Here is a 141,043-nt window from a genome sequence, read left to right as displayed (position 1 = left end):
CCGGAGGACCAGAGAGCCCCGTGACAGCCCAGCCGGCCACTCAGCAGAGTCTCCTGTTTAAGGAGAAAGGCTTGGGGGTGAAGCCGCCTGCCAGTTGCTTCAGGAACGGACTGTCAAGACAGAGCTGTTTAGGAGAGTTCCGGCAGCAAGCCAATTCCCCAGGGACCTCGGCCAGGATTTGAGGACTGGGGACTAGGTGTCCGTGCCTCTCTCAGGGGCGGGCAAGCCCTGAGAGCCGCTCAGCCTCTGGGGTGTGGAGTGAGTGGCAGAGGGAGAAACAGTTCGGCAGGGCAGGAAGAGTCCAGCCCCTCCCCTGTGGTGTGGGTAGCCGCCAGCCATGCTCCTGTGGTCAGTCCAGGTGGGCTGCCCAGAGGCGCTGATGGGCAGAGTGCACTGTGTACGCATGTGCATGTTCACACTGTCAACAGGCACGCCGTCTGTGCCAGGTGCTGGGGAGCGTGGTCAGCGGGGCAGGCAAAGGTCCTCCCGCTGTGGAGTTCACGCTCAGAGAGAGGAGGCGAACGAAAAGCAGTAACTAACATGTGCTAGTACATACAGAGCATATGGTACTGGGTGCAAAGGGAGGTGGGAGTGCTGGGAGTGAGGGGGACCTAATGTGAAATGGGGGTCAGGGCAGATCTCACAGGCGGCGGCATTTGAGCCGAGACTTGTGGACGTGAGGGAGGGGCGGTGCAGCTGATGGAACATTTTCAGAGAGTAGCACATGCAAAGGGCCTGTGGTGAAAATGAGCCTGATATGCTGGGGAGCAGCAGAGGCCAGGAACGGGGATGGGGGGGTATAGGGGAGAGAGACGAGTGGGCGAGAAGGTCAAGGAGCCAGAGGGGGCAGCTCTCAGGGCCTCAGGGGCAGGACTGTGGCCTGACTCCGAGTGAGACTGGAGCCGTTGGGTTTAGAGGTAAGCTGGGAAGTGATCTGATCGTGGTTTGAAAGCTCACCCTGGCTCCTTGTTGCGACTAGGCTGTGGATCAGTTGAACTTTCACGCGTAAACATCTGGGTGGAGAGCTTGGGGGAACGCCGGCTACCGTGGCTCAGGTGGTGTGAGCTGCCTCAGTTTCCCCAACACGTTGGTGGTCAGTTCCGTGACTGACCACAGCGTCCGTTTGGCAAAGGAACCTGGGCCTGTCACTTGGAGAAACCCAATTCCCACCTGATTCGGCAAGTGTCTGCCATCTGTACCACAGTCCGACCTGAAGTCCGTTGAGCCAGTCCTGGCCCTAGCGCCCCTGCTCACTGGAATGGGGACCCCGAGAGAGCCAGGGCTCGGTGGGGACTCGGGTACGGACGCAAAAACCTGGTGCTACCGGCTGTCGAGTCCTTCAAACTGTGGTTCATTTTCTTTCTGGACGCATAGCTGGACCACACTTACTCCTTGCGGTCAGGAGGGGCCACGTGTCCATTTTTTGACCAATGGGATGAGGGCAGAAGTGTCTCAATTCACCATTCAGGCCTGCAGCTGGCTGGCCGTCAGCTCTCTGTCCCATCGGGGCTGGGTCGAGGGAGCCCGAGGGATTAGGGCAGATCAGTCGCAGGAAGGGGACCCGTCTGAGCTGCCTCCCCGACCACCCACACTGGCTGGTGTGAGAATGAACTTCGTTTTGACCCTCTGAGACATGGGGACATTTGTTGCAGCAGCTGCCTATCTGACTAAAACATGCTCCTTACGGACACGTACAGGGGGCTCCCTGGGACACCAGGGAGGTGGGAGCACCCTCGAAGTGGAGGCAGTGGGGGAGCAGTGGCTGAGAGGAGGGGGCGTGGGACAAGGTTCTCTCCAGCTCTTCTGCTTTGGGGACTCACTTGCCTTATTGTCTGCTGACCCCAGTGGGGTAATGACAATGACATCTGCCTTGGGTGGTGGCAGTGAGGGTGGAGGAGACAGAGCCCAGCTGGCCCAGAACAGACCTCACCAATGGCCCTTTTTATTCTTAGTGTCAAACCCCCCATTCATGAGGGTGGGTCCTGCAGTGAAGACCTTGGGGACACGCGGTCCACATGGTCTGTCCTCCAGCCCCACCCTAACCAGGGGGCTGACTTTCTCCATCTCCCTGCCTGCAGTGTAGGCCTGTGGAGGGGTGGGTGTTGGCCCCCAGGCTGCGTCCTCCATCCCAGCCTGGCCTCTTGGCCTACTCAGATACAGGGGACTTGTTCAGCTCTGTCCCCAAACTTCCTGTCCGTTGCCCATGTCACCTTCAGGACAGTGGGGACCTCATGGCACAGGGATTATTGTCTCTTTCAAAGAGATAGAGAAACCGAGGCCCAGGTCACTGAGTGACTCTCTCAAGGTCACACATCTTGACCTTGTGAGAAGCAGTTTCAGGGCTAGCACTCACCCCCATGACCCACGTGAGTCCAAGGACCCCATACTGCCCCTGCCCCACTGGCCGCATTAGCTCAGGCCAGCAACCTACATGGCCTGAGCCTCAGTTTGCTCATCTGTAAAACGGGGAGACCATGTAGAAACCAGCCTCCAAGATGGCCCCAGTGACCCTGCCTCCTGGTGTCACACCTCGGGTGGGTCCTCGCCCACACTGCACCAGGGCTGTTTGAGTGACCAAGAGCAGTCTGCAGAGAGTGTTACTTCAGTCCTGAGATTAGGTTACAAAAGGCACTGCAGCTTCTGTCTTGAAGCCCAACTGTGTTTCTCAGATGTCACGTGCGGGGGCAGGCCGGCGCCATGTTGTCATAGCAGCCCTATAGAGAGGCCCAGGTGGGTGAAGAACGGGGACTCCGTGACAGCCACGTGAGCAGCGTGGGAGCGGCTTCTCCAGCCCCACTCAGGCCTTCAGAGGAGGCAGCCCGGCTCCCAGTTTAACTGCTACCTCCTGAGAGACCCTGAGCCAGGACCCCCCAGTAGGCCACTCCCCACTTCCTGACCCACAGAAACGGAGAGAGTTTTTAGTAGTCCCCAGTGGCTAAGATCTGGGGGCCATTTGTCTCCCTCATTGCAGCAATAGCTAACTAATAGGTTCGGTGTGCAGGTCAGTTGGAAGCAGTGTGGGGGCTTAGCTCCCAGCGGGCCCCAGGGTGGTGGCCATGGCTTCAAGGTGTCTCCTCACCCGGCTACTGATTATCAACCCAGGAACCCGGAGCGAGCGTTGCACTCGCTTGGCCGAGGTTTGCATTTCCCTCTTCTACAGTGTAGCTCTCGGGCGATTACTGAGTAAATGTGGAGATGCTGCTAGAAGCCACGCTGGGGTGTGTGTTGGGTGCATTTGGGGACTTACCAGCAGCCAGCTGGTGGAGGCGGTCATCCTGTTCCCCGCACTCCAGATCCTGATGCCTTCACCGAGCAGCTCGGCTCTTGAATCTGCTCCCTTCGGAGCCGCCGGAGAAAATTGAATTAGTCTGCACATTTGGGCCGCTGTTGCTTTTACTCAAAGCCATTTCGATCGCTCATTTTTTAATCTCTTCCTTCCATTTCTAAACAGCTGGCAGCTAAGTGGAGCTCAAATGCACATTGCAGGCATCACGTCCAGGCTCCTTCCAGTCCGATCCCCTCTCTTCAGCGTTGCCCGCGGCCAGTAAGAAGGCGGGCTTGGCCCCACAGAGAGCTGAGTGGAGCCAGCGGTAGAAACTGGAGCCTGAGGAAGATGCGAGGGTGTGATGGGTACCGCGCACACATGGGAAACCATGCGGGCATCTGGGACCGTCGTGCTCGGCTTCCCTTATGTCCACCCGTGACCCGCAGAGCTTGCGCACTCCTGCTCAGAGGGATTGTGGTGCGAGCTCATTGCTCTTCCAGCAGACACACAGCCGGCCAGGCCCTGTGGCCGCAGCACAAAGGAAGCTCTCCGCCCAGGGCCCCTGAGGGTTCAAAAAATACTCACTATGATGCTTCATAACGGCCGATAAAGGTGAGACCGGCACCCGAAACCTGGGGGCCACCTCTGACCACAGTGGTCAGGGCACCTGTGGAAAAAGTGGGGCTGGGCTTAGTTTTCTGCACCCCACCCCCACCCCACCCCCGCCGTCGCCGCTGCTCAGACCTCTGGGCTGTCCGGTGTTGTCCCATGGCTTCTGCAGTTCGGGCCTGTGTGGGGCGGTCCCCTCCCCCTGCTGGCCCTGCAGTCCTTGGACTCACTTCAGGACGGCTTGGCTGGTGTTGACCTTGGCGTGAGAAATGGCAGTTTCTCCACGAAGAGAATGGCCTACCGGTGCTCAGATCCCAGGGTCAGTCCAAGTGTGGGGCACGTATTTGGAACGGGGGCCACTGGCTTTTGAAACCCATAGACGGTACCTACCAAAAGCCGATTCATTTGGGAAGTCATATTCCTTGACTGAAAAACTGACACATGTCAAGAGATTCTGATTAAAGAGCGAAATGGCGCTGCGCCCGCCTGCATGGCTTGGAGGCAGGGTAGGGCATGTGGTGGGGCCACCTGAGTGTGGGGAGGGCTGGCTTTCCCAGGAAGCGGTGCTGGTGGGGGGACAGAGGCAAGAGAGGCATCCCCCCACCTCCAGACCCCCTGCATTGCTCACCACGTTTCCACCTTTTAATAGATGGAACTATTTTTAACAAGCCTGTCAACACCTCTGTCGTTTTTTATTCTTCACATTGAAAACTGACAAAGATGTTACATGTGAAGAGAGATAAAGCCTCCTTAACAGCACGGAAGTCTGGCGGGGGGGCTCCTGCCGGAGGAAGAAGATGCATTTCAGAAGGGAACCCCCCAGCGATGGGTTCTGGAGGACACAGTGAGACCCTGACTGAATCTGCTGTGTGGCTTTGATGTTTGGGGAGGATGGGTGGGGTCTGACGTCTCATGAGGGAAGCGGTGCCTTCCAGGGGCCATCGCAAGGTTCCAGGGGCTGGGGAGGGCCGATAGATTCCCCAGCCCTGGACTCTGTGTGGGAAGAGTGGGGGCGCTGAGTTCCTGACACACATTTCTTCAGGAAGAGAGGTGAGGAGTCATCCTGGCCCTCGGAAGGACGCACCGGGAATGTCCGCAAGGCCAGGTTGCTTCCTCGCTTCCTGATTGCGGCCCGGAAAGCCCCTCGTGGACCCCGCACCCCGTCAGGGCACCCACTGCCTCCTGAAGCCTGGGTTTCGATGCCCTTGCAGGATGTACCATGGAGCGCTCCAGGTGGCCCAAAGTGGCCCGGCTGAGGCTGGAGGAGGTGAGCGACCTGTCTCCAGAGGTGCTCGGGAGCTGGCGTAGGCCCTGCTTCTGGAAATACTGTGCTGAGAAACTGAGCATCACAAGGGTGGGGGGGAACTTGCCCTCCAAACCCAGTCAGTCCTGGGTGCACACGGGCTCAGGCTGTCGGAACCCTGAGATGAGAAAACAGGAAAAGTAGAGGCCTAAACTCAGACCCCCCAAACAAACAAACAAACAAACAAACGAAGCAAAAAACGGTCTGTTGCTCTTGTCTTTCAGCCTGGCGTCAGGGTTCAAGGGCACCGACCTTGTGCCTACAGCAGGCTGTCCATCAAAGCTTGCAGAAAGACTTGTCACCCTTGACAAACGCTGGTGAGTTTCCGAGTTAGAGAAACCTCACTGCCCCTCCCCGGCCACCACAGCGTCTACATAAGACGATGGACATGTCTGTAACATGGGCGTTTGTGCAGGGGATGAGGCTGCTCGTAAAAGTCCCGACCTCAGCTGGCGCCTTCCGGGGGAGATGGTGCGGAAAATAACCAGATGGCCGGAAAGGGGAAGCCGGGAGGTACTTTTTGCTTCTGACCCCAGCTTGTCCCATGTCCCCAGTGGCTCCATCTGAGTCACCAAACCCTCTAAGAGCTCCCTGAGCCTGACCTAAGTGCTGAGGCCGTTGAGAGCCTGGGCTCCGGGATGAAGCAGGTGACAGTCGGGGTTCTGCTGGTTCCCTGAGGGTGACCTTCCTTCCTTGGAATCCTGTCCCCCATTTCCAAAGTGGAAAAGCTGGAAGGTTTGCGGTTTCTCCCCCACTATAGCCTGAGAAGGCAAGACCCACATCTTCTTTTCTGTCCCCAAGCCCCAGCCCAACGCACAGCAGGGTCCCCTGGGGGAATTCAGCTGAGCTGTGTTACCCTGCGCTGACCTTGGCGTCACGCGCAGGCGCATTTCCCATACTCAGGCTGCTCTGGGGCCAGGTCCCTCTCCAGGGTGACTGTCTTCCCTCTGTAACCCAGCCAGTGGCCTTCTCACAGCCAGTAGGAGCGACCTCCACCTGGAAAGGCTGCTCCATCTCATTGGCCAGAACTGGTCACGTGACCCCTACAACCCGGGGCTGGTCTTCCACCCCAACCCCAGGCCCCAGAAGGACGGTAAAACCAGATCTGGTGAGCACAGGATCTGTTTCTGCTTCTTACATTTATCAAAAAAACAGATAATCGAAAAATTGTCAGAGCCTAGGTGGGTGCCCGTTGGTGGGGTGGGGCAATGCCGAGAAAGCAAAGTGCTTACTTAAATGATGCTTGGTTCTAAGAGACTTTTGTCTTTTAAGCACATGTTAGATGCCTCTCACACTTCAATTAAATCCTCGTTTAGGACAGCGTTTAAGGGCATTTCTGAGTGAGTGAGTAGGCACTAGGCTTTGGGAATCTGCTTGATTCTGGTTTCCTAAAGAGAGATGCTGTTTTGTGCCGATGCCGCCCACCTGGGCTGACAGATTGCTCTGGGAGAGACAGCTGACCGGGGCAGGGGGCAGGGAATGAGGTTCTAATGATGGATGACCTAAGGAGGCTGGTTTAATTTCCAACCCTCACCTGCCAGTCTGGGGCGGTCATCGGCGATGCCTGCGTCATTTTCCATGCCCTGTCCATCCATCAGGTAAACATGAGGTCAAAAGTGCTTCTCATGTCATTGTTAGGTGAGATGACACACTGAGGGACGGAGGGAGGGTGGGTGGGGGGATGTGTGCTCTTCTCAGAAACAGAGATGGGCGTTTGCAAAACGGGAAGAAAGCTCTCATCAGACCCCAGCGTCTGATCCAGGCTGGTTAATTCAGGGTTTTATTTGCTGGTGTCCAGAGGCTGCACCCAGGCCTTGCTGGGCCGCGTCCCGAGGGTGCGTGGATGGCTTATGTAGACCCTCTCCACTGGTGGAGACCCGCCGCTCAGCGAGGATGCCGTCTGCAACAGCAGGACAATTGCACAGTTGGGCAGAACCCCCTCCCCGCCCCTAGGCCAGTCTGCATGCCTTCCCCAAATTGCTATTCCAAAAAGGGACTCTGTGCTTTTACTCCCCACCCACCCCACCCCTCCCTGGTAGAGGTGTTGCATTTGTGAGCGTGTTTTAAAGAGTGGGCTGCTGATTTCTCTTTGTTGGCAGATAGCAGACAGGGAGAGCAGAAGGAGGTCCCATATGTTGGTGACAAAGCTGTCTCATCACCGTCAGGGACCGGCACCCTCCCCCACCCATACCCCTCCATCCTGGGCCCCTCCTCTCAGGCCCCATGGTCCTTGCCCCTGGGAAGGACTTGATCCGTCCTGGCAGGGGTGGTCCTTGGCCTTCCCGGGTACACTGAGTCCCTTGGGACCAGGAGCTAATTTAGTGACTCCTGTCAGTCAGCCTGCCACACTCCCCTTCTCTGAGGCGCCAATTGCCAGCCTTAAAATAGCTGTATTGTTTTCTTCTGGTTATAAAACTAATCCATAGTTATTGCAAAAAAAAGTTCAGAAAATCCAGAAAGTTTGAGAAAGAACCCTGCCCCCACTCCCCCAAGCTCCCATCCCGTTATGTGCAGAAAGATGTGCAAATTTGCACAAGTCGGTTGGGTCTGTGCTTCTACTCTTGTGAATGGCTGTTTTCCACTTAGAGTTCTACGGACATCCGTCCACATCCACAAATGTTGTACCTTGGGATCACTTCCTTGGTTACAATGAGTCACTGCTGAGAATCTGGCTGGGCGTGACTGGGGTGAGGCAGGGGACCCTCTGAGCCTCGGTTTCCCATACGGAAAGTACGGGTCCTGGGCTGCAGGGAGACAATCTCCGCCGAGCGCAGGGATTGGCGCAGACCTTGTGTCCACAGCATCCTCTGCGTGCCCACGCCTGCTGGCCCCGCGCTGAGTCCCCAGCACCAACCGACATTCGAGATCAGTGCCACCCACGCACGATGTTGAAGTGCGATGAGCTGCTTTTGGTTTTCCTCTCGTGCACAGCACAGCAGTGACCATCCTTGCTGTGCAGTCTTTGCTTGTTTGGCTGGTTTAGTTCTAAAACGGTTTCCTGAGAGATCTGCTGGGTGCCTGGGTCCCTCCGTGTGCAATTTTGAATGTTTGGAAAATAGATCACGGAGTCTGATTTGGCTCTTAGAAAGCATTACTCAGTGCCCAGGGTTTGTACCCAGGCCATGCAGCCCCGGCTAGGAGGGGCTGGCCAGGAGGCACTGGGCAGACAGAGCACTGGCTTCTGCCAGATCACACGGCCCTTCAGAAGCTGCAAGGCCAGGAGAGGCAGGCATTGCGCTGGTCACCTCTGATGGTTCCTGGAAACTGGAGTCCAATGGAGCCCCTCTTCCAGATGATGAACTGAGACCCGGGGAGGGGCTGCCCAGTGGAGAAGCTGAGAGGGCACACGGTCCATCTGGGCCCAGGATTGGGATACCCGGAGCCCAGGCCTCACCTCTCCTCTGGGCCAGGCCCACCTGTCCTCTGTCCCAGCAAGAACATGGCCAATGGGGAATGAGCCTGTGGAAGGAGCGTCTGCTTCTGAGAACACAGCAGCTATCACAGGGTCCTTGCTGCTCCCAAGGGGTGTCACCTGCTGTGCTTTTTGCACCAGAGAACTAATTAAAAGAAAACCCGTCAGCCGCAGCCTTGGGAAATAGCATTAGCTTATCAGGGTGTTCCCTGTAATCCAGTCATTAACCTGCTAGGACCCAGCTCGGGTGCCTCCCTAAACAGTGGACAGCGCTGACCTGTGCTACCAGGGTCGGCATCTTGAACGGAGCCCCCAAGCCCAGCTGGTGCCACCTCGGGCCCTGGGCCTGCTCACAGCTGCCCCTGGCGGTCAGGGAGCGCCTGGTGCGGGTCCTGCCAGCCCTATGGGAACAGGCTTTGCCCACCCCGGTCCCTGTCGGTCTGGTGTGGAGCTGAGGGAGTTACGGGAGACCCACTATTGACCGTCAGCTTTCAGTGCCACTCCAACCTCCTGTGTCGCGGCCGGTGTCCCCTAGAGCAGGGTCAGTGGGTTATAGGTAATCGGTTCTCAGGCACTGGAGACCAACAGGCAGGTGCGTGTCCAGCCAGGGGCCACACTGCCCAGGGCCACCTACCTGTCACCACCCTGTGCCCACTGCCCATTGCCAAGTTGGGGTGGGGGCATGTGGCTCTCAGACCCCTCTTCAGATAGGAGTCCTGGAATTGGGCCGACCCTTCTTCCTGACAGGTGGGTCCCTGAAGAGACCTTCCTTCCGATGGGACTCAAACAGGCCTGACCCCAGCTTTATTCTGGAATCTTCTCTCCCAGCAGAACTTAAGAACGATGCTTCCTGAGTCACCCATCTTCCCCATGTCGTGTCTGTGGGTCACAGTGCCTGCAGCTCCTTGGGTTCACGCCAACTCCAGAATAATTAGCACCGTGTAGTCGTGGGATCAGCCAGACCCAGAGCTCTCCTCTGTCCTTAGCCTCGGGCCGGCTGCTTCTTACCCCACTCAGCCCCCGTCACCGTCACCACAGCCAACAAGAGCCAGATGGCCTGGAGCTGGGACTCCCAAGGACACGGGCCCTTCCCGCCAAGGAATAAGGACATTGAATGGAGGGACAGCTGAGAATGTTTTACTAAGTCACCGTGACCCCAAAGCTCAGGGCCCCTTGCAGGCCAGGCCAGGTGTTGTGATGGGACAGGTGGTGAGAACAGCAGGGCAGGGACACTCGCCTGCCTCATCCTTCCCTCCTCGCGTGTGATGGTGTCACCACTGTTTGCTGAGAGCACAGATGTCCTGCCCCTGCGAACACATGACACTGTAGTCCTCACCTCTGATTCCTACCACCCATGGTGAGTGTCTTTCATGGATGGGGAGAGGGGAGTTGCGACTTGCCCTCGGGCACAGCGGGTCAGCCCGAGGGATTTCAAGGGCCCGGGTGCCCCAGCCCAGGTGAGCTCTGCGGACTCAGGAAGGGCTGGACAGAGCTGAGCCCCTCACCCCCATCCCTGCAGCCCCTACTGTCATGACTCAGCCTCAAAGCCCTTTCTGTGCTCCTCAGGCCCGGCTCCAAGTTGTTCCCAGGGCGGTGACAAGAGAAGGCACCAAGCCCTGCAGACAGGAGACCCAGGCAATACTGCAGGGCACCTGGTGGCCTGCAGCAAAATCTCGGGGTGCTCAGGCCACCCTCCTCTCCAGTCAGGTGCAAGCAAAGGGTGGGGTCATGAGTGGAAACAAGTGCGGCCCAGGAAGTCAGGGGCTGCCACTCTGGCTACTTCCGGCACTGGTGACTCAGTCCCCCGTGGCCTGGAGTGTTTACTGAGCCCTGACACTCTCCTTGGGATGGAGGAGACTGGGAGGGACGTGGGTGGCGGGGTCTCTGCCCCTAGCAGGCTTCCAGCCCCCTGGAGACACCAGGCATCCAGGCCAGTCAGCAACACGTGGCAATGATTTAACCCTTGGCCAGTACAGGGGACACTCTGGGGGCAGCTTATACACGTCCCTGGGCAGTGACATCCGGCTCAGCCCTGAGATCATCTGGTGTCCCGAGGACTAAAGCTGTCCTTACTCAGAGCTTTGGGTCCAGAAATCTGCTGACGGCTCACTTATGCTTTGATTGTCTTCCAAAAAGGTGCACAACAACTGCTGTTTGTTACTTGTCCCCCGCCCAAGAGGGCGGCGGGTCTTCCAGAAAGAGAGAACAGAGAGAGACAGGGAGAGACAGAGACGGAGCGACAGCCAGAGGGAGATGGAGACAGAGGAGCAGGGCAGGGGGCACAGTGAGAGCCCCAGTGTCTTTCGGACACTGGGCAGCTGAGCTGGAGCCAGGCCTCCAGGATCCCAGCCTCGAATGTCAGGTGACTTCCTCAGCACCGAGGTCATTCCTGCAACAAAGGCAGGCCCTGTGACAGACAGACAAACCACACTGGGCTGGGTCCCTGCTTCCTAGAACTGACTCCCTAATGGAGAAACATTAAACAACGACTTCATCATTAGCTTTGGGTGAAATGATCACATTAAAAATCTTTTAAGTTTATAGTTAAAGAAATTGCATGAACAGACAAGGTGCTCCCACACACTGTGGCACTTTCCTTCCGTCTCCCCCCCCACACGCGCACACACACACACACACACACACACACACACAGATATGCCGATTGTTTGGAACTATATGAGAATAAGTTGGAACCACATGGCCGGCCCTTTGTCCTCCGTACGTCAGTAGGCATCTCTTAAGAACAAGGACAGGCTCTCGCAAAGTCACAGTGCAATGACCAAAATCAGGGACCTGGTGCGTCATCCATATGCAAGTTGGTTCGCTGGGGCTGTGCACCCAGGTAGGTGCACCCCAGAAGCGTTGTATCTCAGTGCGTCACCTCAGGAGGCAGATGGTGTATTTTCAGGAATTTAAGAGAAGAAAAAACACATATCTTTTATGGTCGCCTGCGTATTTACTCTGCCCCGTGCTCCTTCTGCCTCATTCGTTCACTTCCACCTAGAATCAATTCCTTCCTCTCGAAGGACCTCCTTTCCTGTTTCCTGTGGTGCAGGTGATGGAGTCTCTCAGTCCGTAAATATCTTTCCTCAAGTTCATCTTTGAAGGGTCTTGTCACTGGGTATAGAATTCTGGGCTGGCAGTGTCTTTAACTCCACGCTTTGTGTCCCCATCGCTGCTGATGAGGAACCAGACATCGTCTGTATTGCTCCCTGGTGGGCAGTGTGCTTGGAAGGATTCCTCTTCATCTGTGGTTCTCCGCGGTTTGGTCATATTTGTGCCGACAAGTCGTTTTCTTTGTGTTTCTTCTACTTGCAGTTTGCTGAGATTCTTGAATCTGTCAGTTTTATGTTCTTCACAAAATCCGGGGAATTTCTGCTTCTGAGTCCTTCACCTCTTGCTTCTGGCCCATTCTCTCTCATAGAGAGACATGTGTTAGATTTCTTGGTATTTTCCCACTGGTCGTGCAGGCTCTGTTCATTTGATTTTCCAGACTTTCTGTCTGTTCTTCATACAGCAGATTTCCTGTTGCTTCATATTCCTGTTCACTGGCTGTCTCTCCAGCCACATTCAATCTGCTGTTAGACTCTACCCAGTGAGTGCTACGTTGCACAATTAAGCTCTTTAATCCTAGAAGTTCCATTTGATTCTCTTTTATAGGTTCCATTAGTTTGTTGACACTTCCAATCTATTCATTTTTCACAGCCATAACTCTCTCTGAGCACTCAAATATATTTATGTGAGCTGCTTTAATGCCTTTGCTGCGAGTTCCAACATCTGGGTCTTTTCAGGGTGAGTCCCTATTAACTGTTCCCCTCCCCCACGTATAGTCACATTTTCCTGATTATTCACATGTTGAGTCATTTTTGTTGTGTGCTGGACATTGTGGATACTCTGGTGCCAACAGTCTGGATTTCGGTGTCTTTCTGAAGAGAGTGCTGGGTTTTGTTCTGATAAGCCCCTGGTTCACTGGATTATGTTTAGGCCCGCTTCTAAGCTTTAGCAGGGAGGTTTACAGTGGTTCTTCTCTGGGCCTGCTTTAGTCTCCTCCAAAGCCATAGACTCTCTGGGCTGTTGCTGAATGCCTGGGAATTGCAGTGGGGTCCCTCCAGCCTTGCTGGTCAGAGCTTCTAGGTGTTTGAGCACAGCGTCACCCAGAATATTGGTTCTGCTCACCTCTCTCCAACAACTGTCCTTGCAGGCCCTGTGGATTATCTCCCCATATGGGCAGCAAGGCTTCCCGAGAGCCCTGAGTGGGTGTCTGAGTCTCCCTCTCTGTGCAGCTCCCTGTCTCCTGCACTCTGCCCCCAAACTCCAATCCCAGCCACTCCCACTCAGCAAAACCACCCTTCTCTGTGTCAGTAATCACCCCAAATCATCTAGGAAAAGAACCCCATGAACAGAGTCCCGAGGCGACCACACGAGGCTCCAGAAAGGGCACCAGGTCGAAAGCCAGCGACTGTGGGACTCCTGTTGCACACTTCTCCCCCTCAGGAGTACAGTTCCGCTGTGCTCCAACCTGAAAACCATCACCCTCACCATTTTGTTCAGTTTCATAGGTGTTCGTAGCGGGCGGCTTCTCTGGCATCCGTGACTTTACATGACCAGAGGTGGACGTCCTCTCCTTGATGACTTTTCAGGTTCCACTGTGGTAAATCCTTGAAGGACAGGAAGCAGGTGATTTGGGGGAGTGCAGAGAAGCTGGGGGGTCAGGAAAATGCTCTCTAAAGAGGGGGTGTTTGGGCTCAAATCTGAGGAGTGAAGAAGACCCGTCTAGCTAAAGGTGTGTGTGTGTGTGTGTTTCACACACATGCATACATATGCACATAATATGACCAGAACCTCATCTTTAATAGAGGAAACACATCTATGAAATGTCTGGTGTCAGGAAATTTTTTCATGTGTCCGTGGAACTGAAAGGCCAGTGTGAGTGACCGCCAGTGCTTCCCAAATACCACACCCGAAATGTAAGAGAGAAGCAAGATTGTGGTGCCCTCATCCCTCAGGGACAGGGGGAGGCAGGGGACAGAGCCCCAGCCATCATCCCACTTTCCACCGCCTCTTCCATTTACCCCAGTGTGACATACACCTTTTATCATTTTCTATGTGTGTGACATGAAAAAGGTGGGGACCTGGACAAGTGCATAGTGGGGAGAAGGAGCCTGGCTGTGTAGTAGATTCCAGGTTGCTGTAAGATGGGGGGTGCAAGTGGCAGCCACTGATGGCTGCAGAGCCGGGAGGAGCCCAGGGAACTGTGCGCTTCTGGACGCCACAGGTTGAAGTGTTCTTGTGGCCCTGCACAGGCTCGGAGGGTCCCCTGGCCGACGAAGTGGGCCTCCCACTCATGCCTTCTCCCAGAGCTCTTGGGGCTCATTCCAGCTGCTTACCTGAGTGTCAGCACAGGGTGGACTCTTTCATGGGAAACCCCTTTTTTCAGACAAAAGGAACCCGAGTCCCTTGGGTGTGAAAGATTTCTGTGCACCATCTCCAGGTGTAGCAGTCACTTCATCGTTCGTGACCATGGTGCCCCATCTCCACCGGTGCCCACGGCCCAGAGTGACGAGCTCGTCCCACGCCAGGGCTGCTCTGCTGTCAGATGCGATCAGGTCAGAAGGCCCAGGCCGTGTGCTCTCTGTGGCCTTGCCTACCTCTGCTGGTCTGTCCACACCGGGGCCCTGGCCTGGCCTGCTGGCTCCTGAGATGACCACCGTGGGCTGGCGGGGTCTGCTCCCGCTCTGTTGCTGTGGGAACGAGCATGGCCATGTGTGTCATGGAGACCAGGTTTGTAGGAGGTCGTGCGTACAGCGGCAATGTCAGACCTCAACTGGAGGGTCCTACTCAGACCCTGCTGAGCCTCTTGTGTAACAGCCTGAACACGGGCCGGAGGGGGGTGCTCCAAGCCAGGGAACACCGGAGTAGAGGTCACCCATGTGGCCAAGCTGGGAGGTTTCTGGAGACTTGGAGCTGCTGTTGGTACTGGGCTCAGCAACTTTAGACTGACAGCTCCTGGGCACTGGCCTGGTTTTGTCAATAAAGTTTTATTGGCACCCGGCCCCACCTACTGGTTTACACATTCTGGCTTGCCGAGAGCTGAGGAGTTAGGCAGAGGCCCCAAGTGCTGCAGGCCTCAAACATTTGCTGTCTGGCCTTTGACAGAGTAAGGCTGCCCCTGATATCACAGCCAAGGGAGGGCTCCCAGCAGGCAGTGGCCCGGAAGCAGGAGTTGGTTTGCCTTTGGGTCCTGGTTCTCACACTGGCCTCACAGAGGCCCGGGGTTCCCACTTCTAAGGGGGTCTCCCTGAGGCTCCATGTGGATTTCCGGGTCCAACCAGCCCAGGCCCTGACACCTCCTGAGTGAGCTCCCCTGCCCCTTACTGGCGGGCGGGCACTCCCCGTGGACAAGCTGCCTGGCAGAGGTGTTCACTGCTAAAGAAGGTGTCAGCTGGTAATGAAGGTGATTGCGGATAATGGAAGTGTCAGCTGACAAGAAGAGCGCTAATGAGAGCGGAGGGAATGAGCCATCTCCATGCATTAACCTTTCAAAGCGGGGGTGGAAAGTCAGGAACCCGGAGATGTGGAGGGACAGGCAGAGGGATATTTGCAGGATGAGGGCAGCTTCTCATGCTCATGGGTGGGGCGCGTCCTCAGTACCGCGTGGGGCCAGCTCATACACCTGCTGTTTATTTCAGAAAGCAGCACTTTGCGTTTGGAAACGTCTGCGCAGGAAAGCGTGCCTGCCCTTCCCAGGAGGGCGGTCTGCCGTGAGCCAAGCCTGCTGGGTTTGACCTTGAGAGGTGGGGGAGAGTCAGGAGCAGACAGATGGAGCCCCCTCCTCTCCATGTTCTTTTCATTGGTAACTGTCCCCTCACTGTCCCTGAAATCCAGAGAAAACCGAGTTCTGAGCATTGCAGAATGTGGCAGGTGGGAGGGCACACCGTCATCTGCCCAGGGAGCTCCCCCAGACCTTCCTGCCTCCATTGTCCGGTTCCTTTCATCCAAAAAGACCCACCTGTCCTCGGTGCCCACTGTGCGCCCAGCTGAAGCCACAAACTCACAGCCAGAGAAGCTTTGTGGATCTCGGGGTGCGGAGAGAAGATGGGTGTGAGAGGGAGGATGGGGGGTCCTGGAAGAGGCGGTTGACCCTGCTTGGGAAGGACAGGAAAGATTTGGGTAAGCAAAGAGAGAGGGCAAGGCAGGCCCCGGCAGAGGCAGTTGGGGGACTGGGGCGTGGGTGATAGGGAGAGGGGGCTCCCGTGCCAGGTGCAAAGGTGGATTTCTCACGGAGTCCAGGGGTGCTTCAGGGGCTCTTGGTCAGGGAGCGGGGACCATGGCCCTTGAGGAAGAGAACTGGTGACACGGTCTTAGTGAGGCCATTTGCAAAAACCGGGAGTCACTTCCTGTCAGGTCACAAGTCCTCAGAGGAGGGGCCGCCCGGTGGCAGAGCCTCACAGCCCATCTCTGGACTTTTGACCAGCGGGTTCTTGTCGGTGGTCAGGCCTGAGGTGTGGGTGGTCTTCTCCCACCCGCGGAGGTGAAGCTCTTCTAGCGGGAAAATGCCGAATTGTCATTGAAATGAAGTGATATCAGGACCGTTGGAATATTAATAAAAATAATGAAATCCCTTAAGTAGTTTGTTTTCTGATGGCAGCTCTTCGCGCTGTTTGGAAATGCACTCGGATCCACGTTTCAGGGCCCATCTCAGGCTGAGAATGTCAGGCACTGATAGATCGAAATGAAAAATGGCACGAGAAGCGGCCCCTGATTGAGAAATTCTCCTGATAAGCATTTCAATGCTTCCCCAAATTGATTTTAGATAGCAAGCTCCCTGATAAAGTGGAAATTTACAGTCTTGCTGCTAAAATTCCTTCTCTAGTCTATCATCGACTCAACAGATGGCGCTTCTTCAGGCTATCTTTAATAGCCCCAGAAATTAAATTAGTGAAAAATGGAGAAGTCCCATAATATTAAAAGTCATCTGTGGCTTCAGGAATCTGGTGAATTTCCATCCACAGAAGCAATCCTACATGAAAAGAAGCTGGAAATGAGTTTCTGCTGTACAATGAAAGTGTGTATCTGTCACCCACTTGGCTCTTTGGGCTGAGCGTGGGGGTTGGGCTGGGGCTGCCACAGGGACCTGTCTCCCAACACCCACCCAGGGGGCGTGGGCATGGCCCTTGCTGTGAAAATGAAGTGCTGGGTCAGAGACGGATGACCCAACAGCCCCTGGCCTGCGTGTGGCATCATTCACACCCACGTGGAGGTACAGGAAAGGGGTGTAACCACTCTTTGTGGCCACACTGTGTGTCAGACACACACAGACACACTGTGTGTCGGGCGCAGATATCCCCCATGTGAGAGATGAGGAAATGGGGCTCAGGTTCTGTCCATGCTGAACTGTCCCCAGTTTACAAACTGGGAGGGGTACCCCCAAACCCAGGTTTGCGGCCCTCAGACCCCTTCCAGAGACTCCAGCCACACCACAGGGGCCAGTGGTCTGGGCTCGTGCCACGCTGGGACCACAAGGGCCAGCACGTCTCCCGATCAGAGCCCAGTGTCATCCTCCAGCAATGGCAGCCAGGGTCCCTGGCCTCTTTCCCTGTCATCACGCTGCACATAGAAACCCAGCAGCTCCCTGATGTCACCATCAGTTCTTCGGCCATCTGGTTACACAATCCTGCCTGGAAATCCTTCCCGTGAAACACATCCCCACTGAAGTTTTCAGTGACCACAGTTATTTGGACCAAAGCAAATCCTTATTATGACAAAAACCTAGCCCAACGCTCCCTCTCATGTGAACCGTCTCAGAAGTGTCCCAGCAGCATTGAACGAAAGCCAGATTCCGGTATGCTGAAGGAATCAGATATGCTGTTGAAGTGGTTTGGCTGGGGGTCCAGCCCCCATGGAGCCACTAGAATTATGTCAGGGGTTCTGTCTGAAATCCACGAGAAGGAAGCATGGGTCCTACGTCCCCTACAGATGGACTTCTGTTTATCACACTTCTACTCCGATTTGGTTCATCCAGTAGTGTGTGATTTCACTGCTAAGGATCTAACAAATTCATCTTTAAAACTGGGCCAAGAGTCCCCAAAACCTCCTTGGAGTTCCCTCCCTGCCTGATAAGCCCGGCTCCAGTCACACACACAGGGAGTGAGAAAATATCAGGCAAGGAAGTGCGGTGTGCCAAACGCGGGTGTCCTCCGACAGGCTCTTGAGATCAATCCATGTTCTGAGGTTTACCCCGATGGGGCCAGTTCTGTATCAAGGGGAAGGGTGACGCCTGCTCAAGCCTCTGGGCGCACCCCAATCCTTGGAGTGGGGTCAGCGTGCAGCCTGGTGGGTGCAGGAGAGGGACAGAAGCTGCATGGTATTACCCCCACCCCCATCTCTTTGCAGCCTGCAGCTGAGGAGGAGAACACGTGCGTGGCCCAAACCTGAGTGGGAAATCCGGAGCAGCAGACCCCAACCAGGGCTCTAACCTTCTTAGAATAACAGGCTACGGGCGGTTTTTCTCTTTGCCAAATGAAACCATTCTTTCCCCAAACCTACAGAAACATTCTTGTTCCTTTCTTTGTCATCCACGGTAAGACAGGGAGACCCTCCTGCCACTTGTTGCCCTTTTCCTTTGCCCCCAAACTCATGTTTGATAGGTAATCGTTACAAGTGTAACAGAAGCTGTTTAAGGACAGTGAGTCCTGCCTTTCTTCTAGGTCTGATGGGCACCCACAGGTAAAATTGTACTTATTAGCATGGCAAAGCTGGGGGAGCACAGGGCGTCCAGGTTCCGTCATGGGCTGATGTTAGGTGGTTTATTTGCTTTTGTATTTCTAGATGGTGACCCCTCTCCCCGCTGACTGGCACCCCTCCCAAATGTGAGGCCCCCGCAGGCAGCCTGCTTACCCCAGGTCCCGGCATGGAGAGAATGAGGGACTGAAGGAGCTGACACCTCAGCTGTCCCTCGGCTCCACGCAGAACCTAGCAGAGTCTCATGGGACCAAAGACACCGTCCAGAAAGTACAAGAATATCCAGAAATGGTTTTGCTACAAAGTGCCCTTCCCTTCCTCAGACCTCGGTGCCTAAATTCCCCTTGTGCCATTTCTAAGGCTTTCGGGTCATGAGCCTTTATTTGGATACTGATGTTCCTGGGACCCCAAAAGGCTCCCTAGAAGCTGCCACCCACTGCCCTCCTGGGCAGTGTGAGGTGTTGCTTTGCTTCCGGCCCTGGGTGGGGGCACCTGCTCTGCTTTCCCACTGTCAACCCCCAGCCCGTGGAAGCTTTCTGGGAGCCATGAGCAAGCCTGTTCCAGGAAGTGCTGAGCATGTCACCAGGAAGGATGTATTGTGACATTCCTGAAGGTCTGCTAGCAGCCACATGAAAACACTAATTAGCATGTTAGAGAGCTTTTAACTTGTCAACGCTAGGAATTCTGGAATTCCATCACCATCGTGCAGGCGAGGAGAAATCCAGCAAAGTGTTAGAAAATTCAGCTGTCCCCACTGGGGAGCAGGGGCGTGGGGAACGGGTCTCGAGGGCTGTCTCCCCAACACCATCTTCAGGGGGCCTTTCTGAGGACATCCTTGCTGGGCTAGTCTTGCTGGGGTGGGGTCGGGGGTGGCGAATGTGATCGAGGGGCTCCCAGTCCAGCAGAGGACAGGCTTATTGCCACGAGAAAGTCCCTAGGCTGAAACCTGGTGCCATCAGGCAGAGTGGCACTTTGCAAGCCCTAACGTGCACACACCCCTTGGGGTTCTGCAAAATGCAGTTTTCTTGGCCCACGGGCTGAACGCCAAGTAGCAAGGACGTGGGGTTTCCTCTCAGGCCTGTGTACATGTCTGGAAAATGGCAGTAACCAGACCCATGTGCTGTGAGGCCTCAGTGAGCGTGATGTCACAGGCCCGTCCACTGCCTACGGCAGTAACAGCGTTAGCAGGAGGAATCCGTCCTGGCTGGGGGTGGGGCCGGGGGGACGGGCCAGGGCCAGTGGAGGCTGCAGCCAGTGGAAACCCACTCCAGCTGGGCGCTCCCCTGGCCCAACACTCACTGGCACTTACCATCCATCTTCTGACTGAGCAAACCGAGGCCCAGGGGTCCTGTGCTGGTGGTCCTTCCCCACCAGGGAAGGGGCCCAGCCTTTCCAGGAAGGTGGAGGCTTGTCTAGGAACGTCCAGTGTCCAGCACGGTCCATCCAGAGGTCACGTGAGGTTGAGGGCTGGGTAGAATTGCTACGTCTGGAAAAGTAGATTCAAACTGTACTGTGAGAGGCCTTGAGAGCCCCCGGGGGAGGCGGTGTCATACTGTCCTGGGTGGGAGGGTGCTTCTGAACAGGACCCCATCAAACCAGCCCCTGGATCATGTCAGTGACCATTCATTCATTCGTTCATTCATTCATTCATTCAGCCACTTCTGCCTGTGGCCCCGGGGGCCAGCCCTGCAGCAGGAGTTTGGGGTCAGCTGTGGTGAGACTGACGAGGCCCCTGTTTCCGTTCTCATGGGGACAGAGAGACTGTCACCATGTAACCAGTGTCATTTGGAGCAGCTCGGGGACAGCTTAGACTGGGTGGCTAGGAGTAGCCTCTCTGGGGAATGGATCCGCCCTGCAAACGGGCAGAATGTGCTGCAGGCAGAGAGGCAGCATGTGCAAAGGGCCTGAGGTGGAGGCCAGGAGGCGGGTTAGAGGAAAAGGAAGGGCGAGTGCAAGAGACCCTGAGGCATCGTGCGCCGGGCGGGATTCCGGCCGACTCTGGTGCGTTTTCTGGAAAGACGCTGTGCCGCCCTGGGTCTCTGAGAAGTGAAGGTCCCATCAAGTTCCTCTTAGCTTGTGTGCTCCTCAAGAGCAGGGGTTGGTCATGCTGCCTTGCTCACGCTCGGGACCCCCACCCACCCAGCCCAGCACCCGGGACCCAGGCGTGCCAAGTGACTCCTGTGGAAATGAGCAGCTTAGTACATTTCTCCTGGCGGTTGGGGGGGGTCAGGGTGGGCATTAGAAGTGACCGGCCTTCCCATCAGTGCCAGAGCTCACAGGCTAAGTGGAGCCCCAGCTGCCTCCAGCCTCCGGGCCGAGAACCTGGAGGTTTCCTAACTCAGAGAAAGGGCAGGAGAGGGAAAGGCCTCTGACGTCTGCGTGGCTTGACTCCCCTGTGCAACAGAGAGGGGCATCCAGGTGGGTTCTCACTCCTCTCCTTCCTCTAGACTCGCCCGCGTGACCCGATGCGCATCTTGTGACCTTACTGAGTGTCGGCCTCTGGCTCCTGCCTCCGTGGGTCAGCTCTGGGGGCCTCACTCGGGGCCAGGCAGGAGGGCCAGCAGCTAGCTGCGGGCAGAAGGACGGGTGGAACATGCGAGGCCTCTTACGGCTTTTCTGGCCCTGGCTGGCTGTCACTTTGGCCCATGTCCCGCTGGCCACGCTTACCGTGATGCCCAAGAAGTGGCTCGTCTGACGGGGGGCGGGTGGGGGGTCCTTGAAGAATGGTAATGTCCTCCAGCATCAACTCCACCACTTCCCACACGGTTCTGATTCTTGAACTGCGATGCCCGTAGGTGGTGAGTGGCTAGAAGTGTTGTCCTAAATGCCAGGCCTCTCGGCAGCCACCTCCCCGGGACTCCCCGGCTGGCACCCGTTCCTCCTGAGCTTCCTGGAGCCCCAGCCGGTGCTGGGGGGGGGGCGGGAAGCTTCTGATGTGCCCTCAGACAGCTCAGAGGTTCCGTCACCTGCCGCTCCCCATTCACCCCGAAACAAATGAGCTGCCTCTGGGTGATGTTCAGGAGGTGCCGCTCCCTCTGAGCTGTGCAGGGTGCCGCGCCCCCTCATGACACAGGAATCCATCTCCCCGTAGGTGTGCTGTCCCATCGCCACCGTCTGTTTCACTTACACATGCTGTGGCACCTCCTGCTGAGAAAAGACGTGAGCAACGATACATGGGGCTCCAGCCCCAGAACAAACGCCCCAGGTGTGTAAATTAGAGCTGTAGTTGCAGAGTCACAAGCGGACCCTGGAGGTACAGAACATGAATGGAAAGATGCCCGAAGCTCACCCGTCCTCCTGGCTCCTACCGCCTGGCTGGCCGGAGCCCCATCTGCTGTCCCTCCGCAATGCCACCAGAATGACCACCCAGAGGACCTGGCAGGGAGCAGGGCGAGGCCAGGAGGAACTGGGGAGAGTCCCGAGTGTCTGTGGAAGGAGAGAGAAGCGAGGTGCTCGGAGCTGGAGGCACGCTCGGTCGCCCGCTGGAACTGCGTCCCCGCGGTGGCGAGGCCAGGGCTGTCAGTTCTCCGGCCAGGTGCCTGAGGCTAAGAAAGAAAAATGACCTGTCACATGCCTCACCTCCCAGACCCACAACAGCAGAGCATCAAGAAGGCTCCATGCTATGCTGGCCACGAACCAGGCTGCCTCCACCTCTGCGTGGCCCAGGCCACCCATGCTGCAGCCAAACCCTGGTGTTTGCAAAGCACTTTCCACCCTCCCTTCTCCACTGGTTCCTGAGACTGTGCCGGCATGCAGGCCCTGAGGATGTTAACGTCACCCAGCGCTGGCAGGAGCCCAGCTTAGAGAGGTGACCCTGCAAGTGAGGCGGGGCTGGGCTGCGCCCCCAGGCAGGCCCCTGCTGCCTACTCTGCCCCGCCCACCGCCCAGGCATCGTCCGCAGCTCCAGCCAGGCTGGCAATGGAGGGACGCTCCTCTCTTGGCCCTCCACAGCGGGCTCCGGGTGCCAGGGGACCCTGCCCAGTGACCCAGCGGCACAGGCTGTGGCAGAGCCCGTGCCTTCTGAGAGTTGGCCTTCACACAGTTTACAGGTGGTGAGTGGTCTCCACTGATCGTGGTCATGACGGTCATCTCAGTGGGAAGAAGACCGGTCCTTCCTCCTGGGGATTAGGACGTCCAGGAGTCTGGACGGCCGAAGGACATGTGGAGCTACGTGAACCCAGTCCCGTACCGTTTCCTCACTCCCCGGGGTGGCAGGCCCAGAAGATGCCTCCTCTGTCCTCTGGAGACCCAGGCCCAAAGCTCTGGGAGGGGCCGCGTCCGGGGCTGAGCCAGGGGACGGAGCCCTTTCATGCCATTGCTCTGGTCTCCTCTGCTGAATGAACAGGGAGAACTGGTGTTTCCAGAACCCCTCCCTCCACCCCCAAGCCCATGCCTGCCTGCAGGCGGAGCTGGGAAGAGCTAATTAGCCCGTTTCCCTCTCGAGGTCCCTCCTTCTGCTCAGACCCATCTCAGGTCTCCATCACATCACCCTGTTCACGTACCCTCTCCACTCAGAGAGGGGATGGGACATGTGTCCCCAGAGGACAAGCTGCCCTTCACGCTCCAGCCTCGGTTCTGGAGTCGGAGGAAAGGGCTCGGCTCCCGCTGCTGGAGGGTAGGCACATGGGTCTCAGATGAATTTGGAGACCAGCAAACAAAGCCACCCGGCTCTGGCGCCGGGCAACCTCTCTGCCCCAACTCCCTCACCCCCTGACCTTCAAGCTAAGTTCCAGACGCACTAGAATGCTGTGGGACAAATCACATTTCTAATTATGTTGTGGATTTATTATTATTATTTTTTAAAGAAACTAACTGGTTTGATTTTATTTTTCATTTTCTGATTACCACCTTGGGACTAAAAAAATAAACCCCACAACGTTAAAGGCGTATTACATACAGCAAGAGGGAGGTGAGTTGTGACTTTCTGTGAGAGTTCTGAGTTTGGACGCTGGCTCTGCCACCCGTCAGCTCTGCAGCCTGGGGCTGGGGCTTCTGCTCCCTGAGCCCCAACCTCCTGGTCTGTGACGTGGGGAAGGCATGTGACTCCTGGGGGGTGTGAAGCTTCCACGGGTGATGCGTGTTATGGGAGGGGTCCCGCATAGCTCTGGCACAGCTCATGCTTTAAAAGCAGCGGCTGCTCACGGTATTTTCACGAACTGTCTTTTTAGAAAGGTAGAGACAGAAAGAAGGAGGGAGGAAGGGCGAAAAGGACGGAAGGAGGGGGGAAGGGACAGAGAGCTAAAATGTGTCCAATTTAGGTTTGTTTGAGAGGAGTCACCCCTCCCCTCCTCTCGCTAGGATGGACTTGATGGGGTTTGAGCTCTAATTCTGCTGTAGCTGCCTTCTCAGGAGGCAGCTACAGAGCGCTGCCCAAGGTCTGGGGAACCGTGGGACCTGTCCGGGGCCCCACACCCTAGTGATGGCCAGGCTGCGAGACAGGGCTCAGGGAGGCAACACGGGGCGGGGGTCTGCGATGCTCGCGGTCATGAGATCGCACACCTCACCTTTCAGAGCCGCCTGCCCCTCTCCTTCCAATCCTCCAGGGCAGCTGGGAAGTCCCAAATTGGTGATTTTCAAGGAATAAAGAGATCATCAGCTGTCAAGGACAGGCAGGGAAAGCCCCCCAAGGCCCGGTGGGAGCTGCAGTGCCTGGGGGTCCCTGCAGGGCTGGGCGCAATGCAGCCGGGTCCATCAGGTGCCAGGCACTGACTTCCAGGCAAGCGGGGGTCCCTAACTCTCACTCCCCGCCCCCTGCACTGATGAAGGAGCAGCCAGGCCACCAGGACCTGGTTTGTCTGCAGCCGACACGGCAAGGAACTGCCGAGGACGCAGGCTTCGCTGGCTTAACCCTGCTCAGCACCGCTTCCCCAGAAGAAAATGCCCCTCCTCAGCCCCACTCAGACCCTCTTGCCTGTGTCACGTCCGCCCTCATGGGGATGGCGGCGTCCTCCAGTGGCCGGCACTGCTGCTGGCCTGCTCACCGCCTCCCCCGCAACGCCAAGAGCTTCTTTGCTCGGCATAGCAACAGGTGTCACTGTAGATGGACAGCCACACGTCTCAGAGCCTACACGTGCCCTTGAGACCAGTTCTGCGGGAGACGTCAGCACGCGTCCGGAGGCCGGGCCCCTGAAAAAGCTGCTGTCTTGATCAGAGGAGGCAGACTCAGCTGCTCCTATCTTTCGTTCTTAGTTCTTCCTTCCTCCGGCCTAAAATGTGTATTATGCCTGTGGCTGCTGCAGCCCTTTTGTGGCCAAGCGGCTGAGGATGGGTCCCTGATGTCAGACCTCTGGACTTACTGTTATATTAAGGGAAAAAAAAAGAGAGACTCTAGATACGTCACTAGGGTCAGGTTTCTGTGACATGTAGCTGACGGTCACCCCACCTGGTCCCCCCCCCCCCGCTGGACCTTTCTTTCCCGAGGGAATGCAGTAAGCAACCTTTCTTAGTCCGCGCGGGACGAAGCCTCAGGAACTGCTGGTTAGGACTGAACGGGTCCTTCTGCCGGCTCCTGGGGCCGGATCTGTGCACAGACGGGAGCATGGGACAGCCAGCTTAGCTCTGGGTGGTGGGACTCAGAACTGTGGGACCTTCAAGGGAACCGCGTCTCCTTCGCAGAACCAGCAGACACCATGTTCAACCTGGGAGTTCATGAGGAATCTCCATACATTCAGCTGGGAGCTGCCAGCATCAGGACCACCGGGGAGGTTACAGACCCGATCCCTGGGCCGGCCAGACTCTCCTGATCAGAAGCCCTGGGCCCAGGAGGGCAGACATGTGTCCGGAATAAGCCCCACCCCTCCCCTAGCGGAGCCCGACAGCCCAGCGGTGTCAGCGCCCCTGGCCCGGTCCAGTGCCATTACACCCTTGGGGACAGGAGGTCCGGCGTCCTACTGGGCAGCGCAGCGGGCGCGCAGCCCAGGCCCCCCCCTCCCGGCCAGGTCGCCTCCTGGGACCTTTCCAGGGAAGGCGCCTCTCAACGGCTCCTCTTTCCCACCTGGAACGAGCCTGACAGTAGCTGGCTGGAAAGGAAACTGCTGTCCTTGCCGTTCCTGGCAACACGCAGCCCATCCGTCTTCCCTCCCGGGTCAGACACCGGCCCCCAGCCGCCAGCCACGCCGCCCACCGCGCTCGGAGCGCATCCTCGCACCCTTCCAGGTGCTTGCGAGAGCGCCCCCACACGTGTGCGTTTCGCGTGCCTGTGGGAGACTGCGTGGCAGCTGGCCCCACGCGCCCTGCGCCAGAGCAGGCTGTGGAAGGTGAAGGTGACCCAGGACAGTTTCATTGAGCAGTTAGCAGAGTCGTCTCCAGAGACAATGGCTGCGTCTCCGCGAGGGGCTCAGCCTTGAGCTGGAAACCGCACAGCCTCGTCTGGGGGAGCCATGACAGAGCCCCGGGAGGCAGGGCCTCGCCGCCCATCGTACTGAGGCCGAGAGGAGGCTCAGGCTGGTGATAAGACTCGCCTGCCGGCGTCCCCGCGTGGCGAGGGGCTGGGATTGGGACCCAGGGCTGCTGGCCCTGGTGCTGACGCGTCTGCACACAGGGCGCAGGCTCCGGCTGGCAGCGCGTGATGCCTCCAACCCTTGCACCACCTCACGGAGTCACCTTCCCGAGTTTCTTCTACTCAGGGGGAAACAGGCGCAGGGATGCTGAGCGGCCCAGGCCACACAGCGGGAAGCAGAGGTCCTCAGGCCCCCGGCCTGACTGCTGCCCCCCAGGCCGGCCCCACCCCACGCGCGAAGTGGCTGGGCCCCTCGCTGCACTCGGCCCTGGGGTTTGGAGATGCCCTTGATGTGGTCTCATCCTCAGAGGTAGTACCAAGGAGTCACGGTGACAAATGTCATGCAAAAGCATGGGGAATGGGTCAGGGGAAAGAGACAGCGATTCCCACACCAGACTTGCACGCGCGGGAATGACATGCCGCCTTTTGATAGCAGAGAACAGGAGATGGGCAGCCGGGAAGAGGGACAGACAGGCAGACACAGATGTGTGGGGGTGCTGAGGGCCTGGGACTGGGGCCGGGCTGGGGGTGGGGGCTGGGAGAGAAGGCTGGGTGACCCTCCAAGTCTGGGGTCTCACCTGGCTGTGGCCGTAGTGCTGATTAGGACACAGCCACAGCCTTTGGCCACGGGCGTTCTGCATCTCTGCTCAGATGGCTTCACATACACATGGCATTAGCTGTCTTTTCTGGAATAGGTACCCCTGACCTCAGATGGCACGTCCTGGCCAGAGCCTGGGTTCACACTCCCTTACTCTGTTCCCAAGTCCAGTGCACTGAGCCACGAGCAGGAACAGGGACCAATGTGCTCAGGTCTGAGCTGGAGGGAAACTAGTCTGGAACGGGGCTGAGGGTAAAGGAAAGGATGTGGGGGGGCTGGCGTGACAGGAGAGGACTCGGGGAGGCAGACCACAGGCCCCACCGCTGAATCGAATCAGGTGTGCATGCTGCCTACCTCTACCCCCTCAGCATCTGACAAGGAGCCACCCTGATGTCCTCAGGAGGAAGGACAGAGGCCAGCAGGAGCTGCCCCCCAAGCCAGGGAGGGGCGGTGGGAATTACCTGGAAGGGGATTCTGCTCCAAGGGGAGCGGTGGCCGGGGAGTATCCCCAGAGCCACACTGGCGCTGGCACAGTGGGTGTGATCGCAGCTCAGGGAAAGTACCCCGAAACCCAGATGGGGAACAGACTGCAGCCTCCCGGGAGCTCTGCCTTTGAAGAAGCCAAAGCCTCCTGTTTTCACATGCAGACTGATTTATTAACTTAACAAACACTGAGTGCCTGGTCCTGGCACTCGGTAGGTCCCTACCTCAGGGGGTTCCTGGCTCCGGGGGTTGCAGTCCTGAGAAAGCTGTGTGGGAGGTGACAGGGAAGAGGGCTGCCCTGCCTCTGCGGGCACCTGGGGCAGGGGAGACACTTAATGTTCAATCAAGTCGGTCCTGTCAATTTTACTGGGAACTGAGGCTGTATTTTAGGACAAGGTAGGAACAAGTGGGTTTGGACCCTGGCCCTGCTGTGGATGACTCGAGCTCCTTAAGCCTTCACTTCCTCCTCTGGGAAAAGGGGGCAGGACGCGCAGTTGTGAGTGTATTCTGAAGAGGTGAGACCTGAGACCTGGCTTGTCAGCAGAACAGTTACTCTTCCTGCTGTCCCCCCAGGGCTGCCCCATCCCCTGCTGGCAGGGCCACCCTGTCACGACCAGGCTCAGTGCCTGGTCAGAGGCCAGGTGCGCAGGTGAACACCAGGAGAAGCAAGGCCGGCCAGGCCAAACCAGGTGGCTGTCACATGGCCAGAGGGCCAGCTGGCGCGGCACCCTCGGGAACCAGAGGAGGTCGGCACAGCCCTGATTCATGGCCGCATCCTTCCCAGGCTCCTGGCAGGTACGTGGGTGCACCTGGCCGGGGAGGGTGGTGTGGACAGGGGCTTCTCTCATAAACAAGCTGGGATCTCTTCCTCCTCCCTGACTACTAGAGGTGAAGGTGTCTGCTTCCCGATGATCTTTGTGAGAAAGCGCCATGGGCTGATGGCATTAAGTGCGTGTGTCTGGTTGCCATAGTGCTTCTGCCAACGCCGGTGCCCAGTAGCCAGCAGAAGTGGGTCACACGTCCTCCTGCTCCTCGCTTGGGGACATAGGTAAAACAGTGATGAACCGAATCCAAGTCGTTGGTGGTGAGCTCGCAGCCCGGCTGCTTCCGGCTCCGCCGTAATGAGCCTATGGCCTGACCAGGGGCTCCACCTGCCCACGAGTCACCTTTGGGTGCCAGTTTATCTCTGTTCCAAGGCCTGGGGTGGTTCCCGCAGTGGACACAGAGCATGTGCCGCACACCGGCGTGGAAGTCCCCCAGCAAGTCTAACTCCGTGCCTCCCAAGCTGTCTGTTGGGGTCGCGCTGTGACAGACAGATAAGGGAGCTTGTGGGTGCTGCCGGTGGGTGGCTTGGTCCCGTCAGGAAACGTCTGTACATTGGATTTGTGTTGGCCTGGGGCCAGGGGAGCGCAGCAGGGACTCTGCTCACACTCTGCCTGGAATTGCACAGAGCAAAAGATAAGCCTACAGCCCACCTGTGCCAGGTCCAGAGGACGCGGAGGTACTGCCCTGCCTCCTAAAGAGGAGGGGGGCTAAAGCTTTTGCAGGCACAGAGGCGCTGGGCAGTGGGAAGGTTAAAAGCACGCTATAGTGGGGTGAATGTCAGCCCGCCAAACACATGCCCACCCAGAGTCTGTGACTGTCACTTCACTTGGAGTCTTTGCAGATGTAGCTAAGTGAAGGACCTTAAGATGAGGACGTCCTTGATTAGGTGGTACCAAAATCCAGTGACAAGTGTCCTGATAAGAGAAGGGCAAGGAGAGAAGATAGAAGCGGAGACCAGGTGAGGACAGAGCAGGGGGAGGGATGCGGCCACAAGCTGAGGAGTCGCTGGGTCCCCAGGAGCCGGGAGAGCAGGAGGGACCCTCCCCTAGAACCTCCGGAGGGAGCACGGCCCTGCCCACACCTCGATTTCGAACTTCTGGCCTCTGGAACTGGGAAGGAACAAGTTTCTGTTGCTTTAAACCACCCACTGTGCAGCGATTGGTTTTGGTGGCCCCAGGACGCTGACACACACCCATCCCACATTTGTGTCTGTCTCTCAGGAGCTGTGCTGACTCCTGGGGGGCTTCTGGGGGGGGAGAAAGAGGCTGCTCAGAGCTCAGGAAGGTCTGGGAGGCATGCCGCTGAGTTACATCTTTTTGTGCATTTCTAACGTCCCTGGCCTCGGTGGCTGGAAAGTGCTGGCCTGGGAGTAACAAGGTGGACGCAGCTGAAAGGACGCCAGGAAGCAGAGGAAAGCAAGGCCTGCCCTTCACAGGCTACGGGAGTGTGCAGAGTCTGGGGTAGGCCGCCTTAGAGGGAGCCCAGGCTCTGACCTCTCCCGACTGTGGGGTCCCTCCCGGGAGACACTCCGTGAAAGCCCTGGGCTTGCTGAGGGCTGGCGGTGAGCCGCAGCAGTGAGCAGCCCGAGGGCCACACGGACCCTGCTTCTAGAGCTTATGTTCCAGTAGCGGGGTCGGTGTGGTAAGTGAAGAGATAAATAAACCGGCAAGGTCACCGCTAGGAGCAAGTGCTGGGCAGAGAACTGACTGGGCGGGATGGCCAGGAGGCTGCGAGCAAGTGGGGTCCACGGGTGGGGTCTCTCAGGAGCTGACATTAGGCTGAGATCCAGGCACAGGGGAGACGGTGGGGAATATCCGTCCTCTCACCGGAAGTCGCTTATCTCACAAAAAGGAATCTATGACACATGGCTTTTCTCTGAAGCCTAGTGACAGCACCTCCAGGCAGTTACAAGACCGTCCCATCTATCATCCCATGTGTCCTCAGCTCCCGCCTCGCCTGTCTGGGAGGGTCAGCTTGTTGCTGTGCTGGGGGGACGCGTGTGTGTGTGTGTGGGGGCCATCCCTCCTCTGTGTGCCTCCCCGCCCTCTTCATCCTGTCACCTTCCGTCCCCTGTGCTGGAGTGTCATATATCAGCAGTGCTGTGTGTGCGGTGCCGTGTGGGAGCGGGGAGGGCACAGGGGTTGGGGCTGACCTATTTACGGTTCTTGGGCCGCTCTGAACTCAGTGCCACCCAACTCTTCCACATGCTTCCCACTGCTAACAAGTCTAAGCTCTCCAGCTGGAATTGCCACCAGGCTTCTGAAGCTCCTCCAGAGATAAAAGGGTAATTTACTAAAAGCTGCAGATGCGCAGGGTCGGGGGGGACACAGGTGGGAGTTGTGCCTGTGATGTCCCCCTCCGTGACCTGCCCGATTATGGGCTCTGTCTTGCCCGAGGCTGGCTATGAGCCCCATCTGAATGCTAGGTTTACAGACTTAGAAAGGGCTTTTGTTGCACAGCAAGTTGCTGAGATCTCCCCAGGGGGACACGGTGGGATGAGGAAACCAGGCACTGGGCCTGGGTTCTGGTCCTGACATTGCCTGTGACCAGCTGAGTGACCACAAGGAAGGCACCTCACCCTCTAGTCCTCCGTTTTCTCACCAGAAAAAGAATCTCTTTCCTCTCGGAGGCCATGAGCGTCCAAAGTGCCAATGAGAGTGAAAACGCTGCTCACGGTGCGTTTAAATGTAAAGTACACAGTACGGCCATTATTAGGAGACTATAGGAACACACACACACACACACACACACACACACACACACACACACACACCCTCTGCATTTCCTCCTCACTGCTCCCCATCTTTCAATCTTCTCATTGCCTCGAGGACATGGGGGCCCTTGGCGGTCGCCCACACTGCCCTTGTCAGACTGGGCCCTTCAGCCCCGGGCAGCACGTGCCAGTGGGTAAACACTCGGCCTTGTCCTGCAAAGTCCATTTTACTCAGAGTTTGGCAGGCAAGGAGGTGGCAACATTGTTTTACTAGTAAAACAGATCCAAAGCTATGGTTTTATGTTTTATTTATATATGTATGTTGAATAGATTATGGAGATCTCAAAGCACAGCTGAGCCCAGGTCTGGCCACTTGAGGCCACGTCTGCGACCAGCTGCGTCATCCTAGCCAGCAGGAGCTTTGGTGGAAAAGCCCATCAGCCAAGCACCCCACCTTTCAGTGGGGACACATTTCCCAGCCTCTTTTGCCTGGCAGACTGTCATGTGACTTGGTGGTGACCGACGGCATAAGCAGGAGTGTCATATATCAGCAGTGGGAACTGTCCCACACAGGCAGTTGTTGAGTACCCTGTGACCTTCTTCTTTGTGACATCCTCCATCCTGCTGCCTGGGACCAAGAGATGTGATGGCTTGAGCTCAGGCCGCCATCTTGAGACATGAAGACAAAGGCCACACCCTAGGAAAGGCAGAGGGGAGGCTGGAACCGGCTGGGTCCTGGCAGCTGAGCAGCCAAACCATCCCTGGGCTGCCCAGGTCTAACGGAGAGCCGCCCTAAAGACGTGACATTTCATCTGAGACCTGGAAAGTGACAGAGAATCGGCCACCTGGGGTGGAGAAAACATTCCCGGAAGAGGGCATGGCTTCAGCAAAGGCCTGATGCTTGGAGCAGGACGTCAGGTCCAAGGAGGGCTGGAGTGTGGGGGGCGTTGGGCTGGGAGGTTGTGGGGGCCTAGGGTGGGAGCCAGTGGCCTGTGCACCCAGCATCCCGATGGTCCCACCTGCCTCCTCCCTGCACACCTGTCCTCAGGGTCCCACACTGGTCCTGTGCACCTGCCTGTGAATTCAACAGGCGTCCTGGGATGAACCCCCAAACTGAATGAGACGCTCTGTTCCCTGAGGAAGGGTTTCTGACATCACGGAGGGGAAGTCTTTGAGGGCAATGTCTTCCCACTGAACCCCACCAGTGGCCAGGACCAGGGGAGCCCCAGGAGGGAGGCCTTTGTGGAGTCCTGGGCTCAGTGCAGCTCCTCAGGGACTTACAGAAAGAGCCCCTGCGGCTGCTGTTGGTAGAGGGGCCACCTTCAGGCATGGGGGGGCTTTCAGGGTCAACGTGTCTTGGCATTGCCACCGTCCTCCACTCGCTGGTAATGGCAGTGTGTCCTCCCGAAGAAAAGGTGGTGGAGAGGCTGAGAGGACCGGTGGGATCCAGCCAGGAGCCAGGGGCCTGGGCAGACTCCCTCCCTTCCCAAGCCTCTGGGCCTGTGCTGATGAGATGGGGGTGGGAGGTGAGGCCTGGAAGATGGGCAGGTCCAGCCGGCAGAGGACCTGGCCGCACAGACTCATCTGCTTGTCACACGTCTGAGTGGGGTGCCTATCCCCCTGGATGTGAGCTCCTTGGGGGGCCAGATGGCTTTGGTCTATCCTTGAGTCCACCTCCTCTACAGTTTGGCCCAGAATGGGCATTTCTTAAGAGAGCCATTTGAAGTCAAATGCCATCTCCTCTGCTCAGATCCGTGCTCTAACCATCCTTGCCTGCCTCCTGCAATCTGGCCTCATCTGTGAATTCACATCTTTCATTGGGCACCAGCCCAAGGTGTCACTCAGCCTGCTGTCCTCACGTGTCCTCATGGCCAGAGCTTGTTTACATTTTAACCAGCATTGAGCAAATGCCAGCAGATGTGCCCCTCAGGCAGAGGTGAAGGAAGAGGGGGTGGACACAGGAGGAGGGAAGGTGCTGGACATCCTGGGTCTGCCCTCCAGGAGCTGACAGGGCTCCCTGTGGGGAGGGCGGGCTTGACGCACCAGCAGACACCAGCGAGGTGGCGTTTGCTCCACTCTGCTCTTCCTGTGGTGGAGGGGCGGGGCCTGGGCTCCTCCCTCCAGGGCCGTCCTGCGCCCATGTCACCATCTGTGACATGCAGCCCCCTTTGGAGCCCTGGGCCAGGCCAGGAGAACGGGCTCACGTGGGGGTGACACTGGCTGAGCTGCTGTCAGCGGGTCAGCAAGTTTTTCCATTGCCTCCTCTTCTACTGTCCCCAGCAGTAACTTAATTAGCTCTGTTTTTCCAAGCAGGTGAGTGTGACTCAGTGCTTTCGCTGTGTCTAAATTTGTCGTCAACCCCCAGGTGTCTCTTAGTCTAATCCTTGGGGAAATTAGATCACGGGGTTAGAACAAGTTAGATGGGATTTCCAGCAGCTTCTGGCTTCCAGGTAGTACCAGGCTGGGTTCTGTCAGACAGACCTGTCTGCTGGGCTGGTGGCTCCAAGCGGCTGGGGCCAGGATCACAGAACAGGGGTGGCAGGAAGCCAGCTGCGCCCTCCCTCCTTCCCTGCCCATCTCTCTGTCAGTCCCTTCCCTTCCGTCCCCTTCCATTCTTCCCTGTCTCCTCTCCTTGCTTCGCCTCCATCTTTCCCCTCTCCCACCCTCCCCACCCTTCCTCCTTCTGTGCCAGCCCTTGTGATGGGCGGGGGACGTGGCAGTGAATGAAGGGTTGGATGTAGCCCCACCCTAGTGGACCTTGGCAGCAGGCCCGGCAGTAGCCAGCCTCCTGGTGATGGGCAGACACACAGAGGTGACGTGCTGGGGCTGTGGGGGAGGCACTGGGCCCCCCCATCCACCCCACCAGGGCCCCCCCATGTCAGTTGTTAAGGGTGACGTGGCACCAGTTTTGTTTGGATGATTAGGGAGACCCCAACAGCCAGGCCCGACCTCAGGTGCCCCCTTCCCAACACACCCTTTCTCTGCCCAGTAAAAGCACCTGTAACCCCCACCTGTAGGAAGTGGGTGTGGCTCTGACAGGAGGGAGAGCCCAGATTTCCCGTCTTCGGGAAGCAGCCTAAGGCAGGTGTCTGAGCTGGGGGCATTGCTGGGCCTTGGGACAGAGCCCACCTTGCCTCTCACTTCCCTCCCCCACCACACCCCAGCCCATCCCTCTCTGCAACCTCCCCCAGACTGAGGCATCAGTGGGTGGGCCCTGGGGCGGCACGGAGGGAGCTGTAGGAATGTCCTGCGGCTGTTGGAACAAATGACACAAACGTGTTAGCTTAAAACAACACGCTCACAGTTCTGCAGGTCAGAAGCAAGTCCTAAGATCAAGGTGTCGGGGGCTGCATATCTTATGGAGGCTGCTTCCTCCCGGGGGAGCACCCCTTCCGGGCCTTTCCCAGGGCTGGAGGCCTCCACGCCCTTTGGCTCATGGCCCCTTCCTCCAGCTTCGAGGCTGCAGTGTCTTCTCTCCTCCGACCTCTGCTCCGTCCTCACGCCTTCTCTCTGACTCTGACCTCCTGCTCCCCCTAGTAAGGACCTTGTGATGCCATGGGGCCCACCGCTCCATCCAGGGTCGTCTCCCGTCTCAAGGTCGCTAACTCGGTCAGCTCTGCCAAGTCCCTTTGGCCGCGTGAGGTCACCTAGTCACAGGTTCTGGGGATTCAGACGTGGGCATCTTGCTCTGCCTGTGTGACCCGGCCCGACCCCCATCACCCCAGCTTCAGCTCGGCCTGAGAATAGCACCCCTGGTTCCCCAATAACGCCCCTGGCTGAGGCTCTGAGGGAGCTGACCCTTATGAAGGCCTGAGGCATGGGGCCACCTGCTGTTGGATAAGCCCGAGGTGCATTGCGCTTTCATTTCTGGTTGTAAAACATAATTACAGATATGGAATAAATTACATGTTAACACGGGTGATTACTCCCTGCTTCTCCCGCCATCATTAAACAGCTAAATAATATGCCGGATACTCTGAGACAGGCTACGGATGTCAGCACGGGCGCCGCCAAAGGGGAGATGAGGTGGGAACGGAACGGGGGCAGACGTGAGTGCTCGCTGGTGCCCGTGGTCGGGGCCTCGGACTCCATTCTCCTGCTCATCCCACAGGCACCACAGGAGCAGGAGAGGCTCCCCAGTGTCTTTTGCCAGGGGCCCGGCTTATTGCTATCCAGTTCTGAGCTCTGCCCCCCCTCCCGCCCCTCCTGACCCCCGTTCGGTTTTCTGAGAAAACGTGTTTACTGTTTTCCAGAGAAACGAAAGCGGGAGTCTTTGCATTCGCCGGTGCTGGCGACAGTGCCCCGCGTGAGGCACCCTGCCTTCTCCATCCATCGCTGCCCAGAGGGAAGATGGACCAGGCAGTTCTGGCTCTGGTTTGACCTTCTCTTTGAATTTCAGGAGCCAGTTAATTTCCATTTTCCGGTGTGGACGTCAGAGTGCTGACCCCAAGTTCCTGCTTCATGGCCATGCCTTGCCAGCCCTGGACCCATGTTCTTAAAAATGCCAGCATGGTCTGTCTCCTGCCCAGAGCCCTCAGGGGTGCCCACTGCCATCCAATGTCTTTCTAAATTTGTAACTAGCAGCACAGGAGGCCCCTGGAAACGACAAGCACCCAGAAGGGGGCGGCTGTGCCTGAGTTTGGGCAGGCTGGTGCCAGGTCTGCTTCTGCCCCAGGGGAGGTGCCAGTGTGCCCGAACCCCGGGGGAGGTGACTTGCAACTGTCGTCCTCCGCCTCAGCAGGCGCCTTTTAGAAACCCACTCTCCCTTCCTTTGCTGGGCGCTGTTCTGTCCCCACAGCTGCCTGGGGGACACCTGGGCCGGCTGCTCTCACAATTGAGAAGTCAACCATTTCACGTCCAGAAAGAGAGACCGAGAGTCCTCGTCAACTCACGCCCGCTCCTCCCAGCCTCGATTTATAGAGCCAGCGGGTCCCACGCAGCTCACTGCGGCCGGTATTACGTCTCCTTCATGTGCACAATCCATTTTACAACTTGTTTAAGAAGTGACAGGAAAGTGTACACTCTTCCCCACATAGAAAATCGACAAGCCCAGCATCTCCAATCAATAAAATCATATTCTGCTGGCTTGGACATGGAGGCTGGCTTGTTGTTGTGGGGGGCGGGGGGCTCTGTCGCGAGGAGCAGGGCGGGGCCGTCTGCGCTGGAGAGGTTTCTGGGGGTGCACCACAACCCCATGCAGGGCTCCTGCAGACCAGCAGATGGTCCTCATAACACTCTGGGCAGAGGCTGCTGGGGGACTCAGATTTATACACCACGGGGCTGGGTGGGACGCAGAGGTCCCTCGATCCAGCCCCTCCCTCCATACAGTGGGCAGGTCTCCTCACACCCCACCGCTCACTTCCTCTTGTCTGCTTGCATACCACCAGTGCCGGGAAGCTCGCCACTGGGGGAAGGCTATTGATGCCGCAGCTGAGAACCTCGTCTTGTATCTGGCTCCGCCTCTTAAGGCTGAAGGAATCTAATCCTTTCTCAGCCTGAGGAGAGGCCAGTGACTGAGGCCAAACCGAGGTGGCCAGTCCAGCACCTTCCTGTGACACCTGACTCGGCAGGCCTCGCTCTCAGCTGCCTCCTTAAATTCTGTACCCTCGGGGCCCCACTCACCTCTCCCCAGTCCTAGCCCTGTGCCTCGGTTCCCTTCGTCATATCCCATGTGGGCCCGTTCCCCTTATCTGGACTCACACCCGTGCTTCCCAATCCTGCCGTGAAACCCTGAATCCATAGTCTCCCATGAAAACAAACTCAGGGCCTCAGCCAACGGCCCACAGCGGCCATGGGAGAACTGGGCCCTCTGGCCACTCCCAGACCCTCAGCTCTCTGGGCAGATGTCTGGGTTTAGGGATCTCTGTGCTCCCTGTGGCTCTGGGTGGCACCTTCCACGCAGCAGGCGCCCAGGGGGTGGAGCCCCAGAATGTCAGAATAGAAAGGCCTTAGATCTTTGGGCAAAACGTCCCGGTTGCTCAGAGGGAGCAGTGAGGGTGCGAGGCATGGCCTTGCCCAGGCTCAGCAAGCCTGCCTGAGGCAGGGGGACCCCGACTACTCCCTGCTCCCTGGGTGTGCCCGTTTCCCACTTCTCACGCCTGTGGTCGACTAGAAGTTGTGGAGAGATTCTCCCAGGCACGCCGGCCATGAAGCGGCACTGTCCACTTCCCCAGGGCTACACCCATTGGCCCTGCTGTCCCCACTGACAAGCGGGAAAGATTCCCGACCAGACCCAGTGGCTGCACCACCCTGCCCGGCTTACACGGAAAATTCTAGACCCCGGAGGCGTTTGCCTGGTTTGTTTGTCACCTGATGGTTTTAATATCTGTGTGACCCCTCTGCTCCCAGTTCTCCCAAAGGGGTGCCTCAGTGTTGGGGCAAAATGAGCTGCACGGTGAAGCTTAAATGCAGTGTGTTTGGGGATGGCTCAAGCTTGCTCCAGACCCCAGGCCAGGGGCACCCCACAGGGGGCAATTGTACAATGACGGGGGTTGCATGATTCCAACGAGGCATGCGTCCCAGTACCTCGAGCAATTCATCTCCAGGTGTGTTGGTGAGACCATCAGAGCAGGTGGGTGGAGGTCACAGCTCCAGCTTTCCCAGGGTCGGGGACATAGTCTGGGGCCGTTCACGAGGGGCCCACGTGAGACAACTAGAAATACGACGTAATCCGTGCCAGCGTGATCTGCCGGGCACTACAATGTGGCCCCTTGGGGTGAGGCCTGGGGACCCAGTGGTCAGTGAGTCACAAGGGCCTCTGGTCTCTGGGAGCTTGCGTGGTAAAGTGGGCAGCTGGGAGGCGGACGTCAGCCCAGCATCCCTGCAAAGCCTGTGGAACAGCGAGCGAACCTGTTCGTAAGAGAACAATTTACGACTATTGTTCTTGCAACAACTGGCTGCATCTCATGAAATAATGTTTCCATAACTCACCACTAATTTGTTTTTGAGAGCAAGCTGAAGAGTCCGCTCATGTTGGGATCTGCTGTCTGAATTCATCTCGCTCGGTGCACGCTGACTCCATCCTTCATTTCTATCGGCTGCTCTGAATAATTCACACACTCTGAATGGCTTCTCACGCCTACGGCCAGGACGTCGGAGGGAGACGCTGCGCTCGGGGGCTGAAGGGGAGCGGAAACGTGCCTGCTGGCGTCTTCTCGCCTTCCCCAGTGGGGGCCTGCGGTGATTTCAAAGGACAGCAAAGCAAAGAGGGTATGTGACAGGTTCCCACGTCCCCCAAGAATTCAGGGCCTCCTGGGGTCCCCTCTTCCTTTCTGTGTCATGCCCAGCTCTTAGTTTTGAGAAGCAGAAAAGTGATAAGCAGAGCCTCATCCCGTATGCTCAGAGAATCTGTGGGTACTGCAAAGACCCCAAGGGGCCGGCGTACATCCAGGGAGGGCGAACACCCGCTTCTCATGCCCACAGGCTCAGTGCACGGCGAGCACCTCCGAGGAGAGATCGAGAACAATCTGTTGGGTTGGAGTGAAGAAATGCTTAGTGTTTCCAAGGCCCGTTCCCAGCGTGAAGCAGCATTCCTTCTCTCGGCTTTTGTGGGACTAACTGTACACCATTGTTCATTTATGCGGCAAATGTTTATTGAGCACGTATGATGGGCAGGCACAGAGCTGGGCCCTGGGGACGCACAGAGGCGAGCGGCTCCCGTAGAGCTGTCTTCTCCAGGGGCTGACATGGACAGACACTCACCGATGAGTTGATGGCCACCCAGCTGTACACAAGCTGACCTGCAGCTGGAGAAGGAACAGGCGTGAACACCCGGGACAAACATGCCGGGCAGAGGCTTCAGCCATGTGACGCTGGAGACAGCACCCGGGGATCCAGCATTTGCAGTTTCTTCTTGACTGTGTGGCCTCGTGGGTCTGTGATGGGTCATCCCCGCCCTGTGGGATGTTGAAGCCGGTCCGTGAGAGCAGCAAGGTACTCAGCGTGGCCAGCCTGTCCCCGAGGCCCGCTGGAGGTCACCGGGCCACTGCCAACCTGAGCTTCCCAACCCGTGGAACGGATCACTGTGATGACAAAACGAAGTGTGGACTCAAGCAGCTCAGCCTGGAGCCCGGCACTGCGCTCAGTAAACAGAAGCGCCGAGGAACAGCTGGCCGGGCCAGTCAGCGCCCAGCACCCATGTCTCACGGCCCCAGCGCCCATCTGGCCGCCCCGCCCCAGCGCTTTCAAGGCTGGCTCAGGGGATCATCACGGGGACCGAGGGTATGTCCTGTTTGGATCCCGTTCTACAGCTTGGGAACCTACGTCCCCTGAGGGTCAGTAAATGGCCATCATCACACCATGGCCAGGGCAGCAGCTCCCCAACCCCAGCCACACTTACCTCCAGCACCTACTGCCTCCTCCACCGTCCGAGAAACCCTCTTGGGGCTGCTTTTGTGGGTGTCCCTTTTGGCTTCCTTTGTGGAAAATGGCTCCCCCCCAAAAGCCCATGCCAGGGAGGACAGCAAGAGAAACTGAGTGGTCAAGACTGGGGTGTTACTTACTCCAAAAGCTGTCCTTCAGATTACTTTAAACTTGGGTTTATAGACTTGTTAGGGCTCAAAGAGGCTGCCTTTTTTCTATTTCATTACATCTGCATGGGTGAGACTAGCTGTTGCTTTTGTATCCGAGAACTGCAGACTCGTGAGCACCTCCTAGAATTATCTCTCTGTGCTAGACAGAGGACCCGCGAGGGGAGGGGTGTCACAGTTGAGCCTGCAGCATGGAGCTGGGAGCACGACAGCATTTGTGGGATCCCCGTCCCGGGGCAGATTTCACACCAGCCTTCCTGGGACTTGCGCAGCAGCCAGCAGCCTTCTGGGAGGAAGGACCCAGGACACTCTTGTTCTGGCCGCCGTCAGTCGTGTTTGAAGCTCCAGGATTCACAGGCCAGGCCTGCAGCCGCCGAGCTGCAGTCAAACTTTAATTGGATGTCTCCTTTCCCGGCCCTTCCCGAGTTATCGTCAGCTTCTCTGGCTGACCCGCTGCAGCCACTGTTTTTCTTCTTTATTATGTTCTGCCACAGCCAATTTAGCGGACACAACAGGCGCCTGTGTAAGCCAGATGAGCAGCCTGGAGCCGAGAGCAGAGCCCGTCCCGCTAATTAAAGGAGGCGGCAGCAGGGCGAGCAGCCTGGAGGGAGGGCAGGGGCCACAACGCCTGCAGGCAGGTGGGCACCTCTGCCATCTCTGCTGCCTCGGGGACAGCCAATGGGGTCTGTGCTGGAGGCGCTGGCCAGGAACATGCTTCTCAGGAGATCTGAGCCAGCCATTGGTGTCCTTGAAGCGAGAAGCTGTTGGAGAGAGAGAGAGGCGGGGAGGGGGGGTCCTCCAGGAATCACGCAGGAATTCAATAAGCAAAATGAAGCAATGAAGAACACGTGCTGCATCGTTCTTGGTGACCTTATTTTCAAGGCTTAGCAGGCAGGAAGAGGTCAATAAGGAAATTACTGTTTCTTTTCATGGCGTCAGCTGCTGAGGCCTCCCAGCTTGCCACGGCCCTCCCTCCCGGGCCTGACTGGAGAGGAATAAAACGCCCCAGGGTGGGGGCAGAGGGTCCATCCCGGGCAATTCTGGAAACTCCAGGCACTTAGAAGACAGTCGTGTGACACCGCACCGCTTTCTCCAGGCAGGCTCCATTCAGCAAGGGCCCCAGACTAGGTGAGGGGTAAGTGGATCCATCCAGGTTTGCCACTAACTAGCTGTGCTAACTTGTTCTGGCATTAATTACGCTCTCTGGGCTTCTCTGTCCTTACCTGTGCAGTGGGGACAGCAGTGGCTCCGAGGTGGTGTGAAGGGTCGAGGACACAGGCGTCACCGAGCAGGAGCGGGGGTTGGGGAGGGCCAAAGCCTTCTTTTGTCTGAGGCCAGAACCCCTGAAATCAGCCCAGGTGCTCCCGCCGGCCCAGGCAGAAGTGTCATAGAGCTGCGGCTACATCTCCCGGAATGGGGGACGTCTGCCAGCACCACTGGAATGCCCCCCTGCTCCCTCCCACCAGGCCCAAGGCAGGTGAAGAGGCTGAGGCCCCAGGCGGGGTGTGCGTGGTGCAGGCAGGTTGGGACGTCGCACCTGAGCTGTGCCCTCCCTCCTGCAATGGCTCTGGGCTCGTGTTGGGCTGGAAGGCCTGGAAGGCCAGGCAGGGGGGATGAGGCCTTGGGAGCAGAAGGGTCCCCCGGAAGTAGGCTGGCGCGTCACCACTCACGGTATGCCAGGGAGGAGCCTAAATGCCGACGGAGCAGCTTCCAAGCCTGCCTTGCTCACCTGCAGCTGCTCTGCGCCTGGTGGGGGCTTGGAGGCAGCTGGTGTGTGTGCACATGTGTGCACACGACGGGGCCGCGGGATGGAGGGCACACAGAGGACGGGTCCACTCCCTCACCCGGTGACCCGCCAGCCAGGGTGGAGCAGAAACAGATGGCAGCCCTTGGCCTTTGTCGGCCAGGCCTTGCCTCCCTCTGCCGTCCTGCTCAGCACCCGGCATCCGTGACTCACCGGCAGCCGGGGCTGGAGGACAAACCGGATCCTTGCCGGGCACACCATTCTGGCACTTTCTGCTGCCTGCTGTGTGATGAATAAACGTCCGGTGACTCACCAGCTGAAGGACATGGCGTGTGTGCCAGCGCCGTGAAGGAACAGAGAGTGCGTCCAGGGCCGGCCTACCACTGACCATTGGGCCACGGCGGCTGCTCAATCTCCCTGTGCGGACTTCTGTAAAATGGGGAGGGCATAGCGCCTCGTCGGGCCAGGGGTGGCCCTGAAGACCCTTCAGAGGACAGGACCTCACCTGCTTGAGTCCTGGCAAAGTCTTGGCATTTCTGCGCTGTGTTTGAACACAGAACTCTTCAGAGACACGTTCTCCCCAAACCACGTTTCTCTCTGCTGATCTGACAAAATGGGTGAAGGCAAATATCCTGCTCAGATGTAGTGATGATCCCTGAGACTTTACAATCACAGGGGCACGGGTCACTGTACACACGCCTTTAAGGAGCACTTGGAAAAGCACGGCGGGAGTGCCAGTCACAGAGGTCACCAACAGTCACCTGCAGGCACACCGCCGCCCAGGTTATGTAAATGGCTCTTTCCAGGGACAGCATCACGGACTCCAAGAGAAGAGCCCAGAAACGGGGCCAAAGTATAGGGGACACTCAGCGTAGGATTCAGTAGTAGGGAAAGTCGGGCCGTTTAATAAACAGTGTTGGGGCAACTGGCAGCCTTTGGGAAAAAGATAAACCTGGCCCCACACTTCACACGACATAACCCCAAAGGCACTGCCATCGCAGTGCAAGGAGGGAGCCCAACAAGTAGCAGAGAAGATGCCCCTTTACTGTCCTCACTGACTCGGAAGCCAAAAGCGTTGGAAGAAGGATTCATAGCTCTGACTACATAAAAACAACAAAAGCAAATGAACAAAACCCAGAAAACCGCTGAAGTTAACAGAGATAATACTTGCAACTCACAGGCTCACAAAGACGAACTTCCCACACATAGAAAGAGCTCCTGGCATTTATATGGGAGAAAACACAACAACTGAGTAGGAACAAGTGGGCAGAAGACATGAACTGAGAGCCCATAGATAAACACCGCCAATGGCCTTGACTCTTAATGAGAGAAATAAATACTCAAGCTGCTGGGAGACTCCAGGTCCTACCTCCCAGACTGGAAAACTCCCACAGATTCTCCAAACACTCGGCGGGGAGGCCGGCCGGCACTCAGGGACCCTGCCGGGAGGAAGGTGAACGGGTGCAGCCTCTGTGGAAGGGAATTCAACGGCATCTGGCAAAATAGCAGACACCTGTCACGTGCCAATACCTGACGCGACTTTGCATAAGGTTATTCACAGAGGACAGGCTCTAAAGAGCAGCGTATTGGAAACAACTGAAACTCTACCAAGGGCGGGGGGCCGAGGATAAACCCAACGCCAAGTGTACAAGCTGGGACACCACCCAGCAAGGAGGGGAGCAAGGCAGAGTTCCGTGTTCCTGTGTCAACTTCAGGGAATATTGTTACGTGAAAACGGCAAGATACAGAGTAATATACGAGCAGGATGCTTTTTGTATAAGAAAAGTGGGGTGCGGGCACCAATTGATGCCTCTCTTTGCGGTTGGGTTCAAAGGTCTCCGTATCTCATTCTTGTCGCCTGTGAAAATAATCTCTAACAGTGGATTTACTAAAACAAGATCGTGATGCAAGAGGCCCTTTTAGAAACAATTCACCCACAGGAAACCAAGTGGCGCTTGTTCTCCAGAGAGCTGGTCCTCCACACTGCAGGTCAGGGCCACTAAGGAAGGGACGTCTCCTCTGATGGTGAGCAGACGTCCGGCTGCTCTGCAGGGGCCTGATGAGGAAAAGCATCGGCTCCGAGCTCCTCGGGCCACGGGGCAGCCCTCCTCCAGTGCGTCCAGGGGTTTGGCCTCACTCCTCAGGTCCCAACAGTCCCCACAGCCGGCTCTTTCCAATCATGCTTCTTTTACCTACACAGGTGGCTGGACAAGGATCCGACCCCAATTCCCCTCCCTCCCAAAGCCAACCCCCGCTTCACCTCTAGGAACTACCTCTGGGGGATTCATTGCGCCATGAACACCAAGGAACCGCTTGTCCAAAGTCTGGGCTCAGCACCTTCCCCAGCACCTACCCACCTTCAGGGACCCGTCCTCAGAGAAGGCTTCCAACACGTCTCCATGTTGGCCAGCGCTGTGTCGTGGACGTGGACCTTCACAGGTCAGAAACTCAACGGCCAGACAGTTTCCCCTCTGTGGACAAGGAGCTTGGTGCCTCCCCTGCAGGGTGGTGTGAGGTCAAAGGGACACATGGCAGGGCAGGGATGGGTGCTAACGCAGCTTCTCAGTGGCCTCTGTACTCAGGCTTCCACTGATAACCTTAAAACGGAATTCAGTTAAATGTCCCAATAGAAGACAACAACCTACCCCCAATCTTGGCGTGTTCAGCTCCTTCCAGGTCCCTTCTCACAGACGGAGGCTGGCACCTGCACGGCAGCCCTGCGCTGCCTAAGGACCCCCGAGATGACCGCTGCACCCAGAGCAGCTGCCTCCTTCCTGCTCATTTGTGCGAGTTGGGACAGGGAGAAGAGCCACCCTCACCGCACGCCTCCCATAAATCCCACACGGGCGTCGTGATGCTCCAGGAACCGGGGAAGAATTCCCCGGGCACCTGTGTGGGGTCACCCGTCACAGGCCTCCTTCGGGAAGGGGAACCCTGTGGAAATCAGGAAGATTCCAGGCCCAGCTGCACGCAGAGCTGAGCGTCTCAGGCTTGGGTCTCCAAGGACCCCAAAGAATTGCTGGATTTTGATTCCAGGCCAAACTTTTAATAAAGAAAATTCATCCACAGATGTTCAGCGATTGGAATCTGGGAGATTCAGTGGTAGGCCGGCTGTTTGATTTGCTCGCTGGCGGGACTATTTTTCTTGCGTATTTAATATCCTGGAGGTGTATTTTCCCTAGTAAATACTCAGTCTGAGGCAATAAATCCATTCTGGACCCATCAGGTCATTACTTTGTCTTCTGGTGACTCAGAACAGGTATTTGTATATCCGTCGTTTCCTCTGTCACGAAGGGGAAGTTATGAAGGAATCAGCCGGAAAGGCGGCTATAATTATAGGAGAGCCCCTGTTGATTGTGCTGGGCAGGGTTCCTATCACCTCAGTAGTTGGTGGCCTCGTGGAATTGCCAGCTCCGGTCTCTCACAGGAGGATGTCGTATGCCATCTCACTCTGTGATGACCTGTAAACGTAAAGGGATGAAGACGTCCCCACTTGTGACAGTTTTAGTAGCAGTCTGGTCCAGTGGTGGTGTGAGGGCCTGTTTCCAGCTAATGAGGCTGGTTAAGGATTAGGCGTTCCTTCCCTCCCTCCCCTCCACTCCCCACCTTATTGTCACAGTCCACAAGAGTGACAAGAAAGGACTTTTGGATTTTTTGGTCTTGGGCTTGGTGAATCCCAAAGACTGTGTGGGTGCAAGAGTCATCGACGCTGGGAAGAAGGGGCAGACGAGAGCCCATGAAGAAGCAGTGACTTCTCCTTGGAGATGGGGATGAGAAGTTTCTAGAAGGTGGGACCTTTGTCACTGGAGCTGGGAGAGTAGGAAGGACAGCAAGGAGGGCACAGCAGAAGGCACCGAAAGGCTCCAGAATGCAGTGGGTCTGGAGGCGGGCCCAGCAGGGAGTGGGCAGAGGGAAAGGGTCGGGTGCATTGGGGTCAAGAGACGGCATGTGTCAGGCAAGAGGTAGCACTGTCTCCCTGCAGTGGAGTCCAGGAGGCCTGTGATCCGGGAGCCAAGCGTCCAGCCGTGGTATAGAGCCGTGGCCCTAGGCTGGTGGGGAGCGGGGAGGAAGGGTCCCAGAGTAGCCAAAGGCCAGGCCAGGCAACTGCCCCTCCCCCGATGCTGAATCAGGGCCTGTGGGCCAACAATCACCAGCACGTTTCCAGAGTCCCCTTGTGTTTCCCCTGCCTCCTCTCCCAGTGGTTTAGGGTTCACCCTATTTTGCCCCCAAGGGAGCTGACCACCATCTGAGGACATGAGGACATACCCAGGCATCCTCGTGGCGGGTGAAACGCAGCCAGTAGCCACCCCTTCTTCAGCGTGATATTTGATCAGAAGGGGGAGGGGGAGAGCTGGGGAGCCTATGCCTTAACTGTTGGCTACGGCTGGATCACAAGGGATGACCACGCCTGTCATGGTCCCCACACGCCCAGCCTCCTCCTTCCCCTACTGGCTCCCTGTTTCAGCGTCTCCAGCTTCTGAGTGAGCTCAGGGACCCGTCTCAGACATCCGCAGACTCCACGTGTACCGAGCACTGTGAATGTCAGCTGTGTCTAAGTGCCACCAACAACCCGCCTGGGTAGTGGCCCAGCTGTCTTTCCAGGACAAATGACAGAAATTCAGGAAGATTGTTTTGGAAACATGTCGGCTTGTTTGCTCACTCGTTTGAATGCCAATTGGGCCAGGCTCACCGAGCTGCTGGCTTTTCCCAGTACCCACGTCACTGCCCTGCTATCCATTCAGCCAAGGGGTGCCAGCTTCCCCAGAGCAGAGGGGAGGGGAAGCAGGCGGTGGCTCCCACGCACCATGCCACGCCCTGGACCTCTAGTGCTAAGCTAACGGCTGGTCCCCAGCGCTGTCCTGTGAACTCTGACATTGTAACTTTTCTGGCTGGCACGAAGCCCAGGGCACTCCAGATGGGTTCGGGACACTGAGATGTGGCTGTCCTGTGGAGACCTCAGGGGTGGCTCAGAGGCAGAGCCCGATTTGGCACTGACGGGCCTGGTCCATGTTGGCCTGGGTTCTTTGAATACCCTATGGCCTCTCGGTCTCCAAGGCCTGGGGACCCAGATCCCAGAGGGGGCCAGCTGCTCACCACAGGCCCTGGGGTTCCCTTCACCCATTCTTTAGCAGGGTCTCTGCTGGCACCACCTGTCACATCCCAGACTCTTTGCAGCTGTGACCTTGGGGGAGACTGGCAGGCGGAGGAGGTGGACGTGGGGTGCCCAGTGCTGCAGCCCTAGAGTCTGAGTCACCTAAGGGGGGAGGGGACCTCCAGATGACCTTCAGGCTCCAACTTTTCAGGGGATGGGTGGTTAGAGCCCCCAAAGGGAACGTGTCCACTGCTCTCTTCCAGAAGCGGGGATCTTCCTTCCCCTTGGGGGACCACTCACATCCCGGACTAGTATCTGCCAGGATCTGGAAGAATTCGTCATTTTAAAAACCCTCAGAATGACAAGGGAAGCAAAAACATCTCCTAATATTTTTTATTGTTCCTTAGATAACTGGAGAGTACAAAGTTCCCCTCTTTTTTACTTAAAAAATGTACTTTCCTCACACGGACGCCATTGGGGACATCCCTTGCCAAGGGAAACGGGTTTTCCCCTAGATGAGCCCTTCTCATCCGTGGTTACATGGTTTAGATAATTGAACAAGAAGAGAATAATTCCTTTGATTATGATCAACACGAACTTGATGATCTCTCTAGAAGGGTGAACACTGATTATTTTTTTTTCTTTTTAGAAACAAGAAACCATCCACGTACTGATCCAAACTACGGCACTGCATCACAACACCCATTGCATAACCCGAATGCACAGAGTTACCATCTCAAGGAGACAATGACAGACGTTGCACAATACACTACGGGGAGGGGGGCACCGCGGCTGTCCGTGCCACACACGCCGACCGCCGCGCGGCAGGTACTACACATGGGTCCCCGGGCTACTGGGGTCTCAGCACGTTACTCTAGGACACAACACACAGTCGAGGAATAGCCGCTGTGACGGGTACAAGCTGCACTAGCCTACGTGGAGCCCCTGGATGCCGCGCGCCGCCCGGGGGGGCTCTCGATGACACAATAATCCTGTCCATCGGCGCCGACCACGATCTAAGGAGAGGTCCATGCGATCCTAACAGTGGGTTGTTCTCGGGCGCGAACTGGCCAACAGTCATTGCCTTGCTTCTTTAGTTTGCTATTTGACCAGAAAGGGGCCTGGGGCGGTGATGGGGACAGACCCGGGGAGCCCTGGGCTGCAGTTCCAGCTGCAAAGACGGGGTTTCTTCCCAAATCCGTCGCCCTCCGGCCTGAGCTGGAGAAACATGGAGGTGCTGCCATCACGCGCTGCCGGACTCCACGTTGCTGACGAGTTTCCAAGATTAGTATTATTAGAATCGTGAGTGGGTTTATTACCTTTTTGGCAGCTGTTTCACAGGAATGTCCACGCGGGTGAGGACTCGGACCCTTGGCGACTACAACTCATCGGACCGGATGACGTGGAAGAGGGTGACATTGTAGAGGACCTGGTGGCCGTTGTTCCAGGCGTACAGGGCCCGGTCCTTGGGGTTGTAGTCCAGCATGGAGATGTGCGAGTACTTGTTCTGGAAGGGGATGTCTATGTACTCGTAGGTGGAGGCGTTGGTCTGGTAGGCGTAGTGGACCTTGGTGCCGCCCGAGTAGCCGTTGGTGACGTAGAGGGTCCCGCAGATGATGAAGGCCTCGCCAGCGCTGCGCTTGGGGTAGCTGGTGTTCCAGGTCCGCAGCACCTGCAGCGACACGGGGTCCAGCTTGCTGACCACGATGTTGCCAGCGTTCTGGTTGGTGGCGTAGACGGCCCACAGCCCGCTCTCGTCCACCATGAGGTCGATGTCCGAGTGGCCCCCCCAGGCGTAGTGGTACATGTTGTTGTAGCCGGCGTAGTCTAGGCTGCGTGTCTTGAGGATGGTCTCTGTCTTCAGGTCGAACCTAATGATGATGTGACTCTGGAACTTGTTGAAGTAGATGGAGCCGTTGTAGACCACCTGCCCGGTGCCAGACCAGGGGTGCGGGAGGCGGTGCGACGTGAAGTTGTCCGTGGCCATGAAGTCCAGCATGGACCGGTACTCGCGGACGAAGCGGTTGTTGTGATAGCCGTCCATGTACCAAACCTGCAGGCACAGCAGACTGGTTAGCGGGGGACGGCCCTTCAGACCGGCGATTTAATTCATGGCTCCGACAGAGGGGCTGAGAGGACCAGGCGAGGACGATTAAGACTAAACAACGTCACGTCCTTCCCCCAAGCCCTCAGGGCACGCTTCCAAAGGGGAGAAGACTATTTCCCCCCAGAGGAGGAAGCGTCCACTTTGGCGAAAGGTTGGGGAATGAAGTGTGGGAACTGGCAGCCTGGGACACCCCCAGTTTCCTGTGGGTATGGGCTACTCTGCACCCAACGAGTGGGTGCTAAGGAAAACCATGATGGGAGCCCAAATTGAGCCCTCTGTTGGGGGGCCTCCAGGCCGTGGGTCTGCCGGCACGTCTGTTCACTGCCCTCTCCTGGGCGAAAGGCGCACAGTAGGTGCTCACCTATTTGAGGAAGGAAGGAACCCCACCAATGTATGAAACCCCAGGCCAGCAAGATGGCGTTGAAAAGAGCATGGCCGCCTGGGCCCTGGCTGGGGACACAGCGCCGGGCAGCTCCTGTTTCAGCGCTGACCCACACCAAAGTCACCCAGAAGGGCGGTCCCCGGCATCCAACGGGCACCATGCGTCAGGCCTCTTGGTCCCACCTTTCTGTTTCTGGCACAGCAGGCGGGATTGAGTCATTCCCGTCTGCCAGGCAGAACGTCATTAATTTGGCATTTGGGACGCTGCGAGTGTCGTCACTCTTTGTCACACCCAGTCCGGGGGAAAGTGACTGTCCAAGAAGAAAGTGGGCTCCTAGAGGGCCCTGACTGTCGAAATCAACCAAGATAACGAACCCAATAGTGGCCATGTGGGGTGACAGAGGAAGAGATGTCTGCTTATTGCTTAAATGCCAGTTGACTCGAAACTGTCTAGACTTTGTACAAAATGCTCGAGTCATTTTCAACCAATATGGGAGCAAATTAGAAAGCAACGAGCGAGTCAGGAGAGTCTGCTGGCTGCCACCACTGCAGGTGTGTCTGTCTGGCAGGAGGACAGCTGTTCTACCCATCTTGTGCCTGTGAGCTGCAGGGTAGGGGACGGGGCGGCAGCTTTCCGAGGTAGCATTACACAAGCATTCAAAAAAACCCACCAATAAGTAAAGAAAGAAAGAAAGAAAGAAAGAACCAAAAAAAACCCAAACAACCTTGTTCCTGAGATATCCATTCAGATGTGCTTTTCGTTTTTAACAAGATTTAAAAGGAAGAAAAAAAATCCCCAAACTGGGTCTCACTTGAGACTTTGAGTGTTTTTAGCCTCCGCAGACCAGCCCTGAAGGATGTAGTCACAGATTAGAACGGGCTGAGTGCAGTGTTTCGATGGGGGGAGGTACTCAGGCTGGTATGCAGGCCCTTCCCTGACCACGTCGCCCAAAACTGGCCCTCTAGCCTCTGCTTGACTATCTCCCGAGACGGGAGCTCACTGCTTCTTTCAGGCTTAGCTCAGAGGACGTTCCTCCCTGAAGCCTCTCCTGACCCCCTCTAAGGAATGGCCTTGCCTCATCTCAGTGCCCAGACACTTTTTGAACCTGTGCAAACGTCTGCCTCCCACACGACTGGGCCTTTCATAATAGGACCGGTCTGATGTGTTCCTGTACCCTCGGGGTCCAGTGCTTCCTTTCTGTGTGTGGAACTGGGTCGAATCATAAATTACTAAGGACTTTTAAACTGCCTGTTCCTCCTGCTAACTGGCAAACTGGACACAGGGCACAACACTTCTGGAAAATGCAACTTAGGTGGGAAGGGAAAATCAGTACGAGGTGCTGCATGTTTAATGACCAGCTCTCGACCTGGGGGCTTTAATCACCGATGAGAAGCCACCCTGTGCAACAGAGAGGCGTGTGTGTGGCGTCTCAAGGGCCTTGCGTTAAGGGCCCCATCTTTCACTGAGGGCTCCCTGTCGTCTGGGCATGTGCACTCCGGTCTCTTCTTTCCCTCCTGTCCACGTCCCCAGTTCAGAGGTATCCTGTCCCATCCAGGACGCCTCCCCAGCTCTCTGTGTCTGAACTAGCAGCCTGGGCCCAGTGGAGCTGTCTTACCCAGAACGATTACATCCGGCGGCTGGGGCTGAGCCAGGCATTCGTGTTTGGTTAAAGCTTCCAGGGGACTCTACCATGCAGGAAGACGGAGTGCACGCGGCTCACCGAGGACTTGACCACACTCAGCTCTTTGCAGGTGTTCTCGGCCTCCTCACGTCTGGGTCCTAGCCCCGCCATTCTTACTTAATTGATTTGAGTTGTAGTCTGGCAGCAAGATTCACAAAGTCTGCTCCTCACAGCTTATAATGTACAAGCCAAGCTGGAAACACTGCTGTAGCGACATAGGAAGTATGTGGGGCCGGGTCCTCTCCCTGCGTACCCCCCAGGGGCCAGCTCCGGCCCAGCAATGAATACTCCTGAGTTCTTGTTCCCAGCCCAGGTCCAAGGCCAATGTCCATCAAGGCTGAGCTGCACTGGCTCCTGCAGAAGTCTGGGGGCTCAGCTCCCGGCTGGAGGCCAGACCCAGCCAGGGCAGAGCCTGGGGCAGCTACTCAGCCGGGCATGTGGGCGTTTGGCATCGCAGCCAGTGGGGTCCTGGGCAGCGCCTGCTGCTCTGTGTCTGGGGGGGGGGCAGCCCCAAAGAAACGTGGGCTTTCAGGGTGCTTTAGTGCTCACATTTCCTGGAAGGGCTATGTTTCTTTGCATCAAGACCCAAGGTCGCCCAGTGAAGGACGGAGCAGAACTGGGTGTCCCTCTCAAAGGAGGGGAGGTCCAGAGGTGAGTGCCAGTGGCTGCTGGGTTCTAACCTGGAGGGCCCGGGGCACAGCTGTGGCCAGCGTGTGTCCCGCAAGCAGGGGGTGGCTGCACCACTCTTCATTCACGCCGACAGAGGCTGATCAGGGGCCGCCCCAGCCACCTGGCGCTATGGGCTGAAACCCCGTTTTATAAGAGCCACTGTGGCTGTCAGTGCAACTGTTCACGGAAAGACCATGTGTCCGGCCCTGAACACGCAGCACATACCTTGACGTGGGCTCATCCCCGTCTGGTATTTCCTGACCTTGGCCCTGAGGCTCAGAGAAGAAAAGTGTCTGAAGGTCAGACAGCTGGTCAGGGCAACAGGGAAATCCAGACCCAGGTCTGAGTGGTCTGCCCACAGGAGACACGCCTCTGACGTGACCTGACGGCTCTCTGCCACTCCACAGCTCATCTTCCCTCTACACAGGCAGTGGGGGCATGATGGCTGGCCCGGGATGAAGCCGGGGTCCCTGCTCCTAACCGCAGCCTCGCCCTGCCCTGCACCAAGGCTGGTGGGGGCTGGGGCCGCCTCCTCACAGGCCCCTTCTCTCAAATAGTCTATCTGTAACCCTCGGTTCCTGGGCACCGCCTGCCCTCGGGGCTGGCCCGCGTCCCTGCCCAGAGCATCCATGAAGCTCCCTGTGCCAGAAAAGGTGAAGCAAAACAACCTGCTGACTCTTACATTTGTAAATGCCACCCGTTGGGCACGCGAGGCCAACAAGCTCATACACACGCCCAACGCTGCCTCCCGTCAAAAAGTGGGTCTGCCACATCTCGGCTCCGTTTGCTTCCATATGGCTGAGTGCACTGGGAACGTGGCATTCTCCTAATTGTCTCTATTATTTTCTCTGCTTTTCAGTGACGAGGAGGTCTCGGGTAAGGCACGGCAGGGCAAAGGGCGCCTGTCTGGCGCTGAGTTGGCGTCGCCGTCCAGATGAACTGATGTGGCCAGGGGAGGTGGGAGGGGGCCCTGCTCAGGCGCCACTGCGGGGAACCTGGACTGAGTGCGCTCCTCCCTTTGGGTCGTCAGGCCTCTGTCACATGTCCTCCTGACAGGACTGCTGACATCAGGGCGTCTGGGCTGGGAGGAAAGATGCTAGGAAGGGAGCCGTTAGCTGAACGCGGGGAGCAGGGAGACTTCCCTGGGAGCAGAGGGTTACACGGAGCAGGGGGGTCAGCGGCCCCAGGCTGTCCCTGCTCCCTCAGAGGGGACAGAAGGAGGCTGGTGTCTACTGAGTGCCTCGCTGTGCAGGCTCTGGGCTGAGCGCTGACCACATGAAATAGTCCGTCAGATCAGGTGACCTTCAGAAGAAGGGATTCTGTACGACCCTTATAAAATGTCTGCGTGGCTTTGACACCCTTTCGATGACAGGGAGGAACTTTTATACACTCAGCTCAGCTCACTGCTGCTTGTGACGATACACCCCTCTGAACATGAACTTTCTGGGGGTGGCAAGAGGTAGCCGGTCTCCTTGCTAATGACGTCTGGTGTGAGTGGGGCTGGGGCACCCACGGCAGAAGCAGACCAGTAAAAAGAAAGTGGACACTGGACTCCAGAAGGGCCCACAGGCAGAGCTCTGTGCCGCAGCATTGGGGAACAGGGTCCCTGGAGGACACACGGTCTCCTGGGGGAGAGGCACAGCCTGGCAGGGGACGGGGACGAGGTCCTGGCATCAGGGAGAGAGCTTCCAGAGCCTGGGTACCAACAGAAACACCTGGGCGGGTCATCGCGGAGAGAAGGCGGCTTCTGGACCGCCCGCCCGCCCCCCCACTGCCTGGTACAAGTTGGTGCTGAATAAATGAGTCGAGGAAGGATGGCTGCAAAGGCTTATCCAGCTAACCTCGTTCTAAGAGCTCAGCGCAACGGTGGCAGGACCTGACAGCTCTGCTGCCCCTTACCCTCATGGGGCCCCCGCCAGGGGTCCTCGGGCAGTTTCCTGGCCCTCAGCCCTTGGCCACAGCCCTCTCACCACGCATGCCCTCCCTCCGGGGCAGCCTGCATTGAAGCTGACATTGATTTTTTTTTTTTTTTGAGCGAGTCATTGGTCTCCTGCGTGTGTGTGATCAAAATTGGATGGGAGAATGGAAAAAATCAAACGAAACAAAACAGTCTTCCAGATCAATGGCAGGACCTGGGGACGTGTCACTTGGCAGCTGTGCGGAGCTCATGGCTCAGAATGGCCCGGGCCCAGCTTGGGGTGGGGCTGCCAACTGCCCACAGTGCTCTGAGCAGGCCCCTGGCCTCCCCTGCCAGCCAAGCTCTCTCCTCCCTTCCCGGGGTGCCATCAGCTCCCCGAGAAGCCCTCCTCCTCCTGCCTTCCTCGCACAATCTGTCCATCACCAGGGCCTCCTTTCCTGGAGGGCGATCAAGTCATCAAGCAGAAAATAGATGTCTAATTATCAAACTCATCCATCACCACCGCGACAGCTTCACGATTCTACACCGCCCCGTACGGGGGAGGCAAACAGCAGGCTTCCGGGAGCCCCGATACTTGGTGTCTGAGCAAAGATAAATGACTGGCTCTCTTGGAGACAAAGGGAACTGATATTAAATCAGGGCTGAGGCATCTTTTCAGTATCAGATACAGGCGGAACCATCCAGACTTGGGTTCCTTCTCTGTAGCACTAAGGTCAGGGGTTCTGGCTCACAGACCCCAGGGGGTCTGCCGAGGCTTGTGGGGTGTGTGTGGTGGGGTGGGCAGATTGCAGGCAGGAGGTGGGGAGAGGACAACTGGGGGCGGTATCAGGAGACTCAGCTTGGAACGCCAGTGCCTGCTGTAGACATTTACTCATCAAACCACTGACGAGCCTTTCCGAGACCCTGGGTAAGTCATGTGACCCTTCTGGACCTGGGTTTTGTCATCAGCTCAGTGGCGATCACAACAGTCTTGTGCTGGAGGGTCGCTGGAGGCCCAGAGCAGGACAGGCCTGCAGCGTGCTCAGGCGAGGGCCAGGCCCATGTGGGGCTGTGTGTGGGCCCCGTCACTTCCCCTTGTATGTGGGGAGTTCCTTCACACACCAAGTGCCTCATCAGACCTGGGCACACAGAGCTGGTCCCTCAGCGTCTGCCATCGTCTCTATTTACTTTCGTATTATTGTCATTATCACCAGCACCTTCAGCTAGAACCTGATCCTGGCCAAGCTCAAAACAGACGTGAGGTTTTCCAGATGGGATGTGGACAAAGGACCAGTCGGGGTAATAGTCAGCCAATTAAATTGTTAGAAAACTTGTAAGCACCAGCTAGTGGTCACGATGCAGGAAAGGAATCAGAAACAACCTTCCCCCCAAATACCCGACCCTCATCTCATCCTTAATCGTATCCGAGGGTGCAGAGTGCAGCCAGCCCCTCCAGAACTGCCCACTGGCCAATGCTGGGATGGGCGTCTGGGAACACGCTGCTCCCTGATGGGGGGCGAGATGGGGGCTGAGGATGAAGAAAAGAGAGGAGGCTCCCAGGAGCCCGCCACTACTTGTTCCCTCTCCCTCTTCCTCAGAAGGAGGAAGGGTGTTAGAAGCACAGTGTTACCTCACATTTTAACTACAAGAGGTCGTGCCTTAGGCTGCCTTCTAAATGGTGGAATGTGGCAGGGTGTGCAGAGGTTGGAAATCTCGGGACAGAGGGACCATGCGTGACCCATCCGTTTCCATTAAAAATCCTCCAGACCTCAAACTTCTCAGCGTCTTTTTCAATCTGGCTCAGAGAAGGAATTGAGTTGTTCTTCTTTTTTTTTTTACAGTGCTAATTTTCTACACGTCCTGTAGGCCCTTGAAGGGAAGGGGGCTGAGAAGCAATGCTCCAGGCTACTGGTCTGCTCACTCTGGCGACAGTGGTCAGGCTGGTGGACACCAAAGGCCAGAGAAGCCCAAGCAGCTTCTCTTGCCCACTGGGAACCTGGGCGGAATCTGCCCTTGGCGGACTCTCCAAAACGCAGCTGGCATAACGCCCAGTGGCCGAGCAGGCCCGCCATTCCCAAAGGGGCCCGAACAACAGCCCCCCCTCACTCCCATCAATCGAGACAGTGAGTGTGCTGCTTGTCTCTCGCTTCCTTTTTGAGATTTTACCCAGGTGGGAAAAGTCTAGAAAAAAGGAACGTGGCCTCTTTCCTATATCAAAAAGAAGCATGAGTTTCCGTCAGCCATGAAAGGAATGGCAAATGAAATACAAATGAGATGTCATTAAAGCAAGAAAGGCTAATGGATTCTCCTCCTGAGCAGAGGCGGTGGGCATGTCTCACAGGTCTCAGACTCTGAGCGCCACCCTGCCCGAGGGACACACGCCTGGGAGGGCAGTGCTGGGGTCCTCATATCTGTCCCCGCGGTCTGTGACCGGTTGGCACAGGGACCTCAGCAGGGGAGGACAAACCCCTGGGGGCACCGAGCTGCGCTCCGTCCACAACCTCTGGTTGCCGGGTAGGTGGGCATGTTGGTATCAGCGTGAGAGGCAGACACTCAGGGGTCCAGGTGATGTCTGGCCCAGGCCCGACCAAGGGGGCACTTACCCTGTTATCACCTTCTGGGGCCAGAGGGTCTGTCATCCAGGACCCGAACCTTGAGCCGGAGGTCTTGACGGTCACGGGGTCACTTATGCCCGTCAGCTTGCCACACGCTGGAAGAGAGCCAAGAGTGAGTGCCTTGGCCGACCCGACTGCCCGCTGGGGGAGGGTGCAGGGTCTCCTCTGGCCACCAGTCTGCCATGGCTGCTAAATAGGCGGCAGCCCAAGTCCCAAAGGCCAGAGAAGGCGCCCTTCCCCCAGTGGAGCAACGGAAGCCAGGGAAGATGAGGAGGGAGGGGCCACTCCCCAGGCCTCCCTCCCTCCCCATGCGGTCTGGGGGGTACCAGAGCAGCACTGTTGGGGAGCGGCGTCAGCCTGCCAAGACTCGATTTTCTCCTCTGGGAAATGGGGACAGTGGCAGCTTGGCCTCCTATGTCTGCTAGAGAGAAGGCACTGGAATCGCCTGGCAGACTTGGGCACGTAGTGAGGCTCCAAGCAGGTCGCTGTGCGAGCCACGATTCCTTCCACTCGGCAGGACAGTGCGCTTCCCTCCAAACAGATGCCTCCTCTGCTCCCGTCCGTCAGTTAGACCCAGACAGGAGCAAGGGGCGGCCCACCAGCCCCCCACCCCCTACAGCCTGCGTGCTTTTCCTGCAGGGTGACACTGTCTCTTCTGCCTGGAGGAGGTTGGAAAGCTGGGGCACTGCGGGCACTGACAGATCAGCGGGGCATCAGGACGGCCAGGACACTGGATGTGACCTCGGGGTCCCCCCGCCCCCGTCTCCCCAGGATGTACCACCCATCACACAGCAGCTGGAACACAGCACTTCCGACTCAGCCCCTGCCCTCCCACAGCCCGCAGGCCTCCCAGGCTGCCGCCGAGGGCCCAAGTGGCCACCACACTGTGTAAAACCGCACTCCTCCCACCTGAGGCCAACCTGTGTGCACAGCGGCCAAGGTCCGGAGACTAACCGGATCTCAGGCAGCCTCCGGGCCCTAGGAGCCGATCTCCGTCTTCAGGGGGAAGCGGGTGGCTTCCCTGTGGGGACGTGTGCCCTCTGTGCTGTCCTCCCTTCCTCCTGCCAGACCTGTGTGTCACTTCCCCGGTCTGTACTGCTCTACTGACACCGAGTTAGCAGTCTGCAGAGTTCAGAGAGGACTTGGGCGCTTTCGGAAGCTTGTCAGTGACTTAACCCCAGGGCCTCGGTTTAGCCAGGATGGTGCTCAAAGTGCAGCCCCAGGGAGGTGCGCGGCCTGGCCCACCCCACCTCTGCATGTTTGGGGTGCCTTCTGCTCTCTCCTTGACTTTAAGTGGGGTACGTCCACTGGTAGCATCACACAGGACTGAGAAGACGGACCCTCCTGACCCCGCGCCCAGCGCCAGGCACACCCGCTCTCCGCTGGCAGGAGAACACGTATCTGGACAACGTGGAGGCTTGAGGACAGACTAAGAGCTGCCGCCTGCAATCAGAACGGCTGGCTTTACCCCCAAATTCCACCAAGTCATGCTCCTCTGCTCCTCACCCCCAGAGCCTGCTCCCAGGCTGTTGCCTCTGGCCCAGATTCGAAAAAGAAACGCCACAACTATTTTTACTCATCTATTTCTTCTCCGGATTTCTGTTGCCTATTCCGCCTTCAGGAGGAATTATGGCCCTTCCCATGTTAATGCCGTCCCTTCTCGGCCCCAGGCAGCCCAGCTCGCAGCGCCGGGAGGCCGGTGGGCACATGGGTGTGGGTCGCGGCTGAAAAGCACAGCATATCTGCTAGGGCCTGCCCACCCCTCCCCCAGCTGCGGGAGGAGAGATGGAGGAGAACGGAACTGGAGGCACTGTCCAAGGTTAACCAGCGTCTATGGCCACCAGAAGAAGAAACTGGGTGGGTTTCTGGAAATCCCAGGGGGATTCCCGGATCAATTTTTCACCCCACTCACCTCTTGGGGATTGGGGGTGTTGTTCCCTAAGATCTTCCGGGGCAGGTAGGACAGTGTGGGAGAAGCATGGCCCGGCTGGACCCTCTGCACTCTCTTTGCTCCTATTGGCCCTGGGGGAGCTCTGGGCTGCCCCCAGGACGGTGGACCCTCTGAGCTGGGTGGCAACGGGGAGATGCTAACAGGGGTCATTTGACACCATCAGCAGCCCCCCTCTGGCCACTCCCTGCATCCAGAGGCCAGCGCCCACTAAGAAGTCATTGAGCCCCTGTGACTTTCCCATGGAAGGCCTCCCTCCCGCTGAGCCAGGGGACAGTGGTCCTGTTGGAAGTCCTAAGAAGTCACTGCCCCCAAGGCATCGAGGTCTGGGGCACCGTGGGTGGAAAGCCTGCTGGTTTCCCATCCAGAGCACTTGATGGGTTCTGGTCATTTCTCAATATGGTGGTGACTCAATGGTACTCTGCTGGATGGCCTCCCCCAAAGGAGACCAGACTTCTCTCCTCCATGTCACACTCTGCAAGTGAAGTGAGGGTCGGCACCCCAACTCAGCTCACATGCCCGGCTGTGAGCCTGGTCTTCCTGTCCCCAACCTTTGTTCAACCCACTGTTCCCCTGCCTACCTGTCTCCTGTGGCTTGACCCAAACTGATGCTTCTTCCAGAGACCTGTCCCTTCTGACCCCACCCCCTTGTCCTCACTGACCTGTGCAAGTGACCACACATTTCCTGGGGCCTCAGACATGAGTATCTGTCTCTTACTGCCCCAGGCAAGAAGCTTATTGCACTCGCCCACTTCCCTAAAGCAGCCTGGGGAGTTGTCCAGAATGAATAAATGAATGAGTGCATGACTCATCCCTCAGGCGCTTGGAGGTGAAATTATTCATCTCCCCAAAATTCCTCCTCCGTCTATTGCTTCACTATCTGTCCCAGTAGAGGGAGGGGGTGGGTGAAGGAGTGTGGCCCAGGGAGATGGTTTTCCTTGTCCTCAATGACCGTGCCCACCTCCGAGGGTGGTTGCGAGAATTACAGCACTGAAGCTACGGAGAGCTTCGAGAAGGATGCCTGACAGGGAGTACATGTTCAGTGCAGGGCCCACTATTATCGTTATTGTGACATGAGACTGAGAATGTGGAGAAAACGGGGTTCACCTTCAGTAAAGTCCGGGTCACGGCAGCCTTGGGCCATGGCACCGTGTCCCACACGTGGTGGACCTTGCGGCCTGTGGCGCAGAGAAGAAGCTGGTGCCTTGGGAGACAGGCCGCAGATCCAGGTCTGAGCTGCAGCCGTGTCAGCCCCACCTTCTCTGAGCCCCGGTCTCCCTTCTCTCTCACCCAAATGCCCCTGGGGCACCCTCTCCCAGCCCCTGGAGGAGCCTTCAAGCCACAGGCTAGAGCAGGTAGAGAAAGATTCCAGCTGGCCCAGGAGCCCTGCTCTTCAAACGACGGCTGCATGCTCAGCACTCCAGGGCCGAGGGGGTTGGAGGCCGCAGCTCTGCTCCGTCCAGACTGGTTCTGGTAAGACCTCTGGAACTCACAGGCTCTATAAAGCCCTCATGGCAGAGCCGGGCGGTACAGCCTTGGCACTTTCAGTTCACAAAAATGTCCCTCGTCACTGGGGCTCGGGGGGTGTGCACGGGAGGGGGTTGAAGAGGAAGGGCTTGGGAAGCAGCCCCGAGCAGGTGCACTCACAGGAGTGCTGAGCTCCAGGATGGCACACCCAGCTGGAAGGGCCTGGCACCCTGAGAGCCCAGGAGGATGGCACCTTGCGAACTGGGAAGCTTGGACAAAGCAGTGACCCTGCAGATGAAATCGTCACCTCTCGCTGTTCCTAGAAGGAGGCTACTTCTGAACAAGAGCCAGGGTGTCTCCAAAAGGTGCTTAAACAGGTCGAGGGTGACACGCCCACAAAGGGACCCAGGCCAGAGACCAGACTGAGGGGGCTGGTTGCCCCACAGCAGGCAGACCGGGTCCTGGGACCACTCCCTGGCCTCTGGGCCCATCTCCCAGCTTTTACCCCTTAAAAACAAGGAAGAGCGAAGCCAGAGTATATAAGAGGTCTAGAAGTTAAGAATTTCAGATTCAAGTTTCCGGGTGGACCATCAGGAAAAACATACAGTTCCATGGAGAGAGGGATTTCAAAAGGGAAATGGAAAACAAACAGAACCTGCTTTGTTCTGTGTATATTCTGGGGCCAGGAATTCTCAGCAATATCGACTTGAGGAGAAGGGGTGACACAGAGAGACCTCACTGAGTGCAATTTTGGGGAGCGGCCGGGAGGCCCTCTTCCTACTGTTACACCAGGAAGGTAACCGAGACACTGTGCATGAGGGAACCTACAGTCAGACTTCATCCCGAGGAACCAAGGAGCAGAGGGGCGGGAAGGAAGCCGCAGCCACTGAGCCGCTATGTTGCCACGTCATGCCCTAGTCCTCCCTGCCGTCTGCGCACCTGGTGCCACACAGCAAAGGGCTGCCTCCCTCTGTTCTACGCTGGCCAGCAACCTCAAAGCAAGGCAACAGGCTGCTAAGACCCTACCTATTTGCAAAGCTAAAATACAGACTACATTAAGAAGCCACAGGATATGAATTGGGTCCTTAAGTTACTGAACTAGAATGAAAATCTAGGAGAGAAGCAGAAACAGGAAAATCCATGTCTGTTATCTATCGTCTGTCATCTGTCTGTCCGTCACCGACCTTCTGTCCATCTGTATACCTACCTATTCTACCTACCTACCTACCTACCTACCTACCTGCCTAGCTACCTGCCTAGCTACCTACCTATCGTGTTTCCCTGAAAATAAGACCTAACTGGAAAATAAGCCCTAGCATGATTTTTCAGGATGACATCCCCTGAACATAAGCCCTAATGCATCTTTTGGAGCAAAAGTTAATATAAGACCCGGTCTTATTTTTGGGGAAACACGGTACCTACCTACCTACCTATCCTCCCACCACCTACTCTGTGCCGGGCACAGTGCAGAGCCCGTGACATGAATGACATCTGTGTACTCACACAGTAACCCCAGGGCGCAGGAACTCTACACCTTCATTTTATAGACAAAGGTAGCTGAAACTCGAGTCGGTCGGTGCCTTCGGAGAGTCACACAACTGTCGAGTGGCACTGACTACTTTACGACACTGTTCCCCCAGCCTGGGGTTCTCACAATTTGGTCCATCTGAATAAAGCGGGTGCTGGTTAAATGCTGATCCCTGGGCCCCAGCTGCAGACTCAGCGGATCTATCTACACATCAACGTCTTTTGAAGAAAGAATGAAATGCAGAGGTAAAAGCACGTGGCTGCCTTGCCACAAGGAGAACGAGGAGAACGCAGCCTCTGCGGGCCTAGTTGTCCTCTCTTTATTCCCCAATCAACCATTTAGCAGCCGGGGGTGACCATGTGACAGCACCAAGAGCCTAAACCACAAGGTAAATTCGTCCAGCTTCTAAAAGCAGGACAGGCACAGCCGGGAAGGCGGCGCGTCCCAAGAGGGTTGCACCCCCCTCAGAAAGACCCTTAGCCTCTCACCGTTTGTAACTCTTTGCTCTGAATTTCCATTTTGCTCCTTGATTCATTAATCGGAAAATGTGGGGGTTTAATCGTGTTTCTCCCTGGTTTCCACAGCCTGTATATCAGGGAGGGAAAACACCACTGGTGGGGCAATAGATAACAAATAAAGCCCCCCCTCTGGATTCTTCAGAGCTAAGAGAGACCTCCCAATGGGCAGGCAAGGAGGGTCTGGAGAGAGACCGGTGGGCTCAGGGTCATTATGGGCAGAACCCCAAAGACAGTGCCCAACCTAAATAGTCACATAGCCTCGTGGTCATTAATAAAGCCTTGTAATCACTGTCATTTCAAATATCCTACTGACTCCTGGAATGTCAGAATGGAAAGAGCTGGTACAGTGCATCTAGCCCAGACCCCTCCTGGGACTGTCCCAGGTCACCCAGCCCCTGACACACCAGGACTTAGGAACCCTGAAGCCCATCACAGAGAAAACACAGCAGACATTCCCACATGTGACACAGCCAGAGTGCACACATTAAAACAGATTAGTTCTGAAACTCCCAACACATGTCAGTCTTCTCTCCAGGACTGGGGAACTTAAAAGTGCACGCCTTTACGGGGTACCTAAAGCAGCACGGGAAATAATCTAGATATGGGAGCCTGTTCCAACAAAGGTTGGCGGACTCTATTTCCATGCCCTCTGCAGGCTCTCTCTTTCACCTGACAACAGCACTAGGGATTTAAAAAGCATTTATTTTTGGGGATGTTTTAAGTTCATAATAAGGCATTTGGAGTGCCTGTGTGTATGTGTGTGGGGAGGGTAAAAGGGGATCCAAGTTAGAACATCACATAAAACCAAAGGGAAGTTTCCTCAAGAAGCAGAATACCCCGAGTTCCTCTAAAAAGTACATGGATGAAAACAAGTAACCTTTATTTTAAAACTGGTGGTGAGAAGGGCCAGCTAATCTTTAATAGGAAAGCCTAAAAATGGAATTGAGATTTAAAATGTGCTACTTAAAAGTGGACTCAGACACGAGCACGCTAGTGTTTGTTAAAGCAATTAACAGGAAGGTTGGTAAGGCAAGTGGGTGTTCAATCACAACTAAGAACTCAAAGGAGGTGCCCCACGTCCAGAGTCCTTTGGGAAAATTTGAACCCGAGAGAGGAACTCGGGAGCTCACAGGCTGTGGGAGGGATTCCTTCACTCACTGAATGGCAAATCTTCCATCGTGGCGTGACTGAGCTTGTTCTTTTTTATTCAAACTTTGCATGATGCAGTATTGGACAGGCTTCCTCAGCCCTCAGCCTCCACCTGGAGGGAACCTGAGATACGTGTTTCCAGCCCTCGTGTCTTAAGATCTCGCCCCAACACACACGCACGTGCACACACCCACACACACATTCTTCAGATGGTTTGCGACATCTAACATCATCCTAGTTGTGTCCAGATGTGCAGCTCAGTGGAATCTGTGAGCTGGCCTCTGCACAGGTGGGACGGCCGGCTCGCACGGGTGCAGACTGCCCTCTGCTCTCTCTCCAGGCAGCCCTACCCAGGAGCCCTCCTCCAACCGTCTCCTCCTGGAGCCGGGCGGGCGCTGTCCACCTCAGCACCGCCCCTGAGCCCACGCGGGAGCCGGGGCGCGGGGCCTACCTAGCTTTTGCATGCACCCACGGAGCCTCTCCTCAAGACTGGACACTCTGCTCTGAAGCTCCTCGTAGTCATGGGCGCCAATTTCCTCTTGCAGCTCGTTAAGCACTGACGTCACATTCTGGACCTCCTCTTTAAACTGCAAAACCAATTTGGCATCGGCCTTGTACTCTTCCAACACAGGTATCAAAGGCCTAAGTTCATCCATTTTCGCTTTTATCGCCTGCAAGGTTAAAATAAGCTGGGTTCAGTGCGATGCGTGCAAAAACTTGCAACACCCTGCCTTGGCCTGGCTCCTCCCTAGGTGAGGGAACTGTGCACACTCCCGCTTTATTTATGGATTTATTTATCGTCTGGTCCAAAGGAGTCAGAAGAGCATATTAAACAGTCTTCAGAACACCATCATATTTGGGAAAGGTCTTTATTGTCAGTTAGAATGCAACATCTTAAGGTTACATGCTTTAAATCACATACACAAAGTTTCTTTTTTTTTCTTTTTCAAAAAATGCATTGACAAGGGTTCAAAGTATTCATGAAATGCATCTACAGTCGCATGCAAATAGAGGATCCTGGTTGTATTCAAGGTTCCTTAGTGAAATGGTGCTAAGAATTGGAAAATAATAGTAAAAATGCAGGGTGCAAAAAGCTGTCTGGCCCTCTTTCATGGTTACATGGAAATGCACTGCTTCTTCAGTCATTGCAGCATTGAAAAAACGCTTTTAAGTTAGCCCTGCAAGCAAGAAAACGAAATACTGTTGAAGATCTACCTCACTAGCCTGCCTTAAACAGACAGCCACTAATAGACAAATATTTTCACGGTCATTAAAAAAAAAAAAAAGTCACACTTCAGTGCCAGAGTGAGTCCAAACAAACGGCTTTGACAGTTACATAGATTCCCTCACAACTATTTCAGTTGAACTTTTTAATGCAATTAAAGCATGGTAAAAGGCAAGGGTTACTTTTCTTCCCCTAGAGCCATGGTGCCCCAATGTGAGAGCTGGGAGACAGATGGCTGTGGGGACAGTGCCTGCAGAGATGAGCTAGCCCTGGTCGCTGAAGACACCCTCATCCTTAGAGGAACCTGACTTTGCCCCAGAGAAGGGAATGCTGGCCTTTCAAGGAGAAACACAAACTCTTCTTGGTCAGGCAGGTCGAGGTCTCTCCAAGACAATTCCTGAGCACATATCAGAGGGAAAGACAGCACGTCCACCTGCCTCCAACCAGAGTGACTGCCCATTTCTCCTCCGTAGGATCGGGCCTGCTGTTATTTTATTCACAGTATAGATTTATAACTTCATTAGCTTGCCATTTCGTCTATAAAATGTATTGCTTTTAAAAGTGGATTTGTTCTTGCTTCATCAAAGCAAAACATTAGCATTGAAAGTACAGGAAGGCAGAGCGTCAGCAATTTCTAGCCAAGCGGGGCTGTGCAATTTGACCCGTTCACTGGCATCTGGGCTAGATTTCTAATTAACGTGCATGGATACCTTAATTAAGGTGCATATAATTTCTCGATGTAATAATTTGGAAGCTTTGTGAACTCTAGGGGTATATATACATATTTATACATATGTATATAGAATTTTCGGTCCAACAAACTCCGGCTTTCACGTCCAGAGTTATCTGGACAAAAGGAACACTTACCATGAAGTGAGAAAGATGTTGATGTCTCTCTGTTTCTTCCCTGTGAATCTACAGTGAGCTGTGTCACAGCTAAATTAGGTCAGATGTGAAAAACTGCCCTGAGTGATCCCTGCTCAGAAACGGCTCTAATCAATTAAGCTAATCCTCGGCTAATGGGATTTACGTGCAGCAGCTGTGGAGCGACAGGGACCCTTGATGTCCCTTCCCAGCTAATCTATGAGTTGGCTGGAGAAGCTCAGGACCGGGGACCCGTGGCCTCAGAAACGAATAGGATCTGAAAACCACTGTCCAAGCCTCCCCCTCTATAAGGTGTCTTTCTTCAAACCAGGGCGAGGGGAAGTTGCCTCGGATCCCAAAGCGAAAAGCAAGGCTCAGGGCTCGTTGTGGCCCCCAACTGCTATTTCTGGAGGGAAAGGGGAAGCGTGAAGGGGAAACAAGCCTGGTCTCGGAGAAGGAGGAACACACGTACCTTGAACTGCCGGGCCAGGTGTTGCTTATGACTCTCCTCCACCTGTTTGAACTTGGACTCCAGCCCTTTCATCTGGTTCTCCATCTTCTCCACATACTGCAAGTCCCTCTGAGTCCGCCGGTCCAGGACCTCTATGGATTGGGACATGTTTTGCACCTGTCAAAAAGGCAACAGGTTCAAGGAAGGAGCTGTGGCAGGTGCCAGACGATCTTGTCTGCCTCCTAACACGACAGTGGCCTTTCCACATGGCCGCCACGCTGGGAGCCAGGGGAGGCCCACGCATTATTTACCAGTTAATCACCAGCACCAACAAGGGGATTGCTGGGACCAAGCGCTCCCCGAACACAGCAAATTGGTTTGGTAAACATTCCCTCTGCCATCTTCCAGCCTGTGTTCTTACAACGAAGGATGCAAACCAGAGCAGGGGCTTCCCGGGTCCCACTGCTCATAGTTCCAGGCACAGGGCTTTGCGTGATTCCTTTTCTGTGTTTTTCTGGGGGTGGGAGGACGGCTCCTAGTCTCTTTATTCTGCAGGATGAAATCAGTTCCACACCAACGAAGATGGACAGCATGGTGGGGTTTCCCTTTCCCCCCAAATCCCACTGGGCATCTCTCTGAGAAGGTCAGTTGCAGAAGGAAGGAACAAGGGATTTGCCCCCCCGACATTACATCAGGCTTCTTTCCCCCACCTTGTACGCCATCCATCACACCCAACAATATCATAGGTAGATGACTGCTGCGCAAACAAGTACATTCGGAACCTAGAGTCGGGAATCAATCACCCAGCAAATGAAGAATCGCTGGTTTACATCCTCACAGGCAGATCTGAATTGAGTCTAGCCTCAAGATGGAACTTTAATATTCAACAGGGTTCCAGGGAGCTTAAAAGAAAAAACAGTTTTAGTGCAGCCACCTGCCCGTGCTTTCCTATTTTCAGGAAACTGGCTTGTGATTCTGGACAAATGCATGTGGGCCGGAGGGGAGGGGGACGAGGCTTGGGATTGCCGCAGTGCCGTTGGAGCGTTTGCTCAAAATCTAACCCAGTCACGAGGGAGAAAGACACCTCATAACCGCAAATCTTCATTTCTGACTTTTTGCTGAGTTTGAAAATACGCTCCCTTTTAGGAACAAAATCATTTGGGGATGAGGCTTAGCTTTGCCTGGTCCGTAACAAGAAGAGATGGTAGTGTGGTTTCCACTTCTTACTGTACATCCCCTCCCCACAAATAAAATAAAATAAAATAATAAAATAAAATAAAATAAAAGAGACACCACCAAAAGGCTTCTCAGTGGGAGAAAAACCTGGCATTGCTCACCTCGGTATTTAAAAAAGCCTGGAATTTTCTGACTTGTTATTTGAAAGCAACAAACAAATTCTGCTGAAAAATTCAGGCTTGTCTAACACAACACGTGGGTGCCTTTGACTCTCTCCGATGCTTTCCCTTTAGACCTCTCATGGGAGCTGAAATATATTAGCTCTGTTACCGTAGGTCTCCCTGTTCCCTCTCACCTGTCTTATTCTGTCACTTTGAATAACTGCAGCACTTCTTTTGAGAACAGTTGTAATGTTTGGTTTCCTTCATCCTTCAAGGCCCAGCCCATATGGCACCGCCTCCAGTGAGGCCTCCTTGATGAGTTAAGCCAGTCGTGGCTGCTTAAGACTTGGAAACATCATCTTGTCGGCACAACGCCTGCACGGCAGTAACCCACACACCTGTCTTAGTCACCTTGTTGGATAGGAAACTCATGGGGGGGGGGACTGGGCCTCGTTCACCCCTGTCACCCCAGCACAGCTGTCAGTACCTGGTGTGCAGGGTACCCTCTGCAGCCAATGGCTGGGAGGAAGGGACACAAATGGTGGCTCCAGTCAAGTCCAGCCCCCTCCCCAGGGGATAAGATTCTAGACATGAAGGCAAAACCCACAAGGCTACGGGCTACAGTTTCCTGAGCGAACAAAGTGACTTCAGTCTCATTCTCTAATAGAGGGCTGTCTGCACACAGCACTGGGCTTTTCATGTGCCAGAGAAGCAATGCTTTTAACGAACTTAAAATTTTAAAGACTAAACTTTAAATTTAGCAAATAAACGTTAAAGACGCCATGCTATGCAGTTGTCTTACGACAAAATATATACCCTCCCTGCCTACAGTTCTTCCCATCCTGAGCTCCTTTCTGGCCAATGGTAAAGCAGACGAGTGGGCCTGAGGTGACACTCGCCTGCAATCGGCTCACCCATGAGAAGATCGTGGTCTGCAGCCCCCTACCTGACATGGTCCCCTTAGGGCTTGCCCAATATGGCAGCAGGAGCTAAGACTGGTGGTGGGGAGAAAGCGGGCGGCAGACACACCTGACCTTGAGGGAATAACTAACTGCTAATATTATATTTATGGAATACTTTCAATGTTCCCGACACTGATGAGCCTGTCATGTTATTTGTCTCACCCTGGGAGGTGAAAGCTATTTCGAGTTCCATCTTACACATAAGGACACCAAGGCTCAGAGAAGTGAAATAACTTGTCTGCTCTCACACAGCAGCCAGCCACGCTTTAAGGCCTGGCCTGACTCCCAACCCCACACTTTCAATTTCAGTGCCATGGGCTCTTCAAAGAAAGCAGAGCCAAGGCCCGTGCCCACCTTGTGCACCCTGAGGGTCCCCGATGGTCCGCAACCCTGGCCACAGGTCAGAACCAAGGGGAAGCTTTGATGTTCTGACATCAGGTGTCTCCCGAGGACTCCAGGCCAGTGAAAATTACAGCCCCTGGGCTGGGACCCAGGCTCTGCCTTTGGAACTCTGCAGGTGGATTGTAACATGAAGCCATTGTACAGAAATGGAAGTGGATGGAATGTGCTCAGTTGGGACTCCAGCCCCAGTGACAGAACACATGCTCCCCAGGATCCTGCATGCGCCCTGTCTGGGCCTCCCTTCCCCCACCCCCCACAAAAAGAGGAGGGAAGAGAGGGAGCGTCACACGGACGCGGAGGGAGGGTGTAAAGGATTGGACGCTCTGTCCCTTAACACAGAATGCATTGAGCAGAGAGGCCTCTTACCACAAATGACTTCTGCCCTCTGAAAGCAGAGTGCCCACCAGGGTATAAATAGGGCTGTAAATCTTTAAGCAGTAATGCTGTGGCATAAACAGGCAGGACATCTCCAAGGCCTGCCGTCCTGGGGCTCCTCGAGCTCTCTGGGACCCATTTCTGGCTTTCTGTTGCCTCTCAGGAGCTGAAGGTCCCGGTCTCAGTGTGCCCCCTGGCCCCAGCAGTCCTGGGGGCCCCTCCAAGCCCCACCGCCCTCCTCTACAATTCTAAATAATTAAAGGCTCAATTAGGCTTCGGTCTAGTTTGGTGTTAATAAATGTTTGTGGATTCTGTGGAGTGCACTTTAATTCTCTTTAAATGACTTATTCGGGTGGCTAAAGGACAAAGGATACTCTGTTCTGTAAAGGGGAGGAGGCTCTAAGAACCAGGCCCTGTCTTGTCACCACACCCTTCTTCTGCCCAGAGAAACAAGGGTGTCTCCCTATGCCCATTCCAGATGGGCAGTGGCTGGGACATATTGGGAAACTGAGTCCAGGAAAGGGACCTGCTTTGCCTGCAGTTGTGTGAGGATTTGTGGTTGAGCTGGACCCAAACTGAGCAAAACTGACCCTGGCCCCAGAGGCCAGCCTCCCACTGGGCTGCTACGGCCGGCCAACCTCCCCCACCCACCCACCCACCCAGAGTGGCTGTTCTTCTAGCACAGGCCCCACCCAAGCCTCCTCCTAACTCCTTCACTGCAGGGGGGAAAAGCCTTCGCTTTACTGGTGTGTGTGTGTGTGTGTGTGCACTGTGTGTATGCTATGTGAGTATTTGTACGTAGTATGTGTGCAGTGTGTGTATGTGAGGTGTGTATTTGTGTAAGGTGTATGTATTTCTGTGTGTGTGTGAGATCTGTATAGGTGAGTATTTCGGTGTGGTATGTTTATTTCTCTGTGTGTGTGTGCTTTGTGTATGTGAGGTATGTGCAATTGTGTGCAGTATGTGTATATATTTGTGTGCAGTGTGTGTATGTATTTCTGTGTGTATTTGTGTGTATGTTTGTGTGCTGTGTGTGTATGTGTGCATTTGCATGTGGTGGGTGTATATGATATGTGTGTATTTGTGTGCAACGTGTGTGCTGTGTATGTGTGTATTTGCATGTGGTATGATACTGTTCTCTCAGGGTGTGAAGGGTCCCACATATAAAGGACCCCTCTCCTTGGGGGAGGGTGATGGGTGGGACAGAAGGGACCACCCACTTCTCCTGCCTCCTTCAGGAACTCCCAGGGACGCCGACAGTTGGGCTACCCGAGAATCCAGGGTTCTTGGGGTGGGAAGAGCCAGGAGGTGAGGTGGCAGTGCCACCAGGAGCAGCAGCTTCTGGGGCTGAGGCCACCAGGCCAGGTGGGCAGCTTGGACCGCGCTGGTTCCCCTGCGAATGGGCTGTTTGTGTGGGGTACGTCAGTCCCCCTCTTGGGACCCAATTTCTACTTCCTGAAGTGGGGTGAAAAATCTCATCAACTTCGCATGGATTGAATGAAATAATGGATTGAAAATGTTTATGCAAACTGCTCACTGCTGTTCCCAGGGGGGTTACAAAGGGGATGATGTAATTTGCTTTGGCATCAGGAGCGCATGCACCGTGGGGAACACCTGGCCTGGCTATCGGCCAAGGGCAACCACTCAAAGACAGGGAAAAGATCCTCTTGGGCAAAATCCAGGTGGGTCCCAGGTAGCTGCTTGTGGCAGAACTCTCAGGTCTACAGGTGACAGGTATCGCTCAAAGAGACAACATGTGGGAGAGCAGCCCTGCATCCCCGCCCGCCAGGCTCACGTGGCTCCTGCGTGAAACCTGCAGTGACTGCGAGGGTCTATTCATCTCCTCCTGGGCCACCGCTGCGGAGTCTCCATCTATTCATTCATCCATCCACTTACTCACTCACTCATTCCCAGATATTCCCAGTGGGACATTCCAGGAGAGAGCGAGGCCTCAGAGCTGGGAAGGACCCTGCAGGCCAGCCTCGCCTTGCTGCTGGCGAGGGCACAGTGTGCACACACGCACGCACACGCACACACACACACCTGCACAGACTCACCTTCTCCAGTAGCTGCCTCAGCTGTTTTGTGCGGGCATCCCGCGAACACATGGTCTGCTGGGGGGCGACCACTGTGCAGATACACCTGCCCTCGCTGTCCTGGGCGGAGCTGTACACCTGCCAGCTCTCCTCAGGGTTGGTGGGCAACACCTGGAGAAGGGGGCCAGTGGGGCAAGGGAGGGAGAGAAAGTGAGAGAGGTAGGGCACCAGGGACCAGCCCCAGGGAAGACTCCCCATCTGACCCCGGGTGGGGAAAATAGAGAGAAATGGTCTAAAGACATTTTCCGACCACAGGGAGGAAAGGGTCCCTGAGAACAAAGAGACCCGCAGGGTCCCTAGGGCTGGAAGGGAGGCAAACAGGCACGACTCTTGAAATTTTTTTAAATTCAAGGGATTTTTACATTCAAGGGACACTGGAATTTGGGCATCTGACCGAATCGATCTGTTACAAAGAAGGGTGAGGCAACACCAGGCGGCGAGCTGGGAGAGCAGTGAGGCAGGAAGGCAAGTGCTGGTTGACTCCTAGTGGGCACGTAACTGAGAAATAAGATCTCTCCACAAGGTGACAGAGGTGGCTGGCACAACCTCGTCTGCTGCTCCCTGCCACTCCGAGATGAAGCACCCACCAGAAGAGCTGTGACAGCCAGGACCCAGCAGCTTGTTAGCCCAGAGCTGCAACCCTGAGCCTGGCCACCTTCCCGCCAGCCTCCTGGCACAGACTGCCCCAAACATGCCGAGCTTCCGACTGCACCGGCTGCCACCCACCAGGCATTTGGGGGATGTCACCAAGTTTCTGGTGACATGTTGTGCAGGGATCACACCCAACCTCAGTCCTGAGGTGTACCCAAGGGCCACCCAGAAGCCAGAGCTATGGATGGCCAGTGTCACCTTGCAGCCCAGCTCAGGTAGTCCTGACCGCCAGGTACTCAGGGTGGAGGCCCAAACGCTCCCTGAGCTCAGTCCCTGCCCACTCCCGCGGGGGCCCTGCAGCCTGCCCAGTCGCTGCAGGTCACCTCCCTGCTATTTTTAGGACTGGAATGGGGAGGAGAAGTTGGGTGGGGAGAGCCTAGAGTAGGGATACATTTCATTTCATTCATTTCCAACCCCAGCGGCTTAGGACCAGGAAACACGGCATGTAATTCTTGAAACAGCAGGCGATAAGGGAGGGTCTTCCGATGGGGTCACCCAGAGGCCTCCTGCCAGGTCTCTGCGCCCTTGACAGCAAAAAGGGAAGCAGAGGGAGACTCGTGTCCTTCACCTCTCCTTTCAGCTGAGGGGAGCCGGGCCTGGGGCTTCCCCCTGCCCCTTCCTCCCTGCGCCCTGCCCATCCCATCGCTCAAGGTGGTGGCAGCTCAGCCTCTGCTCGAGCGGCTCCAGTCACCATCTAAGTCAGCCTTGCCCAGAAGCGGCCCTGGCAGCTCGCCTCCTCCCCGAAGGCCTTGAAAAGGAGGCATGGCGGGAGGGGTGCGTGGAAGGCGAGGGGGTGAGCTCCGCAGCGAGTGGCTCCCAGGGGAGCGGCCTGGCCCCTCTACACTCTCCCCTGATGGACCTTGGGGTGGGGATGGGGGGGGGGAGGCGTCTTGGGACTTTGGGATGCGGAGGGGACAGAGGGCAAGCGCTCCCAAGCCGGGGCCAGGGCGGTCCAGTCCGGCTTTTACAAAGTAGGGCGGGCTTTTTTCAGAGCCCGGCGCGGACTCAGCCAGACTGGGCTCCCGCGGCGGCGGCATCTCCACCCCTTACTTGCCGAGTGACCTTGGACAAGTCCCCAAGTCCCCGGCCTCAGCGCCCTACCCTTATCGGTGAGGGACTTGTGATTAGTTGAATGAGGACTCAGTCTGAGTCCCTGAACTGCCCCCCCAACCCCGCCCGCGAAGGCACCAGGCAGAGCGAGCGAGCGTCGCCGGGGGTGGACCGCGGCGGGAGGGGTGCCGGGGGGGGGGGGGGCGCGGGGGGCGCGCGCAGCTTCGCCGCGGGGGGAGCCGAAGCCCTGCCGTCGCCCTGCCCCGCGGCCCGCTCCCCGCGCGGCGCCCACCCGGCCCGGCCGGGAGTCGGAGGGGCCCGGGCGAAGGCGGGCGGCGGGCGAAGGCGGGCGGCGGGCACACTTACGCCGGTGCTGCGGTCCAGCGTCCCGCCGCTGGCCGCCGAGAGCTGCGTGGTGTTGAGGCCCACGAGCGCGGGCAGCGTCTGGGACATCCAGTTGGTGATCATGGCCATGGTACTCAGCACAACCCCGATCTTGAGCAGCGGCACCGACATCGCGCCTCGAGTGGCCTCCTGTGCCCGCGCCGCGCCGGCGCCGGCTCCGCGCCCCGGGCAGCCTTCAGGCGGCGGGCTCCGCGGCGGGCAGGGGCGCCCGGCCGTGTCCCCGCGCCCCCTCGGCCCGCCGCCGCCCGCCCGCCGCCGCCCCGCACGGCCCGGCCATGGCGCGCCGCCCGCGGGCGCAGGGAGAGTGGCCGCCGCCGCGCCCTCCGCGTCCCTCCGCGTCCCTCCGCGTCCCTCCGCGCCCTCCGCGCCCTCCGCGTCCCTCCGCGTCCCTCCGCGTCCCTCCGCGCGCCGCCGGGAAGGGCCGCCCGGCTGTGGCTCTGAGCGCCGCGCGGGCTGCGCGCGGGGGCCGCGGCCGGGAGGCGGGGACACGGCCGGGCGGCGGCCGACGCAATCTGCCCAGGAAATGGGTGGATTTTTCCTCTCGGCTCTGGCTCCCCGCCGCCCCCTGGCTGCTGGCAGCGAGGTCTGCAAACCTCAGTCGCCAGGAGCCGGGATGGGGTGACTGGGGAGGAGAGACACGCCGCCGACCCCCCAATGATAAAGCCCCGCCCGTGCCGCGCGGCGGCCTTAGCTGCTCGGATTGCTCACCGATCCCCGCTCCACCGCCTCCACCGGCCGGGCTGAGCGAGGCCCCGGCACCCTTCAGAGACCACACTCTCCCAGCGCCTACCCCACCCCAGCTGCTGGGGACCTACTTCAGGGGTGGCGTCAGGTTCCCTGCCAACCCACAGGGCGACCTCCCGGCTTGCTCCGAAAGCAGCCCTTCCAGGGTCTCCAGCCCCAGCTCTGGGGGAAGGGAACGAGGTGTAAAGGGAAAGGCCCCCCAGGGAGCCCTGCACACAGGTGCGTTAAGTAAGGCCTTTGGCAGGCAGGGAGTCTCCTGGCAGGTGCCGGCACCCACCTGTGCAGGCTCCCGGCGCGGGTACCGGACATCTGGGCGCACAGCACAAGAGCTGGGTGTAGGTTTGGGGTTCCCGCATCCCAGCAGGGGAGCTAGAAGGGCCCCACCCGTGAGCAGTGTGGTGCGGGTGCCCCCCTCATCTGTGGTTGGGGGGCAGGGACGGAACCACAGTCCTGGTGCCCAGGCAGAGGGGTAGGGTAGGATGGCACAAGCGCCCAGCCCTCTGCAGCCTCGGCGCCAGGACACATGTAAGTCTCCTTGAAGGCACAGGCCTGACTGGGTCAAACACCTGAATAGGGCTTATTTCTTCTAAATGCTCTCGGCCATTTGGGAAGGACCATCTTCCATTACTTCCTACACTCTTTCCTGCCTGGGTGAAAATTTATCTCCATTCCTGGGTGGACACTCGCAGGAAGGAGCCAGCCTTTTCCATGCCCACCTATGATGGACACCACCGTCCTAGGACACCACCTCTCTGCTCCGTCCCCATTTGTAAAAGGGACTCACTGACAGCCAGCATGGTCCTGGCCTCAGTGTTGGGTGTGCGACCCGCCAGCTGCAGGGGTTTCCCTGATTGGTCTTCCTGATTTAATCCCGGGATCTGTGGCAGCTTCTGGGTAAGATGCCACGAACTCCAACAGTTGGGGAAGGGCGCCACCTCCCAGTACGAGCTGGTACTGCAGGCTCCGCTCAACCAGCGGGGCCCCGTTTCACCCGCGGGTGCTGGAGGCAGCATTCGCCCCACTGCCGATGCCCCGCCCCTTTCTCTTTCAACGCACATTCAACACAGATTCAGGTACACAGGCCGCTCACACCCGCTTCCCACTGCAGAAGGACGGCGACCGCCTGCTGACTCAGCCCAATCCAATCTACAAAACCCTCAGGCAATGGGTCTCAGAAGCTGCAGGTATTTAATTCCCACTAAGTGCAAGATGTGGGTGGGGTACAGCGTGCTGCAGACCCCAGGTCAGAACCAAGACATGGGACAGCGTGTGCTGTGCACCCGGGACAGATGTGACGCCAAGACAACAGTAGCAGATTCCCAGGCACTTTCCGTGGCCGGGCACCGGGCGTGAACAAACACCTCCTCACAACCAGCCCAGTACAAGCCGGAGAAAGGATCTCAGAATGATCACGCTGTGCACAATGCTGGCGCTGGGCAGCCTGGGGTCCAGCGGACGCTGCCACCTACTGGCTGTGGGACCCTGGCCAAGCTAATTTGGCCTTCTGTGCCTCAGTTTCCCCATCTCTTAAAATGGGCTTACTAATAGTAACCTTCCTCTCCCCGCATTGTGAGGATTAAAGCAGTTCGTGCAGGAGCAGCATGCCACCCACTGGGGGGCGCCCAGTCCTTGCCATCCCCACTTTGCAGAAGACCAAACACGCCCAGAGGGGCCCCTCAGCTGAGTGATGAGGGGCAGAGCAGGATTCAATGTCTCTGGGGACCTCTCCAGCTCTCCTAAGAGCTGCTTTTGCCTAAAGACCATGGACAAGAGATGCTGTGGATATGGCCGCACATGTGTGGGGGGACAGTCGGAGGTGAGAATGCCTCTCAGCTGTGTGCTGGGAGGGTGACGCCCCAGACCGGCAGATACAAAGGAAACACCTCCTGGTTTGAAGAACTTCTGGTTTGATTTCATGTCAGTAATGTCCCACAAGGACTTCCAGTTGGAACTTGAGATGAGAAGAGCGCCAACGTGGCTGGCTTCTCGCTTCTCAAGGGAGGAAAGGAAATCCAGGTGGTTTTCTACAACGAGGCTGAATGCTGCTCTGAAGAGTGGCTGGCAGACTGGTGGGTGGGCTGCCATCAGTCCCCCTGGCCCGGGGACTCACTCCGACCCTCTAGGGGACAGGCAGTTAGAGCCGACCAGCCCAGAGGTTTGAAACCCCCTTCTATTAGGTTGGTGCAAAAGCAATTGCGGTTTAAAAGGTTACAAATAATTGCAAAAACCTCAATTACTTTTGCACCGACCTAATGTTTCTCCTGAGTGTTGGGGAGTCAGAAGGACTTACGCATCCCCTCAGGGTTGGCTGAGAAGCAGCCTTTTAAATGTGGCTTTGGGTGGCTGTGGGTCACACTGGGCTTGTGAGCTGTGGCCTACACCTTGGAACTCCTCCGCCTCCCTGGGACCTAAGCTGACCTGAGAGCTCTGGGAGGAAAAGCTGACTCACACCCACCAGGCTCCCTTTAAATCCCGGTCTTCATTACTTGTCTATGTTTACAGGGAATCGAACGGAGACACAGTTCTTGCCCCTCCCTCCCAGATGCAGTGTGTGGACAGGACAGGGGTGTGTGTGGGATGTGGCCTGCTCGCCGCCCAGCTGCAGCCTGCATCGTGTTGCTCAAACCCACTGGGAGATTTGAGGGAATCACTTCCAACTCCTCTAATGCCGAAGCAGAGTCCTCTCCAGGGTCTGGAATCTGTGATTCCGGAGGAGATTCGCTGCTTTTAACGCATGTGAGAGGGTCATCCAAGAAGACTTGAGCCAGTGCAATTTGATTTAGGATGACACACGGTATTTCCAAAAGCAAACTATGGATTGCTGAAGAGTGAAGGCATTTCAATTAAAGGGTCCGTGGAGTCGGCAAACACCAAGTCTGCGTAAGGAGGAATTTAAACCCCAATTCCACACAGCTTCTTTTTCAACCGAATCTCTCATTACAGCGACTGAACAGGTTTGTGGCCCAAACACCCTCAAATTAACTGCACGATGTTCCTTTATCCTCACAGATGCCCATGGGGTGCTGCTATTGCCGGTTCCACCTAGCAGGTGAGGCTTAGAAAGATGACGAAACCCGTCCAAGGTCACAAGGCGAGCTGGCGACCCAGGGCCAAGCTCCAACACACGGCTCACCTCTGCCCTTCACATGCCATGGTGTCTCAGTCAGCTCAGCTGAGGTAACAAAATTCCACCGACTGGTGGCTTATAAACAACAGAAATGTACTGCTCACAGTTCTGGAGTTTGGAAGGCCGAGGTCAAGCCCCGGCCAGGTCACGTTCTTGGTGACAGCCCTTTTCCAGGTTCACAGCCAGTACCCTCTCGCTGTGTCCTCATGGGGCAGGAGGGGCCAGGGAGCCCCCTGGAGCCCCATTATAAGGCACTGAGTCCGTTCGTGAGGGCCAAGGACTCCCACAGGCCCCACCTGCTACTGCCCTCATCTTTGGGGGTTAGGATTTCCACATAGGAATTTTGGGGACACACAAACATCCAGACCATAGCACACGGTCACAGGGAAATCTCACGCATCCTGGGAGGAGCAGGGTCTGCGTGACCACAGGTGCCTACACAAGTCCACAGTGCACGGGGGCCCAGCACACGCATTTCTGCCAGAACATTCCTGGCCCTCGTCGCCTATGCCTGCCCGTGGGAAGGCTGGAGCCGCCCCTCTCCACATGGTTCCTGGCTCAGGCCTGCGGTGCTGGGTCACTGGTCATGACGCACCGGACTGGCCAGGTTTCTGTCCACAGGCCAGCCCCTCCCATCCCTGACCTTGGTGGCTCTGAGCAAGTTCACCAGCACTGATGCAAACGAGAATGGTGACCTCCACAGCCCCGTTTCACGGCTTCAAAACGAGCACTGATGTTACCTGTGACGCATCCTGCTGCCTCAAATCCTGTCGCTCTTACAAGGGACGTGCACACATGTGGTGCTGGGGCAGGACCCAGGGAAGCCCTGCAACAGCTGTGCCACACGTCTGATGTCTCCATTCCACAGACAGAAAACTGAGGTCCTTGGGGTGGGAAGTTGCCCAGGTCCGGCCAGTCCCCTTGCTCCTTGGCAATCCAAATGTCCCCTCCATTCCACCCCCTGTGGCCTCGGGTCTACAGAGGGGTGGACATTATTGTCCCTCGCGTCCTTTCTGTAAGAGGATTTTCCTCCTGGCTGATAGCCAGGCGCCTTGCTGGGCCTCCCTACTGACGTCGGGCGTGGCTGTGTGGCCTGACATTTTGGCCAGAGGAAGGCGAGGGGACAGCTGCCACGTCTGAGCAGCTTGTAGTCACGTGCGCCCCTGCAGTGTTCCTGCCCACCCTCTGCCACGTGTGAGGAAGACACATGGGCCAGAGCTGGGCCAGCCCACCTCAACCCCTCCCCACCCTGGCCCCCTCCCATAGCCTGCTCCCCCACTCTGGAAAGTTCCACGCTGCCTTCATAACTGTTGCCTCAGACTGGCTCACGTCCAGACCGCGGGGCCACAGGTCCGTGTTCTGTCAGTCGCCCAACAGACATGGATCCCATTCTGGGTGGCACTTTGAAGAGCATGACAAGATAATTCAGTGGGCATATCGCCCTGTGGGCTGAACTGGTTTCGGGGACCCCACAAACATTACCGTTTCTACTTTCCGGGTGAGGAAACTCAGCACCACTAGCTGAGAAGGACAGTCTGCTTTCCACTGAACACGTAATCAATCTTGACATTAATTAATTGATACCGACATGAGTGAGATGGGGCTGTCACTATAGAAACATATAAGAGTCCCCTCTGGGGTCCAGCTGGGGGTGCGGGAAATGCCCAGGATGCAGCATTCGGCTGGAGCAAGCTCTCTGGTTTCGCTTCATTCTAGGGACTGAGTTCCTCCGCCCTCAGGGCCGTCACCACCATCCCACAAGGACGAGGCTCCCTGCCTGCTGAGCCGGACATGGCCTCGGAAACCTTCTCAGCCACCTCCACCAAAAGTTGCTGCTGTCTCTGGGGAAATCGCCTATTTTCAAGTCCCAGGAGTTGCTTATGGAGTAACTCGACCATGCCGCTCACTGACGCCCTCTCCCCAACTGCCACTCCCATTGATTCTGCCCGGCATCAACAGGACAAGATTCGGGCCCGGCTGCCCGGAGCGGGCGCATGTGGGTGCTTTCGCGGGGCAGGGACACGGGGTCTCATATCTGAGAGCACAACCGATGACAAACGGCTGGCTTTGCGTCTTTTGACTCCTGTTAAGCTGCCAGACTTACAACCAACACCCTGGGGTGTTGAGTAAGTTCTTTATCGTATTTACAGATATATCTCTCTGCCTTGTCTTCGACCCTCAGACACCCAACGCATCACCTGAAGCAAGTGGGAGTTGCCTGCTTTCCAGAACCCCTGGTGACCGCCACACGGAGCACTAAACGCCATCTCTGCTGGGAGGTCTGAGCTCCGAGGGCATCGTGTGTGCTCACTAAACCTGCTGCGTGGGACTGAAGAGCGTCGGGTGAGCGTCTCCGAGGTGACGCTGTTACCTGAGCACCTGCTTGTGGACAAAGGCTGGGGCCTCAGCGTCCTCCCATCGTCCTCCTGGACTCCTCATAGTCACCTGCTCTCTTACCGACGGCCAGTCAGATGTGAAATGTCATTGGCCTGTATATGAGGATTGTACAGGCCAAACGCCTATTGCCTGGGTCAGACCCAGCAGAGCCCACGTCTTTTGAACACTGCTGAGGGCAAAGGTACGTCTCCCACTGTCACTAGGCACTTGTCAAGAGACCTAACCTGGGTGCAGAAGGAGGGGGAGCCGGTGTCAGCGCGAAGGCCTTCCTCGGACCCGGAGCCATGAGCTAAGTACAACTGGGTCCTATTTCCGAAGTCTTGGTGTCAGTTCCTCAAGGGTGAAGGGTCTCGTTCGAGGTCACCCATCCTTAGTGGTAAGAAGGAATGATCATGTCCTGACCCCGTCTGTGCCCTGCTGTTCCCCTACTAAAAACCCAAGTTTCACAGTCAGTGGCAGGCGAGCATTTGGCCACACAGCTACAGGGACGGCTGACCGGGCCCTCAAACGTACCTCGCAAGGCTCAGCGTGCTCTGGCTTCTTTACTGGTTCTCAGCGACACTGAGCCGTTTTCTGTACTTTTTATTTTCCTCTCTGTCTTAACAAGAACCTGAACTCAGGCGTCTTGGGTGTCAGACTGACCTGAGACTACACCAGGACTCTGTCACTTACTTCTGGGCCATTAGGCAGGTTCCTTACACCCCTAAGCCTTGGTTTCCTCATTTTGAGAATAAGGACAATGACAGAGGGTTGTGGGGTCTATCACGATGTGACCCAGGTTAAGCTCCAGGCAGGGAGCTCGACACGTGCTAACCCTCAGAAAATACTAACCCTGGCTACTGCTGTTACCTCACCGTGCCTCTCACTCCTGGCAAGTTGCTTGTATTGTAATAATCTAGAAAACGAAGTGGTATGCGTTTCCCTTTCTTTCCACTCTCTCCTCCCCTTGCCATTCCACGTGAGAGGGGCCTTCTGGCTGCTGGCTTCAGAGTGGGAAGCACGTCCACAGAGCATCTTCAGAACCCCAAACTGGCTCCCTCCCATCAGCCTGGCTCTGGGCTCTGGTTGCCATGCGTCTAATTCAGTTTAGCTACTAATTAGTTTTGTATTACTTTACACGCTGATGTTAATACTGATTACAAGGCCTGATAACTTTAGTAATAAATACCACCCAAGGCAGAAAATTACCTTTCTTTTTATTAGGGAAGACTGGAGTCAGTGGGATGAGAAGCCAATTGTTTTGGGAGATGAAGCAGCTGCCTAGGGTTGAGGATTTACGGCTTGAATTGGTAGTGTCCCTCTCCTGTGGAGTCCCCTGGGGCAGAGGCCAGCAGAATACATTCCATGTGTTCTGAACTGTGTAACTGGTTCAGGAAAAGACCCCAGGGCTCCCCAAACCCCCACACCCACTACCACCACCACTCAGTGTCCAGGGCAGATGTGGCCCTAAATGTGTAGCTGGGGGAGACGAGAGGCAGGGGCAGATGGACAGGAAGTCACTGGGTCATCTGGCCCAAGGTTAGGCGCAAGCACGTGACAAAATGTGGGTGTTTAATTCTCGTTACATTTGTTCAGGGCAGTGGGTTGGGGTCTTCCACTGTAGAGTGAGCTAAGTCTGAAAACAAAAGAACAGATTCGCAGTGATGGGCCTAGGTGGGGTTCTGAGGGACTAACGCCCTGCCAGTCCCACTGTGACCCCTGCCATATCCGTACTCAGCACCCACCACTCCTCCCAGATGGCAGCCCGGGGTTTGCTCACCTCTCTACTCAGGCGCCTAGACTGGAAAACAGCTCATCAAAGTTGGGGTCGAGCACACAGCAGTCACCCCATAAAGCTGGAAGGCATACGACAACCACAGTTGGCACTCCGGGAGCTCTGTGGTCATTTACCGCTGGAATCCCACCAGGGTCTCGGGAGGTTAAGAAGGCCACGCCCAGCCTGGGGTTATCGGGGCTGATGAGAAAGGCTCTGCTTCACTCTTAAATACAAATTCTCAGCACACCTTTACTGAGTCCTGTCCAAGCACCAAGGTGTTTTCCCCACCCCCCGCCGGCTTCATCCTTCGGCTTCTGTGTGCAAAGCCCCTTCTGCCCACCTGTTCTTGCCCCATCTTCCTGCCCTGGCTCACTGCTGGACCCAGATGCAACCATGGGTCCCGCTCACACGTCACCCATCTCCACGGCTTCCTCCAGTTCCCAAGGCAGACCTCCCTGGGATCCCACTTGGTTCAGACTCTCGTGGCTCTTCAACAAATCATTACAGCAGGCCCTGAGTGTTCCCACAAAGCCCATCAGCCCGATGCCAGATGGTGAGGCTCGGACTCGCTCGGCATTGTAAGCCCAGGTTTGACCATGTTAAACTGACTAGCTGACATCCAAGAACTGTGTGTGGAAAGAGGGACAGGGGAGCGGCTGAAAGAATTGGACTGGGGTTTGTAGTAGGGAGACTTCCTCCAGTTTAATCCTCCTTGGTCCAACAGGGTGGAAGTTCAGGCTGAGAGGTCAGAAGCTTCTTTCAAGGTCACCAGACTGTGCCTGGTGGGATTGGGGTGAGGGTAAGGGCAGCTGGGTTCAAGGTCCTTGTTACAGAGCTTCCCAGCCCTTTCAGACCATCCCATACAGGGAACACGCTTCTATCTGAGGTGGCCGGGAGCTTGGGGAGCCCTAGCACTGTCTCAGGCCCCCCAGAACAGAGAGATCTGTTCTGGCTGGGCAACTCCATACGATGCTTCTCAAGGGGTGTGACACGCCAGCCCTTTTATTGAAAAATCACAGAACAAGACCAAGGAAAACATCTTTCTGTCTGAGGTCAAAGTTCATCAGGGCCCACAAGCCTGGCGCGTAGTAGGCCATCGACCAATAGTTGGCATGTGATTGAGGGGCTCATCGTAAGCGAGCTGTCGGGAGGACCGATGGCCCAGCCATGTGCTCTGCTCCCACGGCCCGTCTGCCTGAGCCCTTCTAGCAGCATTGATAACATGCAGGTAAAATCTATCCGGTCCTGACTTGTTCCCAACGCGATGCAGGCTAATCCATAAACACAGCGGCTCTGACCCCTCATGTCCCATGGAAGGGACCTAGAAGTGAGGACGTGGCTATGGGAGCAGTTTACCTAAAGTGGGAGAGGAAAAGGGTGGAGGGGAGACAGATACCACATAGCTCAACCACCAGCGCTCTCTTCTCCCTGCCCTGAAGCCCACAGGTATTTAAACCAATTACAAAGGAGGGACCCTAGGGTCGAATCACTTTGGGATCAGGAAAGCAAGATTCTTGGGCGTGGATGTCCCCACGTAGCCTCCGATTCAGAGCAGCCCAGCCCTGCGTCCACACCCACACCCACTCCTACTCCTAGGCCCCACCCTACAGGGGTCCACCTGGGAGGGACCAAGGCAGCCGCTCTCTAACTCCTTCTCACTGGAGCGATTTCAGCTACTAGAGCCTTTCCTCTAAAATCTCACCACAACTACAGACAATAGGCCTCCAATGGAAGATTCTGAAGGCTCAGGTGGCACAGGGAGGGTAGGGCCATCCAAGTGCAGTGGGAGGAGCGGAAAGGAAGGGAGGAGGTGGGCTGCCCTGAGGACACATCCCCGAGAGATCCCAGGCTCCGCTTCAAGAAGAGGAACCTCCCAAAGAAAACATTTCACTTTCTGCCCCAGGGGAGGGCTTCAGGCCAGGGGAGCTGACCAGGGTCCTGATGGGACAGTCGGGATGCAGGGTGACAATGCCGGTGTGTGTGTGTGTGTGTGGGGGGGGGGTCTGGCCGAGATTCAGATGGCCTCCACTGTTAGAATACATGGGCAAACACTCTCACCATGGAGACAAAACTTCCAACTGAAGCTGAACCAAAAGTTTTTTCGAAGAACAGGGATCTTTAAAAGACGTGAGGAGGACAGCCTATGGAGGAGATGCATGCTGTGGTATGGGGGCAGACGCTTAGGGCACCTGGAGGTGAGAAGGCTGCGAAGGTCTGGAGACCCTCAAGGCAGCCACTCCCAGGGCCACCCAGTACCAGCCACTCTTCTCCAAGAAGTCCACAGAAGGCACACGCCGTGAATGGCTACTTGCCTGGCTCCTTCATGCCTGTGTGCTCATGTCTGTGGGGAGTGAGTGTGCGCGTGGACGCAGGCACCTGTCCATCCGGAGGGCACAAGCCTGCCCCTCGGCCAGGCCTGCCCGGCCACCAAGAGAACCTCTCTCACAGACCCTGGCTGCAGCTCTTCAGGGCCATTGGCCAGTGTCTGGGGCCTCTGGGGTTAAGTGGGACAACACACTGGCTGAGGCTGCACTTTCCAGCAGAGCCAGGGAGCAGGCAAGGGCTTCGGGCAAAACCAGGAAGCTTGTTCCAGAGCCTTCTCTCCTGTGATCCACCTCGCACCCTCGAACCCTCTCTTCTCTCTTTTGTTTCCTCTTTTGTTCTGAGAGATGGGGAGGGTTGGGCATCTGGGGCTTGAGGCTAAGGTGTGGGCTGCCCTCCCTCCCCCAGGACTTGCAGGTGCAAAGGGCCAGCGTCTCAGCTCAGAGCATGGCACAGTGGCACCATCGAAAGGGCATTTTAATGTCACTGCCGAGTAGCCTGGCTCCCAATGCTAACAGGCTCTTCCCAACACCATGGTGCCAAAGCAACACAGCCAGCCCCATGCTCACAGACACCCTTCCTCCTCCTCCCAGACCTGCCAGCTCAGAAACACATTTTTAAAATGGAGAATACCAGCCAGAGACAGGCTTTCTATTGATACATTGTTCAGGGGATGATAAGCCCACTCCAAATGCCCAGAGGTCCCCACACGCACACGGCGGCTCGCCACTCACACTTCATGCTGAGCATGTGGCCACAACGCCCCCAAGCCCTCCACACTGAGCCCACAAAACACCCCAGCCTGGCACACCCCACCACCTGCCCTTCCGGGTCTGGTCTCGGTGGCACCACTGCCGTCGCCTGCGTGGGGAGCGCCAAGGGCAGCATTGTAACCAAAGGCAGGGACGTTTCCGAGGAGCGGGGCGTGGGGGTTGGGTGGGAGTTAGGTCAGATCTCCCTCTGAGAACGCGGGCGCTCGGGGGCTTGGACAGCCTGCTGGCCTCCCCAGAGAACAACAGCAGCTAAGTGACCCCCTCGTGCTGCCACTGGAACTTCTCGGCAGGGCGTAGGGGGCCCGCGGCGCGACCCCGCTGGGCCGGGCCGGGGGTCCTGGGACGCTCGGCGCCAGTCTCGGTTCGTCTGCACCCCACCTCCCTCCACCCCAACCGCGGGGCTCGGGCGCCGGGGCGGGGGCAGCGGCTGCGCGGAGCTGCTCCCCGACTTTGCGGGGCTCGCAGGGCGCCTCGCGCGCACGGAGGAAAATGGCGTTGGATGCACGTACTTGAGTGAGTTCGGTGCCCATCAGCACGAGCAGGAGGAGGCTGAGGAGCTTCCGGGCCGGTGGCATGTCTCGCTGCCCCCTCCAACGTCCTGGCTGCAGGAGCCTGCTGCTCGCCGGCGGCCGCGGCGTGGACGCGGACGCGCTCCCGCTCTGCTGGCTCCGCGGCGGCACCTGGCCGTGTCCCCGCGCCGTCAGCACCCGGAGCCGGCGGCGCGCGGGATGTGCTGCGCGGAGCCTCCGCTCTGCATACTGATGGGTCCCCGCGCCGCGGCCCGGGCGGGGGGGGGGCGGGGGGCGGGGCGGGGAGGACGGGGGGGCGGGGACGGGGGGCGGGCGGGGGGGGCAGGAGGGGACCGGGGGCGGGGGGGGGGGGCAGGAGGGGACCGGGGGCGGGGGGGGGCGGGGGGTTGGGAGGGCGGTGGAGGCGGGGCGTGGGGGGGGGTGGGGGGGCGTGGGGGCGGGGGCGGGCGGCCCCTCCGGGCCCCTCCTCCACCGGCTGCGGGCCCCGCTCCCCCGCGCGGCGGCCAAAAGTTTGCTGGGAAGGGGCGGGGGCGGGGGCGCAGAGGGACCCGCGCGCCACAGTCGCGCGCGGGAGCGGGGAGGGCGGCGGCCGGCGGGGAAGCAGGCTGGGACAGGATGTGACATCAAAAAGGCGGGGGAAATTGAACGCGGTGAGAAAACTCCCTCCCGGCCTGCGGCCGCGGCCGCTGAGGTCCAGGCCCCCGGGACCTGGAGTCCGGACGCCGCGGCGGCCGGTGCTGGGGACCCCGGCCCTCCAGACGCCAGGAGCCCACGCAGAACGCGGAGGGGAGAGGCCGCTGGGGTGCGGGCCTAGGATGAAAGTCTTGGCCTCTCCAAGAGGTGGGGGACAGAAAAGCGGACCGTGTCCTCAGAGGCCACTCTTTTCTGAGAACCTGAGGCTCTGACCCAAGGAGGCGGCTCCAGGGCTGGGGTGGGGGTGGCGCAGAGCTAGAAGGCAGCTTCCCCCAAGAAGCCTCGGCCGGCAGGTGAGCGGGAACCAGGACGGCTGCTCACCTGCCGGCGGTGCCTTCCAGACCCCTGAGCCCCGCCCACCCTCCGACATCCGGCCCTGGGGACCGCCTCCCGGTGGGTGTGCAGGGGAGGTCCTCCCTCTCCGTCACCCTACGCTCTCCTTTCAAGTGCACTTCCAGCGGGGACCCCAGTCTGACTACAGGAGGTTGTTTTGGGGGCACCATTTTCCATTTTAATTCCTCATTTGGTGGGACAAGTCCCCAACCACCTTTATTTTCTAAGATAGGGGGGGAATAGGCATCTCGAAGCATGTCCCATTATTTAGCGTTGAGTCTTTGGAAAATAAACTCTATAAAGAACATATCTCCCAGCAAGAGTCTCCAGACCCACTAACCCCGGGAGGAAGAGCTGTAAGAGGGATGTGGCCCAGCCCTGTCACTTCACAGAAGGGGACACTAGAGCCCCGAGGCCGGGTGGAGGGTAACACGTCAGGTCACCAGGGAGTTCCAGAGCAAGGACAAGATGCCAGCTCCTGCAGGGTCACTGTGCCTTCTAGCACTGGAGAAGGCGTCCTCTGGGCATTGGGTGAGGGCGCTGAGCAAATGTGCCTCAAGGAGAGCAGACTGTGCGGCAGCAGTCACGCCTTCCCTCGCCCTCCTCGGAGGTCTGCCCTCTGAGCCCCAGAGGCAGAGCGGCCTGGACAGGAAGCAAAGGTGGGCTGGGCTTTAAGGGGCGGGCTTCCCCCCCCCCCCCGCCCCGCCCTCAGGAGTTCAAAGCACAGGGTTCCTGGTGGTCTGCCCTGAGCCAGGGTGGACCTGCGGTTCTGAGATGAGATGGTGCTGGGAGAACAGGGAAGGCGAGCTGTGGGAGTTCTTTGCCTCTCTGTCCCCTCCTCTCTTTTATTGACCCAGGAATGAGTGAAAGAAAGCTGTTTGTGAGCCCCTGGGGCCCTGCACCGGCTGAGAGATGCAGCAAGGTGTAGGCAGAGAGTGCTGCATTTGGAGCTGGAGGGACAGTGTCTTGTCGTTTCTCTTCCAGGTCGTGGCTCACAGCCTCAGTTTCCACTTCTGTAGGATAGGAATGAATGCTGCCGACATTGCATGTCTTGAGAAGATCCAATACAAGAATGGGTAAAAACATTTAAACATTGTATTTTAAAATCTTTGATTAAAAAACATCGAGAGAACTGTGAAGAAGGTGCTGAGAGTGCGTTGAGAGCCTTCTGCCCACCAGGCACCCCACCTCCGTTTCTCCCTTAGCCTTTTGCCTCTGTCCCCGGTGTGCAGAAGAGGACAGAGGCTCAGAGGTACGGGGCATAGTTAGGGAGCTGGGGTGCGAATGCCGGTCCTGGGGCGTTTGTTTCTATGTGACGAGGAGGAAGCCACCTTGATTTCCTTGCATGGACTAAGATCTAACATCCAACTTTAGAAGGATCGTCTTTATTTTTGAATCCTGCTTTTGGATACACACCCAAAGGAAATGGGTGCAGAGTCTGCCATAGATATTTGCGCCCCCACGTCCATAGCAGCCTTGTGCACACTGGCTCCCAAATGGAAACAACCCAAGTGCCCGTCGACGGATGACAGATAACAAAATGTGGTGCATTCACACAGTGGAATATTATTCAGCCTTAAAAAGGAAGGGAATTCTGACCCATCTTACACCACGGACGCACCTTGAGGACATCCTGCTGAGTGAAATAAGCCAGTCACAGAAGGACAAATGCTATATGGTTGCACTCACAATATGTGGCATCTAGAACAGACAGATTGATAGAGACTGAAAGCAGATTGGAAATTACCAGACACTGGGAGTGGGGGGTGGTGGGAAGAATGGGGAGTGATTTATTTAATTTCTGTTTGGGTGATGAAAACGTTTCGGAAAAGACAGTGGTGATGGACACACAATATGGTGAATGTAATTAATGCCACTGAATTGTACACTTAAACATGGCTAAAATTTTACTACATATAGGTACATATATATAATTTTTTACCACAATCAAAAGAAATAATGATGTATTATACCAATAACCTTTGATTTGTACACTTTCAATGAGTGCATTGTCAGGTATGTGAATTATATCTTAAGAAAGCTGTTTTTAAAACATCACAGACTCATTATTCTATCACTTTAAGGAAACAGGATACAAAGGAGAACACAATAGCAGAGCCCACTACCCACAACAACCTGTGCCGTCACTGGCTGGTGGTCGCCATACAACCCACACCCCGACCCTGTGACCCCGAGCAAGCCGCCTTCTGCGAGTGGGGTTGATGAGGCCAGGCCTTCCCTGCCTGCTGAGTCGAGTGAACGAGTCACAGCCGTGGAAATGCCAGGACAGTGCCTCACGCACACCGCGAGATCGTCCCTCACGTGCTGTGCAACTCAGAGGCCCTAGATTGCACTTGAACTTGACAAAAGGACGGGACACCAAGGGGAGACTGAAGGAATTGCTAACTAAAGCTGGTTTATATTCACCACATGGGCTATTATCCCCCAGAAGAACGTTCTAATGTGGGAAAGAAAGTCCAGCAGACCGTCACCGTCGGCCTCAGACGCGTGTCCGTCCCCCGTTTCCATTCTGACCACATGGGCCACGTCCTGGTCAGAAAGACGGGCGGTTGCCGTGTCCTCTTCGTCTGGCCTCTTCTTTCCCGTCTTTGCATGTTTAGTGTTTATTTTATTTTCACATTGTCGGGGTTTGCAATGTTTATGTTCAGTCCTGCAGCCACAATCCTCTTGTCAGTGGTCCCACTTCTAGATTTAGGGGGTTTCAGCGCCCCCTCCCGTGCCACCGGCAGGCTCCCCTTAGTTTTTCTCTTCCCTTCACCCCTGTGGGTGGTCTGAAGTCAGTGACACTGCCACACCTCTGTGCCGACCACCTTAGATTCTTGTCTTTCCTCTTGTCCACTGGCCTTCCCAGCTGAAGTTCTATGAAGCTCCTCAGAGCGGTGGCTCCAAGCAGAGGTGGGTGCGTGCTGGGCTCTGAGGGTCCGGCTGGTCTGGGGCGGCTGCCCTGTCCCTCACACCAGCCCTGAGCCCCTGAGCTGTGCTGGGACGTGGAGCCATCAGGCCCTACTTTGGTCTTCAGCTGGTACAGCAGGTCCTGGGCACCCCCACCATCCCCTCTCCTGCTAGCCTCCTGATGGAACTCAGCCAGAGCGCCAGGAAGGAGCCTCAGGAAGCCGCCGGCAAATCAATATGCTTCCTGCTTCTTTAAGACAAGCCTCTCTCCACTGCCAGCCTCATTATAATGTGACAGAGCGGTTGCCAAGGCAACGGCACTAACTCTCCTGTCTCTGCAAATTTCCTAGCAAATGGGGCCAAACCCAGCAAGCTGTCAGGCTCTTGTCTCCCAGCCAGCAGGATGCCCGGCCTTTACCCTCAGCCCAGTGTCTCACAGCCTCCCCGCTGGCCTCAGCCCTTCCTCTCAGCCTCCCGGCCCAGACTGTCCTTGTGAAACTGACACACATGAATTGAGGACCTACTGTGTGACTGGCCAGACCAGACAGAGGACCTCCTCGGGGCTGCGGGCACCAGCATGGGCGACAGTGACAGACTTGTCCCCAGGACTCATGGCTGCCTTCCCTCACTGGCTCCTGGGGCTGCTGTGCCCTTCAGCTCGTTTCTAACTCTTAGGGGTCATCAGGGAAGAAACGGGCACTGTCCCTTTGCTCCTGGACACGAGTAGTCACTTCAGAGATTGTGCGACCACGCTGCCGTGACCATTCTTAGCTCTCCTGTGTGTCGGCCTGTGCTAAGGCTTATATGTCTCCTCTCACAAGACCCCTGGGGCCTTATGGAGTTCCTTTGCAGGTGTTCACCCAGAAGCTGCAGACCCCCACTCTGTTGGCTCCAGTCTTCCCCATGTTCCCCATGCAGGCAGCACCTCTCCTCCTTGTCCAGCTGGGATTCTAGGACTCATCCTCAGAGCCCCGCAATAGCCACCCCCACCACGGTGCAGACTGGTCCCACTTGAACTCGCGACCTTTCACGAGGCGCCCTGCCTCAGACCCCCGGCTCTGACTCTCCTGCTGCTCTCACACACACCCTCTCCCACTGCAGACCCCCCTCTGATGGCGTGATTCTGGCTACAGGAGGAAACCAGAGCTGGGAGGGGAGGGGCTCCCGTCAGGAGATCCAGGTCACCGGCCCTCTGCCTGGCTGTCCCCAGAGGATGGTCTGCCCCATGGAGCACCACCCTTCCCCTCATACATGAGGTGCTCTCTTCTTTGCGTGACTGCACTCATCACCAGCATGAAAGGTTGCCGTTGGTCCCTCTTGAAAAAGAAAACCTCTTTCCCTTTCACCCCTGCCCCACGGCCCCACCGCTCTGCTCCCCTTTACAGAAGTGAGGTCTTCACTGACTGCGTCCACATTCTCCCCTCCAGGTCTCTCTCAGCCCAGCTCCCAGCAACTTCCAGGTTGTCAAACCAATGGTCAAAAATGAGTCTTCATCTTACTTGAAAAAGTCAGCAGCACTCGGGTCCCATATACACCCCCCATCCTGGAGCCCTTCCGTCCTGGGACCCGGCAGGCCACTCCCCTGGTGGCCCTCATCAGGCTCCTGGTTGGTCCTCCCATCTTCCCACCTCCTGGAGGTGGGGCAGTACTGCTCTGCCCCCCACATCTCTGTGCCGGGCCCTTCCTCCAGGCCACGACGCTGACCACTGTCTCTGATGTGTCCCGGCATCCATCTGAGGCAGCTTCTTACTGAGTTCCAGACTCGGAGCCAACGTCCATCCCCACAGCTGCCGGCCATCTCATCATCTCTCGTACCTGACATGCGGAGCACACAGTTCTGTACACCCCACTCCAGCCCCGTCGCTCTCCTCCTGCTGCTCCGGCCAACAGGCCAGGGGGCACGCCTGGCTCTCTGGTTTCTTTCAGAGCTCACACCCCACCCGTCAGCACATCCTGCCAGCCACCGTCCACAGCATGCAAGATTCACTCTCTTTTTCCCACGTCCACAGTTAGCAGGGCTGGGGCAGCTTCTCCCATCCTGACCCTGCGAGGGTCACGGCTTACCCTGCCCTGCGATGTGCTCCATCCTCTGTCATGAGGCCCTTGTCGCCGTTCTAACTTGTTCCTTCACTCTCTCCCAGCTCCGTCCTCCCCAGCTGTCCCATCGTCCTGGTGGCCCTGGGACACACCAAGGACGTGCCTGTCTCAAGGCATTTGCAGTTGCTGATCTTCTTGGGGACCCTCTTGTCCCCAAACCCTGCATGGCTCCTGCCCTGGCTTCCGTCAAGCCTCAGCTCAGATGTCCTCTTTCTGGGAAGCCCACCCCATCTCTGTCTAACTCGCGACTCTGCTTTGTCTTCTTCTTCTTGGCTCTTATTACAGTCAGATGCAATAATATTTACTTGTTTCGTTTTCTTCTCTGCCCCACTAAAGCTGCCTGAAGGCAAAGCAGATAACCTCCACACCTTTTGGGACCGAACTTGTGTCGTGCGGCTGCCAGAACAAAGGACCACAGACGCAGAGGCTTAAAAGAGCAGACAGGCATTCTCCCCCAGCTCTGAGTCCGGAAGCCCAAAATCAAGGTGCGGGCAGGGCCATGCTCCCTCTGAAGGCTGTCGGGAGGGTCGCTCCTGCCCAGCCCAGGCTCTGGTGGCTGCCCATGTTCCTTGACTTGTGGCCACATCACACCCATCTTCAAGGTCAGCGTCTCCAGACTCTGCTCACCTTTGCACCATCTCCTGTGTGTGTCAGACGACCTCTGGCTCCTCTAACGAACTTGTGATGGCCAGCAGACACTCAGGATGGCCTCCCATGTCCACACCCTTCACTTGGTCACATTTGCAAAGACCCCCTTTGCATAGAAGGTGGCATTCAGAGGGTACAGGCAGTAGGATGTGGACTTCCTTCGGAGAGCTGCTTTTTCAGCCTTTGGCAGGGACAGAAAATAAACAGCCAAGCAAATGAAAGAGCAAGGTAAATATTGATGGTAGGGAGGCTGCAAGCCAAGAAACAGGATGGTAGAGCTGGAGGACGTGTGGGGAAGGTGGCTGGGCAGGCACCTGAGGAGCCCATGAGAGGCGGGAGGTGGAGGGACATGTGTCATGGTGACTCTTGGGGACAGGAGAAAAGAGAGGGCCGCTGTGGGGTGGGGTCCCACCTCAGTGCCCCTTTGTAGTGCAGAGCCACCAGGGGACATGGACAGAGCTGTTACCCAACAATTAACTTGTGCCAGGCACTGGGCTAACCTCTTCTGCTATCTCCTCCCTGCTGTTGCTTCATTTTACATGTGAAGAAACTGAGGCAGAGATGAGGGAGTCACTGGCTCAGAGTTACAGGGCTGACGTGGCAGAGGCTGCCTTAAAACCAGGACCCTTGGGATCAGCGTGGGGCTCTCCCCTGCCTGCTGCCCTCCCTACAGCCACCCCCTCCTCCAATCTCGGCCCCACTGGGCCCCACTCAGCCCCAAATCTACACCTGCAGAGATGCACTGCCACAGAGGCCCAAGGTGTCACCTGCCCACTGTCCATTCCCCAGGGTACAATTTGAGACAAAGACACAAAGGCTATTAACATGCTGGTGAAGGTCAATGGTTTAGAAAAAAAGGCAAAATGAAATGACGTGTCAGTTTCCGCGGTCTCTCAGGCTAGCATTTTGTCAGCAGCAACAACAAAAAACTTGGAGCCAGTCAGAAATTCTGTACCAACCTGCAATTTAGGAAAAGTCAGCAAGGCAGGGGCCTGCTGGGCCTGCCCTTTTCCCAAAGCCCTTGTTTAGGTAAAGAAATGTGAGACTGCTGCCTGCAGTGGTGGGAACCAAGCGCCTTCGGGGTCACGAGCAGCGACCCCAGAGGGAGGGCTCATGGGAGGCTTCCCCAGAGGCTCCGTTTCCTGAGTGATGGATTGGCGTGTACATGGCCCAGCGACACGTGTCCTCGGCGTGTGCTCAGAGGACACAGCCTTGGGAGAAGTGCCGGAGGGGCTGGCACAGCAGAGATGAAAGCCCTTGCTCCCATGCGTGTGACACAAGGTGGCATTTCACCCACAGAGACTGGTGCACTTCCTTTCAGATCTGTACGCATTTATTTCTTTCTCATCCACCCATCCACGTGAGCCTCCAGCACACGTTGAACAGTTGTGGTGAGAGCGGGAGGCTTGTCTCGTTCCCAAGCTGACAGGTTCATCATTCACCACCGTTAAGTACGACGTTAGCTGTAGATTTTACATCGCCACCCATTAGAGCCGCTGGAGGAGTCCCAGTCTTCATTCACTGAGGGTTTTCCTTATGATTTGATGTGTAATTTGGTCAAATGCTTTTCTTGTGTATCTGTTGCATAGATCGTATGGTTTTCCTCCTTTATTCTGTTAACGTGGAAAATTACGGTGATTAATTTTCAAATGCTAACCATCCTTGCATTCTGAGATAAATCCTACTTGGTTATAATGTATTGTCCTTATTATGTGTTGCTAAACATCCTGAGTTGCTAGTTTTGTTAGGGTCTGTCTTGTCTGTGGTCAAAAGGAATATTGGTTTGTAGTTGTTGATTTTTTTCTTGTAGTGCCCATATCTGTTCTGGTAGTAGGATTATGCCGGCCTCAGGAAACAAGTTGGGACAGTTCCCCTACTCCTCTGTTATCAGAAAGGGTGTGTGTAAATTTGATGTTATTTCTTCTTTAATTGTTTGATATAATTCACTAGTGAAACCGTATGGACCTGGAATTTTCTTGGTGAGAAATTTGTTTGTTTATATTTTAAAACTCGTTTTTAAAAATAGCTATAGAGATATTCAGATTTTTTCTTCCATCTATGTACATTTCGGTAAGTAGTATTTTTCAAGGAATTTGTCCCTTTAACCAAAGTTGTCAGCTTTGTTAGTATAAAGTTATTTATGATAGTCTCTTATTAAATCTTTTTTTTAACATTTTTAAAATTACTTTCAGGTGCACAAAACAATGTAATAGTTAGACATTTATCATTTATATCCCTCACACATCCACTACATCTTTAATGTTGTTGAGTTATTGGCATAAAGTTATTCAAAATATTTTCTTATCTTTTTTAAGATCTGAAGTAACAACCATTTTTTTATTCCTGGTATTGATGCGTTGTGCTTTTTCTCATCTTTTTGCTTGGTCAGTCTAGCTAGGGTTTTGTAAATTGTTTGATCTTTTCAAGGAATCAGCTTTTGGCTTTGTTAATTTTCTCTATTTTTGTTGGTTTCTTATTTCTTTCCTTATCTTTATTATTTTCTTCCCTCTACTTACTCTGGGATGATTTTACTCTTCTTACTTCTTGAGGTAGAAGCTTAGGTTATTGATTTTAGACCTTTGTTCATTTCTGATACATGCCATTTAAAGCTATAAATTTTCCTCTAAGCACTGTTTTAACTGCATCCCATCAATTGTCGTATGTACTGTTTTAATGATCGTTCAGTTTCAAATGTTTTCTAATTTCCCTTTGATATCTTCCTTGAGTATGGATTATTTAGATGTTATTGGTTTCCATAAGTTTGGGAGTTTCCTAGTTATCTTATCATTATTGATTTCTAATTCAATGCCTTTGTGGTCAGAGAACATAGTCTGTGTGATAGCAATTCTTTTTTTTTTTTTTTTTTTTTTTAGTTTTAGGTGCACAAGACAAAGTAATACTTAGATGTTTATCATTTATATCCCTCACACTGTGTGAAACCCCCTCCCCCATCCACTATCCAACTTATGTCACACAGAGCCATTACATTTTCATTGTCTCTTTTCCTAATGCTGTACTCCGCTTCTTGTAAGTACATACATACATATACATACATACATACATATATATATATAAATATATATATATATATATATATATATATATATATAAAATTATAGTTGGCATTCATTATTGTTCAGCTTCAGCTTCAGGTGTACAGTGCCGTGATCAGGCATCTACATCATCCCTGAGGTGGTCTCCCGAATGAGACAGGTGTCCATCAGATACCCTACAAAATCTTTACAACATTATTGATTACATTCCCCAAATTAATTTTCAAAACCCCGTGGCCATCTTGTGGTTACCGACTGTTTTCTAATCCCCTCACCTTCCCCCTTATCCCCACCACTCCCCCGCCCATCTAGCAACCCTCAGTTTTTCCTCTTTGTCTCCAAAACTGTTTCTGATTAGTGCATTCACTTATTCTCTTCTTTAGATTCCACATATAAGTGAGATCATATGGTATTTGTCTTTCTCTGTCTGACTTATTTCACTTAACATAATGTTCTCTAGGTCCATCCATGTTGTTGCAAATGGTAAGATTTCTTTCTTCTTTATGGCTGCGTAATACTCCCTTGTATAAATGTACCACAGTTTCTTAATCCAGTCTGTGTGATAGCAATTCTTTTAAATTCAGTTGACTTGTCCTGTGGCTCAGAATATGGTCTGTCTCAGTGAGCAGACTGTTTGCACTCAGAGAGAATGTGCATTTTCCTTTGCTGGCTGTAATGTTTGATACACATTAGTTATGCCAAGGTGTGGATAATGTTCAGGTCCTGTCTGTTTTTATTGCTCTTCTATCAAGTGCTGGGAAAGGCGAGTTAAAATATTTTACTACCATGGTAGAGTTGTTTTTCTTCCTTGAGTTCTGTCATGTTTGTTTCATGTAGTTTGCGGTTCTGTCATCAGATGCACACACATTTATGTTGTGTCTTCCTGATGAATTGGTCCTCTTATCTTTATGAAATGCCCATCCTTATCTTTGGCAACACTAGTTGTTTTTGGGTCTATTTAATCTGATATCAATGACTTCAATTTATTCTTGCTGTTTGCATGGTACATATATTCACCCGTTTACTTTCAACCTGCTTTTTGTCTTTATATTTAAAGCGCTGCTCTTGTAAACCGTATAGAGTTGGGGCTTGCTTTTCTTTCTTTTTTAAATCTGTCCTGATAACCTCTGCCTTTTAATCAGAGTACTTATTCTATTAATATTTAGGGGTCTTGTGTGATATTTTTTGTTTGTCTGTTTGTTATTGTTGCCCCTTTGCTACTTTCTTTCAGATCATTTGACTGTTTTTTAAAATAATTCCATTATAATTAACCTCCTAACTTTTAAGTCGTACATCTTTGCATTGTCAGTTTCGTGGTTATTCAGGGATTTCGATACACACTCCAAATGTTTCACAGTCTGCCTACGGTTCACACTGTACCACACTGCCAATTACAGGTCCCTTCACACCTTCGTTCTTTAGTATCGTTGTCAAATGTGTTACTTCATATACACTATAAGCCCAAAGACAGTGTCTACTTTTTGCTTTAACCAACCATATGTGTTTTAAAGAAATTAAAGAGAATACAGTCATTTTCTGTTTCCCTGTATACCTGTCATTTCTTATGTTCTCCGTTCATTCTAAAGATTCATATGTCCATCCGGGTCCTTCTTTCTGTCCCCGGAGCCCTGTAGCTTTGCTTGTAATGCAGGCTCCTGAAGAAGGACGCTGTCCTCCCACTGAAATGTCTTATTCTTCACTGTCAAAGGCGCCACTCCTTTAATTGGAATTCTTGGGTGCGAGGTTTTCTTTTCCTCTCAGCATGTGGGTGCTGCCTCAGATGTTACCCAATTTCACAGTGTTTTTCTCTCTCTTCTTCACATTGGGTGATTTCTATCAGTCTAGATTCAAGCTCACTGATAATTTTGTCCAGTCTGCTAATTAAGCTCATCTGGCAAATTTTAAAATGTATGATGTTTTATTTTTTAGTTCTAAAATTTCCATTCGGACACTTTTTTGCATTTTCCATGTCTCTGCTTGAGTTGTTTTTATTTTTTTCATTCATTTGAGAGACTTTTCCTTTTTCTCACGAGCGTAGTGGCAAATGGCTGTCGTGGTCTGGTAACTCCCACATGGGCTCCATTTCAGGGTCTTTCTTTTAATGTACATCCTGTTTTCCTGACCCTTGGAGACCGTTATCACCCTGGACTGCAGCTCTGTCTTCTATGGTATCGCTCCAGTGGACTGGCATTTCTAATGGGCATTTACTCGGTTAGATCCAAGCACCAACTCTGTCCCACCTACGATGACCGAATCGCAGGTCTCAGTCCAGCTTCTGTGTGCTCCATACACGTGTACTTCGGGCTCCAGCAAGAGTCCCCGGCAGGACTTTTATACAGAATGTGTGCTCCCTTCTTGGCTCTCTCCTTTTCTGGGTCCCTCCTAACTGTCCAGCACCCCTGCCTGCCCAGCCTCCTCCAGCCAGGATGGCGGCTCTTTCCATCAGAGTTCCCACTGCCCGGCACTGCCCTGGTGACCGCCACCCGGTCCAGCCATCTGGACACAGCTGCAGAAAATGAGGCCTGCCCCATCCATATTCTTCTTCCCATCCAATATTTGCCTGCTTCTGTCCTCTCCACAGAGGCCTCAGCTAACTCTTTTCTTGGGTTTGTCCAGCATCTATAGCTGGTTTTTGAGAGGACGAATTTGTTAGTTTATCTGTCCTGGGAATGGAACCCTGGAAGCCATTCCTTCCTTTGAGCACCCTTTATCACCAGCAGGGGCAGGGGAGGCAAGGTCGTTTTATTTCAAAGGCAGCCAGTCCTGGTCCCTTTACAACTCACAGGTCAAACTTTAACTTCTTTCATCGTTGACCTCCAGAAGCAGGCAGGTGGTACTTTGAAGACTCTGTCTGGAAACTCCAGACAGCTCACTGAGTTCATTAAGTTTATTTCTGATTTTCCACGAAACCACAGGCAGCCATGGTACGAAACGTGCTGCTCTGGCACAACAAGACCTCACGCCGCCAAGGGCATTCACTGCCCTTCCTTTAAACCCGTGATGTCGGCCTGCTCGGCGCAGTTCCTTAAGTGCCTACTATCACTGCCACATGCTTTCATCTTGACCAACAGTCTTCCCGATGCTTCTCCAGCTTCCTCTCGCCACCTGGCATCAAAGCCAATGGCATATGTTTTAGGTGTTTGTTATGACAGCACCCCTCTTCCAGGAACCGTACCACACGCTGGTACCTATCATGCATAATAACTTACCCAAACTTGGTGCGTAGACAACCGTTGTTTACTTTGCTCACAAAGCTGTGGTTTTTATCAGGGCTCAGAAGGGACAGCGTCAGCTCGGGCGGCTTGCAGCCTGGAGGAGACTCTGCACTGGGGGCTGGACTCGCCTGCAGCCTCGTCACTCACACAGCTGGCCATTGTTGCTGGCTGTCGGCTGTGACCACAGCTGGGGCTGCTTGGCTGCCTCCCAATAGGGCGGTGGGGCCAAGGGCAGCCTTCCAGGACAAGAAGGGAGACGTAAGTGCGTGGCGTTTTTGTGACCTGCCATCACTTGCTCTGTACCCTCCTGGTTGAGGCAACACAAAGTCTGCCCAGATTCCAGGAGAGGGGACACAGGTCACACCATGAGATGAGACGGGGTGCCGGGGGCACCATCACAGTGCAGAGAGAGCTCGGGAGACGGGAGTATCGAGGTGGCCACATTTGGAGAATACAAACCGCCATGGGGAGTATCTAAGGAAGGGAGAGGGTTAACCATTATTCATGAATGAGCAGCTAGTCCGTCTTCTGCTTTAAAGGGCTCAGCATGGTTTGTCCAAAACAGTTATTTTTTAGTCACCTATGCTGTTTGGGCTTTATTCTCGCTGCTACTCAAGGTTCCTGGTCTTCAACTAATAGTAATCACAACCACTGTTACCATGGTTATTACCCAAAACAGTGCTTACATCATAATTATTAGAAGCCAAGGGCCTTTGAGGGCTTTATGGATATTAACTCACATAGTCGTGTGTCTGCCAGTTGCGTCTGAGGAAGACAAACAGGCACTCCAGGACACAAACCTGCAAACCATGGGACATTTCCTCCCCACAGCTGTCCGCTCACCACACTGGCTGTCCTGAGTGTCAGGTCCCCTGAGTGCTGTGATGCCCCCAGGCATGCAGGACTCAGCCCAGTGTTACAGTTACAACGAGAGCGGGGTGATGAATTGTCATCAGGCCAGGCCTGTCTTAACATTGTGACCTGAGGTGAGAAGGCACGGAGTGGCCAGAGGAAGGCTCGGTGAGAAAGCAGAGCAGTGGTGCCAGGGGGTCATTTAGCTGAAAATATCAGAGTGATTCTTTCCAGCTCCGAGTCGCTCTGAATCCGATCAAGGAAGACGGGCTTTTTTGCGTCCATTGGAAGTTCAGTCGCAAGCTGAAGAGAGCGGGTGGTTTCCGGAGCCTGGGGTCTGGAGCAGGTGCTGGACAGACAAGGCAGACTCATGACGACAGGCCCACCGCCCAGCAGCCTCCAACGCTGCTGGCAGTGGCTCCCGCAAACCAGGAGCGTGGGCACGTCTCGTCTGTGATCCTGTTCATCCCCACAGCCAAGACCTGGGCTGTGGCCCTCATCAGGGCCACCTGAACCACTGCAGTGCACCTTAGCCCTCCCTGCCCCCACCCCATCTCTCCCATGTTAAATCCATCCTGCTGCTCTGTGTCACCCTAGGAGTGGCCTTTCTCTCATACTAGTTTGCAAATCTTGCTCTTTGCCTTGTTCAGTGTTCACAAGTGTCATGTGGGGTGTCATGCGGGGTCTCTGGTCCTGCTCCCCACATAAGAACGCAGGACATGGCGAGGCCAAAAAGGAACGCCCACGGAGCCATAGGTAGGGGAGTCACACCACTATATTCTCGCTGGTGGCTGGGTTGGAGACACAGGAAACAGGAGCCACACTATCTATAATCCACTGTCCACTTCTCTGTCTGCCAACCAACCAACCCCCTAGCTCAGCCACGGCAGTTATATCAGTGGCCAATGGCTAACCAGTAACAGCTGATGGTCAACTAGTCACAGCTGACGGCCATCTACTACCTGAGCCAACATCTTTCCACCTGAGGCCGAGAGCCTGGAAACTGCTCTCTGGGGCTCTGTCCCCACAACAAGACAGGGGTCAACCTACACATGCAAAACCTGGTCCCTGCCCGCCTGTCTCGGTATGAGTGGGAGCGGCCACTCCCTCTGCACGGCGCTGGCCCTGGGGGCCCTGGCGGCCACCCCTGCAGATCCTGTGTGTATCTATGTGGCCGTGGCACCCAGGAGGGCTTCTTGCTTTCTGGTCACAGAGAGTTTTCACTCCGTTTTCTCACCCTTGAACGTGAACCAGAAGTGGGGTGGGGTATTAGTGATGGTGGGGCAGTGTGGTCTGGGCAGTCAGGCTGGCGAAGACTGCCGTGCCCAGGACGGTTTTTCTCCTGTGATGGATAAAACATGGAGGAGAGGTTTTTGGAGCAGATTGATTTCCTTCCTGGAAATGCAAGCGGTGTTAGCATGAACCCCCCACAAACCCACTGGGGCCCGACCCGAGCCTGGCCAGGCAGAGCTGGAGGCGGCCAGGTCTCCCTCCTGCACACGTGGTGGCCAGCCGGGCTTCCCGAGGCACGTCTCCCCAGACCCAGCTGTAAGTCCATAATCAGGGAGCGTGATTGATTTATGTAATAGACTGTGTTCTGTCACAGAGACAGAGTATTGATCGAGTGGTTTGATTCTCTTAGCAGGTGCGGGTCATTCTGTCCCCATTTGCTGCAACACGCAGAGTTTATTCTTCTAACAGCCAGCGTTCTCCATCGGGCCCCTCACCACTATGGGGGTGGTCGTGGAGGATGCAGGAGGCTTGCGCTTGGTCGGTCAGCGGCCTTTTCTCCCTGTCCTCTCCCTCGGCACCCTTCTCTTCAGGCATCGTCCTGCTGTCCATGCTGCAGGAGAAAACAGGCCCATTAATTACCCACCCAGGCAAATTGGGGAGTGCAAGGAGAGGAGCTGAAGCAAAAAGAGTCCATTCGTAGTCGAGTCCCATTGAAATGGATTTTTCAGAGCTTCCCATGGTGCTGTAGCCGTGGAAATGCAGGGTGGTACGCGATGAGGACAGAATTGGGGCGCCTGGGCTCCATCAGGCTGGCTTCTGGCCCATTGCACTTCTCAGGGTGGAGCTGGGTTTGGGCATCTTCCCCAGGCCAATGCGCGTGGGCGACAGAGCGCTGTCTGCATTGCGAACCTCTCTGTTGAGGTTTGATCCTGCAGGACCCCACCAAGAGCCCTGTGGCACAAACAGGGTGGGGACATTTGGGCTCACTGTCCCCTCTCCAAACTCTGGTGATGCTCCACCCTGCTTTGGATTTACCTAATGGGCCCCTCTGTCCTCGGGAGGAATGGCACCAGCGAGAGGGAGGAGGAGGGGCAGGGCCGTGGCTCCTCGGATCAGGGAGAGACGCGAGGCTCAGGGCTGTGAGTGGAGGACTGACTGTTCAACCAGAAGCAAGGGCCTCCTTCTTTCTGGTAGATATCCAACCTCCTTCCAGAGTCAAATCAACATTGCTCCCAAAATTTCATGGCGTGCTCCGACCACCACTACTACTACTGATTTCTATTTCTAACATAATTATTGAGCGCTCTTCCTGGCTTTTAAAAGCCATTTATTTGTAAGTCCGTTTCTATTAACTTTTCATTCATGTGCTTTTCCTATTTTTGTCGTTTTTTTTTTTTTTTTCTATTGGGTCCTCAGTCCTTTTCTCATGGATTTGTAAGAGACTTAAATGTTGAGGAGATTAACCTTTTGTCGTATGTTGACAGCTCATTAGCCTTGGATTCCCATTGGCTTGTGCCTTTTTTTGCTGTGTAAAAAGATTCCATTTTATGACAGGATATGTATCCATTTTTTTCTTTCGTGGATTTCTGGTTTTAGGCCCTCTCCCCTCTAGGATTATATTTTATAGAATCAGTTTCCTTCTCATCAATGTATGGCTTCATTGTTTATAATTAATTCTTGGCTCTCGTGGAATAATTTTGGTGTAGGGAATAAGGTAGAGACCTGGGTGCATTGTTTGTCCCAGCTCCCTCAATATACCACGTGTTTCCCACTGACTGGACACCAGCTTTATCGCAGGTGGATTTCCGGGCCTTTGGGTTTCCTCTGGATGCCCGTCCACTCGGGACGTTTGTCTCCCCACTCAGCAGGGCCAGGCCACGGTGATCCCTGTGCCCTAAGACACGTCTCGTGGCTGGTGGGGCCAGGGCTGTGCCTTGTAGGTGACTGTATGCCCACCAGCCCATGCGTTCACACTGGCGGTGTATGTGGGGTGTCCTGTGCAGGGAGAAGTTGTTCCCCCGCCCCTACCTGGGCTACCAGGACCAGTCGTCAAGGATGGCACTAAAATAGTTCCCACCCTGGCAGACAATGGCAGACCCTCAGCAGCACACACACTGCCCTCCACAGGCGGCAGTTATGGGCCGACTCTCAGACGCGGACCCTGGAGCCGGGGCAGTGGTGCAGCAAGCGCTGGGGAGCTCCAGCCGGAGAAGTGTCTCGTGGGCTCACGGGCCAGGCTTCCCTGCTCCAGTCCCACATGACCTGTCTGTCCCCCTGAAGTCCTGCCTGCCTGTCCCATGTTGCAGGACTTCAGGTGACCCACAAAGCTCCATTAAAGGACAGTGTGGACTTCTCAGAAACAGCTGAGGCCGTGGGGCAGGCAGAAGAGGGTCTGGTTTGGACAGGAGTGCCTCTTGTCCTGCGTGGAGCTGGCCACTCTTACTCTCTTCTGGATTCTTGGACCCCTTCTCCCTTCCACTCAGCCTTTAGGACAGGCCTGGGTGGGAGGACAGAGGGTGGCTCTGTGGGGTCGCAGGTGTACCCTGTTCTCACTCTCTTGTATGTTCCCTTAGCTAGCTCAGCACGCAGGTGGGGGGGACACAGCTGAGAGAAAACAGTGATTGTCCCTTTACCCAGGGTCCAGCCCAGCACCACATGCTATCGCCAGAATGATGGTGGCGAGAGCCCAGCCCGCAGCAGCTCGGTGAAAGCCAAGGGACTCAGAATTGGGTAAATGACCCCATGTTTACACAGTGTGGGACATTCAGCTCATTGTGATGGCCTTTCGTGGCAGCTGACAGATGCTGATACAGGTGCCTGTATCCTTGGCCCGCAGCACGCAGGGCAGGTGGCAGCCAGCAAAATGCCAGGCCCAGCTGTTAGCTGGCCTCACGTGTCCCGGCCCTCCCTGCCTGCTACCACACCACCACCTGGGCCGTCTCTGTCCTGCTGGCTTCTACTCCGGACCATTACTCCAATGACAGCTACTGGTCACTCCTGCCGGCACGAAGCAGAATGCAATGCTCCTCTTACAAACGGCCAACAGTGAGAACCCAAAAGAAAACCTGTCCTGTCCCGTCTCTCCAGACCCTATGCCTTTTCTCTTTTTACCTCAAACCAATTCCAAAGAGCTGCCTGACTCACTGACCCCAGCACCCTTCTCTCCTCCACCCAAGGGCCCTGCCCCCACCTTCCCCACCCTGCACCAGCATGACCTCCACTGACCTATCTAATCTGGTTTTCTCCAGGACATCTACGACAATCTGGTGTAATGGGCTAAAAAATGACCCCCAAATCAGCCCTCGCCCTAAGCCCTGGGACCTGAGAGCGCTACCTTACATGGCAAAGGGACTTTGCAGATGTGAGTAAGGATCTTGAGATGGGAGATGGCCCTGTTATAATCACAAGGGTCCCCCTAAGAGGAGTCAGGATGATGGGACCAAGTGACAGAGGTTGGAGCGGCCACAAGGCAAAGAAAGCAGGTGCTGCCAAAAACTGAAAAGGCAAAGAAGCAGGTCCTTGCCAGGGCCCTTCACAGAGAACAGGACACCTGCACTCAGCCCCTCCAGGGCTGTGCTGTCATGAGCCACCAGCTTGGTGGATATTTGTCACAGCAGCAGCAGAGAGGACTCATACGTCTGGCATGTTGTCTATTTTATTGCTTATTCATTTATCACCCCCCCGACCCCCGGCACCCCGTAGAATGCATGCTTAATGAAGACAGGAGTTTGGGTCTGTCTTGTTCATGGTTTCATGCCTGGCGACTAGAACAGTCCTGGCTCGTGGTAGGCACTCAATAATCACTGCCATTCAAAAGAAGGCGGAATGGAAAGTGGCCCTTAAGCACATGAAAAGCTGCCGACCCACCCTCACCATTGTAGAGATACAAATTAAAATGAGAGGGAGACGCCATTTATCGTTATCAGACTGACAAAATTCTGGACCTATGACCGCCCACTCAAGTCTCCTCATACTTGGCTGGGACGAATGTGTTTTGAGGTGAATTGTGTCCCCCAGAACTTAGTATGAAGTCTTGACTCCTGATACCTGTTTGGGAATAGGGTGTTTGCCAATGTAACCAAGTTAGGATGAGCTCGTTAGGGCGCCACGATCCAATATGGAGGAAGAGACGAGGGAGAAGATGGCTGTCTGAGGACAGAGGCCAAGACTGGGGTGATCGATTTACAAGCCCAGGAACGCCAAGGATCACTGGCAGAAGCTGAAGAGGCAAGAAAGAGCCTTCCCCGCAGGTTTCAGAGGCTGTGTGGCCCTGCATACACCTTGACCATGGGCTTCTGGCCTCCAGACTGTTGTTCAAGCTGCCCAGGCTGTGGTGCTTTCAGCCCAAGGAAACAAATACAGAGCGTAAAGTATCCCTGTGGAGGGAAAGCTGAAAGTATCTAGCAGAAGAGCTCTGGCAACAACATGAAGAGATGTAGGCAGGAGACTCTCTGCGAGGCAGCGGCGAGTACAGCAGGGGACGCCCTAGGTTGTTGCCCACAGCTCTACAAACAAATCAAGACAGTCTCTCCATCCTGCCTGGCAGGACCCCACGGATGTGTCACGGGGAAGAGGGAAGTGCAGGTCAGTGTGGAGGGACCCCTAATCTAAGAAAGGTGAGACATGCAAATGCACAGGCGTATATTGTTACTTATATTTTATAATGGGGAAGAGTGGTTTTTAACTCTGGTGACGTCATGATTTACTTACGGTGGGAAGCTGGCCTTCTCTGCGTGTGACTCCTTGTGCATTATTTCAGGAAACTTCAAACACTACATGCACTTACAGGCATCTACCACGTCCTACTGATGGAGAGGCAAAACAATCTTAAATTGTTTGTGGAAACTTAGTTTGGCGCAAAAGCAACTGTGGTTTAAAAAGTTAAAACTAATTGGAAAAACTGCAATTGCTTTTGTACCAACCTATTATGTTGTTAATGGAAATACCGACGTTGACACTGTTTCTGAGTGTTGTGTTGGCATAAGGGGGATGGACATGCACATGGTGGGACAAAGGGTTCTAAAAAAGGGTTCTAAACCAAGATGAATGCAAGATACAAAAGGAAACAAATGACATACAAAGCCAGTGATCCTGTATTTCCATTGGAAATACTGTGACATTGCGATAGATATCTTTTCTCATAGAAGTCTGTGTGTGTGCGCACGTGTGTGCACATGTGTATGTGCACTTGTGTATGTGTGTGTGCATGCGTGTGCATGTGTGTTCACACGTGTGCACGTGTGCACCTGTGTGTGCTCTGTTTACTGAAAAGGCCGGGAACAATGACCAACTCAGTAGCATTGAGCACCCCAGCACCCAGATTGTGGTCTCACATACCATTTCCCACTAATAGGGCCCAGGGTTCTTTGAAGAGATGGCTGGTCCAGTTTGGGGTCAGAGACCATACAAGTTGACCCTGGAGTATCTTATGGTATAAAAAGCAAGGGGTGTATCAAAGACAACAGGTTTCTGTTAAAAGGACGCAGCCCCTGCCCCCTCCATGCCTTCCTGAGCAGTGTACACCCTTCCACACCATCATCTGTCCATTGGCCAACTACTGTTCCTGGAGTCACACACAGAGCAGGAAATCGCAAATGTCTTTCCTCATAAATCCTCTCAGTGAAGCACATGAAGCCAGCAGCCCCTCTGTGCTGTGAACTGAGGAGCCACCTCGGTGCTGCAGCTCGACCCTGAGAGGGGACAGAGTCTGCCTTTAGGGAGGTTACCTGGGAGAAATGCCCAACGGGTGCGGAGGGCGCAGCGTGAACGTTGAGTGTGCTGTGCAGAGCCAGTTCAGCCCGGAAGACCCTTAATCTGGGAGAGACTTGGAAGAAGACTTGGAAGTAGAAAAAAACACTGAAGAAGGTGTGGGCACGAGAGGCCAGGTGAAAGCGCCTCTCCCTTCCTCGTACCAGGCCGTACAGATCGTGAGTCAGTTCCTTCCAGTCGCTGACAAACGGGCGAAGAGAAAGGGACCCACACCTTCCCGTGGCTACACAGCACAGGTAGATGTTGGAAGAAATTTTCCATGAATAATTAATGGTGATTGTTTCAGTGTTATGTGATGGAAATGGTTTTTGGTGTGCCCTCGTCTTATAATCTTATTTGCTGGTATATGCTACCGAGTTTTAGATGAATGCATGTTTATATTTCCCTTGTTGATATATTTTTCATTATACTTCAAATGACATTCTGTACGATACATGAAAGCAAATAACTTTTCATCTTTAAAGGAAGAATGCTAACTGGCCTCGCAGACACAGGTCTTTCCCACTCACTCTCAAGCATTGACTCCTCCTTGCCTCCTTTCTACACAAAGCAGGTGCCAAGTAAAATTTTGGATGGTGGTTGAAAAGGCATATAACCTGGAAAAATGCCATCCAGAAGTCCCAGAGTCGTGCATAACTCAATGAACAGGTAGCCTTATTTTGATTGGGTTTTTCATGGAAATCCAGTTCAGGGAGAAGAGGTAAGCTGGGTGGCAGAAGAAAGGATCAGGCCCTTTCTGAATAAAGGGTCAGCGCGGGGTCCAGAATTGACCTCCAGACAAAAGCACCCAGGGCTATGTCAGGTTGATAAGACTACACATTTCTTGTTCTGATAACGAGACCCTCGGGAAAAAATTTCAAAAACTAAAAACCTCGGTATATATCTATATCTCGTTCATGGAAGATCTGACTTAACTCTGACCACTGGGCTTCGCCAGGGCCGGAGGTGGGCAAGGCCATGGGGCCCTCAGCTTGCGTGTAGGCTATTCCTTCTCCTTTCGTGTTTGCCAAGTCCATGTCCATCTGGACTGAATCTTCTCGGGCTCAGCCCCTGAGAACACGTTGGACACAGCGTCCCCTGGAAAGTTCACAGGAGAAGGAGGACCCAGGGGCCAGGGACATTCAGAGGGATGCAGAGTCCCTGGGTTAGATTGGAAAGGTGGGTGAGATGGGGGCCCGTGGGAATCAGGACTCCAGTCCCTACCTGAGACTGATCGACTTCGTACAAACTGAAAATTGATTTGTAAGAGAGATAAAGGGTTTTTTTTTCTTTTTCTTTTTAAAGCAAAGCATTTTTACAAGGACATAGCTCAAAGATGCTCCCACTAAGTTGATGATGAGACAGTTTGGGCTTAAAAATAATAACTAGTAGGTTGAAACATGTCAAACGTGTTGGAAATACATGAGCTCAGAACTAAGCTAAGGAGAGCATCCTGCTTCCTGGGGAGACACCCTGGAAATCGGTCAATACTGGGGACAGCCAAGCACCCCTCTTTCCTTTCCTGTGGAGGCCGAGCCTCGGTGGGAATGTCCTTCCTTATGGAGGTCCTCCAGCCTGGAAACGCCGAGTGGGAGGGTGGGAGCAGCACCCCTGTGCAAACCCCAGTGGAACAGCTGGTCGACCGAGGCCACACTCGTCAGGAGCTGCTGGGGCCTTCGGGAGAAAGGCTGATGGGGTCTCATAAGAATAGATGAAGCCCACATCATCTTACCCCCTAAAAAGGGACAATCAGGCATCGGGTGCCCCTCCCCAGGCTTCCTGCTGCTGGGATGAGCTTGAGACTCTTTGGTTCTCGCCTGTCTTCTCTCCTGGGTCATGGGGGACAGTGAGACAGACCCCCAGTGATTATAAAACCTGGCTGGACACACCAAGCTCTTAGCCACAGAGGTGCCCTCCCACCGCGCTCCCCCGGCACTCTGGCTTGCCTGTGGGGAACCCTGTGATGGATGTTTAGGCCGAAGGTGAGGCTGCTCACTCCCCACACCCAGGGGGTGGGGTGTGTGTGGCTTTGGGGTGCAACCCGCCCTAGAGACAGGTGACGTCCCACGTTCCCTTGCACCTGCCCATGCCCCAAGCAGGGCCAGGCTGGCTGGCAGTGCTGACGCGTTCCAGACGCTGCAGTGTAGCCGCTTAATGCACTCCAGGCAGATAGAGACAAAGTAGTTTGCAAATCAAGGTCAATGGATTCATTTATTGATCAAAGAGCTGCCTCTTACTTTCCCTCCCAACGAAGAGCCTTGCCTTTCTTTGTCCTCAAAAGTCAGCCCAAGGTTTCTGCGGAGAAGGGGATTCCACTCTGCTAGAGCCTGTTGGCACCTGGAGCTAGCTGCCCCGGCCACTGGTCCTGGGGTCCGAGCCAGGCCTTGCTGTGGGCAGACTCTGTCTGCCCAAAGCCCCAGAAGTGGATTGCTCTTCTTCTCCACAAAAAGGAGCCTCTGTCCTCTTTGAACCCCCTCTGCACCCCTCCTCCCCAGGGCCCCACACCGGAGGGTCCTACCCAAGGCTCCATGCCGCTGGCTGTCCCATCTTAGAGCCTGAGCCTCTCCCAGTACGAACCATCAGCCACTGTCCATGGTGACCACTGGTCAATCCCTCTCACACGCTGGTGTCAGCCATTCGTTATTCATTCATTTATTCATGGAGTGCCCAATTTGATGAGACAAGATTGAGTATGGCTTTGGTGAGAAAAGAAGTCCCCACTGGACCAGAAGCTGGGGCCTGGCTTGGGGCACACTGGCCACTCACTGGCTATGTGACATGGAACACACTGCTTAGCCCCTCTGGTCTGAGTTTCCTAACCTTAAATGGGGGGTAATTGCAAAATAAAAAGTCGTTATTTTTCCACTTTAGGGAAGAAAAGAGTCAATGAGATGATTCGTAAAATGTTAGCATAGACACTAGACTAGCTATTATCGAAGTAGAGCAGAGAACAGCCAGTGTTGGCGAGACTGTGGAGAAACTGGCACGGCCGCCGTGGGGGACAGGATGGGGGCTCCAGACGTCGGAACCAAGCGGTCACACGGTCCTGACCGCACTTCTGAGCATGTACCCAAAGAACTACAGCGGGGTCTTGAACAAACACTGCACACACGTGTGCACAGCAGCGTGTCCACAAGGGCTAAAGGCGGAAGCAGCCTAAGTGCCCCTGGACGGAAGAGGGAGAAACATGGTTCCATCCACACGGTGGCATGTTATTCAGCCTGAGGAAGGAGGGGCGTCCTGACACCTGCTGCAACACTGATGGGCCTTGAGGATGTTATGCTGAGTAAATAAGCCACTCTCAAAAGGACAAGTACTGTGTTATTTCACTCACCTGAGGTCCCCAGAGGAGTCAGATTCACAGAGACAGGAAGTAGCCAGTGGGGGCCGGGCTGGGGAGGGGTGGGTGTCAGTGCTTAATGGGGACAGAGTGTCAGTTTGGGGAGACGAGAAAGTCCTGGAGACAATGGAGGTGGTGGCCACACAACAGGGTGACTGCGCCTAATGCCACTGAGCTGGCACCTAAATGTGGCTGAGATGGTCAGTGTTACGTTGTGTGTGTTTTTCCACAATAAAAGTGCTGACACAGCCTGACAGAGGGTCAGTCCCAGTGACTGGTGTCTTTTGAGATCTTGGACCATGAGTTCTTGCCAGAAGAGGGGATGGAGCTTGTGCCCAGAGAAATCTATAAGCCACGCAGTGTGACTCTGAAAGGACACGTGGCTGAGAGGTGAGGAGGGGCGTGCGGTGAGTCAGGCACTTATCTGGGGACCTTGGAACATCTCCCTCCCTGGGTGCTAGGTTCCTCACCTGTAAAATGGGGTGATAAGGGTGCCTACCTCTTCCATGTGGGGACTCAGAGAATCCACGAAGCTTTGACCCCCGTCGCTGTTGGCCGTTTGGGAAGCAGCGGGGAGGAGAGTGAGCTTACCTGCGCGCCAGCTCCTGGAAGGCTGCCAGGTAGGACTAGATGAGCGAGTGTGAGCGAGGGCGGGCTGCTGGCCATGGGGAAACACCTGTGATTCTGCCAAAACCTCCTAGAGAAATAAGTTCCTGCGTATTGTCACCTTCCTTTCACACACTTCACGTGGGCCAAATAAAGAGGCTGATGTGTTAACGACCCAGTTCCCAAGTAGCCTCTTTTACAAGGAGCTGTTTGTTCAGGCTCAGACTTCACCCCAGGAAATGACACGTGCTGCCCTCGTCTTTATTGTTAATTCACTCCGAAGATCCTGCCCGACTGCACCGTGCCGCCCTGCGCTGCGTGCATGGCCAGTCCCAGGAGCTCAGAGACTGTAGCACAAAAGGCAGGGGGTACTCCTGTGCCACTGAGCCTGTGCTTGGGGCTTTTTTGAGCAGCGGCACCTGGTGTCACCAACGCTCCCTCCTGGACGGCTCCTTGGTCCTCCAGACGGCTCTTCACTCTGGTGGAGGTTTGTGCCTTTAGTTGGAGCTGCGGACCCCTGCTCACCACAGCCCTTTGTGCCCCGCGGTTTCCAAAGTGCTGTTACCTGTCTCACCCTGCTAAGCGTCCCCAGACAGAAGGAAGCCCAGTGCTTAAATCTATAAATATCTGTGAAAAAGGGACAGAGAGTACGCGCTCAGCAGACTTCTGAGATGGCTGGGGATTGGGAAAGGAGAGGCAGAGACTTGCCACCAACAGAGGAGGGTAGTGGGCCCTGCTCGGGGAAAGAGTCGCCCCCTGAATAAAGGTGATGTGGCTCACAGGCAGGTAGGGAGGCAGACACCCCTTGAACATAAATGCCACGTGAGTGACACAGGAGCAGGGAGCAGTGGGTAAGGCCTAACCCCGGATGGCAGGGCAGGATTTGCTCCCACTGGCCTAGGAAGTGTCCCCTTAGTGAGTGGTGGGAGGAAGGCCTCAAGGCTGGGGGCGGCCCCTGCCCAGAACCAGAGGACACTGTGCCCAGCAGCCGATAGGACACCAGAGGTGGGGTGGGGTCCAGGCCTGTGTGGGGACAGGACACCCCCGCCTCTCTGTGTTCCCTGCCACACACACTGACCACTGTCAGCAGGTTGGCTAATTTCCGAGATGGGGAATTTGTCCGCATGGCCCGTGAATTGGCCGCTCTTGGGCATGTGTCCTTTCCTGGCAGGAGGGCGTTAGAGAGGAGAAGTAGGCATGCAGCACTGTGTCTTCCATAGGCTTCTGGCAGAACAGTTTAAGTTGATGTGAGTTGGCTGTCTGCCCACGAAGGCAGATTGTCTCCCGTGGTCTGGAGAAGAGTGATAGGCACAGGTCCTGAGTGCAAAGGAGCGTCAGAGTGGGGGCCTTGCAGGGGGGTAGTAGAGGGACCCAGGGGGCCTGGGAGCCCCTGGGATCTGGGCTGGGGGAGGGGCTAAAGGAGATGGTTGGACGTGGGGGAGAACCTGTTCACGCTCACACCAGGTCCAGTGGGCAGGATGAGGGCACGAGCTTGGGGGTCAGAGGTCGGGATCAGCAGAGCTGAGCCCGGGGACCAAGCTGCCTCACGACTCAGGCCCTGCCACCTCTGTGCCTCCCCTTCCAGGGCCCACAGGACAGCGGGAGCCCCGCCTGGGCATGAGGAGGGGAGAAAGGTTCCAGGGCACTCAGACCCGCCACCCGCTCAGACCTCGTCCTCGCAGCCCTCTGGGTGCCAAAGCGTGGTTTTGTGACCCACGTCCTTTAAGGCCCAAGCCTGGGTTTGAGGAGGGACCAAAGGCAGGGCTGCAGCACCCACAGCCCCGTTATCCAGCCCTGCCACTGGACATTTAGTCCATTTCCACCCTTTTCATTTTAACACAATGTCGTGAGGAGCGGTGCTGTGCCTGGATGTGTGGGCATGGCCACCATTGCGTGCTAAGACCAGACCGCTGGGCGCGGGACCTGGTGTGGACGGGGCCACTCTGTGCTGAGATGTGGGACTTTCCATCAGAGCCTCAAGAGACAGAGTCTGTCTCAGATTTAATGGTGGGATTTTAGGCACAGCCAGAGGGCTGGAGTACAGACTTCTTCACTTGGAAAAGCTCCACTTTAATCCCATTTGTCACAGGTGAGGCAGCTCCCAGCCAACTTCTCCCCAGTGACAATGTGGATGGGACATTTCATTTCTGCTGCCTCGGGGGCTGTGGCAGGGTTGGGTGTGGGGTAGGTTGGCTCCAGCCAGAACTCACAGTCTGTTGGCTCAGTTCCCAGCAAGGTGAATGCTCAAGCTGGCGCACAAACAACCCCTGCCATTCCCTCTACGTCCACAGGACTTGGCAAGCCATGATGGACACACTCGGGGTGGTTGGGACATGGCAGATGCAATTCCTGAACATGGCCTGTGCTGGAGGGACGGCCAAAGCCCACCGTTACATACTGCCGGCTACCCTCACTGAATCCCGCCGAGCTTCAGAAGCTCTGGAGAAAGCCGACCTGGAGCCGGTGCCCCGAGGGTTCTGGCAGCTGCCCCCTTGGACGGACAGACTGTGCTGGCTCACTCGTGGCCACATGGCCATGCTAACCGCTGACCAAGGGCCCACCAGGCGCCCTGCCCCACCTGGCCCCACGCTCTGTGGCTGCAGAGCCTGGGAGCAGCACAGTTACGTGGCCTGTCCACGTGGCCTGTCTTCGGAAGGAAGTCACAAGCACAGCCCACAGTTGCAGAGCGGGGAGTGGGGCCGGGACAGTGGCCCATGTTATTTGGAATTCTGCAGGAGAGATGTCTCCTCTTCCCCACTTATCGATTGATTCAGTCATTTCCCATATCAGTGTGGACTCGCATATTTATTTTATACTTTGAGATGGAACCTGACACGACTTTATTTTGTTGTTCAGTTGTCCACTTTCGGCCACTGGGAGCTCTTTCCAGTTGGCTCTGTACCCTGATGACAGACCCCCATCATCGTGGGTGTGTGTGTGTGTGTGTGTGAGTGTGTGTGTGAGTGTGTGTGTGTATGTGTGTGAGTGAGCGAGTGTGGTGTGTGAGTGTGAGTGTCTCGTTGCCTCCTGGCACTATCACGTGCTCCCGTCTCGTCTTGCCCAGCCCTAGAATCAGCCCTTTCCCCAAGGAGCCCTGGTCCTCTGGATGGGGATGGGGTGAGAGACCACGGTCCGGGGTGAGCTGGTTGTCCTGGGGAGGGGCTGTTCCCAGGCCCTCTCAGCTACAGAGCAAGGAGGTGTGGGTGTGCCCCAACCGCGTAGGTACACAGGTCTACACACCTTTCTAGACTTGGCCTCTGTGCTCTGAAGGAACCATGGAAGGTCTCAACACAGTAGAATGAGAGCCCTGGCAGCCAGGTAGAGAATGGACCAGGAGAGTGAGGTTGGAGCCAGGGAAACCTGAGAGGACATTTTGACCTTCACCTTGGGGGAGAAAGGAGGTTGTCTGAACGCAGCAGTTATGATGGGGAAGGCAGGGAGTGGGTGGGGCTCATGGTGCCTGGGAGCTAGGGGGACACGTCTGGAAGTGGTGGGAAAGGCAGGGGGTGGGGAGCTGGCCAGAGTGGTCCTGGGGAGAATCGGGAGACACTCTCCAATCTGAGGATGAGGGTGCCGCGTTCAGCGGGAATCACACCGGTCCAGGGTCCCAGGTGAGGCAGACCCTCCTGGGGGAGCCGCAGCAAGCAGGGGCACGTGAGTCTCTGAGTCTGTGAGGGGGGTTCCTGCACGCGGGTGGGGCTGGCCGCAGCGACCTTAAAGACTGTGTGACCTTGGGATGTACGTAGCCTGTGTCCTCTTTGTCCTGCGGAGGTCTGTGTGTTTTAACAAATTCATAGTCGTGTATCTACCAGCACAGAGCCATCGAGAACAGTTCCATGACTCAGAAAGTCCCCCATGCTGTCCTTTCAGTGTCAACCTCTCACCTGCCAGTCCAGCCCAGGCAGCCGCTCATCTCTTTTCACCCCCACAGTTTGGTTCTTTTCCAGAGTTTCATACAAAGTGTGCATGGCCACAGTGGTTGATGCAGTCGGCTCCCAGGGCACGGCTGGCTACAGACCAGGCGCCTGGCCCACCTGACAACCCCACGAGGGAGGCAAACCTGGCCCCCTCCACCCCCCGTGTAAAGCTTTCTGGGACCCTCTGCTCAGCAAAGTGCATGTCGGCTGCGTGAGTGCTAAGATGAGACGGTGACATGGATTTGTCACAAGCTCTGGGAACAAATGCTCTTCACAGTTCTTAAAAAACACCAAAGCCAGTGACAGGGGAGGCGGTGCCAGCAAACACCTCCTCAGCCCTCACTTTGAGGCTTGTAGGTCAATATTTCCATTTCAAGGAGGCAGCTGTCAGGTTTTGCCTGTTAAGGGGTGGGGGGCGTGGAGAGCAGCTGGCAGGCCCTGCCCAGCAGAGCCCTGGCTCTGGCCGCGGCCAGCAAAGGGACAGGCGTCCATTAGGAACACAATACTGAACGGACCCAAGTCACCAAGGGCAGCCAGGGAGCTGCCTGTGACAGGAAGCAGAGGGACAGCCCAGGCTCTCGTCTGGAGAGTGCTCTCAGGGCTGCTGGGCGTTGTGGGTCCACCTGTGTGGCCGGGGTGGAAGGGGGGCAGCAGCAAACCGTGGTCCCAGGAGCTCTGGGATGTACCTACCAGAGGCATGCCAGGTGGGGATGGCGGTGCGGCTCCCAGTTGTTTACTGTCTTCCTGATTGGTAAAGTAACACAGCACTAATAGAAAACTTAGAAAACACAGCAGACATGGTGGAAGGATGAACATGAGAGCTCATAAGCTGACCCTGCAGACACAGTAGCTGTAGCTGCCGTGGCCCGTGAGCCATGTTAGGCTTACGTGCCAGGCACCGCACGTCATCTCCTCACCCTCCAAGGCCTCTAGGAGGTTCCCTTAATCTTCTGAGCCCCACTGCACCAGGGAGGAGACTCGGAGCCAGAGGGGAGACCGCCTGTCCATGATCGGCACCTGGGAACACATGCTGAAGCCTGGAGTGCAGCCCAGGCCGGCGAGCCCTCCCGCCTCAGCCCACGTCACCTCTCTCTGCTGCCCTCAGAGCTCAGTGCACTCTGTCCAGTACCTTTCCTACGTGTGTGTGTGAGAGAGACCGAGAGACAGAGAGTGCTGAGGTCACGTTGCATGTATTAAAGTGTGTCTTTTGCTCACCATGCACTATCCCAACATTTGTGCAGGCTCCCAGATACACTGGGCAATGTCCCAGGAGGTGCTGGCCAGGGGCTCTGTTCTTGTCTGATCTCTGGTGACGTCCTCTCTCATGGTGTGAGGCCTCACCGCAACGCTGTGTGCTCTGACTTCTGGGCTTCCTTCCTGCACAGCGACGGGTGCCCCCGAGAGCCTGCAATAGAGAGATGAGACCGGCCACCTCCCGGGAAACCTCTCGGTCCTCGGGTGCCAGGGAACAAACTTTGGGAAATGCTTCACGAAGGGGCTCACAGCTTCCGCCTCTGACGCCCCTTCCTGAAGTGTATGCACTTGGAGAGAGTAATGCTAAACCCTGAGACCCGCAGGCATTGAGAGTGGGTTAGGCGGCATGGAGGGCCCCTGTCGGGAGAGAAGTCCAGGTGATGCTTCTCAGCGTGCAGAGGGGAGGTTCTGAGGGTCTCCACAAACGTAACGTGATGACCGTGAGCTCCACGGTCCAGGAGCGAGGTCCAGCCATCTCCAATCCTAGGAAGTGAGCCCTTGGCTCCCGTCCCAGGCTCTCTAGGCAGAGAAAGCGTGAGCGCCTGGCCCTGGGGCAGTGGGGTGGTGGGAGGGGGAGGAGGCACAAGCCAGGCCTTCTCCTTCCTGGGCAGCCCTGCTGACCACCTCAGCCCAGCAGGGAGCCCACACCCCAGTGAAGGAGGGGCCTCCACACAGCAATGCTGTTGGGTCACAGCCTTCGGAGTGGCTGGTACTCAGGTGGGGAGCCCCCGCCCTGGGCTGGGCGGTGATGGGGCAGCTGGCTGGGATGTCAGAGGGTCTATGCTTCTCTCCCCTGAGACTCAGTTTCCTCACATCTGAAAATGGCAAGTTGACTTTCAGGATGCTCTCAGCTCTGACCAGGAGGCCGACACCAGGAGAACGGGGGGTTTCCAGGGGCCGAGACCCCTGGGGCTCTGCCTTCAGTGCCCTGCTGCCCACCCGTCTCCGGGGTGTTGTAGGAAGCGGGCAGGGGGCTCCTAGGCAGAGGCTCGGCAGCAGCGTCAGCAACGGGGGAGGGGTGGAAGGTGGAGGGTGGAGGCGCAGGAGGGAAGGAACCTGAGTTCCTGGTGCAGTGGGATCGTCCCAGCCGAGGGGACCCAAGACCAGGGCCACAACCAGGTCTGCCTCCTCTTTACAACCGAAGCCTGACTGTCTCCCATCCGTCTCCGGGGTCTTTCCTGGATGAAACAAGACAAAAGTTGTGCCCGTGCTTCTGTAAGCCCTGAAGCATTGCGCAAACGTGAGCTAATATTTCTATTTTTGCTATAATTATTGTTATTCCACGTGCACAAAGATGAAGCATGGCCTGTCGGGAGGCTCCGATCTGCTGAGAAAGCCTCAGATTTTAGCCCGAAAATGCTTTGAAATCTGCAGAGGAAAGCGGCTTATAACCAAAGCATTTGATTATGATTGTGTTTGAGTTAATACACGTAAGACCTGACTTCGTACAGAAAAAAGCCACCCATAAGAAATTAAGTCAGGCTCTCCCCACCCTCCAGTCCTGGCTGCGTGCACACGCTCCAGGGCTTAAGAGAGAAAAGTGCAGAATCTAATCAGAGAGAGGCTTTCTGGAAATTCTGGCCCAGCAGGCAGCCAACAAACCACCTTTTCCCTCTAATAGGATGGAGCTTAGGAGAAGGGAAGTGTGAATTGCTGCGTGATGCCCTTCCAAGCCCAGCTCCCACCGGCTGCTCGCTGGCGTCCCAGCCAAGGCTGGCTGGAAGGTCAGACCCCACTGGCCCTGTGCCCGCTGGTGCCTTGAGCCAAGGTCAGAGAGGTCGGCAGGGACTGGAGCAGGAGTCAGAGGTTCCCGCATGCGTGGCAGGGCCACCCTGCACCAACCCCAGACACCCTCCAGGACACCCAGTGAGCTCTCCTGACCCCCACCCAAGTCCTCTAACTCGGGACTGCTGGCGACACAGGGCACTTACGGCGAGTCAAAGAATCGAAGGGTCTGGCGGGGGGTGGGGGCAGGCCCCAGTTTGACAGACTCTAAAGCCCTGGCGCAGAGTAGGGGCTCAGTAAATGATGATGGCAGTGGTGGTGGCACCTACTCTGTGTCACGTCCTGTCTTGGTAAGGTCAGTGAAGTTGACAAATGGAGAAGATGGTAGTTATAGGAATTTATCACCCAAATCACATAGTTTGTGGTGACACAGCCATGGTCTGACCTCCTCTGTCGCTGACGTGCACACTTCAGCAAGTGGCTTCAGTTCTCTAAACACGTGTTCACCTAACTGCACAAGGAGGGCCGTGGTGAACCTGAAGTACGTTGTTAGCTATCCTTACGGCTACTCACAGGTTGTCTGCGGCCCCAGAGCGAATTCCCTCCCTCTCTACACCCTGGAAACCCGGCTGTGAGGTATAAGTGATGGCAGGCAGGGCCCCTCCCAGGCTAGCTCAGAGGGCATGAGGGAAGGAGGCCCAAGCGATGGCCTAGCCGGGACTTCAGAAGTGCAGAGGAAAGAGCAGGTGACCTGCTCGCCACCAGGAAGCCCAGCTTTGGACGCTTTTGTAGGGGGCTGTCGGGGTGACTCTGACATCAAGAACGGAAGGAGAGCCAGGCTGGCTGCTGGCTGCCCCGTCTTTCTTCCCTAATTAAGGACTAGAGGGAACGGGAACATTGCCCTGTAATTCAGCCCCTGCGCCCCTTCTTTGTCAGTTTAATTAAATTGGGGCTAGCCAGGTTTAGACAGCTGCCGTTATCAGCACTAAAGCACGGCCCGTTTTAGGGTACAGGCCCCTTGAAAGTGAAGAATGGGAGGACTGGGAAATAAATATTTGCAAAGGGCAGAGAAGCCATGGGATCGCGGCCTGGGCTTCATTAGGCTGGATTCGAGCTCCGTTTGTCTCCATCCCTCGCCTCTGACTTAGTGGGGCCGCGGAGCAGGAGCCCAGGCTGAGGCCCCACGGGAGGGAGGAAGGTCAAGTGCAGGAGGGGCCGGCAGGCCTGCAGAGAAAGGCCGGCCAGGAGGCACCTGCTGGGAGCAGGAGGCTCGTGAAGCCCCAGACGTTGTGCCTGGCTTTTAATTGTTTCCCCTTTTTGGGGAGGGGGGTCATAGACCCATCTTGGGACCCTCTGAAGGTGGTGGCTCCCACATAAAAGGTAATAAATGCATCATTATGGCATTTCAGGGGACTCAAAGGGCCCAGGGAAGGGCCGGGGCGTCTGTCATAGGAGATGCTACTGATAAAATATACCTTCTTTGCCAAAGTAAAAGTAACTTCACAGAAAAGAAAGCCAGCCAAACGACTTCAGCCAGGTGCTCAAGGACAACACCAGCAGTGACGAGTCACGGTAGCAGCAGGTGCCTGGTACGACGTGGTGGGACGGGCCCTCACCTCTGCGGTCTTCCCCCCATCACCTAGTACCCCGTCTAACCCGAGACTGAGAAAACTCGTGACTGGTGAACACGCGGTTCCCAGAGCCACTCACATGAGAAGCACACCAGACAGACCCCAAAGGAGGGTCATTCTACGAAACACCTGACCGGACCAGCAAGGTCATCCAAAACAAGGAGAGTCTGGGAAACTGTCCCAGCCCAGACGAGCCCAAGGGGATGGGACCACTAACTGTCATGTGGGTCCCAGAGGGCGTCCCAGGACAGACAAGGATGGTAGGGGACATTAGTGACATCTGAGGCAAGTCTGAAGTTTAGTCACTAGTAGTGTTGAGCCAATGTGGCTTCTTGTTTGTGACACATGGACAGGGAAACCAGGTTAGGGACCCACAGGGACGCTGGTTGGTCTTTGTGACTCTGGTAAATCGAACACTAGCCTAAAATACGTGGATTGAAATATGTTTACATCCACACATACCCGCACTTCTTCCCAGGCTGACATTGGCAGCAGAGGAAAACCGCTCTTCCAACAAGAATCACTTTCTCATGATCTTCTCTCCAGAGGTGAAGGGACCCAGGAAATATTGTTCCTTCCCAAAGCCCCTGATGTCACCTCTGCGATTGGGACCTAAAACTCTCGTTGATCATCTCCAGCGGCCTTCGCTTTGTGGTAGTTATTTGCTCCTTATCACGTCCTACCTGTCCCATCAAACGCGTACGTGGGATCTGATTACATTTTTTAAATAAGTAAATGTTTAATTAAATGCCTACAAAGTGGAACATATGTCAACTTCATTAATCGATAGATTTACTATTTATAAAAATTTCTCTACATTTGAAAAATGAATCGAAAGTAACATTTCCTCCTTTGCAATTCTTTTTTATAATTATACCTGATTCTTTGTGTGTGTGTGTGAAGTCTTGTTTAGTTTTTTTATTCCCATCCCCCACCCTCTCCCCTTCAACAATTGTCAGCTTGTTCTCTGTGTCTATGGGTCTGTTTCTGCTTTGTTTTGTTTGTTTGTTTTGTTTTTTTATGTTCCACATAAAAGTGAGATCATACGGTCTGATCATCTCAGTCTGACTTATTTCACTGAACATAATGCCCTCTAGGTCTGTCCACGTGGCCGCAGATGGCAGGATTTCCTTCTTTTTATGGCCGAGGAATGTTGCATGGGAGGGACCTGCTTTGTCGCATGGCTAACGTTTGGTGGGGCCTGGATGTGTGCTCTGCACTGGCCCCTCACTTTGTGCTCAGCGCGAGGCTGGCACTAAGCTTATTCTCATTTAATAAATGATGAAATGGAGGCATGTGCTATCGAGAACTTGCCTCACGTGGACCTGTGGGTGGGTTTGCCCAGGGCCTGAGACCTATAGGAGGCAAGGCCACCAAGGGCTGGCTGGGGAGGCCAGGCCCTCAGCTTCAAGGAAAGTGGAATTAAACGAGGATGGACAAACACATGTCAGACCTGCAGAGTCCCGGGCCAGCCCAGCTCTCGGAACCGGAGCCTGGGGCCCAGGAAGCTGCATGTTAGTGAGCGCCCGAGAAATCCTCAGCCACCTGCCCTGGGCTGTGAGCCACCAGCCGACTGGATTCGGTCCAATTGTCCTCTGGAGACATTTCCGTCCAGCTTCGGTGACTTAGGTGGACGTCGCTCTCCCATGTCCTTCCATGCCCCCTTCCCCACATGCCATGGGCTGTCACTGCCTGCACACTGCAGGCAGGACCTTTGGGGGCGAAGGGTTTGGTGAGGGTGTGTGCTGACCCTCCCTCCCCGCCCTGTCCTGGTGAGATCCAGAGTCGCCTGCCCCGGAGACAGTACCGTGCACAGCCCTCCCACGCAGGACAAATCTTCCCTGTGTCCCCGCGCCCCCCAGGACAGCTTGCTGCAGCCCCAGTCTCTGCCAGGTCCCTGATGCACTCGTTACAGGTAGGGCGTCTGGAACCTGCGAGAACAGCTGTGACTGCCTCCCTAATGAGGACACCCAGTAAGCGGCTCCCTTTCTTGGAATATGTGTACATTTTTTTGGCTCCCTCTGTGCTTTCTAGCTCTTTGTCAAAGACAATTTCATCTCTTTTCTTTGTCTCCTGTCTTAGTAACATCGTGGGGGGTGGTTGTCATTTCCTTTGTTAAGCCATGGGTTCTGTGGTTCTGGGGGAGGGGACAATGGCCTTGGTGGCCCTGCTCCCTGGTCGGCATCCTGACATCTCAGCCTCCCAGCGCACACCCCAGCTACACCCCACAGAAGCCTGCCCTTGTCACGGAACCCTTCCCATGACACAGCCAGTCAAGGCTGCGAGGCTCTCTGTTCATGCTCAGTGGAGGATAATTTCAGCCAAGCAAACAATATCTTTGTGACAAGGAATCTTTACGATCCCAAAGAAAAATAATAATTGCACACTGCATCTGTTAGTAAGCCTATTTTTGGAGAACTTTTCTGGTGCGCTTAATCCCACCTTAACCATTGGCGATAAAAAGTGGTGCATTTTTGCACCTGCAAAGCTAAAACCCCAGCAAGATTCTGGGTTTGATTTATCTATTCAGGGCAAGCGGATCCCCAATGTCAGGTTCACTTGCTGTTATCTACAACTTGCAGAGAAAGTCCATTAAGTCTCAGAATCGGGACAGTGGAGTTAGATCCATGCTGAGGGTGACAGCTGCCTTCAATCTAAGTGCCCACGACAGTCCAGGCAGCTGGCGGTTTTGGGGCCAGGAGGGGAGGCACTACAGGACCCCTGCAGGAAGACTGGTATCCTGGGTGTGGGCTGCCCAGGGTGAGGGTCACCTTGCCTGACCCTGGCTAGTGCAGCCCAGAGCCCGCGGGAGACCAGAAGGTCTAACCAGGGAGACACAGGTCATTTCTCCACTGGCCTGAGGAGGAAGGGCTGGGCGGTTTGCCGCGTCTGTCTGGTCCTGCTTCATTTGTGGACGTGCCTCAGTGGTCCATCTACGTCAGCTTTCCCCCACCCCCGCCCCTAGTTTCATGTTCATATCCCTGGGAACTTTGAAAGCCACCAATGTTTGGGTCCCATCCCCAACTCTAAAGGTGTGGCCGGTATGGGGTTTGCTCAGAGCCCCCTGGGTGCTGCTAACGTGCCAGCAGGTAGAAGGCCTGGGAGGACAGGGGAGGCAGCCTTCTCTCTCTGGATGGTTCCCTCTGGATGGGCTCTCAGACACCCGTATCAGAATATTTCCCCCGTGCTGCCCTTCGCAGAGGCCTGTAATCCAGGGAGAGACTCCCATTAACTGTGCACCTGAGAGAGAAGTCAGGTGTGGCCCCTTCCTCCTGCCTCTCTTTAGCCCCCACACCCACCCATGGCCACCTGCAGGTCAAAGTTAGTCTCCCACTATTGAAGCCTGGCCTTCTCCAGGCCCCCCCCTCCATGTGCTGGCCACCATGCTGGGTCTGATACCCCGACCCTCCCCTGACACCGGGCGGGTTGTCAGGACTCAGCTTAGAAGCCACGTCCTGGGGAGACGCCCCCACCCCCACTCTCAGGCTGAGGCATGTTCCCACCCACCTGAACTGTGCCTTCCTGGCTCCAGAGGTCCACGGGCAGTGAGCAGGTATGTTCGTCCCCCGCACGCCCCCAACCTAACCTGCGCCTGGCAGGGGTAGGGCCTCCTATAGATTTACTGAATGGACAGAAATGGGCCTATCTGGCAAAGTTTTGATCCCAGAAATGGCCTCAGGGCGCAGGGGGGTGAGCAGGTAAGAGGGCTGTTCTGTCCTCTGCTCCCTCCTGACCCACCAGCTGTGGGCAGAGCCCCTCCCTGGCCTGGTCCACAGACTGGGGCAGTCCTCGCTGCTAAACCCGGGCTGTTTTCCTAGGCCTTTTCTCTAAACCTCTAAGTGCTGGTTTCCTGGGGCTCTTAAAAATCCACAGACAAACACAAATTTGCGATGAGAGGCTTGCTGTTTGCTTTGCAGTTAATTATTCCATGTGTCGGCTCAAGGCAGAGCAGGGACTGCAGGAAATATAGCCTAGAATTGTCCTCAGAAGACCCAGACCCAGGTCCCTCGTCTGCCCACGGAAGGCTGCAATTAGGCCAGGGCAGGCTGGGTGGATGGGCTGCGAGCGCCGCTTCCCCTGGGCACGGAGATGCGAGGGAGCCGGGCACAGCCCTGCACACGCCTGCATGTTCCGCCTGCACTATCTGGGGCAGGAGGGACACACGTGGCTGTCGCGGCTCCTGCCGGCTTCACCAGACCCCGGGGGGCTGTTACAAGGGACGAAAGATCTTTTCCACCAGCGATTTTCAAACTCTGCATCGGAACCTCACACAGGACATGGAGAAAAACACAGACAGCTTCCCTTCCTTCTGCCCTCCGTCACAGGGAGGGCTGTTTAGCAAACGGAAACGCAGGACGCCCAGTTAAATTTTAATTTTCTATAAAACAACACATACTTTTTTTTAGTCTAAGTATGCCCTATATAATATTTAAGATATACTTACAATAAAAAATTAAAGTTATCTGACCCCCCAAAATCAGATTTAAATGGGAATCCTGTGTATTATGTGGCAACCAGCATGTTTCTCAGGTCCCAGAATGTTCCCAAGGGCAGCTCACCTCCACTGAGCTTTTGGGAGCCTTACAGACCTGGCTGGAAACAACCCCTGCCCTTTTCTAGACCAGCTACCCAAACAGGGAAGCAATCCTAGAGGGACTGATCTTTTAAGAGCCAAATAGCCGGTTGGTGAGGTCTCCTGACCTACCTACTTTGTATCCGTTCATTTGTCTATCCATCAATATATCCATCCTCCACTGTCCACCCGTCCACCCATCCACCCATCCACCCATCCACCCATCCATCCATCCACCCGTCCACCCAAGCACTCGTCCATCTATCCACCCATCCACCCGTCCACCCATCCACCCATCCACCCATCCACCATCCATCCATCCACCCATCCACCCATCCACCCATCCACCATCCACTCATCCACCCATCCACCCATCCACCCATCCACCATCCATCCATCCACCCATCCACCCATCCACCCATCCACCATCCACCCATCCACCCGTCCACCCATCCACCCATCCACCATCCACCATCCATCCATCCACCCATCCACCCATCCACCCATCCACCCATCCACCATCCACCCATCCACTCATCCACCCATCCACCCATCCACCCATCCACCATCCATCCATCCACCCATCCACCCATCCACCCATCCACCATCCACCCATCCACCCGTCCACCCATCCACCCATCCACCATCCACCCATCCACCATCCACCCATCCACCCATCCACCCATCCACCCATCCACCCATCCACCCATCCACCCATCCACCACCCACCATCCACCATCCAGCCAGCAAGCAAACATCCGTTCAGAACCAACTAGTCTCTGGCCCTTGTATAGCTGCTAGGAAAGCAGATGGAGTTTATATGTCCCGTGGGCTTCGTAGTCATTTCAAGAGCAGACTCTGGCCTAGCACTAGCGTCACTAGCAAGTGTCCTGAGATAAGTGCTCTAATTAAAGAGTGTGTGGAGTGCCCTGGAGCCCTGCAGAGAGGCCCAAGCTCTGATGTAGGCAGGGGTTGTCCCTGAAGGTGATCCTGGGGCTGTGTCTTAGGGAGAAGAGGGCATTTGGTAAGGAAGAGGGAAGCGGGAAGACCCTCCAGGCAGCAGGGGCCGCAGAGGTGTGAGGCTGCGGAAAGCTGTAACTTGAGTGTGTGTCTCACTCCTCAGACGTGGGTTGGGTTTGCTCAGCACAGGCATTGATTGCACTGTTGACATTTTGGGGCAAGATGATTCTTGGTTTAGGGGCCTCCCTGGCCTCTACCCACCAGATGTCAGCAGAACTTGTGACAAGAAAAATATTTCTGCACATTGCAAATGCCCCCTGGGGGGAAATCGCCCCAGCTAAGAGCCCCTGTCAGAGACCAGAGGGACAAAGATGAAAAGCAATGCAGCCCTCCTTTCAGGAAGGTTGTGTTCTTCCCGGAAACTGGGCGGTGCGGAAGGTGGCCGTGGTCGGGTGGTGGGGTGATTAAAAGCAAACATGTTACAACACACCCTCCAATGTAACAGCATTAAAAATTTTCTAAACCACAAGCAAACACCTCGAAAAGGGAAAACTATCCACAAAGAGTTAACGACGTGAATTAGATTGCTACTCTTAAATATACATACGAATAATGTAGGTATGTGTATATAAACAGTCAACAGCATATTGAATTTTTTCACACTGTTTACCTAGCATAATTTGCAGTTGGTCTGTATTTGATTAAATACCACCATCTTTTATGTACGAGTTACATAAGTAAATAGGAAAATCATTTACGGTCCAATGTCCCATGAAAAATTAATCTCAGTTCTGTCCTGCCTGCACATTCCGAGTTGTCGGGGACATGTGGCTAATTGGATGTGGGGAGGGGACAAGGTGTCACTGGGGGCCCTCTGTGAGCCTCAAGAATTCTCTGCATATGTGTGGATTAAAAACTCCCGTTGATGGTTTTTTAATCAAACAAATCCTGCAGACATTTCAAAATAACAATTATTTTGTACACTGTAGACCGGAGGCTTCTCTGGGGAAATTATTTCCTCAGTCATAAGATTACAGTGTTTGAAAGCAAGTCTGCAGCCCACCCTGGGGCCCCTGTCTCCCACCTCGCAGTGCCGCTCTGGCCTCGGTCTCAGGGGCAGAGAAGGCGGCCGTTTTCCTCTGAGCCGGGACCCCAGCTGCTGACTCAGAGCTGTACCCAGAGCCACATGGGCCCAGCAGTGTGGTGAGGCAGAGAGAAATAAGCTGGTCCTCCTTCCAGGAGCTTAGAAATTCTAGAAAATGTAGGAAGGGACCATTCCTGCCACCAGCACCCGTGTCCTGGGGCCACCATAGCAAAGCACCATAACTGGGTGACTTACAAGAACTGAAGTATATTCTGTCCCAGTTCTGGAGGCCAGAAGGTCAAGATCAAGGAGTCCCAGGGCCACGCTCCCTCCAGAGGCTCGGAATGGCCCCTTCCTGCCCCTCCCAGCATCCAGGGACCCAGGCATTCCTTGACCTAGAAAATGCCCACAGACGCTGAGCCTCCACGCACCGTCTCCGCTGGGAAGGCCTCCCAGTGTCTTGCAAGTGGAGTTTGTCCCTCCCTTGTCCCTCCCCGTGGAAATGTGCCCCAGGTCTCTTAGTCGCTGTCTGGCCTGGAGCCACACACAGCACACAGCACAGCCAGGCGGGGGTGGGCGGGCTCGCTGAGGTTCCCACCGGCCGTGGGGCTCACTCCTGTCTGCAGCATGGGGCTTAGATTCCACAGGGGCTACAGCTGGGCCTCCGTCCCCTCCACTGTCCACACTGACCATGACAAGCTGCCCAGAGACTGCCCCATGAGGTCCTGTGTCCTCTGCTCCCACTTGTCAGGACTGTGACCTCTTTCCTGGAGCATGCTCCTGGTTTTCCTCTCTCCTCCGGACTCCCTCCTCGTCACCTCTGCAAGGTGATGCCCAGGGCCTGTCCGCTGTCTGCCCTCTGGCCTGAGATGGCCTCAGGTGCAGCCTCCAGGCTTCCAGCCGCCGCCTATAGTTCAAGGGCTCTGTGTGTTTCTTCTGGTCCTGACCTCACCCCGGAGCTCCTGCTCAGATGGTCACCTGCCTACGTGAGTCACCTTGAGCTTCTAATGCCCATCTCAACACAGCAGGGTTCACACAGCTCGTGCTTCACACATAGCTCGTGCTTCACACCCCTGCAGCCCATTCTCTGTGTCTCCACCGTGGGAGCACTGCCGGCCCTGAGTCATCTCCTCCCACTGCCTCTGTCACCACGTGTCCTGTCCACCTCCAGGATGCAGCCTCCGTCACTCTCTCTGCCTCCTGCCAGCATGTCACTGAGCCACCCTCACGTGACAGCACCCGGGCCACCAGGACAGAGCCGTGCTCCCCTTGCCCGGTGCCCTGAAACAGGCAGGCGGAAAGGTCAGATCGAGTCACGCTAAAGGCTCCACCGGCGCTTGGGGAACTCGGCGGCCCCCAGGGAGCACCGCTGGTCCCACTCACTGCCTGGCCCTGCCTGCCGCTCCTCCCTTCCCATCATTCCTACCTGCCCGCCTCTCCCGTCCCTCCATTTTCACTCCTTCCCCCCATCCCACCCCAACCCCCAAAAGTGTCATTCACCATGATCTCTCCTCCCTGGCACATAGTAAATGTCTGTTATATGAATGTCACTAATCTTTGGGGTCAATGAGAAGTGGACAAAGCTGACCGTGCAATGTGTTGAACGTGACGGTCAGTCCGAATCCTAGGACAGAGGCCTGGGACACGCTCACTGATCTGCTGGGAGGTGACTCAGCCCCCGCCAGGTCCCCCAGCCCTGCAGGGGAGCCACCTGGGCCAGCTCATCGGCTCGTCTGCTTCCCAAAGCATGGCTGCCGAGGAAAGAAACGGGCTTTAATTTGCTAAAAAACGATTGATTTGGCTCAGTTCACTGCAGCATGAGTCATTTTAATTAGCACCATCTAATACTATTTGAGATGAATTTTGCCAGCGTTAGCAGCTCCGTTTTTTCTCTCTCCAAAGTCATTGCTGTAAAGTTACCGAGGAGCCCTGCAGTGGGTACTGGCCCTCTGGGTGCTGTGCCAGCTACCCCGACTGGCTGGGCTGGCAGAGGAAGGAGGGCGGGCCCCTTTCCAAGGAGGGCCACGGTGCTGGGCTCACGCCCTTCCAGGCCCAGAGGAAGCCACCACACTGACACCTGGCCCTGCCCATGCAGGTTCCCCCGACATCTGCTGGTGACGCCTACATGCCCGACGGCCATAGCTTTTCATCAGCACTCACAGTGACCGCGGGGACCTTGCAGCCTACCACGCAGCCTGTGAGCTGCAGGAGGTGGGGACCAGGGGTCAAGTACACATGGCAGTGGGGGTCAGGCCAGGGACCCTCCCCCTCCTCCAGGGCTGCTTCCAAAGCAGCAGGAGGCCGGATGGTCCTGCCTTCTCTGGGCTGAGTCCTGCTGTTTTGTTCAGCATTGACCTTCTGCTCAGCCTAACTGCAGACACCCAAACGGGGGTTGGGGGTGGAGGTGGGGGGTTTAGGGGGTTGGGGGCTTGGGGGAGGGAGGAAGGGAGGGAGGGTCTTTTTGCCTGTCCCACTCATGGTGTTGCATCGACTGTGCCAGGTCTGCTTAGCCTCACCAAGGACACCGGTGCTGTGAAGCTTTGGGCTGTACCTGGCTCCCGCGGCTCAGCTGAGACACCGTGAGAGGCCCGTCTGCCTTTCCTCCTAGGCCAAAATCCCAGCCCCTTGACAAACTGTGTTAAGAGCTGCGCTCCAGAATCGGGTCCTCTGGCCCAGGCTCAGCTGTCCACCGGGCAGGTGGCCTTGATAAATCTTGCACCTCTGAGAGCCACTCTCCTTGGCTGTCAGATGACGGCCATAACCCCCAAGGATGGCCAGGAGTGAAGGAGGCCAGCCTCACCTGTCCAGCTCACGAGGACCTGGGAGTCTTCAGTAAAGTGGCAGGAGGATCCTGTTGTCCCGTCTTTTAACTCCCTCCAAACCTCACATGGCTCAGGGAGGGCCAGGATGTCATCCCTGTGTGAGTAGGCGCCTGCAGACTTTGAGGGGGAGTCTCCTGGAATCAGAACAGGGCTCCCCGAACAGTCCACACCGAGCTTTCGCTGGCTACCACGGGGCCCCGCACCTTGGCTGAGCTGCACCCCAGACCGCTGGCTGCCCGGATTCAGCTATCCCCAGGCTCTCCTGAGCTGCCCAGTGTCTCAGTAACATGGGTCCAGATGATTGACAAGCCTTGTCAGGGAAGATTTGAAGGAAAGAGTTGAATAAACAGATCTTTGAGGAGAGCTGTAGTGTATTAAGATTACTCTCCAATGCACGCTTCAGATTTCAGTTTTTCTAAACCAAGGCCTGGAGGACAGTTAAGGGCAAAGGGAAGCTAACTCAAGGTGGCCATGGGACTTTGCCTCTACCGGGATGGCTGCCAGCACTAAGGGCTCCCCCGAGTTGCTACAAAACAGATGGCACTTGCTTCTAAGGTGGCTGCAGCCCACGGATGAGCCCAGGGCAACTCAGCTTTCCAACAAGCCAGCATGAAAATCTTCCCTGGGCATTCATTGCAGTTTTTAAGGCTCTCACATCCATTCTCTCATCGAAAACAAAAAAGTTACTGTTTATTGAGCGCTGAGCGAGTACTACCTCCTGTGTCTTGTCCAGCTGTGCGGCGGCCCACGAGGGAAGTCTCCTTACTGTGATTTTGCCCATGAGGAGACTGAAGTTCAGAGAGGTCAATGAACCTGCCCAGGGCCACACAGCAAAGAGGCAGAGACACCAGCCTGAGCCCTTCTGCCCCCAAAGCCTCATTCGTAAGCCCTCTGCCACCCTTCCCCCAATCCTCCCGACTACGTGCCTGACCAGTGGCCAATAGCCCAACTTCCCCACAAGAAACAACGGAGCCGCTGTGCAAAGATAAAGACAGCTGAGTGTTATCGATGCTGTGCGACAGTCATGTGGGGAATTCATACACTCTCCTCTCTACGTGGGGATATTTTTGAAGATGCTCATAATAAGAAGTTAAAACAAACAAATAAACTCTAGGCTGCCTGGGTGCTCAGTTTTCTCCCTAGAGGCACCGGGATGGGCTGGGCTCCAGAAACGCGCCTCTTCACTCAGGAGAGTCCCCCCCATCCCAGGGCCCCAGGGGCCAGATGTGTGTCAGGATTTCACAGTGAGACGCTCCAAGGATTTGGGGGTTCCAGGAAGCTGGGAGCTTTCTGGATTTCACAGGGAGGCGGTGGTGAGAAGGGGTTGAGGGCCCCGCCTCCTGCAGACTGTGTGTCCTCGGCTTGGTGATTTCTGTCCTCTGTGCCTCACCTCCTCGTCCATAGAATGGAAACATCCTGAAGATTAAATAAAAGACGGTTCTGACGTGAGTACTCAGGACACTGGTCGCTGTGGGCGAGGTTGGCTGTGTGGGCCTGAGGGGAGCTGTGCCGAGCTTTTTGGAAACGGCTGAGGGATCCTCACTTGATGGACAGCCACCTTCAGAGCATGGAACCCCCCCAGAGCCCCCCCGGGAGGCAGCTCTCAGCCACACCAGGTGGACCTCGCTGTGCTCCGTCAGCTGGGTGGTGAGCACAGACTGAGGAAACGGGCTGCTCCCTCCTCTAGGGAGCCTGACATTTCACCCGACGACCACCGGACAGCAAATCAAGACCATGTCCAAGGTGGTGCCAGGCCCAGGGTGAGCTGCCTACCACCCATGGCCTGTGGGCGGGGAAGCTGAGCAGGGCCTGAGTCAGAGGGCAGGTACTCAGGCAAAAGCCGGCGCTGGACTCTAGTGGGGGGCAGCACACACGGGCATGTTCCCTGCTGAAACCAGGTTCTGCATTCCAGAGCAGGGGACAGATGGCCCCCTCGCCCCTTCAGCGCCCCCAGCCCCACACTGAAGCACAGACGGCCTATCTTCACTTTTCACTGTCCCCAGGCTCTGCAGAGGGCGGCTTGGAACCTACACGTGTGTGCCTGGCTCCACGCAGCCTGGAAGGCACCTCTTGCAGGGTGGCCGCTTTCATTTCTGAATCCCCAGAGCCTGTATAGGCCCATACCATAGGACATCAACGCAAAAAGATGTGGCATTGGGAAAAACAGAAGATGGTGGGTCCTGATGGCCGAGGACGTTCTAAGCTCCAGGCCCGGCCTGGTGATTGCTCTCACATCCAGTGCAAAGTGACGAAGGCCTCATGGCGCTGGGCGTAAAGTCCTTCTGAGGACCCCTCACCTCACCTCCTGCCTCGATGGCTGTCCCTGCGCTCCCAGAATAGTCACCCGTCAGTGGCCCAGCCAGTTTAGTAGGTTTCGGCCTCCTGCCTCGCTCGCTGCAAAGCTGTGTGACAGGTGCCTCTCAGCTGGTCAGCCCCCCGGCAGCCCCAGGACAGAGGATGGAAGGGGAAAATTTGCGGTCCTGGCCTGGGGCCCCGGCCCAATCTCTTTCACGTCTGTTTGTATGTTCTCTGTTCTGGTGCTTCTGCCCCTGGTTCACTGGGCCTCTGGTTGCTCCCAGATCCAACCAAGGCCCCTCGAAGAGCAAAGTCCTGTTTCCTGCCCGCAGGCAGGTGTTTCAAACATTATAAGGTCCAGGCACCGTTTTAAGAGAAACCCAGAAGTGTCCTGAGGAATTGACCAGCAGTGGGGTTGCTGCCACTGGACCAGGCTGCTGATGTGCCTGGAAATAAATCCCCAGCTGCTGGGGGGTGAGCGGGGGGGTGGGGGCATTGGCCAGACGAGACACTGCAAGCCGCAGAGGACAGACAGACGGCGAAAACCCTTCATGACTGTCACGGTTGTTTCTATGCCACACATAAAAATACATTGCGACAGCTTAATAAGTCTATTTAATTACACATTAAGTCTTAAATGTAAATTATGATGAAATTCGTAAATCCCTTTTGTACAAATTCAAATGAGGAGGGCAGCTGAGTCGCTCGGATGTGGGAGGCCCACCTTCTACCTTCTACCACCCTCTAGGTGGTTGGCATGGTGCCATCAGCCATGGCACCGTCCCCAGAACCAGGGACAAAATCAGAAAGCCACCCCCCCTGCAGTGGAAGCTGACAGCAGCAACTAAATCAGTGAGCATGTCTTTACCCTCCTTAGCAAGTGAGAAAACGGGGTCACGGAAGTGGAAAAACACCTCACTGGTGTGCCCCAATGTCCTGTGGATGCTAGTGGGGTGGGGGTGGGGGGAACTTGCCTCCACACCAGGATTCCTGTTTCTCCTACGTGGTCGTGGCCGCAAAGAAAATATTTTCTGGTCTCAGTCACCAAGTCTGTTTTTCCAAACACAAACACTGCTTGAAATGAGAAGAAATAAATGTTTGTTTTCTGTAATGCTTCAAAGTATCTAACTGCCCCTCCCAATTCTAAGAGCACCCACCCTCTGGTGGCCCAAAAAGTGAGTGCTATAGATTAGGGAGATGCTGGCGGCAGCCCCAGAGCAGGCTGGAACTTATGGGCAGACGGGCAAGCGGTGACCAAGTCCTTGATCCCTGGACCCCCAAGCAAACTGCACGCAAGCATGGGGGTGGGGATGGGAGGGGACGGAGGCAGCCCCATTGCCCCCCACTTTCTGAAGCAGATGGCAGAGGGACGAACTTGGGCCCCAGGTGGTTTGCAGTGGAGTTGGGAAAGTCAGCTGCCCAGTTCCTGGAGACAGGTCCCCGGGGGTGCAGCCCCTCCTGCGGGGGGGGGGGGGGTGGGGGCAGCCAGTTCCATGGGAGTCGGGTGCCACCCCTCCCAGTGGGTAATGCTGGGCCCCATCTCAGCCAGCCTGTGACTCCATATAGCTAAAAGCGGAGGCTGGAGCCACACCACGGAAACCCACTTTTCCATGCTGAAAAGCAGTGGCTTTATGCTGCACGCAGCTGGCCCAGACGCCTAGCTCAGGAGGCCAGGGGGAAATCCATCAGCAGTCAACCCTGACAGACAATATTCTGGGCTCTGGAGGGAGCAGGGGGCTCAAGCCGGGAGGGAGGCCGGCAGCAGCTAAGGGCAACTTGCAGTGAAGGGCAAGGTTAATGTGCCCGGATGATTGTCCCCCGTGGGCCGGCAGTGAGAAGGAAAGACAAATGCATTCGTTACAGGCCCTTTCCCTGCAGGGTCACCGTGGTGTGTCAGCACCCCTCTCCCACCTCCTCATACACCTCTGCTCTCCTGCAACTTGACACACATTGGGGACCAGGTGGCTTTTCATCTGCCATTCTGGAGTGGGGTCAGGCCGAGGGGCTCATGCTGCTCTTTTCACATTGCACCTGGAGGTGACCCCTCTCCTCGGCAGAGAAAGCTGCACCCTCCTGAGACTCCCCCTGTTTCTGAGTCTGGGGGCCTCTGTCCACGGTCCTCTTGCTATTTTTCTGGGGACCCTTATTCTGTCACTTCTTTCCTAGCATTTTGCAATTGCTCTGCCGACAATGGCTGTGTTCACTGAAGCTCCTCAGGGATAAGTCGATTAGTTGAAACGCCATTGTGGAAGCGAAGTCCTGGAATAATCCACATTGACAGGTGGGAGAACTATGAACCCGGGGCCCCTCCCACTCCGGAAGCTAGATATAAAACACGAGGACTCCACTGACACGACACGCACCGCGCGGTTGATTCCTGCACGCTCACCTCACGTGCAAAGGGACTGTGGTCAGCTACATCTCACCGCTGAAAAGGGCAGTCTCTGAACTTCTGTAACAGAACCGTGTGCAACCCTTTCTCTTTACTGCGGGGGTCTCCATATTACTTGAAAGAAAGGCAAGTTAGAGCAAACAGCTACTTATTGAGTTCCCACTCTGTACCAATTCCCAGTCCTGGGCTATTCACATTCTGGTTGTGGAAATAAAATATGTGCCCAATAAACAACAATGAAGATAACCTAGATGAGAAGGAATTCACTGGTAAACAGTGTAGATCTTACTAGACACCAGAGGAGCTTAGAGAAAAGAGACACGTGTGTGTGTGTGTATGTGTGTGTGTGTACGTGTGTGTGTGTTTGGGGGGAAAGCAAGGGGCACTTCCTGGAAGAGGCGGTTTTTACACCAGGGATTGAGACAACCACTGTTTTATTTGCTCGTGATTCTATGGCTCAGCAGTGAGCTGGCCTCAGCTGGACGGCTCTGCTGGCCTTGCCGGGGTCGCTCATGCAGCTGCAGATATCTGGCATTTGATGGTGCCAGGCGGCCTCACTCCCGTGCCTGGTGGTTGGGACTGCCTGTTAGCTGGGCCTCTCTCATCCGCTTCGAGCTCCTTAAACGGTGTGTCAGGGCAGGAGATTGAGGGCGAGACCTGCAAGCCCCACAGCGTCCTTCACCACCTTACTGATCGGAGTGGGTCCCCAGGTCAGCCCAGCTGCTACCCCTGACACAGTCACATGGAAAAGGGGCCTGCGCTTGGGGTTGGGAGCACGCAAGCCCATGGGTACACAGTGGAACACCTTTGGGGAAAATGTAGCGTAACCAACCATTAGTGTCATGTGGTACCTTCCCGACACTCTGATCTGCCCATGTTGTCAGGGGTCCAAGCAAATATCGCCAGGAAGGGGCAGGGCACCGCGTGATGGGAGGTGTAGGCCAGGCCACAGTGTGACTGGCAAGGAGGTGGTGGAGGGTCAGATGTCCGTGTGTGATTAGTTGGTGCCAACGGGCGCGAGCGCTCCCCGGAGCCAGCTTGAAAGGCTGTCCAGGGCCTGCCTCAGATGGAAGGGACAGCACACCCAGCACCACACCCCCCAGTGGCCAGAATGGCATCTGTGGAGCAAATGGACGAGAGAAAGAAACGGAGCTGCGCTAGCGTCTTGTGCAATCATCACAGCACCGTCAGTGCAGTTGTTCTCATCACCTTGTCCCACGTCCAGGTAAGGGCTCCTCCCCCGCCTGTGACGCCCCAACAGCTAACCCCTTCTTGCACACGCCGGGGAGGGCGCTCACCCTGAGGAGGCAGCCTGCAGGGGTGGAGCAGCGGAGAAGGTCTGTGTAGGAGTGTCACACGTGCTTCAAAGACCAGCACACTTAAAGCTTGACGCGAGTGTCACCATGTGACACCAGGAAGCCCAGAGGTGCTTCGGTTCCCAGCCAGCTGGGCCATTTGTCCTTGATGGCCTGGCTGCCCAGCTTTGGGGCACGGTCAGCACACAGCCTCCTGCCGTCAGCTCCCACGCAGGCCTCCCAGCTCTCACTTTGGGTGTTTTTGAAGCTCTGCTGTTAGGTGCATGAGTGTTGAGGCTTTTTATGCCCCCTTCTGAATGGACTCCGTGATCATTAAGGAAAGACCTTCTTTATCCCTGGTGAAATCTTTGCTCCGAAACCGTCTTAGCCTTTTATTAATGTAGCCAAACCAGCTTTCTTTCGATTAGTGTTAGCATGATTTATCTTTTCCTATCTGTTTACTTGTAGCCCAGTTCTGTCTTTCTGTTTAATATGGATTTGTTATAAGCTGGAGATAGCGACGTCTTGTTTGTTTACCCAAACTGTCAATCTCTGCCTTTTAATTGGGGTGTTTGGGCTCTGACTTATGATGGGGGAACAGGCCTCGTCCTAGTGCCTGTGTACCGGGACTGTCGCCTGGTCCTTCCTCGTGGGTGGCTTTTGCCCCCTGGCCTCACACACCGGTGCCAATTCACCGAAAACTTGTGGCGCCTTCTGCCGATTTCTGGAACTCTCTTTGCAGCATTCCCCTCTTTTGTACTCTGCCTTGTATCTCCCTGAACCCCCAGTTCTGTTCCCTACAGTGTGGGGGACCTCGGCTCCTCCAGGAGCCCCTTCTCACCTGCCACCTGGGGACCCTCTGGGAAGTAAGTCGGAACAATCCCAGGGCTCACTTCCTTTGTTTTGCATTGTTCAGGGTGTATTTGTCTTGTTGCCTGACTTGCTGTTCAGACTCTTTAGAACCATTGTTTGATATATTTTGTTCAGTATTCGGGGTTTTTGTTTTTCAGTTGTCTCAAGAGGGAGAGTCATCTGGTCCCTGATACTCCATCTTGGCTGGAAGCTACGTGAATTGTTAAATTGGCTCCAGCCAAGAGACGGTTTTGCTGGAGACATCCATTCAACAAATATTTATTCACTGACTGTAAATCCTCTGGGCAGTGATTGGGCACGGGGAGGTGGAGCGGAGAATAAAGACAGATCGCTGCCCTCGGAGCAGAGAGACCTTAAGCGCATCTCACCATTAGCTATTTACTACAGTTGTGACATTCGAGGGTTAGAGAAGCTGACAGTGTCTGAGGAGAGGTGAGCCAGCCCATGTGACTATCCACGAAACGCACGCTTTTGGAAAATGAGTGTCCAGGAGTTCCTCTGCAGAATCAGGGGGAGAGAAGAGGAGTGGGTCCAAACGGGCAGTGGATTCAGCGGGTGGTGGGACGAGAGTCCAGGCCAAGGGAGTGGGGCCTCCACAGGGAGGAGGCTCTGGGCACATCCCCTACATGCGTCAGTGCCCAGGGAGGGACGTTTGCCTCCAGCCAAAGCTGTAGCCACTTCGTTCTCCCCGTCACGCAGCCAGCAGACAGCCACGTGGCACGGGTGTGCCAGCCTGGGGCTGGGTGCTGAGAGTTAAAGAACCAGAGAAACAAACCAACCAAAAAAACTCACCAGAAAGAACAAATAGGACCAACAAAGTTCTCTCCTGGTAGGAGGGGGCAGAACGCTCGAGAAAGGCTAATAAGGAAAGTGCAAGGGGCTGCTGGGAGCTTGGGGAAATGACTGAGGGCGCCATCGGCTCCCCACCTGCGGTCGGGGAAGCTGTGCAGGTGTGTGGTGGTGGCAGTGGCTCCGGGGCAGGAGGAGAGGGACGGGGTGGAGAGGGCGCTCCAGCCAGTGTGGGCTCCAGGGCAGGAGGAGAGGGACGGGGTGGAGAGGGCGCTCCAGCCAGTGTGGGCTCCGGGGCCGGAGGGTGGGTGCGAGGTGGGAGGGGGAGAGGGCCAGCAGGTGCCCGGGAAGTCTAGCCCAGCCCGTGGTAACACTATCCACGGAACATCCCTGCAGACGAGCTACTAAGTGTCCAGGCTGAATGGGTGTTGGCCTGGGGCAAGGGCCCAGTGAGAAGAATTTGGGATTGAGTGGACTAATGCCCCTCATCTTTCTCACTCATCAGCGAGAGGCCATTCCTATGGGCTGAGTGGGGACCTGGCTAGGTTTATTGTGGTGACTTGTCCCTGTGGAGCACTCATAGGGCCCTTCCCTGCGCCAGGCACTGGGGACCCGTCAGGACACAGGACACCAGGTGAAGAGGTAAGTGGGTGCAGGTGCTCGCAAGGACATGAGGAGCCCGGGGCTGGGAGAGGGAGAAGCCATCGGTGTCCTGCCCTCACTGCGAATGGGCACAGGCCAGGGGTCTCCTGCTGCTGGTGCTTCAACGTCTCCTCCCCTCCTCACACTGCCGTTGTCACAGCAAGAAGGGCAGAGACGACTGAGATTTTAACATGAGACTTAACACAGCTCTCCTTGGTCGTGCCCCTGAGTTGACCAGGAGGCGGGCCATGTCCCAGGACAGCAGGACAGTCCAGGCTCCGCCTGCAGAGTCCGCCCGGGCCCAGCCTGTGCTCTGCAGCTGGGCTTATGCCTCAGGATGGCCCAGGAACGTGACCCGGAGCAAACCACTGTCACAGTGGACGGAGGGCGGGCCGCTGGTCCAGGGCCCGGGCCCGGGAGGGAAAACGCTCTAGCAGGAGCTCAGGGCCGTGGCTCTTCCTCTTTCCTCCCTCCTATGTAGGCCAGATACTCAAACTATCAAAGTGAAAGCAGCCCGGGGGGCCTAGCCTCTCCACCCCCACCTTTCAGGTGGGGAAACCGAGGCTGAGATGGTTGCCCAGGGACCTGCAGATGTAGCTGGAGTCTGATGCTGGAATCCCCCGATGTCTGGTCCCAAATGCCTCTCCACCGGCCCTGGTGGCCGGGGTGCTCCTAAGGTAGAGTGTCCGCCCGGAAGGGATGTGCCCTCTGATGACGCGTGCACCCTAGGCAGCCTGGAACGGCGACGGCTCTTCCTTTCCCATCGGCTTGGCTGTTCCTGTCCCAAACGGCTTTGGAAAGTACTGCCCACTACCACCTGACCCAGTGCCACTTAGGATCCATTCCAAGAAGGTTTGGGGAGAGACGGGACACTCATCGACTGGGAAGTACAATTATTGTTTCATTAAGGATTGATTACACGTGTGGCCGGTCATTTAAATAATGGCTCTGCTGATGCCGTTAATTGAATGATGAATGATCCCCACTTACTCCTCTGAGTCCATACCAGAGCTGCCCCAGAATGCAGCCGCCCTCCGCTCCCCTCCCTCCCACGGGACGGTCCCCGAGGCGGGGAGGGCTGGCAGCCCCCAGTGTGGGGTCTCAGCCTAGCCCAGTATTCAGGGGCCCCAGCCCAGCTGCCAAGAACTCACTCCACTTTAAATGTCTCCATGAGGAACTTAATTTCAATTTAATAACAGACGGCGTGTGGTTTAATGCGACCTCATTAATAAAAGCAGATTGATGGAGGTTGAAGGCACGAGACAGCCCTCCCAGGTACTGTGATCTCAGTGTCGTCTGGCCAGAGTGAATGAACACCCAGCCTGTTGGAGCCCAAGGGAGGCTCCCATCAGGCATTCATTCATTCATATGTGATCAAAGAATAAATATGCAAACGCAGAACAGACGTGACCCTCACCCTCCCTGACTCTCAGTCAAGTGTGAAAGGAGGGCAATCAACAGAGAACAGCTTCTGGGGACACCTGGGCCTCAAAGTTCTCCCCGGGTGCCCATGAGCATTTATTTGTATGAGGACAACACGGCCCACCTCCCTTGAGGACAAGAGCCTCCAGGTGGAGCCTCGGCAAAAAGCAGGCAGGAGTTATAAATCACAGGCGTGGGGAGGGCCGCTCAGAGGGCGGAGCAGGGCGCCAGATGGCTGGTGGGGGAGCAAGGAGGCGGAGGCAGGTCTTGGGCTCTGAGAGCACCTGGCCCTGAGGCATCGGAGAGAATGGGGAGTTCCCATCAGTGTTGTCAGGACTGTAGACCCTGCTGCCCAAAGTCTGTGAAGGAAGTGAGCAAAGACGGGGGTTCCTGTTGGGGGTGCTTCTCTGCAAGTGGGGTCACAGCCTGGGAAACAGCAGTCCAGGCAGGCTCCCTGGGGGAGGTGGCCTTCTGGCAGCACGTCCCAAGCGGCACTGTGTCTGCTCCACACTCCCCTGTGCTCACTGGGAACACATTTCCCTCTGCATCTCTGCTGAAGCTTAGTCTTACGCCAACCTGCGTCTCCCCACTCACCTTTACCTGTTACCATGCGAGATTTTAGTCCAGACTCATGACCTCCTGGGCCCCACTGGGCATTTCCAGCCGTGAAACCCTGGGATGGGACTCGACTGCCCACTAGGCCCTCCTGGCCTCTCTGCCCAGCAGGCTTTGCTTCCAGGCCCTTCTCAGGGCTGACGTTAGCCCATGTGTCCAGGGGGGTGAAGAGAAGGGGTGTCGGGCTCCCGCCCTTCCCCACCCTTGCCTGAGAGCAGAGCAGAGGACAGCAGTGGTCGCATTTATACCCAGAAGCGGCGTGTGGGCTCGCCACGCTCAGAGTAATGAGGATTTAGTACTTGTCAGCTGCTCGGGCTCACCAAGCATTTCCACGTCCACATTTCATGCCATGCTCACAACCACCCAGCTGCCCTCTTACAGATGCAGAAATAGGGCTCCCAGAGGCCAGTGAAGCTCTCTGATGGCCACAGCACTGTGTTGCCTTACAGCTGCCAAACCGTTTGTTCCCCCGCGCTCTTCCCAGGACTTCACAAGGGAGTAACTCAGCAAACTGAGGCCCGATGGAATTATATGTGTCCCTCCCCTTCAGTGGATTCCTTGGAGACATGGGTGTGTGTGAAGGCAAAGTACAAGCTGGAGCACAGTGGGAACTTTCGGAGAGACAGCCAGCAGGCTACTAACACACAGATCTTGAGATTAACAATCTTTTACCTCATTAGAAGTTTACCAATAAAAACTACGCGTTGGCCCGATTCAGGGCTCTGTCCTTGAGACTTGAGACCCTTGGCCCGCTCGCACTCTGATCTTGGCTACTGTCTTTTCTTAGCCCTGTGCCGCCCTTCTCGCTTCCCACAGCTCATGTCGTGCTGGACACGACAGCACCGGACCTGAGCTTTCACCCGACAGAACCCTCAGGCCCTCCAGGTAGCTGTGGAGACAGGACTTGGGGTGCCCTCAGGAGACTTTCACTTTGTTCTGGGTCCTGGGCGAGCATCTGGACCCACAGGGCCTTGGGGGCCTGAGCAACCCGCCTTCTGGCACTGGGGCTGTCTGGGCGACCCTGAGACGAGTGGGGAGAGCTGGGTGGGGCCGGAGAGCACGTTCCCTGTCATCGCCGGCCTGGCACGGAGGGGCTCCCGAAACGCTCATTGGCCGCCATCTTCCCAGACTGGGTCAGGAGCACACACACTGCCCTCACCAGACATCCTCCAGGCTCAGGAGGGTCGGGCGGTCCCCGAGGCGCCGCGTCCTGCCCCTCACCTCGACTTGGTCTGCATTTCCTTTCATTACAGAAGGTGTGTGTCCCGTCTGTTACCATTAGCGAGTGGAAGCCAGAGGGCACGGCCCACTTCCCTGGCCATTAGGCCTGGCAGGCAGGACTCCATCTGGTGTGTGTCTTAGGGTACACACAGCGTGAACTCCAGGCCGGCGTCCCTCAGGGGCTGGGGCGGGAGGGTGGCCCTGGGCTCAGGCAGGGTGGCGGCTCCTGGGTTAGGACACAGCCTGGTCCCTCACACCCCGGGGACCCTGGAGAAGGAGGCGATGGAGGGGAGAAGTCAGGCTGCCTGACCTCTGCTGAAATCTAGGTTGTTTGCTCCCCTCTAATCACCCAGTTCTTGTCCATTAAATAGCAAACAATTGCTTTTTTAGAAGTGGAACTTTGAGGTCGAAGAATGTATGTAATAGAGAATTGTCCCAATTATGTCTCTCTCTCTCTTTCTTTCTCTCTCTCTGTCTCTGTCTCTCTCTCTTTTTAAGAAACAAGAATCAGAATTTAGCACTGTCGAACATTAAAATGTCAAGAATGCAGCACTGAAAAATATGTTTGCCTCCCTAGTAGCCCTTCCTTCCACAATCCGTCAAATGACAGGGTCATCTGACAACGGGTGGTGCTGAGGGCAGGATGAGGGTGGCGGGTGGGGGCCGCAAGAGAGTGAGGACCAGGCCGGAGGGCTGCGGCTCGCCCTCCCGGACGCGGTCAGCGGCTGCCCACGCCAGGGCCGACTCCTGCCCACAGACACACTTTTTATACCTGCAGGAGAATTTCTCTTTCTCTTTGTGGGAGCCTCGAGGGGGGTGAAACCACAGAGAGCTCGGCCGCCCTGAGGAAACCGCGTCTCCTCCGGCCAGGACCGTGTTGGGATGGGCCTAGGAGCCAGCATTTCAGTTTGTCATTTACAGTTGACGACAAAACGCAGGCTGCACATTGTGAAGAGCAGACGGACCTGTGTGTAAGCTTGGCCCTGAAGCCTCCCCGTCCGTCCTGGCTGGCATTCCCCAGTTGGGGACACTGCTGGGTTACATCGGCACCTCCTTCCATCGTCACAAAGCTCAGAGAGAGGCACCATGTTGTCCCCATCTTCTGGCTGAGGAGCCCAAGACTCGGATGTCGGCTGTGCAGCGTTCCCCTGGGGGCTCGGGAAAGGGACTGCCTGGGCCAAGTTTTCGTTCACCGGCAGGTGACCTGTTCCTGCGCTGAGCTGGGAAACACTGGGCGTATGATCTCTTTCACGTTGGTGTGCCCGGCTCCAAAGCCGTCCCTGGACCAGTCCCTCCCTGCCAGGGTGTCTCATGTCACAGGGAAGGACATGGGCCTGGATGTGAAAGCAGAGCTCAGAGTCACTGGGGGTGACTCCAGCCCAGACCTCCAGTGCTTGCCCACGAGTCCTGTGCCACCACCATCCCCGCTCAGGGGCCGTGGCTGTTAAATGCAGGGCAGGCCTGACCAGGCTCCAGGCCACCGGGAACACTTCCTGGTGCCCCCCCCGCCCCCCCAGAGCGAGGCCTGCAGCAGACGAGGCCCAGGCCACCCTTGCGCGCACTAGACCCGCACGAGAAATAACCTCTTTCTGTCACGAAGCAATAGCGAGTTTGGAAAAGTGGTCCTTATATATGCTACGGCCTCAGGCCATTAAGGTCCTGCTCGGCTCATCACAATGCATCAGGACCGGTTCCTGAGTGGCCTTTCCAGGAAGGCCCATTAGCAGGTGGGGACAGTCCCCTGACCGGGGAGTTTGCTCCCCATTTGGCTCCACTAACGTTTTCGGGTTCCCAGTCCATTTGGACTAGCACTTCTTACCAAGCAAAGAGCCGCTTTCTGCCCCTGTAGGGACTCCAGGAAACAGCCTGGGGAGGGTGGTGGGTGGGGAGAGCAGCACAGCAGAGCCCGAGACACAGAGACGTGGCCTCCGGCAAGCGGAGGTCTCGGGCAGCCAGCGTCTGGGAGTGTTCACATGTTCTCGACCCGCTCATTGTGGAGTTGTCAGGATATAAGAGGCGTTTGGATCAGCCAGTTACTTTTAGATTCTCTGTTGCTCCCCATTTTATAGGCCATACATATGTGTTAAGCCTAGAAGACATAAGTAGTAAGAGACGCCTTCATTCCTTCGTTTCTTCACTCACCCCACAAGGATTTGTTGAGGGCTCTCGCTGCGCCTGGCACAGAGGTGGGTACGGGGTTCAAAGAAACGACAGTTGTGATGGCTCACTCAGGCTCACGTTCAAGAGTGAGGTCCTTGGAAGGGACGGCTGGAGAACTGGGGAGACCTGGGGAAGGACAACAAGGAGGCTGGTGCCACAGATCTGCCCTGAGAGGCCCCGAGAGACCACAGCTGGGGTTTTACGCCGGGGGTCAGTTCACTACAGTCAGGCCGCCTGGCCTCAGCTGGCTTCCTAAGTCCAGTTGGGGCTTCTCAGAATTCTGCTGAGTGGACACAGATGAGTGGCGGGCCATCTTTGGAAGGCCCTCCCCGTTACAATGATGGTGTGTTAGTCATCTACTGCTACTTAACCAAGTGCCCCAAAATGTAGAGGCTTAAGTGGCAAACGTTTCTCATCTCACAGTTTTGGTGGGTCAGGAGCTCCAGAACAGCGCTGAGGACTGGTCTGTGAGGTTGCAGTGAAGGTGTCGGCCAGGGCTGCACCATCTGAAGGCTGGACTGGGGCTGGAGAAACGGCTTCCAAGATGGCGCACCCACGTGGCTGAGGGGCTCCCACTCCTTGCCAGCTGGGCCTCTCCTAAGGCCTGTTGAGGTGTCCTCCCAACACGGCAGCTGGCTTCCCCAAAAACAAATGACCCAGTGTATGTGGTGGGGTTGTGGGGAGGGGCAAGGAGCAATATTATGAGCAAGTCTCTCAGGTTACTCACTGTCATGTCTGCCACATGCTGGTTAAGGGAAGTGAGTCACTAAATCCAGCCCACATTCCAGGGGAGGTCAGTTGAGCTCCACCACTTGAACGGAGGGTTGCCAAAGAAATTGGAGACATATTTCTACATTTCTGTGAAAATCTTTTCATATGTCTCTATGCTTACCTATACCTATGGGTATAAATATTTGCATTTTTAGAATTTGGATGATATTACATATAATCTATATAGAATCCTGATCTTTTCATCCAGCCATGTTGTGGAGAAGATCCTATGTCTGTGAATAGAGATTTGTCATTACTTTCCCATGGCCACATAGTATTTCTTTTTTCTCTTAATTAAAGTTTATTGGGGTGACAATTGGTAGTAAAATTACATAGATTTCAGGTGTACAATTCTGTGTTACATCATCTATAAATCCCATTGTGTGTTCACCACCCAGAGTCAGTTCTCCTTCCATCACCATATATTTGATCCCCTTTACCCTCATCACCCACCCCCCACCCCCTTACCCTCTGATAACCACTAAACTATTGTCTGTGTCTATGAGTTTTTCTTTCTCATTTGTTTGTCTTGTTCTTTTGTTGTTTTTGGTTTATATACCACATATCAGTGAAATCATAGGGTTCTCTGCTTTTTCTGTCTAATTTATTTCGCTTAGCATTATACTCTCAAG

The 141,043-nt window shown here is 55.6% G+C and overlaps 1 protein-coding gene and 1 long non-coding RNA gene across 5 annotated transcripts; both read right to left on the bottom strand.

Annotated features, from left to right (window-relative positions):
• Nucleotides 1-36,738: 36,738 nt before the first annotated feature.
• Nucleotides 36,739-40,419, bottom strand: LOC308504524. The gene is made up of 3 exons (XR_013994385.1): nucleotides 40,199-40,419; nucleotides 37,378-39,736; nucleotides 36,739-37,296 (listed from the first exon to the last, which is right to left on the bottom strand). It is a non-coding gene; the product is annotated as an uncharacterized lncRNA (long non-coding RNA).
• Nucleotides 40,420-46,188: 5,769 nt separating this feature from the next.
• OLFM1 (olfactomedin 1) lies at nucleotides 46,189-83,489 on the bottom strand. 4 transcript variants are annotated; one of them, XM_081065781.1, is made up of 6 exons: nucleotides 83,219-83,489; nucleotides 69,446-69,595; nucleotides 64,334-64,489; nucleotides 62,224-62,443; nucleotides 55,151-55,257; nucleotides 46,189-47,864 (listed from the first exon to the last, which is right to left on the bottom strand). In XM_081065781.1, exons 1-6 carry the CDS (start codon nucleotides 83,282-83,284, stop codon nucleotides 47,190-47,192), a joined length of 1,374 nt encoding a protein of 457 aa, XP_080921907.1. In that variant the 5' UTR covers nucleotides 83,285-83,489; the 3' UTR covers nucleotides 46,189-47,189. The 4 variants fall into 4 exon arrangements, with proteins under 4 accessions (XP_080921907.1, XP_080921906.1, XP_080921909.1 ...); XM_081065780.1 differs by lacking the exon at nucleotides 83,219-83,489 and adding an exon at nucleotides 71,552-71,722; XM_081065783.1 differs by lacking the exons at nucleotides 46,189-47,864; nucleotides 55,151-55,257; nucleotides 62,224-62,443 and adding an exon at nucleotides 62,626-62,950 and having other exon boundaries at nucleotides 83,219-83,479.
• Nucleotides 83,490-141,043: the final 57,554 nt, after the last annotated feature.

Source organism: Rhinolophus hipposideros (assembly GCF_964194185.1).
Source record: "Rhinolophus hipposideros genome assembly, chromosome: 11".
NCBI lineage: Eukaryota > Metazoa > Chordata > Mammalia > Chiroptera > Rhinolophidae > Rhinolophus > Rhinolophus hipposideros.
This window is presented reverse-complemented; position numbering and strand designations above follow the sequence as displayed.

What these genes read in the sequence shown, in the direction of transcription:
- OLFM1 (XM_081065780.1), bottom strand. Translation starts at nt 71,701, where the DNA reads ATGTCGGTGCCGCTGCTCAAGATCGGGGTTGTGCTGAGTACCATGGCC. An exon ending in CGCTGGACCGCAGCACCGGC is followed by an intron (nt 69,596 to 71,551) that starts GTAAGTGTGCCC and finishes CCCCTTCTCCAG; the next exon opens with GTGTTGCCCACCAACCCTGA. An exon ending in CCCCAGAAGGTGATAACAGG is followed by an intron (nt 47,865 to 55,150) that starts GTAAGTGCCCCC and finishes CTGTGCCTGCAG; the next exon opens with GTTTGGTACATGGACGGCTA.